Source organism: Ceratotherium simum, chromosome 2 (assembly GCF_057802395.1).
Source record: "Ceratotherium simum simum isolate JZ-2026a chromosome 2, ASM5780239v1, whole genome shotgun sequence".
NCBI lineage: Eukaryota > Metazoa > Chordata > Mammalia > Perissodactyla > Rhinocerotidae > Ceratotherium > Ceratotherium simum.
Window position 1 is genome coordinate 70,213,022 of NC_141901.1, and position 121,896 is coordinate 70,334,917.

General features: G+C 38.5%; 1 protein-coding gene across 2 annotated transcripts; it reads left to right on the forward strand.

Moving 5' to 3' along the window:
- The first annotated feature begins 48,474 nt into the window (after window positions 1–48,474).
- ARHGAP29 (Rho GTPase activating protein 29) lies at window positions 48,475–121,617 on the forward strand. 2 transcript variants are annotated; one of them, XM_004420818.3, is made up of 23 exons: window positions 48,475–48,576; window positions 67,185–67,421; window positions 77,824–77,958; window positions 87,343–87,439; window positions 87,801–87,873; window positions 90,058–90,106; window positions 90,532–90,669; window positions 91,571–91,635; window positions 92,075–92,185; window positions 92,286–92,366; window positions 92,575–92,763; window positions 93,762–93,899; window positions 105,196–105,353; window positions 105,894–106,033; window positions 106,313–106,417; window positions 109,072–109,170; window positions 110,159–110,298; window positions 110,585–110,773; window positions 111,053–111,190; window positions 115,100–115,332; window positions 116,586–116,916; window positions 117,049–117,157; window positions 119,574–121,617. In XM_004420818.3, the coding sequence occupies exons 2-23, from the start codon at window positions 67,217–67,219 to the stop codon at window positions 120,446–120,448; spliced, it is 3,798 nt and encodes a 1,265-aa protein (XP_004420875.1). In that variant the 5' UTR covers window positions 48,475–48,576; window positions 67,185–67,216; the 3' UTR covers window positions 120,449–121,617. The 2 variants fall into 2 exon arrangements, with proteins under 2 accessions (XP_004420875.1, XP_087303240.1); XM_087447114.1 differs by lacking the exon at window positions 48,475–48,576 and adding an exon at window positions 61,423–61,531.
- The last annotated feature ends 279 nt before the right edge of the window (window positions 121,618–121,896 follow it).

Genomic DNA, 121,896 nt, shown 5'->3' on the forward strand with positions numbered 1-121,896 from the left:
AGGGAGGGAGTAGAGAGTGAGAAAGGCAAGGACTCAGAACCAGCCCCAAGGCACTCCAACATTTAGGAGTCAGGTGGCCGACAAATGAGAAGCCACCAAGGGATACTGAGAAGGAGTAAGCAGAGAGCCAGAAGGAAAACCAGGAGAGAGTGCGTTCTCATAGAAGCCGAAAGAAGAGAGTATATGAGGAAGGACGGAGTAGCTCACCCTTAGTGTAGAACACTGCTGAGACATCAAATAAGGGGAGGGGCTGAGAAAGGTCTCTCCACGTGGAGGTTATTGATGATATAAGGAGAGCTATGGTAGAAGACTGGGGCAGAACCAGAGTGGAGTGCGTTGAGAAGTGGCTAGGAAGTGCGTAAGTGGAATCTTCAAATGTAGACCACTCTTGCACAAACCTGAGTTAAGAAGACAACAGCTGGATCGACGTGTGAAGCTCAGGGAGAATTTCCAGGGATGGAAGATACTAGAGCATGTTTGGAAGCTGATGAAAAGAATTCATGACAGCAATAGTAGTTAAATCATTTTTTTTAAAATGCAACTCCCAGTGAGAAATATATTTTACACTGTGACTCAGTATGTGCTCTACACACACAGAACTGAAAAAAATGTTTCGGAAAACAATAGTTTAATAAAACAGCGTTTGCTTTTACTGTGTGCGATGGGCTTGATAATTTCTATTTTCTTCTATTTCATTTTTTTTTTAAAGATTTTATTTATTTATTTTTTTCCCCCCAAAGCCCCAGTAGATAGTTGTATGTCATAGCTGCACCTCCCTCTAGTTGCTGTATGTGGGACGCGGCCTCAGCATGGCCGGAGAAGCGGCGCGTCGGTGCCCGCCTGGGATCCGAACCCGGCCGCCAGCAGCGGAGCACACGCACTTAACCACCAAGCCACCGGGCTGGCCCCTTCTATTTCATTTTTAATTAAATTTTAAAAGTATACTAGATCATGCTCAAAGTAATAAATCCAAACAAGGCAGAGGTGGGTACAGTAAGAACTAAAATTCCTCCTTCATACCTGCCATCTTTCTAAATCCCATTTCCCAGCTCAGAGGAGTGTTGGGGATTAACAAATTGATGTGTATCCTTTGAAAGCATTTTCTGCATTGACATAAGTAAGCACACACATACACATAGTTGTTTATGTTTGGTTTTGTTTTTTGGAAATGTGATCATACATACTTTATTGTTCTGAAACTTGAAGTTTTTTTTCTCTCTCTCTGATGAAGGCACTTTTCTGTTGATACATTGTTATCCACTGCATTCTTTAGAAAGGTTTGTAGCTTTCTATTGTATGAATGTACTGTTATTTATTTAAAGCTTCCCTCTATTGCAGGATGGTGAGATTGTACTGTTTCAAACAGCGCTGCAATGAACATCTGTGCACCTATGTGAATATTTTTAAGGAAGAGAATCTTGGAAACAAATAGGATGATTTTGAAGGATATTACCAGACTGACTTCCTTAAAGGCTAGGTCAGTGCATATGCTGAATGAAAGTCAATTTGTAAATTTTTTTTTGTTTATTTCTTGGTTTTAAGTCTTGCTTTCTAAGGCCTGTCCCATTATGAAAATTATAAACACTCTCACAAATTTCCATTTAGTACTATTACAATTTTGTTTTGTATTTAACATACAACTTTTTAAATCTATCCAATTTTTTTTGAATGGTGAGAAGTGGAGGTCAAACTTTATTTTTTTCCAAATGGATAGCAAATTTTTCCAACCATTTTTTAAGTATTCTGTCCTTTCCCAGTGTTTTGAAATGCTACCTTTATCTTATCTTATATTCTTATATGTGGCCTCTGGTCTGTGCCATTGATGTATTATCTATACCAGCAACAACTCCACATTATTTAATCATGATAGCTTTATAGTTTGTTTGATAACTGAGAGGGCAATATTGCCCCTGTTGTTTTTGTTTTTTTTCATTTTCTTGGTTATTCTTGTGTATTTACTGTTATGGACGAACTTCATAATCACTTTTTGTTCCATTATAAAATCCCTTCAGGGTTTTGGTTACAATTTCCTTGTATTTTCTGTATGAAATGTTACCCAAAGTCATCCATTTACAATGAGGCATGGAGGAGAAGACCAGATGTTTGAAGAGAGTGAGGGTATGAAATAATTGTTATGGAACGTAGCAGAGCTAGCTTCTCAGATTGTCCTGCAGGATGAGGAGGCAACCCAAGAGTTTATAACAGTATCTATCCGCAGTTGGGTGATTTTTTTCATCAGTGCTCAGCTGCTCAGAAGGCACAAGAATGATTTGATTGGCTCACACTGGGGTTGGGTGTGGCTAAGACAAGCATAACAGAGAGAGCAGAGCAGAAGAAATGAAGACATTTTTATTTCTTTGTCTTCCTTTTGTAAAAATAGAATAGAAATAATGGTGTTTTCTCTTCTCCAAATAGGAATATGTGTGAATAAATGAAGAGAGGGGCAACTTTTTTGTTTTCTTGTTGTTTTAAACATCTTAATAAAATAAAAATGTTAACTTGCAGGCAAGAAAGCTAAATTACAACTGCTGTTTGTATTGTATAAATAATTTATCTTGTATGTATATATACATATTTTATCATGTTATACTTGAGATACTTTCCTTGTGACAGGAGAGCACTTTTGGTGTAAACTCTTATATTTTGAGTGTGTATATATTTCCTTAACATTTTCTTTGGTACTACGCATTCTCAAATGTGTTCCCAGGAGGATCTAGAAATGTTGGTACACATCCATTTGGCAGTTTAGGGATTTGTTAGAGTGTGGGAAAATTCTGAGGTTATTTTCAGGTTACGACATCTGAATATTTCTTTGCAGGTCCAAAGAGCAGTTTGTTTTTAAAACTGTAAGGATGCCCTAGTCTTGGTCCTCATTGAGAGGAGAAATTGCTGCTATCTTTGAAGAAATATCATTCAAAATAAAATCTTGAGTTCGAAAATTGAAAACCTAAAATCCAGATGAAGTATAAAAGTTAACTACTGTTTGAAATTTGTTATTGGTTTATTACAGTTTCCTTTACTTACACTGGCAAATTTAAAGCACTATTAAAGAAGGTAGTCCTAAGGGATATGACCATGGATATGATGGATGTGACCATGGATATGATGGATGTGACCATGGATATGACGGACGTGACCATGGATGTGATGGATACGACCATGCGTATCATAAACGAACCTTCTTACATTTTCCCTTCCTGTGAACCTAGGCTTCAGCAGGGTGATTCTCTGTTCCACTCTGGGAAAACAATTCAGGGTCTCTCTGCTGGGGCTTCCCAGACTCTTGGGATGCTCCCCATTCCCATCCTGACTGCGTTGTAGCTGGGGAAAGACCTGAAGAAGCTGTAGCAATCCCAATGACACCTGATGCCCTGTAAGTTGGTTAGGAAATGGCCTCGTCCAAAGGCATCTGGCTGCTGTTTTCAGAATTCTCATCAGCCGTCAGAACATTCTTGATATCTCCCCAGCCATGGCAAGCTGGACTCCCGAAATTTTAAATGAGTGGTTTGTTTTTCCAGTCTAGACTCTCACTGAACCAAAATATGATCAGATGGGGTGACCGCATTTTTCAAGAGTTGCCAGCAACCTCACATTCAATTACTCTGCTCATGTATCTTATGTGTGATCAACCACAACTTATACTCTAAACTTTGAAATAAGACAGTGAAAATAAACATGAAACATCAACATATTCTTGACACACATCACCAGTTAGAAAATTCACATTTCAGATTCTGACTCATCTTCTCCCACTGTCTCCATCCAATCATAAATCCAGTCAGTTTTACCTAAAAATATATCTCTTACATCCATTCCCTCCTATCTATTGGCACTGCCAAGTTCTTGATTCAAGTCTTCATCATCTCTTACCAGGTCCATTATAAAAGACTAACTAGTCTCTTTCATTTTTTAAAAATATACATCTACTTATAGTACTTCTCCCCTTAACAATTTTCTCTTTGGGCTCGTCTGCCCAAACGGTTGATCTGAGTTCCTTCAAGTTCTGGTCATTACCTATGTTTCCTGTCTCATCTTCTGTTTTTGTCACATTGATACTCTGTGCTCCTACCATATAGAACTGCCTGCACTAGCAGTACTGTTCCCTTTGCCCAGGGATGATATTTAAAATATTTAAAGAACAAGAACTGACCAATCTAAGCAAACCTCACAACCACTCAGAACTACTGCATTAGGGCATTCTGTTGAATATCAGCCCTGGCTGCTGTTTCCTGCACCTTGACCTCGATTCTCTTCCTGGGGAACATCTGTAGATCTTTTGCAAGGTCCACAGAGGACTAGCCTTTGAGCAGGGGCTGGAGGTAAGGGACAGTGTCATTTAGAAAGGTTTATGGACTTGAAGACACTATGATTAATGTTTCCAGTACCTAGGTAGAGACTGAAGTATTTGCACAGTAGGCACTATTCACAGAACCTGAAATGACCTTTTATATTTTCTGAGATGTGCTCAGAAAAATGACTGCCTCATCTCTGGTTGCTTCGTAAATAGTTTTGCCTGCTTCTGTTTCTCAGAATTTAATCAGCAAGAGACATCTACCTCTTACACAGGCTCACTAGCAGACCAGTTTTTTAACCAGGTTCAATCTTTTTATTTCCATGCTGACTAGCAAACATTACGTCCTGAACTGACCTAAAAGTACAAGGAAAAGGTCCAGTATCTTCTCCAACAAGAAAGAGAATAATAGACGCTTTTCCTCAATCCAAATCCTGGTTGTGTGAACTAGTCATCGTTAATCATATTTCCTGCATCAGCATCATTAAGAAATTGTTATGAAGTCGCTGCTCAATGCAAAACACTAAAGTGGCATTGAGGGAAATCTAAAGAAGTAACTGACACAATCCTGCTCTCCATGAGCTGAGAGTCTGCTGTGGAGATAAGAACTGAACAACTGAAGGAATAACTTTTACCAAAGCAGTACAGTATGCATTGTTATCAAATAATAAACAGTACGGCAGATAAGGGGAAGAAGTGACCATGTCTCTCTTTCAGTTAGGTGAGGCTTTCTGGAGGAGTTGGGTCTTGAGCTGAGCATTGAAAGGTGGGTAGAGTTCAGCATTGTCCCAGTGGGAGAACTAGTCTATGCTACGGACACAGATAACACAGGGCAGGGTGAAGCAGGGCCTTGATCTTGAGATGAGGCTAGAAAAGTAATTGGGGTCAGGCTGCAAAGAGAATTATGCCAGGAGAAGGCATTCAGGCTTTAGACCAGGAGTAGAGCACTCAAAATTTTGTGAAGCAGGAGCTTGACATAATCAAAGCAGCATTTTAAAATATTAATCAGGCAATAGTAATGAACAAGTGGTGGGCTGGGAAGAAAGGTGGAATAATGGAAAACAGAAGGAGCTCAGGGGGCAAGGATTGGATTTGAGTCTTGTACTGCCACTTTCTAGCTGGGTGGGCTTGGACCAGTTACTTAACCTTGAAGTCTTCATTTAGTGAGCAATAACCCTCGTTCTAGGGGTTATTATGAGAATAATAATATTTCACATTTATGCCTATTGTCTCATTTTATTCTCACATCAATGTTTTATTGCTGTAAAATATACATAAGATAAAATTTACCATTTTAACCATTTTAAGTGTACAGTTCAATGATGTTAAGTGTATTCACATTGTTGTGCAACCATCACCACCATCCATCTCCAGAACTTTTTTCATCTTCTAAAAGTGAAACTCCATATCCATTTTTAAAAATCTCCCCATTCTCAGTCCCCAGACCCAGGCAAAGACTCTTCTACATTCTATCTCTGTGAATTTGGCTACTTTAGGTACTTCATATAAGTGGAATCATACAATATTTGTCATTTCGTGTCTGGCTTATTTCACTTAGCACAATGTCTTCAAGACTCATCCATGTTGTAGTATGTGCCAGGATTTCCCCAAGGCTAAATAATATTCCATTGAATGTCTTACATCACTGTTTTACCATGAGAAAATTGGACTTAGAGAGGTTAACTTGTCCAAATTAACACAGCTGGTAAAAGAAAGAGGTAGGATTTAGACGGAAGCAATCTGATTCCATAGTGCATCCTCATTTCCCCCGTATATCCGGCCTCGTGTAGGTAAAGGGCCTACCGCTACACCTGGCGCAGGGTGGCCATTGCAGGAAGACGTCTTATTTTTCTTGAGTATCTAGCACTGCTTCCTCCACTCATCCTGGTAACACAATTCCTCTTTTCCTTGATGAACTCTTTTTGTGATTGTACCATCCCCCATACAAGGGCCACAAGAGTGAGCATGTTACCCAGGCCAGGCCAACCAGAGCCTTGCTTCCTACCCCCTAATAGGGACTGATTCAGACGTGGTCACATGGGTGCAATCAGAGTGCTATGAGGAGGTTGTGAGCCAGGGGTTGTAGCTGTCCGTTTTAAGCTAAGCAGGGAGATGGAGAGAGGTGGAGTCCTGAGCAATCATCTGACCCCTGGATTTAGACATGTCTAAAGCCAACTGCCCCTATCAACTTCCCAGATACACGATCCAATACATTCCAGGTTTTTGCTTTTGAGCTATTAGAGTTGAATTTCTGTAACTTGCAAGAGAAAGAAACCTGACTAATACACTGGATCGAATGGCCCTCATGGGAATGGAAAGGAAAAAACTGACACGGAGCATTGTGAAGCTGTGTGGTGTGAGGAAAACGGAAGAGTCAAGAGGCCTCTGAGGTTTAGATACCTGATGACCAAGAATAATTCTGTTACTGAAAAAATGGAAGAAGTTGCTATTTTGGGTATGAAAGAGAAAATTTCTGGTACTCCCAGGAGCCCCAAGTGCTAGCTAGCTTCCAAAAGTAAAATGCATTTTACTTATGATTGCCAAACACTTTGTCCTCTTCTAGAATCTCAAACTCCCGAAGTGCCCAAGGTCTGATTGGGATAGGGCTTTTGGATTCTGACCTTTATCCTCCATCCCCACCCAGTAACCTAGTGTGAATTCTCCTTCCAAATATAACCCATTCACTAATCTACTCATTCATTCATGTAACACATACTTGCTGAGTGCTTACTCTATGTCAGGTACTGTGCTAGGTGCTGAGGATACAGTGATGAGAAAATAAACATGGTCCCCTCTCTTTAAGGAGTGTGTAATCTAATGGAGAAAACAGACATGGGATGGATGATCACACAAATGAATATAATTAGAAATTGTGTTAAGCGCTATGAAGAAAATGGAGTTTCATAAGGGGTATATTGGGAGGATCTAATTTAGATGGAGGAGAGTGAAGGCATTAAGGGACAGCTTCTCTGAGGAAATAACATTTAAGCTAAGGCCAGGCCAGGGTGAGAGGTCAACATTGAAGTGAAAAGGAAAGATGGAAACCAGAGGACTTAGTCTCACCTACCCAAAGAAACAAGTGATTCACCCATTAGGAACGTGAGGCGGGGGTTGGCTTGAAACTGGTTTCTTTGAAGTGGAGCTACACAGGGCCCTTAAAGCAGGGACTGGCAAACAGATTAGGTATTGTAGGGACCCCACCGCCTGTTGCCCAGTCACCTTTCAATGACTCTGCTCATTCATTTGTTCATTTACTTTCTCATTCAAGAAATATTTATGGAATACCCACAGGTGGGGGACATTATGCTAAACGATGAGGATTCAGGAAAAGGAAGACAATCACTAGTCTAGTTCTCAGCAGGAGGGCAAAACCACAGGTGGGCCCTTCCTCAAACGGCTCCAAGGGACACCTAGATCTTTCCCTTAGGGAATCCATTAGACACAGGCATATGTGTATGTTTGCTAAGCCTTCTTTCTCTAGGTGCTCACCCTTAGCAGACTTGTACACTTTTATTTTTCCTTAGAGATTTAAATCTAGTCCTTCCAGCAGAAGCAAAGCTCCTTTACCCACATAAAGCTAAGGAAGCGATCACATGGGGCAACATGGCAGACTGACACCAAACGCAGCGTGGCTGCCCAGTCCTCCAGATAAACATAAGGAAAGGTCATCCAAACACAGGAAGACAGCCGTCCCCTTCCCTTTTCCTTTACCCCCTCCCCTTCCTCCCTCTGGCTCCCTTATCCCCAGAGGGTGGGCCCAGCCTTTCCCAAAGTTTATTCTGAGAGCTCCAGGCTCCCACAGTGGAACGTGCTGCAGACATGGGAATACAACAGCTTAGCCAACAGGGAAAACCAAAAATATAAACGGAGAGATTTAATAGATTCCTCTCTCTCTCTCTCAAAGTTATGGCAGAAATGTCTGCTATGACCGCTTTTACTGTTCTTGGTATAAGTCAGCCCTTCCTTCTGAAGTTTATTGCATCTGTCACCAAACACTTTGCACACAAAAAAGTTAAGCTCTTTCTTAAGATCTCAGTGCCACTGACTTGATTCACTAAACAAATGCAATAAAAAATTAGGAAACAAAGTCCAGAAAGCCTTGTGTCTCAAACACCAGCCATGAGTTTAACAAGAGAACAAATAACACTAAAACTGCAGGAAAGAATTTATAAGGCTAACTTTCCTTTAAGTCCACTATTGGAATTTTATAAATAACCAGGAACCCCGAGCTTATAAATAGGAAGTCCTTTTATCTTTTACTGACATGTTCTGATCAAAACAGCAGTGAGAACACAAGCTTTGGTTCTTATTCTCCACTTAAGAGAGAAAAAAAGGTTAATACTACAGCACTGTATACCTCAATGATTATAAACCAGCATTTGTGATGAAATTTTCAGTACTAATTTCAAAACAGACACAGTGTTTGAAAGCAAAGCATAATGGTGACCTTTCTCATTAGCTGTTGCTCAAACAAAGATATGTTCCAGCAATATCCGATGCTTCCTTCCTGCCAGGGCCTCCACCCACTGCAATTTAAAACACTTGTGTTACATCCAAGCCAGAGCTGAGGATGTGGTGGAGCTGAGTTTCCAGCAGCGTTGGGTTTATGGTTTACTATTACTGTCTAAGTTTCTTAATGATTTGTTTTGTTTTCATAAACGTATTGCCATGAGTTGGATTTGCAAGATTAAATACATGAAACCATGTAAATGAACGCACTGTATACTTATTTATTCTTCTACTTCTCCAACTCTCTATTTTTGTGGCAAGTAGCATCATAGGTTTCTTGCCCATAAGGACAGAGATTTGTCTCTTTGCTCTTTGGTAAATGTTTTTATGCATACGTTGTAAGCAAAAAAAACAAAAACAACTTTTAAGGACTATGTTTAACTTGTTTTGTGTAAAATACTATAAACAAAAATAAATACAAATCTAATGAGAGAATGTGAGAAAGAAACAGAAAGAGAGAGAGGTTGAGAGACTGCTTTAATACAAGTAATCGGGGCCGGCCCCGTGGCTTAGCGGTTAAGTGCGCGCGCTCCGCTGCTGGCGGCCCGGGTTCGGATCCCGGGCGCGCACCAACGCACCGCTTCTCCGGCCATGCTGAGGCCGCGTCCCACATACAGCAACTAGAAGGATGTGCAGCTACGACATACAACTGGCTACTGGGGCTTTGGGGGAAAAAAATAAATAAAAAATAAAAAAAAAAAATACAAGTAATCTTCGTGTTCACCACGACTGATGCTTCTAAATTAGGTAATATAAATTGAAAGTGATCAAAATCAAGGTGATTTTTCCATGGAACAATAAATAGTGAATTTTTCTACTGGTCAAAGATCTGATGCTCAATCTTTATAGAAATGCTTATAAACGTTTAGTCCAACTATAAATGATATGAACCATTTATATTTTCTACAATGCGAGTAATTTTATAATAGCAAAAAATGAATACATATTATTTTTAAAATAATTTTATTTCTTGGGGCCGGCCCGGTGGTGTAAGCAGTTAAGTGCGCGCGCTCCGCTGCAGCCGCCCAGGGTTCGCCAGTTCAGATCCCGGGCGCACACCAACGCACTGCCTGGCAAGCCATGCTGTGGCAGCGTCCCATATAAAGTGGAGGAAGATGGGCATGGATGTTAGCCCAGGGCCAGTCTTCCTCAGCAAAAAAGAGGAGCATTGCCAGATGTTAGCACAGGGCTGATCTCCTCTCAAAAAAAAAAAATAATAATTTTATTTCTTTATATTTATGCAGTATAAAGCTTTCTAAAGTACATGTATGTGAGTTAAAAAGAACTACATACTAATAAATCCCATGAAAGACGAGGGAGGTGGGTGACTCTAATTAACACAAACCAGTCAGGAACTATCCCTGGATCTGAGAGTGAAATCTGTCATTCTTTAACAGTATTACTAAGAATGGGGGAGCTCCTATTTCCCCAAAGAAAGTCTGGGAACTGCCAGGAAAGGGGTCTGGGGAATGGACAGTGGAGAGGCAACCAGCGGCCATCCAGTTCAGTACTTCACAGGGGTTGTTGTGAAGATTAAATACTATTATGGATATAAGATAGTTTGCACAGTGCCCGGGGCACGTAAGTGCTCGCAAACTGACAGCTGTTGTTGGAAGCATCACTAGAACACTGCTCTTTTAGAACATCAGCCATCATATAGAATTTTAAGAATTGAACAATATGTGTGACAAAAATGTACTGAGACCTTCGAGAAACTTGTTAGAACATATACATACAATGAATGTTGTTATGCAAAGAAGTCTTTTTGAGAATCTAAATGAACTTTCAAATGTTACTGCTATGCTCAAGACGTTGTACCACTTCTACATTGGGCATCTGCTGCTGCTGTCCTCTCAATATTCCTATTTTGTTTGGAGAAAGTTCCCCCCACTTACCCCTTTTGACATTGGGAAATGTGTCAATTACAATATCCCCTCTCCTCCTCACCCTCTCTCCTACAGGGATGGTCATGTAACCCAGTTCAGGCCGAGCATAGTAGACCATCCCCCTGTCCATGCATGGTAGACCATCCCCCCATCTGTGCATGGTAGACCATCCCCCTGTCCGTGCATGGTGGACCATCGCCTGTCCATGGTGATTGAATCAAGGGATGGGCTGAGACACAAGCAAGGTCAGTCTCCAGAAAAGTTGGTCTATGGACCCTGGAAGAGTCCCTCTTTCTAAAGAACTATAAACTGCCAGTAGGTGAGCTTGGAGCTGCCAGTAGCCATCTTTTCATATAGAGCTATATGGAGAAAGTCTGTCTGTTGCAAGAGAAAATGAGGAATAGAAACCTCTAAGAAACCTCAGAAATGAAAAAAGAGAGCCCTGATAGTGTTCTCCAAATCTATGGATCCAGATACGTCTGAAGCCACCTCTGCCCTTGGACTTCCCAGTTACATAAACCAATAAATTTCTTTTTATTTTTAGCTTTTTTGAGTTTAGTTTCTATTACATATAACCGGAAGGGTACAGACTAATGCAACCTTCAAAATCACAAGATCAAGCATCCCGCTCTTTCCCACAGCTTGTCATCTCTCCAGCTTGTTTGTTCAACTATATCTTATCAGGGCACCCAGTCCTCTATCAACTCCTCCACTTTCTCCATATGCACTTATCCCCTCCTGCATTCACTTTCCTCCCTTTGCAACTTAGATTTATTTTTCATCATTTCAAAAACTCTTTTGCCTCCATCTGGCAAAAATCAATCCATGGAGCCTAACTACCTGCTTTCTCCATATCTGAACATGAGCAGGTAAACAACACTAGAGAAAAATCACATGAAGGGCAGATTGATTTCACCCCGAGTTCATGATCATACCTCAGATGCGCCCTCAGCATGGTTCAGCAATCCTGCTACAATTCTCTGATTGGCTTTCTCTTATGTTTCCCAGTGATAATATCAAATCTTTCATCCCTCTCTTCTCTCCCCCTACTCCATCTCAGTTGGTGACCTATGCGTCATAGACAAAATTGAAACCATAGCACAATCCGCTAATATAACCCATCCTCTACTAATTCTCTCTTCTCATAGTAAAGGAGTTATCTTTCCTAAAGTCCTATTCATCTATCTGTGACTTGGATCTCATCTCCTCCCACCTTGTCAGAAACCTGCACTGTCAGTTTGCCCTCCTCTACCTGTATCTCTAACCTCACTAGGCTAGATAGCTGTTTGCCTCGCCAGAGCTGCTTTTTATCCTTTTCTACGTGCTGGTGCTGGGGGAAGCTGAGGTCTCTATGAACTATAATCAGTAGGCTTCCTGGCCCCCTCCTCTCTGGTAGGGTTGGCCAATGGGAGGAGGATGAGACAGGAGTATTTATTTCTCTGACTTCCTTCCCACCAAAGTCATTGTCCTCTCGAGACAGCTCTATCCTTCCCAGTTCTGGTAATTGCTCCCTTCCCTCATCCCTTTAAATCTAAGTAATCGTTCCACTGTTTCTTGCCCTAAGGTACTCTACAATCCCTTGTCATTCCTTGTATTGTAACTACACCATTGTAAATAGTCCTTTCCTCAAATTATCCTAATGTGAGTATTTCATCTGTTTCCAGCTGACTGACACACTCTCCCTCTCTAATGAATTCTTCTCATCAGCGTATAAATGTGCTCAAGTATCCTAGCCTCACAGATCCTTAATCTTTATCTATCTACTTTTTCTATCCTACACTCTTTTTTTTTTTTTTTTGCGAGGAAGATCAGCCCTGAGCTAACATCCATGCCAATCCTCCTCCCTTTGCTGAGGAAGACTGGCTCTGAGCTAACATCCATTGCCAATCCTCCTCCTTTTTTTCCCCCAAAGCCCAGGTAGATAGTTGTATGTCATAGTTGCACATCTTACTAGTTGATGTATGTGGGACGCGGCCTCAGCATGGCCGGAGAAGCGGTGCGTCAGTGCGCGCCTGGGATCCGAACCCAGGCCGCCAGCAGCGGAGTGTGCCTGCTTAACCGCTAAGCCACGGGGCCGGCCCCCTCTCCTACACTCTTGATCACACGCCAGATCTTGTCATCAATTGTAATTGTTCCATCTCTGAAATCTTTAACTCCAATATCTGAGCACAATATCCTAACCTTATCAATGCATATTTTTAAATTGGCATTAGAAGCGCTAAGCCCTTTAATACCTCCACCCCACCTCCAATTTCTGTCTCTTCTTGTCATCATCTCCTACTCCAGGCAGCTTAAAAACAAAGATACACCCTTTCAATCTCTTTCTTGCTTAATACTCTCAATTCCATTTCTCCTCATTGTTCTACATACCCACCTGGAAAAATCCCAGTTCTGGGTCAATCCAACTACCCACCTTCTTAACTCTATACTTAACGCTGATGGGGAGGAACATGCATTTGTCCATATTGGTGTCACTATTCTTTTAAGATCTCCAACCTCATCTCCAACTCTTCTAGGTGTCCGTAGTCAACATCTTCTCTCTTTCCCATTAACAATATAATTTCAAACCTTCTTAAACTGAAAGGAGGAATCTAAGCTTGCCGTTTTACCTTGCTTGTCTCTTTTCTTTCCTTAATTCACTCCAATCTCTTTCAATCTAACACTGACCACTGAAGTTATTTTTTGCCATGATCAGCAACCAATTCCTAATTTCTCAATACTGTTGAATTTTCAGCCTTTGCCTTATTCAGCCTCAAAGACATTCGACATTGTCGTTGTTTTCCTTCTTGAAACTTTCCCGCCTGGCCTTCTAGAACAATATTATCTCCTCTCCTCCTCTTATCTCTTTTCCCCAGGGTTCAGTCCTTTTCTCTCTTCTCATCTCCCTAGTCTCATCTCATCTAGGCATTCTTATCCACTGCCAATAGTCACTAGCATGAACAACCTATACACTGATGGTCCCTAAATCTACAGGTCAAATGTTGCTCCTATGTTTTAAATCAGTATATCTAATTGCCGAGACTTTTGACCGTATCTCTGACTATACCCAGAACTCAATATGTTACAAATTAAATGATTACTATTTCTCTATTACTATTTCTCTCCAAGTCCTCCTCCTTTATTGAATGGCACCATTTTCTATTTTCCCAGTCACTGGAGCCCAACTTTCTACAGTCATCTTTGACTCCTAACACATCAATTATTACTCATTCATTTGATCACCAAGCCCTTGTTGATTCTTTTTTCTCAATAGTTCTGAAATCCATTCATCCTCTCAGAACGAATATCCTTCTGACCTCACTATTTCTTGCTTTGAATGTTACAACAACCTTCTAATCTACCCATCTCCCATACTACCGAGAGAATGATCATTCTAAAACAAAAATCTTACCACGTTACTTCCCTTCTCAGAACCCTTCAGTGACTCTACATTGTCTTGAGGGTAAAATCCAGACACACTAGCATGATATAATAATCTCTAATAGTATAAATTCCTTTGGTTGCAAGGAACCAAAAAGAGCTTCTGGCTAACTCAAGAAAAAAAGAGAGTAGTTTATTGGAAAGATATTGGAGAAGCTTATGGAATTGGAGGAATTGAACAACAAAGTCCCAAGAAGAAACTGAACAAAGGCAACCATGAGGATATCAGCAGCAGAAGTTTAAAAACCTTAACCAGGGCTACCACTCATAATTGTGCTGATTACGCACTATTTTTGGTGGCCCTTCTCTCCATGGGGCTGTCATTAATGGGACTCAACTTAAATATTCCCAGGCACTGTGTCCTTCTCTTCTAGTTTCAAAATTCCTAGGAATAATATTCTGAATGGCCTAGCTTGGATAAATCGATTACTCTCTAGGATCATGGGAGGAGCACATGGCACAGGTGTGACCACTGGGGACTACCTTCTGTTATAGCACATTCTCAAAGAACTGGGAATCGTGGTGAGCTGAGGGTAGATCTAATGAGTGTCCACTATACTCTGTAATTTCTATCTCTCAATTTTCTTCCTCCACTATTCCTCAAATTGTATCTTATTTTCCGGCTACTATGTTATGGACTGAAAGTTTGTGTCCCCTCAATATTTATACATTGAAGCCCTAACCCCCAAGGTGACTGTGAGAAAATAAATCACTGCTGTTTAAGCCACCCAGTCTATGCTATTTTGTTATGGCAGCCTCAGCTGACTAAGACAGTGTGCTACTTGCTGTCTCCCCAAACAAGTCATGCTCTTTCAGACTGTCTTGTCTTGTGGCCTGCCTGGTTTTTTTGCGCACTGTTCATTGGGGCTTGAATTAACTTCTCCTTCTCTCCACCAGGACGTCCCCTTTGATTCCTCATCTTGCAAAAACTCACTCATTTGTTAGGAATCAACTTAAGGATCACATCCTCTAGAAAGCCTTCCTTGATTCTTCCAGGCTGATTTGCTATTCCTCCTCTATATCTCCATAGCTTCCTGAGCTTAACTTTATCACAGCTCTTATTGTAATTCCCTATTAATGGATCTGTCTCTACTACTAGCTTGTGAGATCTTTGAGATCAGGGGCTGGTATTTTTTTATCTGTATCTGCAGAGGCGAACATAGCACCCAATTCATTGTTGATACTCAATATATATTTGTAGAATGAGTGACTGAAAGTCATGGCTGCCTAGTTCCACATGCAGGCTGCATTCAACAGAACACTCTCTCCAACCCTTTATGCATTGCCTTGTGACACAGCTGGCTGTGAATGTGTGACTCCTACTCATGAAATTATGAATAGCTGGAAGACAATTATTTTTACCTTTTATTTTTGTATTACCCATAGCATGTCACTCTGTACTTTGTACGTGTTAGGTAGACAACACATTTTTGTTAAAGAAATAAGTACGGTTGACAAAAAAAAAAAAAACTAATTCACTCTAAGCCTCATTAACAGATGTTCAGTGTAAAAAGAGTGTTTGTACTCCTGATGATTCTTATGCGGATCAGATCACATCTGAAATATTGTGTTCAGTTCTGGGCAACAACTACACATTCCTTCCTTCAACAAATATTTATGGAGTGTCTACTTTGTGCCAAGAACCTTTCTTCTATGCCCAGGGCTTAGAAATTAAATAGACATAGGTTTGAATCCTGTTTTTGCCACTTACTATGTATATTGCTCAGGATGGGCTAGGTTTTGCTGCAGAAACAAACAATCCCAAAATATCAGTGTCTTAGCACATCCCAGTTTTGTTTCTCATTCACGTTACATGTCCATCATGGCCTGACCGTGGCTCTACTCCACATAGTCTTCACTCCAGGACTCAGGCTGCCTCATTTGAAACACTATTGGTTTCATGGCAGAGAGACAAATCACGGTGAACAATGCACTGGCTCTTAAAGCTTCTGCCAGAAGTGACACACATCATTTCTGCTCACATTTTGTTGGCCAAAGCAAGTCAGATGATCACTTCTGGACTGACACAGAGAGGAGCAAATAAGGGTGAACAGTAATGTAATCTACCATCTTCTGTGTCCTAACCTGTTCAAGTCCCTGTTTTATCATTTGTAAGGTAATAATAATAATCTCTGCATTGAAGACTGAGGTGAGGATGCAAAATAACATATGTAAAGTGTTTGATACATTGAAGTCTCTCAGAAAATGGTAGCTATTTCAGTTTAAAAGTTTAAATAACGTGATATTCAGCTTAAGAAATTACTGTAAGTAAAGCTCTCCAAGTATTTCAGAATAAAGTAAATTAGTTCTTTCTTCCTTTGAATTTTTCCTTTGAAGATTGCACTTAAACTCTCTGAACTATGTTGTCAGCACTGGCTTGACGTTCTTTCCATTATGATAATTCTTGCCAGAATCAAGATGATTTGTGAAGAAATAGGTTGGGTAAAAATTCTATGATTTATTATTCATTTGTTCATGTTCGAGGTATGTTTTCCAAAAAAGATTGCAAGTAACTGGGACAGGACTGTGTCTCAAACCTTTTTGCATTGCTAGAAACTAGCACAATTCCCCACTCAGCAGATTTTTTGGTGCTGATAAATATGTTTGGAAATGGAATTGGGACTTTATGTCATTTCACAGTATCCACTGATTTTCTAAGTTGATAGTTACATTTTGGAGGTATTTGTTTTTAAAAGCATCTTATTTATTTGTTAAATTTACACATCATTTTCTACCAAATAATGTCAGAGCAAAGACCATGGTTGTCTGACTTGGCACATAGGTCGAGTTACAAAAATGCTGGTAAGATTGCTTCTGGATTCACCCATTGAAAATGAAGTTGAATAATAATTTATCTCTTTTTCCTTACTCTTCCTAGAATGACTAAAAGAAATTCTATATATTTAGAGAGTTGAAAATTCTCTACACGAGGTAATTGATTCCAGTTCTTTTAAAAATTTGGTAACCATGTGAGCTACCAAATGTGATTTTAAAAAATAATTATGCAATTGGGAGCATTCCAAAGTGAGGGGCTGGGCCCGTGGCGTAGCAGTTAAGTGTGTGCGCTCTGCTGCTGGCGGTCCAGGTTTGGATACCGGGTGAGCACTGATGCACCGCTTGTCAGGCCATGCTGTGGCAGCGTCCCATATAAAGTGGAGGAAGATGGGCACAGATGTTAGCCCAGGGCCAGTCTTCCTCAGCAAAAGGAGGAGGATTGGCATGGATGTTAGCTCAGGGCTGATCGTCCTCACAAAAAAAAACACAAAAAACAAAAAACAAATAGTGAGACTTTGAAATATATTATATATCTTTCAATTTAACCTCCTAAGAAATCTCATTTGAAGTGAGGGACAGGAGTGATGCTCGGAAGACACACGGGTGGTACCTTTACTGACTTCTGTAAAGCACTCAGCCCTGTGAACTGTGTGCGCGTGACCACCAGGCTATCCTTCAGCAATGTCATCTGGTGCAGAATATCCTTCAGGAATACGCAATACCTTGAGGATAGGAGCAAAGGTACCCAGGCTGCCGTTCAAACTAGTGGCCACCTATTTGGTACAAAAAACAGAACCTGCCATGTTTGTAATCTCATTAAAATATGCTCAAAACAACAAGAATCTTACAAGGTTGGCATTGGGGTTTAGAATAATGCTTTTATGCATTTTTTCTTAAGCTTATAAAAAGATTGCTGGCAGCTGGTCTGTGTCTTTGCTAAACTTTTTAACCTGGTGTTAATAAAGCTCTAAATACTAGGGCCTAGACTATCAGGGGATAGGAAAGTGAGGGAAAGACCATGTCCACAAAATGGGAATGAATACATCCTCCCTTATTCATAGAGGGAGAAATACTGATTTGAACTAGACTTGAGTAATTTAGATTCACTCAGATGTTCAGTCCTAGTTGTTGCCTGGGGACAAACCACACAGGAAGGGAAATCATCTTAATCAGTTTACAAATGGCTCCTTCTTGGTTCTTCTTCTTCAGCATGAAGCAGTTCATAGACCTCTAGGTTGCAAGACTTCCTCTCTCATCATCCAGTAAAAACCTCAGGGCCATGGACATTCACACAGCAGAGAAGAGCGTTGAAGACCCTTAGAGATAGGAAAGAACTCTCCAATGCCATTCCACCATCTTTCTCTTTCTGTTCTCTTTCATTTTTGTTAAGCATTAGCAAAAATGGACCATCACTTAAACCAATGGTTCCCAAACATGTTGTATGACAGAACCATCCACGGAATGTTTTAAAAAAGACAGGGTTCTGGGCTCCAGCCCAGATCTTCTGAATCAGACTCTTTGGGTGGTAGGGTCTAGGAATCCGTGTTTTTAAAGGTTTTTAAAGGAACCTTGGTGAGTTAGATTATCTGCCAATTTGGGGAGGTATTGAGAGGCTTGCCAGGCTGTGGGCTACCTTGGTCTCTACCCTTGGTGAAAGAGCTGTACCTGGGGCTTGGAGCATTTGACAGTTAGAGAGATCTGGTCAGAGCTATAGCCCTCCCCACCACGCTTCTGCTCTGCCTCCTCCCACACACACACCATACTGCTGTAGATGCTGAGGAGCATAAACCTATGGACCAGAGAATATTCCACGCAGGGGCCTCAGTGATTGCATGTCCATCAACATGATTGTCCTAAACCACCACATCGCAGGGGAAAAAATCCCCCAGCAGTGTTGCCAAAGCTGCACTTATTGCTCAGAATTGATTTTCACCCACCCTAGTTGCTTCCCATCCTCCTGTTTACACTGTATAGCATTTGTCCAGTCGTGGGTAGCTGGTCCCTAGTTGAATTTATCCAGAACCCCCTTTCCCTTGAGTGCTTGTAAGCAGTATGTACCTGCCAGAGGAACTCATTTCAAAGGAGAGGCCTGTGTGCACATAATTCAAATTCTGCAGTTCCCAATGATAACGCTATTATGTGTGATTGTAATTCTCTAAATTCTTTCAGCTTATTTCCTACCACCAGAGTGACGAATGCTTTGATATGTTCCTGAGTTTCTGTGATGTGCTGCCATGAAGTCCTGTAACTCGTCTCACTGATGGTGTTGATCTCAGGGTCAGCTTTAAGTGCTGGGCTGTTTCCAGAAAGAGCAGCCTCTAGTGCACCTCCTGCCTTGTGCTTGCCCAGTGAGATATGATAGCACAAGGGCCCCAATTCCTTCCCTATCATGCTGTCTTGTTTGGCAAACATAAGGATTTAGTGTAATTTTAGAAAAGTACAGATCCTTGTTTTATTTTTTATTTTATTTTTGTGAGGAAGACCGGCCCTGAGCTAACATCTGCCAATCCTCCTCTTTTTGTTGAGGAAGACTGGCCCTGGGCTAACATCCATGCCCATCTTCCTCTACTTCATATGGGACGCCACCACAGCATAGCTTGCCAAGCAGTGCGTCAGTGCGCGCCCCGGATCCAAACCAGCGAACCCCGGGCCACCGCAGCAGAACGCGCGCACTTAACAGCTTGTGCCACCGGGCTGGCCCCCAGGTCCTTGTTTTAGAAAGTGAGTTTCAATGTGTATGCACATATATCTATGTGAATACTTTATAAATGCATATATGTATATACATGTGTGTATGGATGTGTGTATGTGTGATATTAAGGTGCATGTGTATACCAATATACTATAAGACACAAATTTTCTGTTGTTTTTTGTATCTTAAAGTGCAATATTAAGGCCATTTCTATATTTAATAATCATAACAGAGCACAGTTGTCACCTGTGAGATACATTTAACTCTTGAAATAGTTGAAATATTTCTATGTCACTAGAAATCATTATTCAAAGTTGGGAAGTGACACCTAGAAATTCAGGATTGATGGAGGACATGGCACAGGAGAATGGAAGGGAGGACCTCAGTCTTCTCTGCTTATCCCACCATTGTTCTGTCTGTAAGGTAGCTTGACAAATCCATCCCATCCTCCCAGTTATGGAAGAGGACTGGGCCATGCCGTAGTTAGAAAATTGGATTGCAGTTTGCAGAAAAGAATCAGGATAAGCTCTAGGCATTCTTTTTCTCCTTCCCGAAACAACTCTCCTTCCCACTAGTGCCCTCAAGTCATTTGTCTTCTTTTATTCTTTATTTCCCTAACTCCAGGGCAAAACATTTATTTCTTTTATTAGGACAAAATATAAATAACATGATATTCGTTATGTTAACCATTGGTAAGCATACGATTCAGTGGCATTAAATTTTCGTACCTAATGGGGAATTCTATGCTCGTTGTGGCTAGCTCACGTGGCCTGTGGGAGAGATTAACAAGAGCATACAAGGGAGAACTCTGGAAGCCGCCAACCTTCCCATCTTCCTCTGCAGGTCGTTACTGGTTTACTCACTTTTCAATTCAAGAGACTTTTCCTGTGGGAAGGTTACCTGTAAAAGGCTATGCCAGGTTGGGTGGGAGAGACAGCATTGAAGACTATCTCCCATCCTCCAAGAGCTCCTCATCTGCTGGAGAAGAAAGCCAGAACAAAAACTAATCATTAAACAAAATATAATTTTAAAAAAGTGTTAAGAGATGGAAGGAGAAGGAAGAATTATGTCTAAAGGGGGAAAAGAGTGGTCCTGGCAGAACACAGTAAGAACAGTGCTTGGCATATAATAAGTACTCAATAATTACTTATTGAATGAATGAATGAAATGCAAGTATGTGTGAATGAATAAATGAATGAGGGCCAAATCTGAGCAAAGGCCAGGAACTGTGAAAGTGTAAGGGAACTTTGATGAATGGTGTGTACCAGCTGGATATGGTCAGGATGTATGGTGGAAGATGATAGAAGATGCTAGGAGACAAAGGTAGAATCAGATTAGGAAAACCATTGGCCCAAAAGAGCAATTCTCACCAAATTCCCATCAAAATGAACAGAAAGACCCTGAGGGAAAGACTATAGGTATAGTGAAAGTCCAAGTCCACCTCACCCTTCAGAGGTCCCTCAGGACACTGGGGTGGGAAGGAGGGTGGAGTTGGGGTCCAAAAATTAAGATAGAAATTTAGACCCGAGATGAGATTCTATGAACACACTTACTTAGTGTGTCGTAAAACAATGAGGCAGCAGCGTGCATTTAACAAGCCTACTCAGGCTGTCCCTATGGCCACAAAGCTGGGGAAGATAGTCACTGTCTTCACGGCCCCCATTCCACTGTAAAATATAGAGAGGTAAATTAGTGATTTGATATGATCTGAAGAGTGCTGTAATAGAGGGAGTGTGCTAAATGAAATGGCGCATAGTGGAAGGAGAGATTAGCGCCACCCCCCGGGGGTGAGGAAAAACCTCATAGATGACATTTAAACCTAGTCTTTGAAATATGATGTAGAAGCTCATCAGTCAGAGAAGAGGGGTAGGGGATTCCAGGCAGAGGGTACAGTACAGACAAAGGGGCATGAAATTGCATGGCAAGTAAACATTGCTTCATACTATAAGCAGCTGCCCACTAATCTATGCAGAAATACCAAGACTGTTGGAGATTAACCATCTGGAGGACCCTCACAGCTGCTCTTTGAGAACCACTGTGTTAATGGACAAAAGGAAACCATGAGAAATAGCAAACCTGGCCAAAATAATCAAAGAAGCTAGAAAGTAGGACACTGTTGTCCAACATTCGTATGGATGTTAGCTGGATTAATAACAAGTTGTTGGTCACCTTGATTCCTTACAAATGTACATTGTAATTAGTCTACTTTGATTCCTTACCAACGTAAATTGATCAATATTATTGCCACCTTATTCTCTTACACATCAGAAGTTAGTATTTTTCCTAATGGTCACATTTGTGCATTTCCCCAATGAACTTGAATGCAGTCCTCATCACTCCATGTCCTCTAAGACCTATGATAAACCAAAGCAGCAACAGGAGTTCTACCAGGCAGGTAGCCTAATGCTCTGGAGCTATTAAGCATTTGCTCCTACTTATTGACAAACCCATCTTTCCAGGTTGGCATGCCTACTTAGTAATTATAGTGAGGCTTTTATACGGCTTAAAATATTTTAATATGACTGTGCCCTGAGGGTCCTCAGCAAAGAGTTTGCTTTAAAAAATTTAATAGCTAATTAAGACACCCTTAATTTCGACCTCCATTAAGTTAATTTTTTAATGAGTTTCATAATGTCTCTCAGGACATTTCTTTCCTAGATGTGGTGAGAAACACACACACGTACAAGTGTACCAAGTGTGGGTTTTAGTCTTTGATTTGCCAGATACTAGCTGTGTAACCTTGGGAAAAATCACTGAACCTCTCTGGGCTGCTTTTTCCTTATCTATAAAGGAAAAGGTCTGGACAAGATTTTCAAAATTCCTTCCAGTTCTTACCTTTTATTAAGGCAACAGTTGAATGGCGGTTCTTAGTAGTGAACTGTACAAGTCTCAAACAGAAGACCCTAAACTGTACAAAATACATGGTGTGTGTGTTTAAATGAATCTCAAACTATCTGATGGCTTTGTGCAAGTAGTAGAATTAGGGTTGGGTATGTTATCAGCATGCAGAAAGATTCCTTGAAACTGGCCGTTGTACAGATAAAATTTGTAGACAATCTGGAGTTACAAAGATGTGTTTATTTTCCCAAAACTACTTAACTCCTCTGCACCTGAGGGCTGAAATTGTTTTCCCTCCAGGAGCTACATCTTGGAGGACCCATCAGCAAACGATGGAGAACAGGTTTAACCAACCTGCTTCCCTCCAGTAGGGATCCCAGGGCAAGGCAAATCAGCAGCCTGTCCCGTCCCCTTCCTTTCTGCTATCACCGTGTCAGGCAGATCACACTGTGGGAAATTTACCTTGATGGGGGAAGGAGGAGAGAATTTCAGAGAAAGGGAAAGAGAAAAATTAAAATATTAACTATGTCATTGCTACAATTGAATAGTTCTCCTTCATGTGTAGACTTGAGGAATATAACCTCTTATTTTTTCCTCTTCCATACTAAGACAACACACACACACACACACACACACACACACACACACAAGATAGAATAAAATGCTGAATCTGATCCACCTAGTGCTTACAAAAATAATTGGTACTTTAAAAAATAACTATTTTATAATTTGTTTAAAATCCTGGTCAAAATGAGCATTTGCTTTCACCTTAAACACTAATTTAGGGGAGCACCATCTGAGGAAAAACAAGGTCTGAACTGTCATTCAGTACAGCCAAATGTTGATTATCCAAATCCATGACAAATCTGCCTTTCAGTTTCTTTGTGACATTACTCCCTCCCCCTGCATATTTAACTCATCTTTAAGAATGAGAAGTTGGCCTGCTGTCCAATTTCTTCAGAGCTAGATCTTCCCAGAACGGCAACATTATTTTATTTAAAGTCCATTGAATTCCCAGAATCCTAGAAATATCCCTATTCAAATGCTAGAATAAAAACACATTCCAAAGTAAGATGAAAATGTGCACTTTGCTCCAAATCATGGAAAATTAAGAGTTGACTGTTTGGGAAAGTTCTTGCTGCATCAAAACCAGTTGAAAGCATGCCTGTTTTCATTTTTAGTCTTCATAAAGGCCTCAGGAACAATTCTGGGGTCATAGCTATGGTAGTTAAACCCTTTGGCTGGTTAATGCTAAGACTCTTAAGTCATAATTATTTGGTAAAGTTAGCTGGCCCTTTATAATGCTCAGAAGCAGGGTGACAAATATTACAAAAAAGAAATTGAGAAACATACAGGATGAGTATTTTCTCCAATATATCAATAACGGAACTACAGTGACAATGGAGAATCAAGACTCAGGAGTTTCTTTTTTTTTTTTTTTTTAATTCACTTGTTTTTGTTTTTTTTTTTAAAGATTTTATTTACTCAGTTTTTCCCCCCAAAGCCCCAATAGATAGTTGTACGTCATAGGTTCACATCCTTCTAGTTGCTGCACGTGGGACTCGGCCTCGCGTTGGACGGAGAAGTGGTGCCTCGGGGCGCTCCCGGGATCCGGGCCCAGGCCGCCAGCATCAGAGCGCGCGCACTTAACCGCTAAGCCACGGGGCCGGCCCAGGCTCAGGAGTTTCTAATACCTATATTATATCTAAAAAAATCTCTAAAAGTCAACTTTATGTATGAATAATTATGGCTTAATGTAATCATTTGATACCTTTATAGGATTGTCCCTATAAGATAGTATTCAAATTACAGCAATCTAACAAGATGCCCTCCTACTCTATACCCTCTGAAGAGACAAACGCAATAATTTAGTATCCAGGATGGCTTCCAGAACTTTTGTTAGGTTAAAAACCCTCCTGCAGAGATTGTGGCTCTGCTTCTCCCCAAATGCCCTAATTTGGAATAGAGGCTGAAAATCCCAGGTCTTTGGAGTACCAGAGTACCCTAAACCCAATAAATAGACTAATTTTTAAGCCAGAATCAGGAGATGGGAGACCTTCTCCCACTTCCAATATTTCTTTTCTTTCTCATTGCCTTCTAACACTCCCTCTTTTATATGTTCCATCTCCTTTATTCTTTTCCTTCCCCTGCTTATAACTTTTGCCAGCTGGCACTCAATGACCCTCCTGGACATTAGTTTAAACTAATGCGGGGACTAAGAAGCCTGCCAACCCCTGCCTGTCCAGAACCTGGAGGCAGGAAGAATCTTGCTCGTGCTTTGTAAGGCTTGATTTATACACAGGTGCTGCTCTTCTGCTATGTAAAGCATGCCTGAAATAAGCATGCAGGCATGATCCATCCAAGATTCGCATTTTTGTTCTGTTACCTAACAAGAAGGAGCTCTTGACCATTCTTCAGCATATTAGGGCAACAAAGTTGACTTCCGCACAATAGCCTATCAAACAAATCATTGTCCCTATATGGTAGTGATTGGAAGGTAGAAATGGTGGTAAACATCCCTAAAACCAGTTAGATTTTTCCTTCCTTCTTGGTAGGATGTTTGCAAATGTAGTCATGGCAATAAACACAGAATAGCTGCCTGGAAATGTTAAAAGCAACTTTAGAAATCCTCCCGACCAGCAGTTTCCAAACATAGTTCATGCACATCAGAATCACTTGTGGAGCTTGTTAAAAAGTTAGATTCTCAGACACTTAACCAAGACCTTCTAAATCACAATCTCTAGGGTCAGGGCCCTAGAACTCTCTTTCAAGTAAGTATCTGATAGACAGCCAGGTTTCTGAACCACTGGCAGGTCAATCCACAGTTACTTGCTTTACATGCTGTTCTTTGGGGGAGCGGACGACAACTGAGAGTGAGCCCGATGGCTCCTTAGAGAGGGTCAGGGTTCAAGGCAAAGTTAGAGGAACTAAGACCCTTAGACATAAACTGGTGATTTCTTTGAAGAGACCTTCAGGTGACATTGTCAAGCTCTAGTGCATGAGACTTTTACGCTGTAAAGAGGCTGAGTCTATACAGCAAACTGAAGCCATGCTCCGGCTATTGTTTTTCAAATAAGCTTTGCTCCTGGAGAGTGGGGCTGAGTGGTAGGAGCACGGAGTTGGCGCTTGATCATTGGCCCATTCTGCCAGAAGCCCCCTGATTCTCCAGGAAATGTTAGTCCCCTTCCTCTATGTTCTCTTAGTACCCTAATCACTGTCCCTATCATATGGCCCTTGTACAGTGTATTAAAACAATAGTTGTCTATTCACTTGTCTTTTTGTCTCCTGTAAACTCCATCTGAGTTATCTACTATCACTGTATTGCCAACATCCCAGCAGTAAGCACTCAGCTAGTAACTGTCAAATGAAAGAGTTTGTATTTTTAGATAGTTCCAACTTGCTTAGAATTTTCTCTGCAGGATTCCAAATACATTTATTTTGAAAAGCAACCTGTGTGCTTCACAATTTAAAACACTGTCCCACCTGAGGACAGGAAACAACATTCACAAGGGTTAGGCCCACCTGCCAAATCCAGCTGGCCTGTTTTTGTAAATGAAGTTTTACTGGAACGCAGTCATGCCCATTCATTTACGTTATCATTTATAGCTGTTTTCATGATGCGACAGCAGAACTGAGCAATTGCAATGGAGAGACAGAGACCTTATAGCCCACAAAGCTGAAAATATTTACATTCTGGCCGTTTGCGGAAGGGTTTGCCAGCTCCTGCCCTAGAGTTGTATGGACCTGACTGTGTGACATTGGGCACATTGCTTCCGCTCTCTAAGTCTCTCAGTTTTCTCATCTGGAGAGTGGGGATAATAATGGCACTCTATCTTCTAGGGTTCTTGTTTGGAATAAATGGGATAATCCTTGTAAAACCTGCATGTAGTAGATGTTCAGTAAATATTAGCTGTTATTTTTAGAACTTTTGAAAACTTGTCTATATTCCTTCTTGTCCTTTTTCTGCTATTCTTCATCTGCTTTTAAAAAAATTTTTAATAAAAAGAAAGCCAGACCATTCTCTAGCTTTAATGGAGCCATTGCCATTTGAAAGAACTTTTGGTTCGACCACTTTTTGATGATAAACTACTCAGCTCCTCAGAGTAGACTCTGAAAAATTCTTTAATGCTATAAAAAATCCAGGGCAAGATCTTCAGGTGTCTAATAAACATGTTTAGAAATGAGATATCTGTTTTGCACAAGCTTCAATCCTAACAGACAGAAGTGGGGCTTGACTTCCCACGCATTTGTCCCCTAATTTGGGGTCTATCTTATATATTACTCGATTGCCTCTAAAACCAAACGCCCACAGGACTTCTATTTTCTTGAAAAAATGCAGAGGCGGAGGTGGAACACTAAATATATCAAGTGTTTTTTTACAGCAAGAAAGGTCTGAATGATAAATAAGAGACCAAGCCAAGAATCTCCAAAGGCATCTTTTACTTCACATGTAAGCCTCATTGCTGGAAAGCCTGCTGACCACTCTTGTTAAAATAAATTACTTAAGTCCTTTAATCAGACGGATGTCCTGCGGAGTGGATTACAGGTCACGCAAAGGAGGACAGCTCTCTGACTCATCTAACCTCTTATTTATTAGTTTCTCTTTCTGAGCGTGGACCTTAAATGGAATTTCAGTTTTTCCTGTAGCATTCAAGATTTCCAAAGTCTTGGCATTGACCAAGACTCTGCCCTACAAGAATTTATAGCAGTAGGCAACTCCTACCTTGACTCCTTTCAGTACTCATCTACCCTTCTGAGGAGTTGCCTGCTTGAGCATTGTATCTAATCGCCCATAGCAACGGGAATTTACAGTTGTTGTTTTTTTTTTATTGAGGTCATAATAGTTTATAACATTGTGAAATTTCAGTTGTACGTTATTATTTGTCAGTCACCATACAGTTTTTGTTAATGTACAAATCTATGCTCTGAAAGTCGGACTGCAGTGTGGATTTGTATTTGGGATACTCACATGTTGGATTAGAATCTATCTAGATTTAAGAAATTTCTTTCGGAATTTTACCCTGAACTCCAGGGGATAAGCTCTCTCCGCTTTTGTGTCAGTTCAGGTGAGGACTGAGAAGAAGCAGTCACTGAGAAGGAATTAGACATGTCCAAGATTTGCTAGGGACAAAGCCTGTGAAGGATATAGGGGGCAAGAGAGCGGGAGCAGGCAGAAGAGACTTCAGACTGTGGTGCAGGTCTAACATATGTGAAAGGAGAGAAGGGGAAGGAGAATTGGGTAGAAGGAACCTCAGACTGCAGCACAACTCCAAGGAAGGCTTGGCCAGGCCAATCCAAAGCTAAGATTGTCCATCAGAGATGTCTCCCATTGGGCAGAAATGGCCCAGCTCTAGTACCCCACCATCGCAGTCATTGGCTGGGACCAAACTGGGGAGACTGTGGCCTCAGAGTGAACTCTGGGGTGTATCCAGAGGTGCAGTAGCTGGAGGCTGCACTACACACCGTGCGTCTGGTTCTCTTGAAGGGACATCTGAGCAACACATTTCCATGGTCACTACAGTTCACCCCTTGCACCTCACAGATCCGCTTCTCCACACAAGGTCAAAGAGCAGCTCCTCCATGGTTCCCATAGTCCTTTCTTCCTGAGGGAAAATTTAGAAAAGGAGGTTAGTGGGACTAACTATTGTCCCATCTCTGCAGTTAGTCTTAGTCAAAGTCGGTATTCGCCCTCTCTCTCCTCTATCATCCATTCTAAATCTTTCTCATCCTCAACCTTCACTTCAACAGGTATTGGTGGCTCTCCTGGTGGTTGAACCCAAACCCTCATCCCTGAGGGGTATTCATATCCTTCCTGCACCAGGGTTATTATATGTGCCCGTTCACAGTTACAATTGGGTAACAGAGTACCAAGAGGTACCCAAGTGGGTAATCTGAGTTCTACATGTGTTCATCCCTGCCTCGTTGTATAAAAACAGCCCTATCTCTCTTGCTGATCAGGATCAATTATTCCTGCCAAGATGATGATTTCACTTTTTGTTTGCTGGTCTCTGGGCACAAGGGTTCCAAAGTATCCAGGTGAAATTGTAATTCAATGGGCCTCCTTGCTCTGGACCCTAGCAAGAAGGCACTTCCTTTGAGGACCAGAAATTCTAACCCTGCAGATCCCAGCATCACCAGGATGAGTCATTGGGATTAATGGTGAGTGAGGCTACTCCTGCTTCCACACTTTGTATTCTTCTTAAAGGAGATACAGAGTTTCATACAGAGGTCTCTAAAAGGTACTGTATCCCAAAGGATAGCACTGCATTCTGTAGGGTATTGCCACTAAATTGGTACTTCAGCTGTACCTTCAGGAGGCCATTCCAGTGCTCTACTGGGTTGCTGCTACTGACATTGCCCAGGAATCTATTGTGGAAGGTGGTTTCTAAGATGGCTCCTAATGATCTCTACCTCTTAGTGTTCATGCCCTTATGTAATCCCCTCCCCCTGAGTGTGGGCTGGACCTAGTGCTTCACTTCTAACAAATAGAACACAGCAAAAGTACTGGGATATCACTTTTGAGATTAGTTACAGAAGACTGGTTTCCATCTTGCTCATCCTCTCTTATTCTCTTACTTGCTCACTCCCATGGAAGCCATGCTGTGAATTATCCTATAGAGAGGCCTATGTGGCAAGGAACTGAGGGAGGCCTCTGGCCAATAGGCAGCAAGGACCAGAGGCCCTTGGTCTAACATCCTGTGAGAAACTGAGTCCTGTGAACAACCCCATGAGTGAACTTTGTTGCAGATCCTCCCTCAGTCGAACCTGGAGATGACTCCAGCTCAGCTGAAATCTTGGTTGCAGCCTTCTGAGAGACCCTGAGCCAGAGGATCCAGCCAAGCCACACCCAGATTTCTAACACACAAAAACTGTGAGATATTTGTTGTTTTAAGCTGCTAAGTTTTAAGGTAATTTGTAATACAGCGATAAATAACAAATATACATCCTTGTCTTGGACCACTTCTCCTTCTTCACAAAGTAAATATTCAGGTATGCTGCTTGCAGCTCTGTCCATTGGGAAGATTTCCTTTCTTCACTCTCTTCATGTCCATCCCTGAGGGTGGCTATAATATAGCTGCTCTCTATTTTTGGCTTGCTCCCATATGCAAAGCCAACCCATCTGTAGCTCAAACTCAAGCATTTTTCTTTCTTTTTAAGCTGTCATACAGGGACTCCCATATGGCATAGGTAGGTGTAAGTTGAGGGAGAGATGCTGGTGTAACTGTGGTGGGTGACATGGGGGTCTGGACTACCTGCTCATGAAGCTTACTTGTGACCTCTGGTGTTGCTTCAGCTCAACCCCAGATGTACCAGTTCCATCTTCTAATGGACTACTGTGGGATCTGTCTGACTTTATGACTTGGTGAGTCCAAAATAACCCAACTCATAATGTGTAGTTCTGGTTACTTGGTGTCCCATGGTCAAGTACTTCACATCTACCAGGGCTCAGTACCATATCAAGAGCTATTTTTCAAAAGGTACTTAATGTTTAGCTGCAGATGGCATGGCCATGCTCCAGAACTCCAGCAGAATGCTCCTGCGTTGTGATTCTCCCGCTGAGACTTACCATAACCCAAGCTTGTGCTGGACCTGCTGCAAAGCCCTTTTCTGCTCTGGGTCCCACTCAAAGCTGGTAGTTTTGCATAATACTGGTATAAGGACAAGCACAATATTCCTAGGTGTAGGATTTGTTGCTTCCAGAACCCCAAAGTCTTATCAGGCACAGTGCTTCCTTCTTTGTAGTAGAGGATATAAGATGCAGTAATGTGTCTCTTGGATATGAGTAATATGCCTCCACTTTAGAGGCATATCCCAGCACACCCCTGACCACCAGACCCTGAAAACTTTATTGAAGTGGCAGATCCCTGAATCTTCATAGGTTTTATTTCCCACCCTCTGGATCGCATGTGTCTTACCAAGGTGTCCAGCATGCTAACCACCTCTTGGTTTTTCACCTGATCAGCATGATGTTATCAATGTAATAATGTTCTGAGGGAAGTCCAGCTCTCTTTTTCAGGCTATATTGTGACAAGTGGGATAGTTAACATAGCCCTGGAGCAAAACTGTAATATTATTATCATATCCTTGACTTTCTCCACATCCAACTTCCATGTTTGTCAATCTCAATTATATACTTGAGGATGAGGGAAATGACCCCTATTTGGATCCATGGGCCCAGTGGACCCACTGCAAACTGGGCTTCAGCCAGGACTCTAATTATAAGCTCACACACCTACCTATTATTTATTCATCTGTTTATTTTATGTCTCCCCAACTAGAATATAAGCTTGTTGAGAGCTGTGGCTTTGTAGGTTTTAGTCTTTGCTGTATCTCCAGCACCTTCAACAGTGCCTGGCACACGGCAGGTGCTCAATAATTGAATAAATTTATTGCATTATTATTTTAATTTTCATTGCCTTAATTTTGAGTAAGATGGAATTGCTTGTTCTGTAAACTGCCTTTTCCTCACTGTCATTGTTATTGTCAAAAATATAATGATAACAGTAATAGTAATAATAATAATAATATATTCTGTTTCCTCTGTTCCTGGCCATGAGCAATTGCCATCTCAGAACAGACAAAAGAGCTGTTGCATCTCAAAAATCTGATAGCCTAAGGGCGAACCTGGAGTGGTCTGGATTACTTAGAGACCATGAATTTATCCTAACCTCTTGTGTTCCTTGAGCATCCTATTGTCAGCTGTAAAGAGGCTCTTATACTGCATTATAATTGCCTTTTTACTTGTCTATTACTTCCCCTGGATTAGATTCCTTAAAGGAAGGAACTTTGTCCTTTCATCTTATATAACCACGAGCTAGCCCAATGCTTGATAAAGAGTGGGAAATGAATAAGTGAATTAAATGAATGTTCATGAATAAATGAATGAAGTCAGCCTGCCAGGGCTAAGCAGCAAATAACGAGTTTAATTGAGATAAAAACAGATTCCTTCTGAGCTTCACTCTAAAATAATGCTCCATAGTCAAGCACCAACATGGCAAATAATTCAGTTGTCTAGCTGGATCTGGGCCAGCACTGGACTCAACTCTGGGAGTTTTGGAAAGAAATATTTTCTGAACTTTTACTCTAGGGTGTTCATTGCTCTTTGGGGTATGTGATGTAATATCTACGTCTTTAGAAATAAACATTGCTTCAAAATACAGAAAAGGAAAAAAGGATTATACTGTTAACAGACTTAAAAGTTATTGCACTATGAAAAAATCTAATCTTCTTACATATGTGTATGTATGTGCATTTATATGCACATTATATATGTATATGTGTGTACATATATACACATGCATACATATATAAATAGTCATTACTAAAGTCTAGTTTAGCTTAGCAGGAAAATATGAAAAGACAAATAGAAGTTAATGGCTCAGGGATTTGTTTGTATTTCTACTATGGAAGGTAATCATTTGGTACTTTAAGTAGCTCTACTTTAATTAAATATGCCAGTGTATTCACCTAACAAACATTCAACTAATATTTACTGTATTTACTGAACACCTACTATGACCCAGGCACTATTCTAGGCACTTGGGATATATTAATGAGAGAGAGACAAAGAGAAGGAGAGAGAGAAGGAGGAAAAGAGAGAGAGAAAGAAAGAAAGAGAGAGAGAAAAACGCTATGGAAAAAAAAATTGAGGAAAATAAGGCAGTTCAGGAGTCCCAGTGGGGGTGGGAGTATGGTAGGAATGGGGGAAGTGGAAGCTTGCAGAATTAAGTGGGATGACCAGAGTCAGCCCTGTCAAGAAGGAGAGATTTGGAAAAAAACTTAAAGAAGGAGAGGGAATTAGTGAAGTAGATATCCTTGAAATTAACATATCAAATATTGTCCACATGTGCTATATAACACATATATTTTAATTAAACTAAGGATATTAATGGTTATATTCAAAATAACTATCTGAACTAAGACAAACATAATTAATTTTAAAATTCAAAGTATTAAACAGAACTATAATTAATGAAATTTACTAATTATTCTTTTCTGTTTGTCAGAAGAAGCCTATGTTTAACTGAAGTTTATACCACGTAAAAATAAGAAGAGCTAGAGAAAGAGGGAAAAGGGAACAGAACAAATCTTAGCATAGCCAATATGCCAAAGAAATGCAGTTAGTTCATCTAGTAGCTTGAGTATTCAAGGTCTCCTATTTTTTTTTTCTTTTTTTTTCTTTTTTTTCTATTCAAGGTCTCTTATTATATAGTGAACACTCAGGTAGTTCAAAGGAATGCAATAATAACAAATCATTTTGGGGGGGGCATTTACTATTGGCCACACCCAGGGTTAAGCCTTTTTCATGGATTATTTTATATAATTATTTCAAATAATTCTCCTTTTATGAATGAGAAAACTGAGTCTTGGAGAGGTTATATAATTTACCCAAGGTCACACAGTTAGCAAGTGGCTAGGTCAGGATATGATCTCAGGTTTGTGTGCCATCAGAACCCACCATCTCACTCTTTATGCTATACTCTCTCCCCACTACATTTTACTATTACATTCGTGTCTATGATAGAAGATAAAATATAGGTGAGTTAAATCTTCACAAGAACACAGGAGAAATGTAAATAGGATTTGACAATCACATTGCATTTTTACCTGGTCCCAGAATGTAAGAAAGGGTTACTCAAGGACATTATGGCCATAATCCACGTTAAAGCCTTGTGACAGTATAGCCTCTGGAAACCAAGGCTGTAGAATTGCATTCTAAATGAGAACACACCAACAGGCCCTTTCCAGGATTTGGGATTACTAACATACTTGTTGAGAATCTAAGATAGTCCCGTGATGCCCCAGTTCTATACATTAGCAGGTCTTATTATTTTGAGGCTCCATTGTGGAAAACAAGATATAAAATGCTGAACAGGTAACTGGCCTATTTCTAAGCTATGGAGATAATGTCAACACAAGACAGTGTTGCATAAGCCAAAGATGAACAAACCCTCAGGAAGGCACGATAGTGTAATGAAAAGATTCCTGGACTAAGGACAGAAGATCTGAGAACTTGTCCTGGTGCTACCATTAACTCATGTGACCTTGGGCAAATCACTTCACCTTTATGAGCCTTGGTTTCCTCATACATACGATGCCCAACACGGTAAAGCTTTAAGAATGCCAATGGGTGTACTTCCTCCAGGAGCTAATGATTGGTTGTCACAAATAATTTATTTGTAGATGTGCTTCTGGAACCAGAAAGTTTGGTTCAGAAAGCTTAGAATGGGAAATTCCAGTGCTGCGGAGACTGAATACTAAGAGGTAAGTTATCATGAATTTAGTAAGGATTGGCTAAGAGGTACTCCACTGACCTCTTTAGAACTAGAGTTTAGGAATGAGTTGGTTCTCCCAGCCTTTCTCTGTGTTCCACGCCCTAAACTCCACCAGGATGCAGATAAAAAGAAGCAAAGGCTACAGCAGTAAGGGGCCCAGTTCATGAAGCAGGGAGAAAGAAGAATGGAGGCAAAAAGAGAAGAGAGGCAAGGAGGTATTGTTAGCTCTTAGGTTGGCACAGCAAGCACAATATTCAGGAAAAGTTAGCCCCTCTCTATCAGGAAAGGAGAGAGACAGAATCCTATTCAAAACTCTGATAATTCCCCAACATAGTTCGGAGATGAGAGAATATTGACTTTGTTGAGAGCAGTTTCTGGAGTAGTGTGGGCTTCAAGAGTTCCTATCTTTGTGTAGGCAGGAGGTAGCCCAGGGGAATAAACATCCTCCAGAAGGATGAGAATGACAGTGACCTGTGTCCATTTAGTGCCTGGCATTTGAGCCTAGCTGACCCACTATTCTGGACATGCCAGTCAATTTGCCTGTTGTCCCCTATCTCCCTGCTAGCTTTACCTTAGAAGGGCCAGCCCTTCCTCTCATTCCATTTGCCTGAACCCTGAGTAGGTTTCTGTTTCTTTTAATCAAAAGCAGCTTGACCAGAGAGATTACCACCATGTGCCTTGCCTGCTTACTCATAAAATAGGCCAGAAACAAGAACAGTGCTTCTCCCCAATCTCCCTACATCCACATTCTTGGTTCTGTGCCAAGTCTGTAACAACTGCTAGAGTGGAGAGGCACCAGACTCTTCTCCTGGATTTTTAGACTTTGGCTTCACAAACCAAGAAACCTCTCCTCACCATCTTGGTTTTGGTGTCCCCTAATATCTCTGGTGAAATAACCTCTGGCCCTGTAGCACTCACTAAGGCGACCAGCCTCCCCCACTCTTGAGGCAGAGAAATTCAGACAGTCAGCAGCAGGTCCAAGGAAAAAGTCCCTGGGGCTTGGGGAACAGGCAGCAACAGCAAGGAGAAGAGATCCCAACTGTGTGATGAAAGTACCATGGTGGCTCCCAATAAATTGATGATACGGATTTGGGTAAGAACCTCCCATTGGGGGATGATCAAGGCACTCTAGGCAACAATTGATGGTTTGTTCTTAGAATTTCTTTCAGATCTGAATGGTTGCCCCTATTCTCTACATTGCTTCCCACCACATGTCCCTGGAAAGGGTTTGCTGGAAAGGGATGGTCTGAGCCTGAGCTGCCCATATTTAAGTATTAGGCCTTATCTTCTCAGGAGAAAACTGAAATTGGAGGGGTTAAAATATCCTCTCCACATAGCTTCTGGAGCAAGGCCAGAGTCAGGCAGGAGGCAGGGCCCTCAGGAATGCCAGGTCATCCCTGCCAGGGCAGCTTATGGATACAGCTCACAGGGAAGCCAGACCAGGCCAGTAATGCCAAGGCAGGAGGAGAGAGCCAAGTGGGGAACAGGGATAGCATATGGTGGGCCAGAGCCAGAGGGAAGGTCAACCAAGATGATGCCAGAGATGGAGCTTAAACAAATGGGAGGCAGGAAGGACCAAATGAAAGTTGGACAGGGAGGCATAAGTCTGGGGAGTGGAATAGGGTTTATTAAGATGAAACTGGCAAACTGCCACAGCCCTTCAGTGCACATTTAGCACACTCCCTTAATATCTTGAAGCAAGACCTTGAAGTGTCAGCTTCTCACTGAACTTGCAGCACACCAGCCAGGGCATGCAGGGAACAGAGAAGAAGACTTGAGCCAAAGTGAAAGGGACATGTCAGAGTTAGGGGCAAAGCTGGGGCAGAGGTGGCAACCCGAAGGAGAGGATGCCAATAAGAGACCAAGACCAAACAAGGTATAGAAAATACTGCCCCATTTCATAGATATCAAGGTCAAAGGGACAACTAACACGGCGGAACACCTTAAGGGAATGGCCTCAGGGGCCTCTGGCAGAGACCAGGAGTGGGGTGTGATGGAGAGATTGTGAGAAGTAAAGCTAAATCTTCCAGGGAAGTCCATCCAATACGAGGTGGAGAAGAGCAAGAGATGGTCCAGCCCTGGGATTAGGGCAGACAAGGGTGATGCAGGGAAAGCAGATGCCAGCTTGATGGTGGAGTACAGGGAGGGACACCTCTGAGTGAACTCAAAAACCCAAAAGAAGCAAGTAAGGGGGGGCCTATAGAGAAGCATCCAGGGGCATTCAGGGAGAACAATTTCCTAAAGACACCAAAGCACCTGGGTCTTATTTCAGCATGAGAACCAAAGACTATTTCCAAACCTCTGTTGACCATTGTCTAGTAGGACAAGTGCTATTGATGTTCTTCCCAACCAGATCCTTCTCAGGCTTGAGATGAAAGCAGTAGGCTTTGGATGTCTGGGTACCAATTATGAACAGTGGAGATGAGATGAGGATCAGTATAGAATCTAACAAAGAAAGACTCAGAGAGGAGCCAGCAAGAACTCCTGAGGCTCAGTGAGACTTACGCTAACCCGTGGGAGAAAGAAATCAAGGGCCGCTATGGTGAGGTGGCCGTTCCAGCACGCCACTGCCAAGATTATGAATAGGCATATTCTTTCTGGAGACCAATTTGGCGATATATAGAAAGATCCATAAAAATATGCCCAGGGGCTGGCCCGGTGGCGTAGTGGTTAAGTTTGCGTGTTCCACTTCGGTGGCCCAGGGTTTGCAGGTTCAGATCCTGGGCCCAGACCTATGCACCACTTGTCAAGCCATGCTGTGGCAGGCCTCTCACGTATAAAGTGGAGGAACATGGGCACAGAGCTTAGCTCAGGGCTGGTCTTCCTCAGCAAAAAGGGGAAGATTGGCAACGGATGTTAGCTCAGGGTTAATCTTCCTCACCGAAAAAGAAAAAAAATGCCCAGCCTTTGACCAAAAACTTCCACTTCTAGGGATCTAATCTAAGGCAATAAGGACTGATGTGAACTCAGCTTTATGTACAAGGAAGCTCACCATTGTATTATTCGTACCTCACCAAATTTGGAAGCAATACAGATATTCAACAGTAGAGAACTGAACTGGCTTAAGTAAGGAACTTCCAGAAAATGAACGATTGTGTGGCTGCACTAAATCATGCTTTTGAGGAATCCTAAATGGCATGAGAAAATTCTTATGCTGTAAAATGCTAAGTAGAAAAAGCAAAAACAAAACAAACAGAAGTAGAAAGTGGCATACATAGAATAATTTCAAATCTGTGAAAAAATTTACATATATCCATATTAAATATAATTTAATGTAATAATTTAATATTTTAATAGGTATATTAAATTTATCTATTTAAAATAGATATAAAATAAATCTATATAAAAATATAGTATAGGCAACATTCACTATCTTGGGTAGTGATATTATAAGTTATTTTAAAATTCTCACCAATTTTCTAAAATGAGCCTCTATTATTATAAACAGAAAACATAAACATATTGTATAACACCCAAAGGGAATTAGGGGATGGGGTGAAATTCATTACATTGAGGGGTTCTGCCTCCTTATGTGACAATTCATAATTGTTCCTCAAAATTACACATGGTCTGCAAGGCTTCTAACATCTTCAGAGCACTGCTGTTTCTGGTTGCAGATAAACCAGACACACAAGACCCCAAAGCTTTTACTTCTAAATCACTGTAGATGTACTTATACTTGACCCGTATGCATAACACAGTAAAGTCAAATGAGACCCAACCTTGATGGAAAAAACACAAATGTTTATTACTTCTTCAATAAGTGGTATGTGTCATCATGACCCACATGCCTGAATGTATAAGGCATGCCAGAGCTTCTGCAGCAAGTGCATTGGGAAAGGGGAAGCAGCAGAGCTGGGGGTAAGAAGGACTAGCCAAGCTATAGTAATGGGCAGTCCAGGTGTCAATGTCTAGAAGTGGACTGGAGACACAGGATTTCTGGGATGGTATCCAGGAATTCTAACCTGATGGAATTCGACAGTGAAAGGTGATGGTTTCGTGGCCTGGTTTTTTAAAGTGTCAAGAATAGAGACACATTTACCTTAGTTGATGGTGTGGGTGGGAGGGATAAGAAGATGGTGGTGTAGAATGTAAGGAAGTCAGGGAACACTCTTAAGGCTGCACAGCTGTGCCTCACCGAGACCAGAACATCATATAAGAACTAGAAGCTGCTTTAGAATACAGTGCACTTTGGGTTATCCTGTGGGCCCCTGGGCACCCATCAGCCTGACTCTAATGCTCTGCCATTTTGACAATGACGCAGCTACTATTGGTCTTCGTTTTTACTGTTCCTGCCACTTACTGCAAACTTCCTGTATTCTTCTTTTTGTCTCAGGGCTTCTGCTCACTAAGGGCATCTGCCACCTCATGGTTTCTGCTTTCTGTGTGTGTTTTTTCTCTGTATGTCTTTCCAACTTCTTTCCCTACTACCAACAGCAGGAGCTCTCCAAAGGCCTCCTATTTAAACTCTCCAACACAGAAGGTCTCATTGGTGCTGCTGCTTATCTTTTCCCTCATTGGGTAGAGCTCACTTGCCAGATTACTTTGTAAAACACTGATAGGCCTACACATGGGCCGCCCTTGGATGAAACACCCCAATTGGTTGAATCAGCTGAGGCCAAAACGTAAGAGCTGTGGCCAGCTTTCTGTAGAAGGGGTGATGGGAATTCCAGGAATTGAGAGTATAAGAGATTCCTCCCCAATGCAGAGTCCATCCAATTTGAGGCAGACCCCAGCCAAAGGTTAGAGTCAGGCAAGAATCACTCTTAGAGAAATAAAAGCTGGTGAGGTTGTCAGAATCATAGTCCCAGGAAGGAAACTGAGTCAGATGCCAGTCAGATAGACAGGGCACACATGGCAGAGAATGGGAAAAGACCACTAAATAATGCACATTCGAATGCCTATGGCTCACCTAGCCATTTCAGATTTCATGTTTGGGACAGTATGACAAACGGTGGTAGATTGGTAGATGGACTTCCTATCACAACAAGTCTTGGTTAGGATTAGCTTGGAGCTGAGCCGTGTTGAACCAACACCCTGGATGCCTTTGGTCCTCTGTAGAAATTCCATAGATGCTTTTGCATTATATAGGGAGGGAACTTTTCCTCTCTGAAGAGTTTATTCTTTAGCTAACACTGGGTCTGGAAATACTTCCTGAAATTTTGACATGGGAACTCTGAATTTAAACATTCAACACAGATTCCTCCATTCCATCCCGAAAGGGCATTACAATATTTAAATATTTTTTCTTTAACATGTATATTAGTTTCCTGTGGCTGCTGTAACAAATTACTGCAAATATGGATGGTTTAAAATGACAGAAGTGGATTCTTTCACAGTTCTGGAAGCTAGAAGTTCAAAATCAAGGCATCGGCAGGACCATACTTCCTCTGAAGGTTCTAGAGAAGAATCCTTCCTCACCTCTTCCTAGCTTCTGATGGTCTCCAGCAGTCCTTGGTGTTTCTTGGCTTATAACTGCATTGCTCTAATTTCTACTTATCTTTATATGGCCATCTTCTGTCTGTGTAGGTCTCTGCTTCTCTTTCTCTTTCTCTTCTTATAAGGACTCCAGTCATCAGATTAGGGCCCACTCTAGTCCAGTACGACCTTGTTTTAACTAATCACATCTGCAAAGACCCTATTCCCAAATAGGGTCATATTCTGAAGTTCCAGGCAGATGTGAATTTTGGGGGGACATTATTCAACCCAGTACAAGATGTTAAATGTTTCCTAATCCTTGGTCAAGTCAATAATGGAAAGAAAATCCTATGCTTTTCCTAGTTGTCATTGGATGAGGTCTATTTGTTACTTGTGTCTCTAAAATGGATATGGGATACAGAGATGGCTGGGATTATGAAACTCTAAATCTTTGACCAGCTGCCTAGCACCACCATAGATTCTCAAGGGATCTGGGTAGATGGGACACTAGGTAAATGAATACTGCTTATGACTAATTGGCACTTTGGCTCTAAACTCCCATGGCGCCCTCCCATTCCTAGAGATTTGGGCAGAACCCTGGGCTTCTAGTCAAAGCCCTGAATAAAACCAAGAATATGTCTTCTTACAGACCCGGAGTCAAGACTATAATTTTCCATAGTGACAAGAAGTCAAAAAGAATTCAACGGAAAAATGGCCCAAGGGAAAGAGAAAGTTGATCTCTACCTTGGGAAGCAGCAGACACAGAGGATAAGGCGTGGGCTTTGGAGTCAAGTTTGACATGAGTTCAGATCCTGGTTTCGTCACTTACTAACTGGGTGACCTTGTTCAAACCCATTAGTCTTTTTAACTCTCAGTTTCCTCCTTAGAACAATGGAGATAGTAATATCTTCCTCACAGAGCTATTGTGAAGAGTAAATTGAAATAATCTATGTAATGTATTTAGTACATGGGAAGTACTAGCTATAATCATTACTATGGCCTAGAACACAACTGGCCTAAGCTGCTCATATCAGACCTTTTATCTCCTGGACCCCAGGCTGATTTCTACTGAAACTTCCTAGAGCAAGAAGGCCCTCTCCTGTGGGGGGCACCCTCAGACCCTCTGTCACCAGCTATGTGAGAGACAAGTTCTCCAAAAAGGCAATCCAAAGAGCACTCTCATATCAGCCAGAAGTTTTAACCCAGAGGTTGCAAACTGGCATTTTCTAGGCCAGATTCTGTCCCTCATGAGTTTTCCTTGGCCTGGATAAAATTTTTAAAAATTGGAATTTTTTTGCCACATTAAAAAAATTCAAAGATGTTCTTTAAAAACCCAAATTTCTGGCTTGAAAAATCAGAAGACCAGGCAATACTATGCCTAAATTTTCCTGTGACTGGAGTGCCCATATACTGTATTGTACAAATTGGCACACTCTTAAGAGTGAGAGGAGGCTCTATTAATAATTACACCTGAACAACAGGCATTAACTGAAATTGCCTGAGGCAAACTGGGATGTGTGGTTGGTCACCCTACTAATGTCCTCAGTGGTCTGGAGCTAAGTTAGAAGGAATGTCTCCTGTAGGGGGTCTGCCTCTCTCAGTCTGCCCCCACCTTTAGGGTTTTGAATTTTCAACGTCTATTTTAACCTAATAATTGGCCCTTTGTCACCAGAATTCAATATCTGTGACCTGGGCTTCTATCATCTTCCTTCTTTAAGAAGGAAAGGGTGTGCGATGAGTCAACACTCAATGCATACGCTGGGCTTCATTCAGGTGCTATCAGAGATTCTGATAGAATTTTCAGTAGCATAGCAACACCTATATAATGTCATTAACACTTTGTCATCATGCAGGGTCTTATTAACTAGTCCTTCTTTGTCATTGGGCTATGTCACATGTGTCATAGGCTATGTCACATGTGTCACAATAATCATTTAGAGACATTGCAAGATTCTTGAAGCTCCTTCTGAATCATAAAAGGATTGGTTTGAGAGGAACATAAATCAATTCTTTGGAAATTCTTTATTTTCAAGGAGTCCCCATCCAATAAACGGATTGTGTTCCAAAAGTTTGCTTGTAAGTCTAGCATAAAAAAATAATAGGCATATTCCTATAGAAACAATGTTGTTGCCTCCCCATCACATGCACATCTACACACTCAAAATAAAATGCATTGTATGTATTATAAAATAAATACACCATAGAATATCTAAAGATTAGTACTGTTAAATCTACCCCTGGGTATTAGTACTTGGAACTCTCTATTTATGTAAGAAAAAGTGTCTTCTAAATATTCTCTTTTTTTAAAGTATTCACTCTTTAGGAATTCTGAACCAAGGCCAGTGGAGGGAGAAATAACTTACGGAGGGATTTTGGGGGCATTCTCCTTTTCTGCCCATTTTATGTGCAAAATGTATATTCATGTGGTATTTGTAGGATATGTACAATCTGTATAATAAATATCAAAGTTCGTTATCACTTAGAATATTTGATGAATACCGAAAATGCCATTTCTTGATCAAAATATATTATTTGAAACTTACAGTGTGGAGTAGAACCACCTAGAGCTGGTGGGTATATTGGAAAAACTCCTGCTTAACGAGACAGGTGACCTTGCCTTTGAGTTTAATCTCTGCTAATAACTTGTGCAACTTTGGGTAAATAACTTACCCTCATGAGATACAGCTTTCTTACCAGAAATCTGAATAAGGATCATAACAACAATCTATATTTCACAGACTTATTTTGAAGATATATGTATGTGATAGAGCTTTGTACACTGTGAAATGCTACAGAACCAAAAATAATAGAAAAGTAAATGAACACTGATTAAGCTCATATTATGAGCCAAGCACTGTGATGGAATTACTATTATTAACTAGTCACCAATATTAATTGCAGTGGAAGCAATAGTATCCTTAAAAGTGCCACTTTAAATCTTCCTCTGTTGAATACAAATGAAGAGACCGGGGCATCCCATCTACCGTGGGCAGAAACCAACCGCCTCCTCCCACTGAAAGTACACACAGAATACCAGGCTTGTAAACATCCTGCCTTCTGATTTTAATGGCAATATTACAATGGACGTGATGCCGCATCCTGGCCTACACCCCAGAGTAGGAGTGATATTGACTCATTGAGACTTGTGAATATTATGAAGAAGAAACGTACCACTTAAAGAGTTGGATAATGGCAATTTTTAGCCAGACTTGGACTTGCTATTTCTAGGGAGTGGGGGAAGGAAATACTCTTGAGTCCAACTAGAACCATGAATGGTACTATTATTTGATTCCTAGAACTTAAATGGTGTTGATTTGTGTGTTAGTCTGCTAAGGCTGCCATAACAGAGTACTATAGACTGAGTGGCTTAACAGAAACTTATTTTCTTTACAATTCTGGAAGCTAAAAGTTTGAGATCAAGGTGTCAGCATGGTTGATTTCTTCTGAAGCTTCTCTTGGCTTGTAGATGGCTGTCTTCTCCCTGTGTCTTCAAATGGTCTTCCTGGTCTTCACATGGTCTAGACATGGTTTCCCTGTGTCTTCACATGGTCTGTATGTATCTGTGTCCTAATTTCCTCTTCCTATAACGATACCAGTCATATTAGATTAGGACCCACACTAATGGCCTCATTTTAACTTAAATACCTCTTCAAAAACCCTATATCCAAATACAGTCAACTCTGAGGTACTGGGAGTTAGGGCTTCAACATATGAATTTTGAGGGAACACAATTCAGTCCATAATACCCTGTCGGATAAATATGTGATTTACTTTGTTTTCATGAAATTTTCCCTGTGATCTCTATCTCCTTTACCTTTTCCTCCTCCTCACAATCCTGCCCCACCCCCACTACCAAAACCATTGAGCCCCTTCAGTTTTCATAGCACTTCAAACTGATTCATGAATACAACCTTGCCGTTGGCAGCTGCAGCTCCATTTCACTGACTTGCTGATGTTCAAGAAAAGCACATGTATAATAAAATACCATTTCTCTGTGAAACATCTTCAAAGAATCCCTCTATAATCCACTGTTCCTTGACCCACATCCTATGCTTCTCCTTTTTTTTTGTCTCTAAGTAACTCCAAGGTCTATATCAAGATCTCCTGTCTACCAGTCTACTCATTTCCTTAGATTCTGGTCTCTTGGTAAGCTCTTTTTATCTTTTAGTCATTTTTCCAGAATGGAACTCTTTTTCTTCTTCCTCTTGGTTCTTAGTCATTATCCAGAAGGAAGTCATTAGAAGTCGGCTTGATCTTGTTCATTCCAACTAAGAGTATTGTCTCACAGGAGGGGTCTAAAGCATGTTTCACCTTGTAGCCCAACTTGGGCTAACTCCTAAGCAAGGCAACTTACTGTCTGGATGCCTTATTTGCCATTCCATCTGTTCTCCACCCTGCATATACTAAGCCAATAGTTTCAGTGATGTTATGTAACAGGTATTTCATCAGTTTTTTGGCTAGTAGGATGTATGGTTATGCTTGTGACCTCATATACTCTAGTAGCATGTAGCTCCCAGACAAAATTTAATTACACTGATGAACAACCTAAGCTGAATATGTCATCAAGCTTAACAAGGATGTCAAATCCATCAGTGGCAAAGGAGGTCAATCCATCAATGATAATCAACCAATATTTTTCAAGGTCTTTGAAGAAAAAGTTTATAGACATTTCGAGACAACAATATTATAGGATTATTAACTCATAGTACTATTCTTTACTGTATTTTATTTCTTCTAATTTAAGCCCTACGTTATCAGCTATTGAGATAGTTTCAGAATAAAATCATTTAAATCCAGGTATCTAAATGATTGGATAATAATAGTTCTTTTGATGCTATGGTAACGTCCTCTTGAATGAACTTAAAAGGAGACTTCACTGAAACAGGTTTGTAAAACCAAATATTTTTCAACTTTTACAAGCAGTCACTTCCCAATCCCCTGGCAAGCATGCCACAGGCAGCCACCCCTATATAAATACGCAGTTAGAAAGATAAACACTCATTATAGGCCCTAGTGGTAGCATTGTTTCTCAAGGTTCAGCAATATTTGTTCAGTGGGCAGATAAAGAAAAAGATTAGCAATGTTTCCATTGGGCTCTACTCCTTCCTAAAGCCAGCCAGCCTTTTCCCTAGGAGAAAGGCAGTAATCTGTGCATGTGTTCCAGAATGCCTCAGGACAACTTTCTACTTCAAAAGCAAACCAAGCTCCTCATCAGTTCAGTGCTAAGCCATCCATTTTTTTAGGGCCATTATTTTTTAGTAGCTCAATAAGTCAGACCTCCAAAATAATAAATGTGTGGAATAAATTTCATATTTAAACATGTTAATATAGCTTAACTATTTACACATTAAGCTAAGAATGATTCAGGTAGGTGCTCCGATCTAATTTTATACAGTTACAGACATTTTAAAACCTTAATCTATCAGTTAGTGTAGAAACAGCCCTGGCCTTGGTTCCAATCTAATTAGGCCAACGACTAACCATGTGATCTCTGGGAAAGCTGGGCTGGGTTTTCCTTATAAAATAAAGGAGAATGGAGTAGATGAGCTCTAACATCTGACTCTGAAAATAACAATATTCTCCTGGGAAAAACAGATCTCATCTTCCCATCTCAAGGTTTTTGTGAGGATCAAACGACATGATTGGCTCTGAAACACAGCGTCATCCATTGAACAGAAGACACAGGTCGGGGGGGGGGGAGCTGTATTTACTTTCTTATCTAGTCAGTATTTGGTGGAATAGATGAAAGAAAACAATAGCAGAAAATGTTTACCCCTCCACTTTTAAGGAGGAAGGAAATAATTTAAGATTCTAGAGTTATTTTTGGTTCTTTCAGATAAAGATTGGGTGAAGTAATTAACCGGCATATATTAGTATGTTGGTTACAAGCAGCTAATATAAAATCTCTGTCAAACAAAGCAATATGGTTCTCTCATCTGATTAAAACTTTCAAAATATTAAACTAATCTTTTCAAAAGATAAATCTAGTATTTGGGCACATGTACTGTTATTTTCTTTAAACCTTTTCATTAATTGATTAATTCCAAGTACTTTTCCAGGGGCTGGGGATAGGATGGTGAACAAAACAGGCGGAGTCCCTTCCATCACTGAGCTTACATTCTCACACCAGTGAAGGGAAATAAAAAATACACAAATAAATTAAAAACGATACCAAATCAGTAGAGGGATAAGTGCTACAGCAAAATTTAAAGCAGGGTAAGGAAGATAAGGAGTAGCAAAGAGGGAGAATGCTGTTTTCTATGGAGTGGTCAGGGAATACGTCAGTGATATGGAACATTTGAGGAAAGACTGGAAGGAAGCAAAAAGCAAGTCACATACACATAATGGGGGAGTCCATTCCAGGCAGAGGGACCTTGGGTTATCAGGGAACAGCAAGAAGGCCAGAGTGGCAGAGGAAGAATAAGAGGCATGATTCCCCACTATCCTTTTCTAAGAAAATCATGGTCAAACTTATCTTCATCTTAACATCGATTTTCATTAAGTCCAACAGAAATTCTGTATTGAACTTCTTTTGTTCTGTGCCTCAGTTTTTCATTGTAAAATGGGGATGATAATAGTATCTCGTAGGGTTATTGTGAAGGCTAAATGATTTACTAAATATAAAGAATAATTAAGACGATGTCTAGCACACAAGAAACCGTGGAGGGGCTAGTTTTTATTACTATCATCATCTCTTTATTCACAACAATATCAATAATTTAATTTTTTAGGCCAATAGTATTATCTTGCACCAACTGTTAATTATTGGCAGAGATTCTTACACATGTTGTTAGGACATAGGTAGGCTCATGGTATGTAGTGATTCAACCACAGAGGTTTATGTCATCAAATGTCTTACAGAGAGTTTAAAATAACATAAACAAATTGGGGTTTGGAATTTAACACCTTAATCTGGACATAAAATGATATCATATCCATACACTCACTTGCATTTCTCTTGATTCTTTTCAGTCTGTCTTAACTCAGTTTCCTCTCCTCATGACGACACAGAATTCTTGGATGTTTGCACTGTCTTTCACATTTGTTTCCAGCATGTTGTCTGAATCGATTCCTTGTTTCTCAATTACAACCATTATGGAATCAAGATTAATAACCTGCTTGGTGAGTTTTGTCCACTTTGGAATCTGGAGCGTTGTACTCACTGTGGCCTGTCGGGCTCTAAATGCTCCAGTGGTGAGGGTCAAGGGCAGCAGCAGTGACTGGGCACCTGCCTGCCTTCGGGCTACCCCTGCCTGCTTCCATTATTTCTTCCCCTCTCCCAGGCATTTAACCATTGTTGAGGAGAGTCTGAAAGTGGATTTAAAGTTCACTAATATAACCCCTGTGCTTAGAACAATGCCTGGCACATTGGAGGTACTCAATAAATATTTGAGGAGTGAATAAAAATAGGGTAGGTCTGGTGGATGATGTTGCATTCTCCGAAACAGGCTGTAGTTGAAGGGTGGTGGAGAGGAAGAGCCCCTATCCACCGTACTCTCCTGTGGGGCTGGGCCCCCACCCCCACCACCTTCATTATCAGCCTCTTCACCTCATGGCACAGAGTAGCTGGGACAGCCTTTGCTTTAGGCTGTGGCTTTTGTGGCCATTGCATTTGATTTCACTAGTTACAACAGCTTGAGCACAGCTTATGGTTAAAAAAAAAAAAATGCGTCCTGGAAGGATTTTTATTCCTGGGCTCAGTGATCATTCCCTCAACATTCCTCTAGAAAATACTTAGTAGAGGCCCTTTCTATACCCAACACAGACCTAGGTAATGTAATACTGTAGACTTTCACAATCTAATGGGTATAAACCAACACTACCAAATAAAATACTGCATGAGAACAAGTGTCACAAGAATAGGATTCTATGTACCATATAATGTCAAACAGGATGATTGATTTTCAGTGAGGAGAACAGGAAGGCTTCAGAGCAGAGGTGGTATTCTGTCTATCACTGAAAGAATGAAGAACATTTCAATAGGCAGAGTGGTTATGTGTTATTAATACATACTGCGATTATAAAATAGCAACACTACACCATGTGTCATATATGTTTCATTATTAATTCAGCATCTAATTATGCCTCTGATTTTTCATTTGTTTGTCTGTGGTTCCTCATCCTCCACAGCCATGATCCTGAGCAACCTTAACCAAGAAACATTTATAGGTAAAAAACAAGTTGGCTTATAAGGGCATGTGCTGGGACACTGTTATAGGATTCAGTGGAAGTATTGCCCTTTATTCCTTCTTTTCTTTACCAAACCCATGAGCCACCTGTCCCAGATAACAGATTTTTGATGTTCATTCTTTCTCAGTTAATAATCGTATTTACTTTATTGCAAAAATAAATTACCATCTTTCTCTGAGAATATTTTCAAATATCATATTCCTCTCGACCAATGAAGAAGAGTGGAGAATATGGCAGATGTTTAATATATTTTGAAAAAAATTTAAGGGGAGGATGAGCTTGAGGAACTTTTCCAAATTCTGTCCCCATGATTTTACCCATTTATTCAGCTAATATTCATAGATTGCCTGCTATGTCTCAGCATAGATGACAGGAAGGGTATTCTTGACAGAGTTAAGTGTTACTAACATATACTCTATTCAGTAGAAACGCTGTACTTTTTTTCGTGTATGATGTGTGATCCAACATCTAAATAAATGCTTTAGTTTTGGTCGTTTGTTTTCCCTACAGTGTTGATGAGTCCCATTACTCAAGGAGCACTTAACGGTAAGAAGCTAGTAGCATAGGGGGACATGCATTTAATGGTATTTATTGAGCAACTTCTATGAATCACGTACTGTACATAATAGTTGATGTTTTGAGTAATTTAGTTTTCTGACAATGACAATCAGTCGAAGACAGAAAAGAGGGGAGCAGTTTTAAAGTTAAGAATAAAATGTTATTTTTGTTCTGAAAAGGATAAGGAGGATGTAGGAAGAAGGCGGACAAAACAAGTTGAAGACCAGATTCCTGACTGGAAGGAATTCAAAGCGTCCACCTGAGAAATGTCCACTTAAACAACACAGACAGAGGACCTGCTCCCTGCTGGAGGGTGTAAAAGGTGACTTATTCCTAAGGGCCGCTCCGCCCGTCCTGCCGCAAGCCGCACGGGGTAGCTAACACGTCCTGCAACGTCGGGGACAGCCCTTATGCCGAGGCGCAGCTGACAGCCAGCAGCCGCCCCCACCTGCTGCGGGCGCCTTGCCCCGCCCCCCGGGCGCGCGGGCCAATGGGCTGGGCCCCAGGGGGCGGGCCGCGGCCCGGCGGGAGGTGCGAGGCCAGGGGGCGGGGCGGCCGCGGCCGGCGCGGCGGTGGCGGCTGCTGCAGGGGCGGCGGCAGCGGCTTGGCCGGGCGTCCGCGGGCCGTGGGGGATGGGGGCGGCGAGCTCCAGACGTCGGCGGCGGCGGTGGCGCTGAGTGTTGGGCGGGCGTCCGCGTCCGGGACGCGGGATGGAGCGCCGCGGTGAGTGTGGGGCGGCGGCGGCGGCTTGGGGCTGGGTCACCCGCTGCGGCCGCCCGCGAGTTGCGGTCCAGAGTACGGGCGGCCCATGGAGCGGTCCCGAGCGGAGGTGGCTCCGGGCTGCGCCAGTGACCGGGCCGGGGTCCTCGTGGCTCATGGTCCTCGGGGAAGGGTCCGAGCGGGGCTAGGGGCGCGCCGGGCGCGGCGGAAGCGGAGGAGCCGCGAGGGCGCGGGCGGGCGGTGCGCAGACCCCGCGGACCCCGAGTGGGTGCCCTGAGTGAGGCGACGCCACCCCGGCCGCCGGGGAGAGGCTCGACGGGCAGACTTTCCTCCCTTTCCAGGCCCCCTCGAGAGCCCTGCAGCCCCTCTCCCTGCCCTAACCACACACCCTCATCTGCCTCCTTATGGAATTCAGCGGCTCCTTTACCGCCCCCCACCCCGCGCATTGGTTTCCTGCACCGGGTCTTGAGCTGCGCCTTCCTCACTTGGAATCTTTTTGGAAGTTTGGTGGCGTTGTCTGAAGTTTCAGTCTGACAAATGCAAGGGCTGAGATAAAATAACAGACATCTCGTGTCCACATCTACCTTATCACACTTCGCCTCACCTAGGCCCAGGCTGTTTATTATTTTGGGGAGGGGGGAAACTAAAGGTAGAAAAGCACTCTCCTCTTTCTATCCGAGTGCCCCCCTCTGGTGCCTTTCTGTCCCTCTCTCCACACACCCCCCCCACTCCTCCTCTCTCTTCCCTCTGTAGCTGTCCCTTCACCATACCCACCCCACACCCCCGCACCCCCTGCCCCATCCACCTTTTCCCAGCCGTGGTCTTAGGGCAGGTCTTGTGCTTTGCAAAATAGGAATTGACCGGGGCGAGGGGCGCGGGGGGGATTGCTCCTACTACGAGGAAAACATATCCCTGTGATTTTGTTTCCCTGGATGTCCCAGGACCCTGGTGCTCGGGGGAGAGCCTTCCTTTGGCCCTCCTTGACTTTGAGCCGCTCTGACATGTCCGGGATCTGTCTCGCTTTTTCACCACCACCCCTCTTTAGAGGCTTGTGAGGTTTGTTTACCACCACCCCCTACATTGGGTTTTTTGGATCTTTGACATCCTCTGTCTTCTAAGGGTGGATCTTTTGGGGGTGTTAGGAGGTGTTTTGTGAAAGTTCTAATACCGCAGTGGAGCCAGAATAGCCGAGGAGCTTGTTGTTCCACGTTTACCTTTTCCTTTCCTCTTCTTTTTTGGGGATCGACTTCACCCCCTTATTAAGTTTGGGGAAGGAGGTTTCCTCTTCAAGGAAAAGATCTCAAAATTAGATATGAAATGAATATTTAGAATGAGTAAAGAAATCACAACAAATTATGAGAATCTTGGAGATGTAGATCCCTTTCTTCAGAGATTTCTTTAGGCAGTTTGCCAGAAATGGGTACTTAGAAATGCTTCCTGATGGAAGGAGCTGTGCAGGTGAGGAAGCCTGACGCTTAGGCTTCATTAGCTTTAGGGTACAAACAGCTCTGGTCTCGTGATTCTAAGAGTTTAAGAGTGAACTTGAAGGAAAGTAAGATAGGCCTGGGTAGAAAATGTTTGAGTCCCCAAATTGGCAGGAAATAGAACTTTGGCTGGGATGAAGAAAGCACTGTTCAGCAAATCCACGTGGCGGGTCACTCCCGTTCTGCCTACCTCCCTAAAATAGAACATCCACCTAAATTATCAGCTCCTTTACTTCCCAGCTGTAAAAGCCCTTGACCTAGGAAAGTGGGCTTCTACAACCACTGCTGTTGGTGCTAGGGGTTAGTACTATGTTACAAAACTCATGCCCAGAAGGCACCCTGGAAGGATTTTCATTCCTGTACCATTGGTGATTCATTCAGCATCCACTCAGAAAATTTACTGTGATCTCACTTTGTATTATACAGGGTCCTGTGGAACTTGCAGTCTGTTGGGTAGAAGTGGACAATTCTGAATCAATAGAGCCCAAGGCATAATACCTTGGGTTACCCAAGAAAAGTATGTTAAATATCCTACAGGAAAGTAGAGGGATAATTTATTTTCAGTGGAGGGAATGAAAAGGCTTCTTTGAAGAAGTTGAAGAAGTGATGTTTTGTGTGATATTGAAGTTAAGAGAATGATTTTAGTAATCACAGAAGGCAGAAGGGCCCTTCTAGGCAGAGTTGCTGGTGTCCCTGATGCATACCATGATGTCACTGATCAGGTTGCATGATTCTGCTTTAAAGGCTATTTTGTTTGTTTTTAATTTCCCACCTCACCTCCAGCATCGTGATGAGCCACAACACAAAAAGACACATTCATGTGTAAAGAAAGAAGGAGGTTTAAAAGGAAGAGTAGGAACACATTTGGGTATGAGGAGGATTTTTGTGGAGGGTTTGTACTTCCTTCTTTGACTTGATTATTACTCTGATAAGCAAAAGAGCCATTTGATGTTACTGCCTCCCTAGATAAGAATTTTTCTTTTTCTTAATGTTCCAGTATTTGTTGCTGAGAAAGTTTTCAAATACCATGTTTTTCCTTTCTAAGGAAGAGGATGGAAAATGTTTTGAAAAGTATTAAGGGAGGGAGTGAGTTTGAAGGACTATTCATATGAAACTGCCTATAATTTTTTTTTTCTTTGCTGAGGAAGATTCGCCCTGTGGTAACATCCGTCATCAATCCTCTTCTTTTGGCTTGAGGAAGATTCACCCTGAGCTAACATCTGTTGCCAGTCTTCGTCTATTTTGTATGTGGGTCGCTGCCACAGCATGGCTTCTGATGAGTGGTGTAGGTCCACGTCTGAGAACCAGGGTTCCAAAGCAGAGGGTGCCAAACTTAACCACTAGGCTACCGGGCCAGTGCTGGGAACCTCCTATACTTTTACTTATAATTTATTTATCTAATATTCATTGAGCACCAGTGTGTTATGAGATTTTTATACACTTTGAGTTTTGACAAATGTATACACCCATGTAATCACTACCATAATTAAGATAATAGAGCATTTCCATCACTCTGAAAAGTTCCCTCATGCTCATTTAGAACTCCCCCAACCCCCACACCACAACCCTTGTCCCCAGGCAACCATTGAGGCTTTTTGTTACTAAAGATTAGATTAATCTTTTCTAGAATATCATGTAAATGCAATCATACAGTGTATATTCTTTGTGCCTGACTTCTTTCATTTAGCATAATATTTTTGAGATTCCTCCATGGTTTTTGCTGTATCATGGATATTTGTTGTTAAGTAGTAGTCCACTGTAAGGCTATATATCACAATTTGTTTATCCATTTATCTGTGGATGGACATGTGGGTTGTTTCCAGTTTTTGACTATCATGGAAAAAGTTGCTATGTACATTTGTGTACAGGTTTTTGGGTGAATGTATGTTTTCATTTCTTTTGGGTATACAGTCATGTGTCGCTTAATGATGTTTTGGTCAACCACAGACTGCATATACAATGTAGTCCCACAAGATTATTGCCATATAGCCTAGGCGTGTAGTAGGTGATACCATCTAGGTTTGTGTAAGAATACTGTATGATGTTTGCACAATGACCAAATTGCCAAAGATTTCTCAGAACGTATCCCAGACTTAAGTGATGCATGGCTGTATAAAAGAGTAGAATTGCTGGGTTGTATGGTAAAAATGTATGTTTAACTGTATAGGAAACTGTCAGGATAATTTTCAGAGCGGTTGTGTACCTTGTGTAGCAGCAATGTGTGAGTTTCAGTTGCTCGACATCCTACCCAAATTTGGTATTTCAGTCTAGCTAAAATTAAGAATTCTAGTAGATATTTAGTGGTATCTCATTGTGGTTTAAATGTGCATTTCCCTGACAGTAATGATGTTGAGCACTATTCCATGTGCTTATTGGCCAGTTGTGTATCTTCTTTTGCGAAGTATCTGTTCAAATATTTTACTCATTAATTTATTGGGCTGTTTTCTTATTATTGAGTTGTAGGAGTTCTTGATATAATTTGGATACAAGTCCTTTGTCAGATATTTTCTCCTAATTTGTGGCTTGTATTTCATTTCTTTTTTTTTTTAAATTAATTAATTAATTATTTATTTGTGAGGAAGATCAGCCCTCAGCTAACAACTGCCAATCCTCCTCTTTATGCTGAGGAAGACTGGCTCTGGGCTAACATCCGTGCCCATCTTCCTCTACTTTACGTAGGATGCCGCCACAGCATGGCTTGACAAGCGGTGCATCGGTGCGCGCCCGGGATCCGAAGCTGGGCCGCCAGCAGCGGAACCGCTACGCCACCGGGCAGCCCCTGTATTTCATTTCTTAACAGTTGTCTTTCAAAGAGCAGAAGTTTTAAATTTTGTTGAAGTCCAGTTTACTGATGTTTTCTTTTATGGTTCTTGCTTTTTGGTGTCTGTCTGAGAAATTGTTCCCTAGATTTTCTCTCATGCTTTCTTTTAGAACAGGGATCCTCAAAATTTAGAATTACAATCTTAAAGGACCAGATTGTAAATATTTTAGGCTTACAAGCTATAGCACCTCAACTACTCTACTCTGCTGTTGTAGCTCAAAAGCAGTTATTGACATACATAAACAATTGGGCATAGCTGTGTTTCCCCAAAACTTTTATTTATAAAAACAGGCAGCTGCCCCCTCCGACTCCTGAATTTAAAAGACAGATAGTTTTAGGTTATATGTTTAGGTCTATGATACATGTTGAGGTGATTTTAGGGTATGCTGTGAAGTAAGGATTGAGGATTATTTTTTTCTCCTATGGATATGAAGTTATTTCAACATGATTTATTGAAAAGACTACCTTTTCCCCTATTGAATTACTTTGGCACCTCTTGAAAATCAGTTAGCTGTCTATATGTGGATCTATTTCTGGACTCTTTTCTATTCTGTTGATCTCTGTCTCTCTTTATACCAGTATCACACTGTTTTGACTACTGTAGCTTTATAATAAGTCTTGAAATCAGGCAGTGTTAAGTCCTCCAATTTTGTTCTTTTTCAAAATTGCTTTGGCTATTCCAGATCTTTTACATATTTATACACGTTTTATACTCAGCCTGTCAGTTTCTACAAAAAATCCAGGAGGGATTTTGTTTGGGATTGCTTGAAACTAGATCAATTTGAGGGAAATTAAAGTCTTAACAGTGTTGAGTCTTCCAATCCATGAACATGGTATACTTGTCGATTTATTCAGTTCTTTAATTTCTTGCACTAATTTTTTGTAGTTTTAAATTTAGGATCTTGCACATGTTTTGTTAAATTTATTCCTAAAAATATCTTGTTTTTTGATGTTATTGTAAATGGTATTAGTGTCTAAAATTTCAGTGTCCAATTGTTTGTTGTTAGTATATAGAAATAAAATTTATTATAGTATATTGATCTTGTGTTCTGTGATCTTGCTGTATTCATTTATCAGTTGTAGTAGCTTATTTATAGTTTCCTTAGGATTTTCTCAGTATGCAAACATGTCAGCTTGGAATAAAGTGTTTCACTTCTTCCTTTTCTTTTTTTTTTTTTTTTAATTTAATTAATTAATTAATTAATTAATTTTTTATCCCCCAAAGCCCCAGTAGATAGTTGTATGTCATAGTTGCACAGCCTTCTAGTTGCTGTATGTGGGACACGGCTTCAGCATGGCCGGAGAAACAGTGCGTCGGTGCGTGCCTGGGATCTGAACCCAGGCCACCAGCAGCGGAGCGAGAACACTTAACCGCTAAGCCACGGGGCCGGCCCATCACTTCTTCCTTTTCAATCTGAATGTGTTTTATTTCTTTCTCTTGTTCTAGTGTGCTGGCTAAGACGTTCTTCATTAACAATATTGATCCTTATCTTAAGGGGAAAACATTGTCTCTTTCATCATTAACTGTGATGTTAGCTGTAGATTTTTTGTAGATGCCTTTTATCAGGTTGAAAAAAATGTTTTCTATTCCTACATTGCTGACTGCTTTAATCATGAATGGATACAAAATTTTGTCAGATGCTTTTTTTGCATCTATTGAGATGATCATATGGTTTTTCTCTATTGAATATTAAACTAAGCTTGTATTCCTGGGACAAACCCTTCTTGGTCATAATGTATTATCCTTTTCATATATTGTTGTATTTGACTTACTAATACTGTGTTAAGAAATTTGGTCTGTGGTTTTCTTGTAATGCCTTTGTCTGGTTTTGGTATCACGGTAATGTTGACCTCATAAAATGAGTTGGGAAATATGCTTGCCTCTTGTGTTTTCTGAGAGTTTTTGTAGGATTATTTTATCTGGTTCAATAGATTTTATCAGTGATGCCATCTGGGTCTGCAGTTTTCTTTGTGAGACGTTTTAAATTATGAATGCAGTTTCCTTAATGCGTATAAGGCTATTCAGATTTTCTATTTTTTGTGTTAGGTTTGGTCATTTGTGTCTTTCAAGGAATTTTTCCATTTCATTTGAGTTGTTGAATTTTTTGGCAAAGTTGTTTGTGACATTCCCTGCTACCCTTTTAATATCTGTAGGGTCTGTACTGATGTCCCTTCTTTAATTTACGGTATTAGTAATTTGCATTTTCTCTCTTTACTTTTTGATCAGTCTAGCTAGGTTTTTATCTATTTAATTGATCTTTTCAAAGAACTAGCTTTTAGTTACATTGATTTTTCTTTGTTGTCTATTTTCTATATCACTGATTTCTGCTCTTGCCATTATTTTCTTCCTTTTATTTACTTTGTGTTTAATTTGGTCTTTGTTTTCTAGCTTCTTAAAGTGGAAGCTTAGATCATTGATTTTAGAGCCTTCTTTCTTTTTAATAATGCATCTAAAGCTATATATTTCTGTAACCATTGCTTTTACTGTGTAACTTACACATTTTGAAATGTTGTGTTTTCATTTTCATTCAATTGAAAATACTTTCAAATTTCCTTTGTGGAAATTTGACCCGTGGATTATTTAAAAGTAATTTACAAATATTTGGGGATTTCCCAATTATCTTACTGTTATTGATTCCAAATTTGATTTTATTTGGGTCAGAGAACATACACTATATGATTTCAGTCCTCTTAAATTTACTGGGAACTGTTGTATGCTCCCATATATACTCTTAGTGAATATTTTATGTGCATTTGAAAAGAATGTGTATTCTGCTATTGTTGGGTGGAATTTTCTATAAATATCTATCAGGTCAAGTTGGTTGATAGCATTGTTCAAGTTTTCTATATCCTTACAGATTTTCTGTTATTTGTTCTATCAGTTAATGAGAAAGGATTGTTGAAATCTTAACTGTCATTGGGATTTGTCTATTTTTCTTTACATTTTTGTCACTTTTTGCATCATATATGCTGGAGCTCTATATTTAGATGCATACACTTTTAGGATTATGTCTTTATGATGAATTGACTGATTTATCATTATGAAGTATTGTTCTTTATCCTTGGTAAAACTTCTTGTCTGATGTAATAGAGTTGCTTCTGCTTTCTTATGATTAGTATTTGCATGGTGTATCTTTTTCTGTTGTTTTACTTTCTTTTTATTGAGGTAACATATAAATCCAGGTGTACATCATTATATTTCAACTTCTGTATGGACTACATCGTGTTCACCACCAAAAGTCTAGTTGCCTGTTTTACTTTCAGTCTATCTGTGTCTTTATATTTCAAGTCTGTTTCTTTTCTTTCTTTTTGTTTTTGTGAGGAAAATTAGCCCTGAGCTAACATCTGATGCCAATCCTCCTCTTTTTTTGCTGAGGAAGATTGGCCCTGGGCTAACATCTATGCCCATCTTCCTCTACTTTACATGAGATGCTGCCACAGCATGGCTTGACAAGTGGTGCATCGGTGCACACCCGGGATCCAAACCTGCGAACCCCGGGCCGCCGCAGCGGAGCGTGTGCACTTAACCACTATGCCACTAGGCCGGCCCCTCAAGTCTGTTTCTTATAGGCAATATGTAGTTGAGTCTTACTTTTTTATTCAATATGACAATCTCTGCCTTTATAGGGGTGTTTAGAGTATTTATATTTAATGTAATTATTATATGATTGAATTTAAGTCTATTATCTTGCTGTTTGCTTTTAATTCATCTCATCTGTTCTTTGTTTCTTTTTCTTCTTGTCCTGCCTCTTTTGGATTGATTAATTTTTCGAAATTCCATTTATGTCCACTATTGGCTTACTAACTGTACCTCTGAAGGTTTTAATATGCATTTTAACTTATTATACCTTCAAATAATATTATGCTATTTCACATGTAGTGTAAGAACCTTACTGTATACTTTCATTTCCCTCCTTCCTTACTTTGTGCTATTGTCATACATTTTACTTTTGTATGTTTTGTAAATGCCATAACACATTGTTTTTCTTTTAAATATCATTTTTTTAAAAAAAGAAATGTACAAAATAAGGGTTGTTTTGAAGCTTCTTTGTGGTGAGTCTAGAATACATTTTTTTTTTTTTTGAGGAAGATTAGCCCTGAGCTAACATCCGATGCCAATCCTCCTCTTTTTGCTGAGAAGGATTGGCCCTGGGCTAACATCCATGCCCATCTTCCTCTACATTGTATGGGATGTTGCCACAGCATGGCTTAACAAGTGGTGTGTTGGTGCACGCCCGGGATCCGATCCTATGAACCCTAGGCCGCCGAAGCGGAGCCCACGCACTTAACCACTACGCCCCTGGGCCGGGCCGACCCTCTAGAATACCATTTTTATTAGGGCTAGGTTAGATGTACTACTAACACATGTCCTTCTGGGATCTATCCTTGAGTGTTCAATAGGTCTCTCTACTCTAGCTGGTGAAAACTCAGAGGTCTCCCAGCCCTGTGGGAGCCCTGGGAATTGTTCAGCTACAGCTCCCTGGACATTCTTTGCCCATCCTTGTGGAGTTTCGCCCTACACATGTGCAGCTTTGTATTCAAAGAAGAAAATTAAGGAATTGCCTATGCAAATTTCTGGAGCTCTTCCTCTGCCTTGCTCCTTCCTCTCTGGTACTCTGTTCTACAGATTCCAGCTGCCCCAGTCTCCTTGAACTGTAATCCTTGTCTCCTCAACTTAACAAAAGTACCATGCTTGGCTTCCCTCTTCCTGTGCCATGGTCTAGAATGTGCCTCCAGGCAGAAAGTTGGGGCAGTTGTAGGGCTTATATCATTTGTTTGTGATCCCATCTCTCAGGGATCACAGTCCTGTGCTGTCTGTAGTCCAGTGTCGGAAAACAATACATTGGAAGGGCAAATCTGGTCTCATTTATTCCTGCACTTGATATATGTAAAATTTCAAGGCTTTTTTAATCTAGAGATTTTATTTCCATCCTTTACCTTGCAACTTATTTGTTTGAGAAATTGTGTTGTTTGCTTTATAAAACGGCTCACAGTTTAGATTTTGCTGAGCGCATTCTGTGATGTAATTTAACATGTTCCTCTGTCCTCTATCTTCTATGTTAGTCATAAAGTGGTAATTGGATCTAGAGTAGGGTTTCTCAGCCTTGACACTATTGATCATGTTGGGACAGATAATTCTTTGTTAAGGGTGGAGGTGGGAGGTTTGGGAAGGGCTCTCCTGTGCCAGTAGGATGTTTAGCAGCATCCTTGGCCTCTACCCACTAGATGTCAGTACAATCTCCTCCCTAGTTGTGACAATAAAAAATGTTTCCAGACATTGTAAAATGTTTTTAGATCCATATTCTGTTATGAAAAGTAGGCTACCTAAACTACAGAATCAACTTCCGGAATATGAAGACAGCTATCTAGCAAAAATAACAATACTGACTATATTAACACTGCAGAGAACACATGAAAAAGATTTTACCAATATGCAAGTTGAGGCTTCACAGAATGGCTGACTCAAGAACAACATTATAGAGGATGTGAATTTCTGTTTGAGAAGGAAAAAGTACCAGAGACAATAATAATATAAAATGGTAAAAACACAAGTAGTTTCTTTTCAATTATATGTTGCTTCTGTAAATGTTTTTCTGCAACTTGTTGAGCAACATTTTAAGATGTTGGACTTTGACAATACATATACAGATGGTTTTACTTTTTCTTGTTTTTGAACACTTTACAGTTTAATTATAAATGAAGAATTTTGAATTTGCAGAAAGGTATTATTGTAATAATGTACTTTTCATACTTGAAACTTATTTGTGTGATATAAAATTACTTTAAACAAAATGCAAGTTGGGAGATTAATAAAATAATCCTTTTAATTTAAAAGTGGAACTACCATTTTTGTGAATGTTTCCAAATGTCATTATCCTCCTTACTGAGAAAGAAGGGTGAAGAAGATGACAGATAATTAATGTATTTTTTGAAAGATTTAAGAGAAGGATTGGGGTTAAGAGACTTCCCAAATTTCTCTCAGATAACTTTACTTAAAATATAACTGTCTAATATTAATTGAAGACCCACTCTGTGTTAGGTTCTATGCGCTATAGTTGGCTGTTTTAAGATGGTTTGGAGGTAGATCTGGTAGGAAGGGTCTTAAGATTAACCCTGAGCAGATCCAAGGGGCAGACCTTCCTCCCTTGAGCTCTCTGAGGGTTGCCCTGCCCCTTGGCCTTCAGAATCCTTTCCTCTCTCCCCATTGGTGTCCTTCACTTTAGTCATCAGTGGTTTCCATGGTGAGTGTCCATGGTGCATCATTCTCCTCCAGTGGGGTTTAAAGGAACATTTGGTTTTTAGGGGTTTTCAGAATTTCTAGTGCTTTTGATCTTGGTACAGTTATGTTTAAGGCTTCATGGGTAAGTTTTTAAAAATTAAGTCTGCAAAATAATTGTAGAGCCTAGGTAATCAAGGAGCCTGGGGTTTTCATACTTATTTTTTCCAAGTAGCAAGGTAGGAGCCTGATGGCTTCACTTCTCTAGAACTGCTTGTGTGTGAGAGGTGTCCCCTTTCCCTCTCTGTCAGTGAGTAGTCTATCTCTTTCTGTCTATCATCTCTCTCGGTCTCTCTTATCTTCCTTATTCTGTCTCCATCTTATTTTCTCTTTCTCTGCCTCCACTTGTCTCTGCATCTTTCTCAGTCTTCTTTTCCTCTCTTTCTCTCCTCTCCACAGTTGTTTCTCACCTTCTCACATCTCTCTTTGTCTCTCTCTCACTGCTTTTTCTGTCCCTCCTGTGTGCTCCTTTCTGTCTCCGTCACACCACCACCTCCACCCCACATACCCTTTCTTCCCATCAGGACCTTGTTCAAGACATTGTCAGTGACATTGCCAGTTCCACTTTAACAAGGAACACAGTCTTCTTTATTAGGGAGAATAGTGGATAAGATAGCACAAAATAATTAATGTATTTTAAAATAGATGTAAGGGGGTATTTGAGGTTGAGTGACCTCCTCATATTTCTTCCCCAAACCTTACATATGATTTAATCAGGGTTGCACTTCTCCAGCCCCCTTTTGGTCTGGGGGACTGCTGACCTCTCCTCTGATTGGTTTGTTTCAGTTCAGGGCATCATTGGTTTCCACAGTGAGAGTCCATGGTGCGTTTTTCTTCTTAAGTGTGGTTAGAAGGATAGTTTGGTTTTGAGATTTCCTGAGTATCTGTGGCATGTCCTTGGTACTGTTTTTTTTTTTTTTTTTTAATTTATTAAGCCTTTATTAAATACCGTCCTAAAGGTCCAAGACACTACTATGACCTTAGTTAGGACTGAAATGTATGTGCAAGAATGGCACATATCAAAATATAAGCTGATTAGTTCAAATCCAAGAAAATTTGAAATAGAACCTCATATTAACTTGATGTAGTCAGTGTTTGGGCCTTGAAGGGGTAAATTTGTGTAAGTTGTGTCTGAAAAATCCAGTGTGGAGCTAAAGTAACCAAGGAGCTAAGTATTTTCATATTTATCTTTTCCAAGGAGCACCTGAGGGGCCAAATTTGCTTTATTTTCTCAACATTGTTTTTCCTGTAAGGGTCCAAAGATATGAGAGATATCTCTTCTCTTTGTCAAGGAGTATTTTCTCCCTCTCATTACTTCACTTGTTGGCTCTATCATGCTCACTTTTTCTGTCTCTGTAAGTAGGTAGTCTCCTGCCTTCTCTCTTTTATCTCTCATTCTTATTTTCTCTTTCTGCCTTCATCAATTTCTGCCCTCCTGCCTCTCTCTCTCCCGCTATGTCCACATCCCCATTTTCTTTCTCCTTCTCCTCACACTCTGCTGTCTTTTCCCGAGCTCCCCCATGTGTGATCATTTTCTATCTGCCTCCACGGCTACCCACAGCCATGCTCCCCATGTGCCTTCTGTTCCTCCATCAGTTCCTTCTGAATGTTCCTGCACTGAGATAAAGGATATTGCTTGTTCCAGTGAGTACTATGATATGGAAGTTATGTGCTTTCGGCCCCTGCTGCTTTCTTTAATTATTCCACCTTTCTCAGACATTTTTCTCATTCTGAGCGAGTTGGAGAGTGCAAATGAAGAAAGTAATATAGGTCTAAGTGGAAAATATTACCCTCCACAGAGGGCAGAGTAGTTGGCAGGTTTGGAGGTCGAGCCAGGCGTGTGTTACACTTCACCTGTGTGGGGGCCTGTTTTGGTTTTGTTTTCTTAAAGGAGTTGGAGAGGAACAGGGTGGTCAAAAGAAGTACCTCATAAGAAATGCAGATTGCTCATCCGAGAAACTCCTGTTAGCCAGATCTGGTCATCAGGTGGCAGGTTTCTAAGGGTCGCTCCGCCTGTCCTGCCGCAAGCCGCACGGGGTGGCTAACACGTCCTGCAACGTCGGGGACAGTCCTCAGGCCGGGGCGCAGCTGACAGCCAGCAGCCGCCCCCACCTGCTGCGGGCGCCTTGCCCCGCCCCCCGGGCGCGCGGGCCAATGGGCTGGGCCCCAGGGGCGGGCCGCGGCCCGGCGGGAGGTGCGAGGCCAGGGGGCGGGGCGGCCGCGGCCGGCGCGGCGGTGGCGGCCGCTGCAGGGGTGGCGGCAGCGGCTTGGCCGGGCGTCCGCGGGCCGTGGGGGATGGGGGCGGCGAGCTCCAGCCCTCGGCGGCGGCGGCGGCGGCCCTGAGTCTTGGGGGATGGAGCGGGATGGAGTGTTGCGGTGAGTGGGGGGCCGCGACGGCGGCGGCGGCTCGGGGCTGGGTCACCCGCGGCGGGCGCCCGCGGGTTGCCGTCCAGGGTCCGGGCGGCCCACGCGGCGGCCCCGAGCGGAGGTGGCTGCGGGCTGCGCTGAGGGCCGGCAGCCGGGGTCTTCGAGGAGGGGTCGGAGCGGGCGAGGGGCGCGGCAGGAGCGGAGGAGCGGGGAGGGCGCGGGCGGTGGCCTGAGCAGATGCTGATGGTGATGAGAAAAGCAAACACAGAGCACGTTCCCCGTCCGCGTCCTGTTCTGAGAGCTCTCCACATTTTGATTTCCTTTCTCCTCACGACAGGTCCGAGATTATTTAACTCATTTTTCACACAAGGAAACTGAGGTTAAAAACCTGGCGGAGCACACAGACTAGTAATGGGCAGAGGGCGGATTTAAGCCCAGGCAGTTCTGCTCCGATCTGCTCTTGACCGCTACCGAGTCTGGTCGTCCTTCGGATCCCGGGCCGCTCCCGTCTGCCTGACGGCGGTCCTCACTCCAGCGGGCTTAGGATCTCCGCGGGGCGTTGTTCTCCTCCTCTCTTTTGGGCTGGGGAGGGGTGTTTGGTTCCAAGGCCTCCCCAGTCTCAATGTTTTTTCCCAATTCTGTTGTGGACGTGTTTGGGGCTTGATGGTTTTTGGTTGTTTTTTTAATTTCATTTTGACGGGTGAGCTCAAGTCTGAGATGCTTCAAGCTGGAGCCCCAGTGACTGACGAGCCTCGTGTCGCCTTGTTTACCTTTTTTCACTCTCTTTCTCAAGAAGAAATTGATCTTATACCTTTGCGGAGGGCAGGACTTTTAGCTGCTGAAGGCGAGAGCTGAGCGCCCCTTCCCCTCTCTCCGGCTGTCTCTGCGCCTGTATCTCTTGTCCGTCGCTGTCAGTGTCTGCTGCCCCTTTTGGTAGCTCCATTTTCTCCTGTATTTAAGTCCCGGGATGGGGTACGTGCTCTTTGACATTGGGGAAGTTTTAGTTGGTCAGGGGAGAGGCTGCCTGCCAGGAATGCTAGACATTCTGGAGGCGTGGGAGGTTAGGCAGCTTCCTCTTTTTTAAACGTGCTGGGTTCTAACTGCACAGGAATGAAGTGTATGTGCATTGCATGCCTTTCTTTAGAAATTACAGTTATTTGCATAATATTGATAAACCTTGTTGACATGCACCTATTCTGTTTTTGTGGAAGGTGCTTTTAAAAAATATAATCAAAGACCAGAATGAATTTTTCTTTTTTATTTTTTAATCTTTAAGTAGAATCTTACCAAATCAGAAATTGTGCTGAAATAGCAGACTTCTCAAATATCTGGCATTTTTTCCTGGTAGAAATAGTAAGATGGGAACTATTAAGTACAGATATTTGGAGCAGTTTTACACGTCAATTAGCGCAGTGCCTAAAATGAAAATACTTTTGTAATGATACATTTGTGGGAGAGGTACCTGGGACTTCGTTAATACAGGCTACAGAAGTCGGAAAAGCCACGTTTTGGGGGACTGGGAGCTTAGCGTTCCCATCTATAATGTACGTATTACTTAGAATTTAGAACATACAAACAAAGTACTTTTGCATAGTAATTTTCTGTTGGCTACAAAGTTCTTTGCAAAGTGGATAAAACAGGATTTTAATATTGATGGTTTGGAGTTGGAAGAGGTGCATGAGAATTAGGAGAGTTTCACAAATATTTTGCTCAACAATCTGTTTGCACAGGTCAAACTTCACTTGGAAGCCATTTAGTAGGTTTCCACATAGTCAGTTGAGTTTCTGGAATTGTTTCCATTCCTATAGTTCTTGCTCACAATCTACAGATATATTATAGTGAAACTACATCTTGTTCATTACTTAAATGTGTTAAAAAACAATTTACCACAATAAAATACTGCTAGTAATAATGGCTAACAGTTACTGAGTCTTCATGGTGAACCAGGCACTGTGCTAAGTGCTTTTCATATTATTATCTCATTTAATTAAATTGCCAGTTGCAATCTGTTAATAACTACATTTTACATTACCACCAACTAAAGGATGTTCATTTTGGCACATAGAAAAGTTAGTGTGGATGATCTTGGAAAGTGTGATTCCTCTAAACTTTCTCATTATCATAGTTCAGTTTTATGAAAGCTTGAGTTAGCTTTATGTTATTTAAAAATTTCTTTCAACTGTAATGTTTCCTTTTTGAAATATGAAAAGTAAAGTGTATGTAACAAATTAGTACATTACTCACCATAATGCTGACTCCAGGTAGAGTATTACTCTTTTTAGATCCTCCCTTCCCCACCATTTTTGTTTGTTTCTTTATGGATTTTCTTAGTCTTGACTAAAAATGTTTAAGCATTTTTGAAACACTTTTTACAACTTTGGGTTACTAATTTGACACTCAAAGTACACGCTTTTTGCTGAGACAGGTGAATTGTTTTATTTGAAACTTGTGATACGTCTTAAATTTTTATAGTCATCATTTTACTGCTGACAATGAGCAAATCTCTAATTTACTAAACTAAAAACCGTCAAAATTAATCAAAGTGACTTCATTAAGTAAGCTGCAAAAGTGGTAAGTTAATAGTCTTAATTAGTGATCTGTGAAAGAGCTGCCCAATGAGGCACTTGTGTTTTGTTTTTGTTGGTGGTGGGGAGACTAGGTATAATAATTGTGCTCAAAAGATTGTCCTAGGTTCATTTTAGAAATGACCTGTATATTTAAGGATTAATGTTAGGTTTGAAACTAGTTTAGATGTAGAAATTGCATTCTCAGAAATAATTTGAGATTAACAAGAGTATTGAATAAAGGAACTTTAAAAGCTATTAGAGAAGTGTTGGGACACCTTATTAATAATCAGAAGTAGAGAAACAATAATAGAAATCCAAGTCTGATTTCAATTTTATGTAAGCTTGCCTTTACTCAACTTCATATGCTTGGTTTTTTAAGATACTGTTTTAATGATAGATTTTTTTTTTTTTTGTGAGGGAGATCAGCCCTGAGCTAATCCTCCTCTTTTTGCTGAGGAAGACCGGCTCTGAGCTAACATCTATTGCCAATCCTCCTCCTTTTTTTTTTCCCCAAAGCCCCAGTAGATAGTTGTATGTCATAGTTGTACATCCTTCTAGTTGCTGTATGTGGGACGAGGCCTCAGCACGGCCAGAGAAGCAGTGCATCGGTGCGCGCCCGGGATCCGAACCTGGGCCGCCAGGAGCGAAGTGCGCGCACTTAACTGCTAAGCCACCAGGCCGGCCCTTAAAGATAGATTTTTAAAGGCCATTTATATTTTCCATTCAAAACAGCAATGTAGAGTTAACTATTTTTGTTTCTATAAATATTAATTGAAGCTTTATAAATTTATAAGCCCATTATTCATTCTGCAAAGTCATTATTCATTCTGCAAATAGTTTTGAGTGGCTCATCACTCCTATGCCAAGCACTGTGCTGTGAGCAGAGAACATGTGGTTAGCAAACAGACATGGTCTTGATTTTCTTGAGCTTATAGTCTCGATAGGAAGACATGAATCATCTATTTGAACTTCGATAAATGCAGTAGTGAAAAGTATAAGCTGCTATAAAGCATCTAACAGGAGATTCTGCTCATTGAGGGTGGTGGTTATGGGGACAGGGGTGGTCCAGGAAGGTTTTTTTGAGGAAGTGAGCGTTGAGCTGAGATCAGAATGAGTAAACAAAGAGGAAGGGGTAGTCCAGGCAAATGGAGCTGCATAAAGACAGGACCCTAAGTTAACAGTCGGTGTTTTTCAAGCTGTAGGTCATGACCCATTATGAGTATGAAACCAACGTGGTGAGTTGCAACCAGAGTTTTAAATAGAATACCTCTGAGTACATTACCTGGCTCCTTAGCTAGAATCTGTTTTATGTTTTATGCATTCCTACACACAAACATAACATACTTAACGTGTATACTGGCTTGTGATGTAAAATTATTTCCTACTGTGGATCACGGTAAACAAATATTGTTGGAAGAATGAGAAGGGTGTGTGGCAGTAATGTTTAGAGTGTTGGGAAAGAATTGTGACTCTAGATGACATTGAAGAGGTAGGTAGGATCCAGATGTCATATTGAACCTTGTAGTGTACCCTAGCTTCTCACTTGTCCTCTGGAAGAGTTTTGAGCAGAGAAATGACATGATGAGGTTCATGTTTGGAAAAGTGTACTCTCTACATTTGGAATGGGACAGGAATGGATGTGGAGAAATCATTAGGAAATTAGTAACAGTAGCTCAGACAAGAAATGATGGTAATTCACCTAGTGTTATAGTAGAGATAGAAGTAGATAGATTAAAGAGCTATAGGTTAAGAAGCAAAAGTCTATAGAGTTGGGTAAGGTATAGGAAAGAATAAATGCTACAATAATGTATTTTACACATGACCCAGAAATGAATGTTACATAAAACTTTCTACTGTAAATTTCACAGAAGTCCTTAGTAATTCTACCATTTGAAAGTATCCAAATGTTCAAGACAAAATATTTTAAAAATGTTTTAATGATAATGCTTGAGCTAATTTAATTCCTCCAATCATTTCCTTTTTGATTTTAAGAGATACAGACAAAATTAGTACTTTTAATTCTGGAGAGGTAAAATGTGAGGATGAAGAAGAAACAAACTGAGATTTTCTTGAGTTCCAGCTATGTGCCAGGATTAGATGTTTTAATAAGTGAAATCTTAATTTTATGTTCCCTTTTAATCTTCACACAAGCCTGTAAGCAAATTGTACAGGTTACAAGTTTAGAAAGTATTCAGCCAGGATTCAAATCTAAATCTTTCTCATTCCAAAAGATTGTGATTTTTAACTATACCATCCTGAAATTACCAAAAATATCGCTCTGATAGTCATACATTTATTTGCTCACCAATCAGGGTATGGGTAGATTAGTGGACATCCTTAGAACTTGTTTTCAACAAAGAAATATTCTTGATGAAACTTGGTAACCCAGAATGTATGTGTGTGCGTTATTATCGAGAACTAACTTTAATTGAACAACTTTTATGTGCTGGACACTTCTATGTCATTGTATCATTTAATGCTTACAATAATCTCATAAAGTAGGTGTTGTCAGGATGTTATTCCCATTTTATAAATATAAAGAGCATACCAAAGTGAAGAGATGATCAACAGCTTGTCAGGTCACACACAGCAAGTGATGGAGGGGGATTTTGAAAACAGGTTTTTTTTCAAAGCTCATGTTTCATCTTTATTTTTGAAAGTGATATCATGGAAGGAGAATATGTCCTTCCACTAAGTGACATTTCAGGACAACTTTTACCATTTAAAAAGTTCTGTACCTTAGCAGTTAAGAGGAACTTATTAAGAGTATGGATTTTGGCGACAAGGCGTACCTGGATTTAAGTACCAGTTCATCGTTTATCAGCTGAGAGCTTAGACAAGTTATTTAACCTCCACATGTCATGTTCCTTACTTGTGAAATGAAGAGAATAGTTGTTTGCATATCATAGAGTTGTCAAGAATACTGGCATTTAATAAATGGAAACTGCTACTATTAGTACTACAGTGTTTGTTGTTATTTTTAATAGAATACTGAGATGGGCTATGGGCTATTTGTGAAAACCTAGTATAATGTTTCCCTGGTTGATGTAGTGTTTGTGTTTCTCTCTCTCTTTTTTTTTTCTTGCCCCCTTAAGGATTTCAGTTTTTCTGACTGTGATATGAAAGGATGATTGCTCACAAACAGAAAAAGACAAAGAAAAAACGTGTTTTGCCACCAGGCCAGCTCTCTACTGATGCTACAACTTCTGAAATGGGGCTCAAGTCCGTAAGTTCCAACTCCATTTTTGATCCGGATTACATCAAGGAGTTGGTGAAAGATATCAGGAAGTTCTCCCATATGTTACTGTATTTGAAAGAAGCTATTCTTTCAGGTTTGTCAACTATTTTCTCTTAGCATTCTTACTGGATAGTTTGTAAAATTTTAAATGCCAGCCCAGCTACAGATAAGTGTGTACACAGTGGTGGGAACAGGGTATTCTGCTTTAGTGATTTTATGGCTTTTTTTTTTTTTTTCCAAATGTTTGATGTTTACAGTGTAAACTGTTTTATAGTCAGATATGTATAGTACAATACATAATAGAAACTTTGGTAAGTGTGAGGGAACAAGAATACAAAAAATGAAAATCAGACTTAGGTTCCTAGCAGTTGTACCTTTTACACAGGAAAAATTCTAGAGCATTGGAATTTTAACCTTCTTGTTCATGGTAACACAGTGCATTGATTGGTCTTTAATAAGCAGACTAATGTTTATAATTTACGTTATTGACACTTCTACCTAGATTCAGTTGTCTGTATTGTTCCTAAAACTTCATCTAAAATCACTGCATTTGAGTGAATTTTTTTTCTCAAAAATCAAACTTAATTCTCTTTTAGTGTTTTATAACCTATTCTTCAATTAAAGGGTAATCACAGAAGTTATTTTCTGTCTAGTTAGAAATGGATAATGGCACACTAGACTTGATCCTCCTGAAGTAAAGAGCTATATACATTTGCACCGCCCTGACTTGATCTTAGTACCTAAGTCTTTCAATTTTTTTTGCCTTTTATATCCAAGTCTGATGGCAATGATAATTAATAAAGATACAGCTCCTTTTCTTTTGTAATAAGTAGCAGTTCATTTCCATATTCATAATGGTATGTCTGGATGTAGAAAATGGAGAGATTCCTAGTGTTACTTATATGACACCTCTTGGGGTTTCATAGACATTTATAAGATTTCAATAAATATTTTCTGTGTATATAAGTTAAATATTCGTTTTCTGATATACGTTCTGAAAAACAGAAACTAAAACCACATCTTGTACTTGTACTAAGTGCTACTTTTAAGAGTTCATCTCTAACCTACTGTAATTTTCAGGTTAAAATGCCCAAAATAACTGGACTTGAATTGTAGCGTCAAAATTTTAGTATTTGAGTTTTCCATAAAACAATAATCACATAGGTCATTCCTTTAAGACTGTAGGTATATTATTAGAAAAGAAGTTGCCTACACTCCTGTTCATTTTAATGGCTTGATTATGAAGTCTATTTATAGATGATTAAGTGGTAATAAAGTTATCTTGTTATTATGGAAAGATAGTCTAAATACATTAAGTGTTATACTGGTAGCAGATTTCTTACCAAAACGACACATCTCCCATTTATTTAAAGAAGCGTAGCTTTGTAATAAAGACTTGTTCTTAACTGGGTTCATTGTTTTAAATTTTTTAATTTATATACAATAAAATTTATTCTTTTTGATGTATAGTTCATTAACTGGGTTAATTTTTAAGGTGAAATTTAAAGTGATGTATTAGTTGACAAATCATTTACCTCAATTTAGGGTAAAATCCGATTTTATTTAATGTATCAATTTGAGTTTTTATTAATAAGATTTTTAGTTAGGATTTCTATTTGTTTTTGTTTGTTTTCCTTAGGAGATTTATGTCATTTAAAACTCTCATCTTACATATTTATCCCTTGTTTCACAGATTTAAAATGATGGTAATTTAAAACAAGTTGGACCACTGCTTATCTCCACTATTTTTTTATATGAGTTTTAATTTGTGAGTAGACAATTCAGAGATTAGCAAGGAAGAGGAGTGAGGGCCGGCCCTGTGGCTTGGTGGTTAAGTGCGCGCGCTGCGATGCTAGCAGCCCGGGTTCGGATCCCGGGTGCGCATTGAGGCACCACTTCTCTGTCCATCCTGGGGCCGAGTCCCACATACAGCAACTAGAAGGGTGTGCAGCTATGACATACAACTATCTACTGGGGCTTTGGGGGCAAAAAATAAAATAAATAAAATCTTTAAAAAAAAAAAAAAAAAAAAGAGGAGTGAAAGCTGATCCTAAGTGAGAAAAGAGAAAAATGGTTAATAAGTGTAAGATAGCAAAAGGAGACTACCCTTGAGATAAAAGGATGTGTATGGAAATATATTTTTCAGGGATATTTCATGTTAAAAATCTGTAGAGATATTATCTTTTTAATAAGAAAACCAGTACTTTAAAATTTAAATACTCAATTGTATTGCTAATAATAAAAAAGCTTGCCATTTATGGCTGGTAAATTAATTAAAAAATGTAAAAGCCCTCTTTGGGATAACCAACTCTCATTAGTAAGCAGAGGCCAGGGAATTTTCATTATTTGCCTTTGGATTGATTTTAATGCATGGTCCTTCAGTCAGAGTTAAAAGGATATGGGTATGCCATCTCGGAAGAAATCTTGGATTTAACAAGAATTTGTTTTCTCTGTCTTTGGATCATTGTTATCAAAATCTGGAAATATACTATTTAGTTTGTTTGAGTTGGTAGAACCTTTTATGTTTGTTGATTTTCCTTAAACAAGGGAGCATGTATAGATATAAATTAACCTCATTATAAATGGTAAGGAAAATGCTATATAATAATATGCTTGTGTTTAATTTTGATGATGATTTTCAGCTTCTTAGTATATCAGACTATTCCTTATTTACTTAATAGAATTATCACAAGAATCACATGAGATATAATCTTCAGGAAAATAGGTAAAAAGTTTAAAATTCTGTAACTGTTTAAAGTGGTGGTATTATATATGTTCCTATAGACAGAGGTCATACTTTTGTCTTCTGGATATTGAGAAGATCCTAGGACTTCTGCTGTCCTTTAGTACCACCACAGTTGTACACTGTGGCCAGACAGCAAAGAGCTGTTTCACTGTTTTTCTTTTGGAGTGAGGGAGCCTTGTCAGTGGGCTTGCCGGTATTTTGTCTTTTGCCTCCTTAAGAGGAAGGATGTCAGATTTTTGGCATTGTTTATTACATTTTGATTCATGTCAGTTAGCTGTTAAAAAGCGAAAAAGTTAGCTTTTAAGAATATAGAATGTAGGCATACAGTTAAATCATCTTTTGGTGGAATTCAAATACCATTTTCTTTATGTACTTGATCTACCTGTCATGAGGCAGTGATGTGCAATATCACTTGACTCTCGCTTCAGGTGTTCAATCATGTTGAGGCTAGGCTTAGATTAATAGCTTTGTAATTGGTTTATAGCCACATTTTTCTTTCCCCGAACTAGTTATAGAAATGATATATAATTGTACACGGAGATTTAAGTTTTATAGAGGACTTCTACATACAACAGTATTTAATCACACAGTCTTCACAAAGGCAGGTACTTTTAGCCCTATTTTACAGATGTGTTGTATTTATAACTTAGATTATGTGCTTTCATCAACTTCTTATTGCTGATAAATAGTGACTTCATTTGGAACCTCTGGGTTCCAAATGCAGAATGGTGTGTTCTTTCCATGCTGTCTCAGCTGCTTCCCATGGCTCATACAGTAAAAACTGCTCAGTTTTCATTATTTTGTTAGCTAATTCTGTTTCTGATGGGGATTATCTAGACCTGCACTGTCCAATATGGTAGCCTCTAGATATGTGGCTATTTAAATTTAATTAAAATTAAAAGTTCAGCTCCTCGGTTGCAGTAGCCACATATCAAGTACTTATTAACCACATGTGGCTAGTGGCTACCATTTTGGACAGTGAAGATACAAAAATTTCCATCATTGCAGAAATTTCTCTTGGGCAGTGTTGGTATAGACATTTGGCCTTTATTAATCTCAAGAATATTGAGATGAATTCTTGAGCTATAAATATTTTTGATTTCTATAGCATTAAAAGGAAACCTAGAAAAAGTTTAAAATGGAGCAAATTTAGGAATAGTTTACTTAGAAATAGGAACTCTTGGGGTCTATTTGTAATCCCCTTCCTTAAGTTGCCTTTGGAGTGTGTAGCTTTCATGCCCTTCTTTGATCTGATCAGTTTCCAGCCAAGTTATACAGTTTGGTTAAATTGGTAGTAAGGGATGGCAGAAAGAGCTCTGGATAGAGAATCACGTGATCTAGGTTCTAGGCCTAGTTCTGCTACTAACTAGTTTTGGAATATGGTTTAAGTCATTTAATAATTTATTAAGAATGAGGTGCTTATAGCAGATGCCATCAATTTTATAATTCTGTGATTTAAAATTTGATTGGAGTTGGAGATTCTACATTGTTCTGAATATTGATAGTTCACAGCTGAAGAAGACAGCTAAGTATTTGTTTTCAAACTACATAGTGCATTTTAGAGGACATCCATGTCCCACTAGTCTATAGGATTTTTTAATGTGAGTTTTATGGTAAGTATCTTAAGTGTGGTGTTGAGGAAAATTTCCAGAGTGAGAATGTGAAGCTCATATTGCAGTAGTTGTTGAGTAACTGATTAGAAAAAATAAGTGTCTGACAGAGAGCTCTGTGCCCCTAACAGAGTTAAGATATGTATGCAGTTTGTCTTTAACATTTTTATTTACAAATAAAAATGGAGAGCTTAATGTGGGAGATCAGAGGGCTGTGAAAACACTTGCTTTGATAGGGTAAGTGATAGAGTTTGTTGATTCTCTGTCCACTGTTTATTTCCAGGAAGAGGTTACCTTGTAGTCTTATACAAGTAGCAGACGTGGAATTTGAAGTTTTAGATCTCTATCTACTGTTGTTAAGGTGCATTATGAATAATTACAGAGGCAAATTTTGCATCTTATACTAAAATGCTGAAGGCACTGTTATACGTATGTCCTCTGTGTTTAAATATAACACCGCAGATTAATATATATGCAGTGTAAGTACCAATTCAGGTTTATGGTTGTCCTGCTGAGGAATAATGTGTTCTGAATTCCAAATAACAGATTCATATATGTTCTTGTGGCTTATAGAATAATCTTAAACTCTGGCTTTGTGACATACCTCCCCATTCCCAGATGGAACACCATTCAAGGAAGCTCCAAGTCTGGGAATTTGAAAAGTGCAAGCTTTTTTAATTGGGCTAGGAGGAAAAGTGCAAATTACTTAATTTTTCTGGTACTCAATGCCTCGAAGTGTCCATTGCCATTTGAAAGAAAATCAGCAGTTAGTCTAATACTTCTTACAGCTTTTTGTATAACACTTTTTAAATAAAAGTTTACTGTTGTGACAATGGTGCCATGTTTTTCTCTTTTGTTTGTTTCTTAAATAAACTAGAAGGGAAAATAAAACTTTATCATCAGTTTCAGATAAACTAATTCTCTAATTTTTAAAAATGTTTTCTAATTTAAGAGTGTATCACTTTTATTTTGTAAAAACATAACTGATCTCATAAGTGATAGCTTCCGATGAATTCTAGGTCCTAAATTTGACAGAACTATAGTCAGAAGAGGTATGTTAACTTTCTAAAGCAAACTTTATTAAGCAGAAGGAGTTAAATAAAAAGTTTAATGCCATTAAATAATATGTGCTGTTCTGAAAGGGAAGTTCTGCATAAATTTTCAAAGTCTTAATTGCAATCATGTCTTGTGGATTAACTCAGTTTTTTTTCCGGGGTGAATATACAGGAGAATGTGTAAATTTATTTCAGAGAAATTTCATTGAGTGTTAGTTTTACCACTGACAACTATTACTTAACTTTCAGCCTATACAGTGTGCCAGAAATTTTGTGAAATATTAGAAACAAGTTGCTAGTCTCAGATATATCTTCCTGTTGTGTTCCTTTAGAAGTAAACTTCTCTAGAAGTGATTTCTAATGGATGTCACTTAAGAGAAGCTAATGTGAATGTTAATGGATTATGGCTTAGTGCCTAGAAGATACGAAATGAATCTTTAAGGAATGAATTGTGAAATATAGGTAGCTCATTTATTACACATGTGCCAGCTCTTAGGAGATTGCTTTCCTCTTCTGCACTTGCCTAGAATGGTTTACATAATTTAACACTGTTTATAATAGTAACGGGCATATTCAATTGGAAGTTAAAGCCTGTTAAATCAGATTGCAGAGTACCTGCCATTAAGCTATAACTTCTTTAACCATGTTGATATATCATAACGATTAAGAGAACAAGTTCTAGAGCCAGACACCTGAGGTGGAATCCTCATTCTGCCACTTGCTAATTGTATATAGTCTTGGGTAAGTTACTTATCTTCTCTGTGTCTCAGTTTTTACATCTGTTAAAAGGAGATAAGGGTACCTACATCATTGGGTTGTTGCGAAGATTGAATGAGTTCATATATGTGAATCTCTTAGAATAAGTGTTTTAAAATGTCAGCTGTTGTTATTTTTACAATCCCCAAGTGGCGGGATAAAGAAAGCTGCTATTCAGGCTTTGCTTTTATCCTGTAAACTCACAAGTCATTACAGCAAAAAAAGGGAGTTTCCTAGTGATAAGTTCTGAGACGTTTTTTCCTCCTTGTTGTTTTCATTGCTTTCCCAGAAAGGTTAAGCTGAATTAACAAGACTGATTTTAAAAATTATTGTCAGTTTTTTTAAATCGAGGAAAATACCATGGTTTTGTCATTTATTTATTTAAGCATTTCCATGAAATGTTTGCAATATAAACACTGTGGTATTGTGTTAATGCATGAGAAACAAAAAGTGGAGCTGGCTAATCTGTTTTCCCTTGATAAGAGAATGAAGCAGAAAATAAATAGCACAAATGAGTCAAACAATAAATTAAAATTCAGATTACCAGAGTACAGGGATGGTAGATAAACAAGCAAACATTGCTTGGGATTAGGAGTTTTACCGTTCTAGATAACTAGTGTTAAGACTTTGGTTGGAATTATAATATTCACATATATAATACCTTCATAGTATAAATAAATTTTATTATATTTATGCTGTGGCCGCTATAAAATTTAAAAAATATCTTGCATTTAGTTATGTGACTAAATTAAATGCTATGATTTAACTTTATAGGTATACAAATATTTTTATAAAATATATTTAGTTATGATTTTATTTCCAAGTAATTTACTAACTTAGATTTTACGTATAAAATGAAATTAAAACTTAACCTTAATGTCTCTTTTTCATTAGCCAAAATGTTGTGAGATCTTGCTGTAAGTATATTTGTTATTGAATGTAATTCTATGTAAGACAGATCTGTTTTCAAAGGTATTTAGTTTGAATGGCTTACAGATTTAATAGTAATAATAGCTATTTATATATGTTAAGACTATAAAGCAGTTTTGTTTCTGTTAATTTATTTGATATTCACAACAACCTTATAAGGTAGCTAGAACAGGTGTTCTTATTAATTCCATTTTACTGAGGATGAATCTGAGATCAGAGAAACTAAAAGTTTTGTATATGGTCATTTCAAAGAAGTGGCAGATGGAGCATTGGAACCCAGGTTTCTTGATCTATAGCTATTGTTTTCTGCCACACCAGTCAGTCACTTAGCTTTCTTCTGTGTTGGGGAAGAACAGTTACTGCCTCATTTGCTTTGCTCATTGCTGCTTCTGTGGGGGTGGGGAGTGGGCGGGATGGTATTTAGTGTTGGTGAAAGAGCTGCTTCAACTCCTTGAAACTTTTTTAAAAAGTTGTATTTTCCATTTAAGAGGATTTCTGGTTCATTAAAATAATTTGAGGTAGCTTTACTATTTTATAAGGGAAAAAAACATTTGGTAAAAATGGAACTTTTTTTTTTTTTACCACTTATAAAATATAATTAAGGGCTTGCTAATTTATAAAGTCCTAGCTGAAGTATTATCAGGGTATACTGAGGTCCTAGTAGTTGACTCGTCCACTAAATATATAGAAAGTTTATGAATCTTTGTAGTTAACATTTTCTTTATTTAGCTGTCATGTTCATTTCTGTTGATTTATAGGCTTCAGAAGTGTGTTCAATCATAGGACATTGGAATTATTTATAGGATAATTTGAGGTACTTATGAAATTTCTTACTAAAAAACTCAGTTACTATTTTTCAGTATTTATAAAGACTTCCTTGTAGGAAAAAAGAGAATTTCAAGTTGATAAGACATTACGTTGACAGTTACTGGAATGTTTTGCAGTGATTTTTAAGAAAAACTGTAGCAGGGATTCTCATGACCCCTTACACTGTTGAAAATTATTGAGGATCCCAGAGAGTTTTTGTTTATGCGGGATTACTATTTACTGTGTTAGAAATTAAAACTAAGAAAATTGAAAAACATATAACAGTATTTTGATTTGGAAAAACTTCAGTATCTGTTTATAGAGGCTTCCTATATCTATATTAAGCTAAACGTAAATTCTTACTGAAGTATCCAACTCTGATCTGTTACCACATAGATCATGATAGCTTCCTCCCCCTACTTATCTGTAGTTTTCCAGTCCGACAGTGAGATACCTGGCTCCCACTGTCCGATTACCCACTTGTTCAATTCCAGTGTACGTGTATAGCAGTATCAGAACCGATTACCCACTTGTTCAATTCCAGTGTACGTGTATAGCAGTATCAGAATTGTTAACCTGAAGCGTCATTGAAAGCACTTTATCAACTAGAGTACAGTACTTATGTGCATTTCCTTTGCCTTTAGTCTTATAAACTCCACTCTTTTCCAAGGCTACATAGACTAGCACCTATTCCCCTGTATTTCTTTTTCGGTCATTAAAATTTGTTGGATGAACTTCGGATATTCTCCTGAAGGCACTCTGTTCTCTCTGCTTCCATCACTACTTGAGTTGTTCTTCCTTCCTCTTCCTGGAATACTCTTTGCCCTCCTATATCCAGCTCCCCACCTTGCCTGCTCCTCTGACTCTACATATTTCTCTCTGTTGATAATGTTAATGAATGGAATATTTGATGGATGATGGTAGAATTTTTTGTTTTTGTTTTTTATCCTAAAGACAGTTTTTGTTTCTCATGATTATCTAACTCTTCTGAAAAAAATTAATTGTATAATTATAAAATGACACTATTTTAAAAATGTTTTTTGTTTGTTTTTTTAAGCTATTTCAGTAGGGAGGCAGTATAGCATTAAGAGCATGGCTTCTAGAATTATACTCCCTGGTTTCAAATTTTGGTCCCATAGTTTAATAACTTGGTAAGCTTAGGTGTGCCTCAATTTTCTCATCTGTACAATGGAGATTTTAAAATTATCTACCTAATAGGTAGATAAAGTTAAATGAGATAATATCCTTTAAGTGCTGTTAACAGTGCCTAGCACATAGGAAGAAGGACCTGGCTACCTACTTCTGACCAAATTGGCCATGAAAACCCTGTGACTAGCAGTGGAGCATTGTCTGCTACAGCATCAAAAGATGAGATGGTACAAAAAGACCAAGCAGGGTTCCACTGTGCTGTATACAGGGTCATTAGGAGTCAGACTCGACTAGACAGCACTAACAAATAGCACATAGGAAGCACCTAATAAGTGTTAACTATGTTAAACACTGTGTCAGATTACGGAAAGGAAAATTACATCAGAGTACTGTGTTTAAGGTGGTTGACATTTCAGACTTTTGAGGATTACTTCAGGGGTTTTGAAGATTAGGGTGATTATACTTTCTGATTTTCCTGCGTGGTGTTCCAGGAATATGCCAGTTGTGCTGGCATGATTATGAGTAGCACCCCCTTTTTCGTTTGTTAGAGTGTTTTGGTTTGGATGATAAATTATACGGTCACCTTATTTCCAGGGGTTATAAAACACTGTCTGCATCCCTCTGACCAAGGTTGGTGTTAAAAGAGTGGAGCAGGCTAGGGGTAGACAGGTGGGGACTGGAAGGAACTCACACCTGAGAGAGCAGCACTCCTCTCTGCCAGCTGTTTGTGGCCAAGGCAGTGTGGGCCTGGTGTAACCAGGTTTTGATTTTTCAAGAGTAGGCAGAAATCTGGAAGTTTTGTAATGAGCCAATGATCCAATTTTTCATTATTGGCAACTAATTCAATTTTTCTAAAAAGCACAAAAATTCATTGAACCATATAAAGATCTGTGCATTTTATCATATGTAAATTATATCACAATTTAAAAAATGGGCAGGTCAAATGGTAGTCTTTATGTTTATGCCTGTGGGTTGCTGATTTCCAATATCTGATCATTAATGCAAAGAATCAATTCTAACATGGAAACTTAACATGTAAGTGTTCTGTAATATTAGTTAATATATCAGACATTGTAGGGCTTTAACTCTTGTTACCATATGTATTATAAAGTATATTATAGTAAAAACTATAAGACAGGAAAAACATTATAAGTTTTCTGGAGAGCATATTTAGAATGAGAAAACTGAAAACAGTGGTACTAAATTGACCATAACTGTGAGAGCCTTTGAAATCCTTACTGAATTAAAATGATTAAGGATTTTTTGAAGGCCGTATAAATTGTGTGTGATTGCACTGGGGGAAATAAAAGTGAACGTACAATAGGCAAAAATTCGGGAGCCGCTGCTTCTACTTGAAATGTGCTTCAAAATGGTCTTGCATAGTTTAGATTCCTGAAACTTGGTTTTGGAAACAAATTAAAAAATTTTTATTTCCTTTTTAAGACTGTTTTAAAGAAGTCATTCATATACGTCTGGATGAACTTCTCCGTGTTTTAAAGTCTGTAATGAATAAACATCAGAACCTCAATTCTGTTGATCTTCAAAATGCTGCAGAAATCCTTACTGCAAAAGTGAAAGGTAAGAAACATACATTAAAAGTGGGTTGGTGTGGGCAAAAAAGATCCAAGTGATACATTTTGGTCCATCGTGACTATGGAGCCATCTCTTCTTATGGCATTGGCATAATGTGTATCAATAGGAGTTATGTGTACTTCAATATTTAAATATTCCCACTAAGTCACACCTAAAACTCTTCCTTTTAAAAATTAAAACTTTATTTGGCAGGAAACACTCTAAAAATCCTAACTGAAATAAACAACTGACATTTAAAATTCTTGAGTTTTTGGGAAGAGCACATGCTCTTTTAAAGTAGGTTATTAGTGTACAAAAAGTCTTTGTTAGGTGAGGACAATTGGTGCTGGAAAATGGTCATTTGTAGTGACTCCATGTAAAGGAGGGAACCAAATGGAGAAAAAGAAGACTTAATTGGGACCTTATTTTAAAATGTGGAAAAATGAAACTAAAATTATAAAATAAATTTATTGTATGTATGTGTGTGTATGTGTATATGTGTGTGTGTATGTGTGTGTGTATGTGTGTGTGTATAACGTGTACTAAAACAGTCAAAAATTGGGGCATTATCCTCTGATGAAATGACTTGCCACCCAAAAGTGTTAGAATCTGTTATTCTGGGCTGCAAGATATAAGAAGGATAGAGGGTGAAGGGAGTATTTGAGAAGGATGAGACTGGAGGCAGGGAGTTCAGTTAGGAAATTGTTAGAAATAATGGGCTAGATGAGGGTTCACAGTCTGATCTAAGACAGAGGCTGGGGTCTGGTAGAAGTGGAATGTGGTTGTCATAGAAGAGAGGGGATGGGTGTTAATTTGATGAAATATACGACAGGTCAATGTTAGGGATTAAGTTGAAGTTTGGAGTTGAAGATGTGGACTTGAGAATTGATGTATAGGTGGTGATGGAAGAGGACCACACCAACTCAGTGTGCAGAGTAAATAGAGGATTGCTGAGTATGAGATCAGAGGGTCAGAGAGAAGACAGAGGAACCTGAGAAACACTTAAGAAGTAGGGAGATGATCTGGAGAAAGATTTCATGGAGTTTAAAACGTGCAAGGTTCTGAGAAATGATTGTCAGTGTTAATGTCACTGATAGGTAATATGAATTCAAATAATGTAACTATAAAAAGTGACTCACCATGGATTGAGTAAGGAAAGGAAAGGCTTCTTTCGGGAGAGGGAGTACCTGTCCTAAGTCTCAGAGGTCGAGAAGACATTAACTGGGCTAGAGGGGGGTTGGGGGTTGCTATATAGAGCGCTTGTAAAAGAACTGTGGATGTGAAGAACATGATGCAATTGGCGAACACACCTATATCTAGAGAGGGCAAAGGGCAAGTGTCAGGGATGAGGCAGGAAGAGGAAAAAAAAAACCTTGTCAGTAAAATATAGTCCATATACTTAAGGACCTCCTTCCCTACTTTTTCACATAGATTTATCGTGTTTGTGTGGTTCTCTTTTTTCTGTATTTCAAGCACTAAAAAAAAATGTAGTTGGCTATAAATGGGAAAAATGGATAGCTTCTGTTGTGACTTTCAAAAATGTGCTTAGTAACCAAATTTGTTTTTAAGTAGATTATTTATAAGTGCCATTTAACTTAACTTAGATAGGGAAATTTTTGTCTATAGATAGTAAAATTTCCATGTTGGAAATAGCGACCACAGTTCACTCGATTGTTGTCAGTGGCTATTGTGTGCAGTCAGGATGTCCTGGGGAAGGAGTGTGCCTCTGTGTAGTTGGTGTCCACATTCCAGAAACAGACTTGAAGGAAGAGGCTTCTCAGCTGCCTTGAAGATCTTTTTTTCTTTGAGGTAAAGCAATCTTTTGAATATTATTTCCCGCTATGACTGTCTTTACCCTTGGGATTATTGTTACAATTTTACTTTTGTGCAGATGAAATTTAAAAGATTGCTTTGTTGTTGGGAAACTTATTCTGTTTCAGTAGGACTCCATGAGACCAGCAAACTTTAAAAATTGTGTTTTCTTTGGTGTAAGTTTATGTTTTTAAATAACCCCCTTCCTTATTGTTAAGGCCATCTAAAAATATCATTGATATCCTAAATGAAAAATATTCAGTGACCTGAAAAATTGAGGTCAAATCAGAGCTTACTTAATTTTTTCATTGAATGATGATTTAGTTTTCAAACCCTGGAACGGCGAGGAGGAGGTAGAAACCACTTTTGAATGTCTATTCTGTGGCAATCTAAATGTTTTGCGTATGCTGTCTACTTTAATATTTTCAAAAAACCTATAAAGGTACATTTTTATTTCTATTTTAAAGAGGAAAACATAAAGAAAAACTATTGTATATTAGGATCAGAAAGCCGTTAGGAGTGTGGAGATCATTTGTCTTAACCCCCTGATTACATTTAAAAAACAATCGTGACCTGGCTTGTTTTGGAGGTCTTAACTGTCAAGTGCATTTTGCAAATATACCAAACTGTTGAAAAAAAAGAGCATATACAGAATAACTTTAGAATCAGGGAAGTATAATCTTGTTTGTGCTACAACAGGTTTGAATCCATGAGATCTATCTACTTCCTATGCATAATAAGTGCATTGAATAAAATCGGAATCTTTGACTCCTCTTATTTTTTATCTTAAATGTGGAATTTACCTTTTAATAACTTTAAAAGAAAAATCCTTAGCTTTTCTCCATTCATTCTAGTAGTGATCTGTATTTCCTGTGTCTCCTTCTGTTTCCAAGCAGGAAGCTCAGTCTGACAAAATATTTGCAATATGGTAAGAGAGATACAGCTTATTTTTGAAGTAGATAAAGACATTTCAGCATTCAGCAAGTTATTATGTACTTAGTATTTATTTTGAATTATTTTGGTCAATCCTATTTGTAATATAAATTAAAAGGACCATTTATTTAGGTTTTTCATGATCTGTATTTTGCCGTATGTTTAAAAATGGGCAAACAAAAAAGAAAAATAAGCTTTAATTGTGCATCCAAAATTGTAGAAGCCTCGTGTTTTCTTTCTCTTTCGAAAATTTAATATTTTTTAATAGGCAGTTCATTCACATGGTTTATAATTCAAATAGTATAAAAAAGGATTGAATGGTGAAGTGGTTTTTCTACCTCAGAACCTTAGCCACCCATTCCTTTCCCTAGATAAGCAACAACTATTAACTGGTTTTTGTGTATCTTTCCAGAGATATAGTATTACGCACATACAAGCAAATACAATATGTTCTCTTTTCCTTCCCTCTATACACAAATGGTAGCATTCTGCCCCTTGCTCATTGTTCTCAGTTATCTGTAGGTAAAGAGTTTCCTTATTCTTTTGTTGTTATTTGTTTTGTTTTTTTCAAAGCTGCATGATAATTCATTATATTGATGTACTATAATTTCCTCACTACTAATAGATGTTTGGATTGTTTCCAGTTTTTTTCTGTTACAGACAGTGCTTCAATGAATTGCCATATAAATTCCTAGATGGTAGTTACTGGATCAGAGGGCATGTGCATTTATATTTTTGATATTGCCAAATGTGCTCTAGGGGTGTTTGGCCCTTCTGACAGCAGTGCTGAAAAGGCTCATTTCCTGCACCTTTGCCAGCAGAGTTGTTACCAAGCTTTGTTATCCAGTCTGATAGTAAAAATTGGTATCTCAGTGTAGATTTGATTTGCATTTCCCTCATTTTGAGTGCAGTTGAATATCTTTTCATATGTTTTAGAGTCATTTGTATATCCTTTTATGTGAATTGACCCCTTATTCATTTTTTTCTTGTTTGTTGGTCTTTTTTGTTAGTATTGAGTTGTAGAAACCCTGAATAAGTGAAATTAGCCCTTAATCTTTGATATAACAACTTATATCAAAATTTTCTTTAGTTTTCTGTGTTTTGATTTGCTTATGGTATTTTGTTTTATTTTATTTTTGAATTTAATTTTGTCAATCTTTTGTAGGGTTTTTGAGTTTTAGGTATTAGGAAGGACTTCCCTGCTCCAAGATTAAAATAGCGTTCTCTGGTGTTTTTTCTTCTAATGTTTTCATGGTGTTATTTGTTAAATTTAAGTCTTTGATACATTGTACAGTATCTACATGTCTAGCTAATTTATCAAATAATTCATCTTTTTTGATATGCTGTCTTTATCATAAATACACTAAATTTGAGATGCCATCTTTATCATAAATACACTAAATTGTCACATATATTTATATCTATTTCTGGACCTTAATCTGCCCCATTGATTTGTTTAGTCGTGTGCCAATACCACACTATCTTTATTGTAGTTTTATCATATGTTTTAGTATCTGTTAGGGGTAGCACCTCTTTCCATTACTCTTCTTGTTCAGGATTTTATTTTTCCATCAAGATTTTTGAAATGGCTTGTCTAGTTCTAAAATATATCTATTGGTATTTTGAGTTATATTTATAATTAAATTTATAAATTAAATTAAAGAGAATTTATGTACTTAGCATTTCTATCTGAGAATATAGTATGCATTTCATTTCTTCAAGATGTCTTTTGTGTTTCTCAGAAGCAACTTAAAGTTTCACTTTGTAAATCTTGTAGCTTTTTAAATCGTTTTCCTCTAGGCATTTTTTCCTCCATGCAAATGGTAAAGATTTTCTTGCATTGTATCTTTTAATTCAGTGGTTTTCAAACCATGGGCCCTGATTTGTGGCATCAAGTTAGTAGATTGTACCAGCATTTTTAAAATATGAGAGAGAATAGAAAAGAAAAATCAGAATCCAGCACTCATTGTATAAGATTTAAGGATGTTTCAGAAGCTTTATAGGTGTTATATAACTGATAACTATTATGTGTGTATGGTATACTTGGTCATGGTGTAATATGTATTTCTTATTGAAGGTTGTGGTCAAAAAAGTTTGAAAGTTACTATTCTAATAGGTTGTATTATGAAAGCTATTCATGTGATTTCTTAAAGAGATATTAAATGTGTGTTAATGCTTGTTGTTGTGACTTAATAGGGAACCCAAAGGAGACAATTATCTAAACCTTGAGCAAAATTTTGATGAGATTTTGAAGAACAGCTAATGGTGGGGGAGAGTAGAGACAGAGACACCAATTAGTAGGTTGTTAAATAGTCCAGACTAGAGGTAAAATGTGGCCTTTTGAACTAAGTCAGTGATAATGGGAATGGAAAGGAAGAAAAAAATATTTTAGAGGCATTTTGAAAGTGAAGCTAATGAGCTAAGGAATGTATGGAAAAGAGTAGGCTTGAGGGGTAGAGTAGAAGGGAAGGTAGAGTTCAGTTTAGTACATGTTGAGATTGCAATGCTGGTGAGTAAAGACTGGGAAGTAGGGGAAGGAGTATATCAAACAGACTATGGGAAATGTGGGTCTGGAGCTCAGAGGCTAAAATTAGTCAGGTAGTTTAAGGATTCATTCTCTTAAAGGTATGAAAGTGGATGAGGTTCTCTGGGGATAAAGTGTAGAGAAGAAAGCCAAGATGAGAACTGCAGGCTGAGTGGGAACAACTGTATGAAGTACAAATTGTCAGATAGATATAGAACATGAGGGCACTCATGTTTACCAAATACCAAGCACTGTACCCTATGTGCTTTACATTTGTTTTCTCAGTCCTTCCTTTCAGTAATAATCCATTTTACATATGAAGAAATTGAAGTTAGGTAATGTGTCCAGAGTAACAGGAAATGGAATGGTAGAGGCCAGATTTGAACTTAGGTCTGCAACTCTGAAGCCTTACCTCTTGAGTTACTGTAACACAATGCTTCTAAGAGAGCAGAATACTTCAAGATGGAAGGAAGCGATTAATATTTGTAGTAATAATAGCTGACATTATTGAGGATGTACTTATTGTATGCCAGACGCTGTTAAGCTCTTTACATGGCTTATCCCATTAATCCTCACAGCAAATTTTTGAGGTCAATACTGTTGTTACATCAGCTCCCGTTTTTCAGCTAAGAAACCTGGGACATAGAGAAGTTTGTCTAAGATTGCATATTATTAAGTGGTAGAGTTGCAGAATGGTCAAGTAGGATGAAAACTTAGAAGAAAAAAGACCTCCAAGTTGGACTAATAGGAGGTTATTGTTGACAGTGTTCTTCACTGGAATTGAATGAAAATAATAATTAAATTTATTAAGCATTTTCTATGTAACAGGCTCTGTTCTAACTTCATGCAGGCTTCACAGCAGTTCTCAAAATACATATTGTTATCTCCATTTTATAAATGAGGAAACTGAGGCACAGAGCAGTTAAGTTACTTAACCTAGTAAGAGACAGGATTTAACCTAGGCAGACTGGCTTCAGAACCCATTGCTTAACCAGGGGTCGTCAAAATAACTACCAGTGAACCAAATCTGGCCTGCTGCCTGTTTTTGTTAATAAAGTTTTGTTGGAACACAGCCACTCTTATTTGTTTACGTATCATCATATCTTAGTCGTTTTTGTATGGCTCCTTTAGGCAGAGTTGAATAGTTGCAACAGACCGTATGGCCTAAGTCTTAAGTATTTACTATCTGGCCCTTTACAGAAAAAGTTTTCCAACCCCTGATGACGATTAAACTGGATGAAAAGCCAAATCCTGGTGAATTTCAGACCTATTTATACAGGTTTGGCAGTAAAGAAATGTTAAATTAGATTGAGTGGTAGCTTTCCTTTTCACATACAAAAGATTTGAGTATGTTAGTAGTATAAGAAAAAAATGTCAATTGAATGCAGCTATGAGGAAGGAGTAATGGTGGCATAGGGTTTTGCAGAATGCTGGAGAGAGTGGAAAGATTTATTATTGGAAAGGAGCCAAAGACTTTTCTTTGAAACACTGAGCAGGAGCAAAAAAGAGAAAGGATATTAGAAATATAGGGCTGTTTTTGAAGTTGAGGCAAGGGCAGTAATAGGACTTTTCGTTAGATGACTGTCACCTCATTCAAGTAGGGATGAAGATAACGAAGGAAGATGGTTCAAATAGTTGTCTTTTCACTACTCACAGTTATTATTTTTTTAATCTCCCAGTCATGTTTAGTGCTATGAAAAAGTATATTCATAGGAAAGAAAGAATAATTATAGAACTTTGGATACTGTTATAAAGTATTTTTTTCTTTCAAGTCTAACAGGTTCAAGTTAGGGAATATGAGTAGGCTTTATATTTTGGTTGGTATTACATTATAAATTACTTGGTAAAGTCTACTTTCCAATGAAATTTTTAAAATAGCTTTATTGAGGTATAATTGACATACAATAAACCGCACATATTTAAAGAGTACAACTTGATTGTTTTTGACATGCATACTCTTGTGAAACCATCACAATCCAGATAATGCATGCCCCTTTGTGATCCCTCCCTTCTGTGCCTCCCTGCACCCCCCTTTCACCAATTTTGATGTGTTGCGTTTTCATTTTCATTCTGTTCAATATACTTTCTAATTTCTCTTTTTTCTTCTTTGACCCACGGGTTATTGTGTGTTAATGTTTAGTTTCCTAATATTTGGGGATTTTCCAGAGATCTTTCTGTCATTTCTAATTTAATTCCATTTAGTCACAGAAGGTATTTTCCCTGATTTAAATCCTTTTAAACCCATTGAGACTGGTTTTATGACCCATAATATGGGCTATCTTGGTAAATATTCAGTGTGCACTTGAAAAGACTGTGTGTTTTGCTGTTATCGAGTGGCGGGTTCTCTAAATGTCCATCTGGTAAAGGTAGCTGACAGTACTGTTGAAGTCTTCCATATCCTTACCGATTTTCCATCTTCGTGTTCTGTCAGTTATCGAGAGAGGGTCATTGAAATCTCTGTCTATAACTGTGAATTTGTCTATCCCTCATTGCAGTTCTATTTGCTTCATGCATTTTGAAGTTGTTTATCAGGTACATAAATGTATAGAATTGTTATGTCCTCTTGATAAACTGACTCCGTCATCATGATAAAATGACCTTATCCCTGCTAGTTTCCTTTGCTCAGAAATCTGCTTTGTGTGCTGTTAGGTGGTAAGCTGGGGTAATGGTAGAGCTTACCATGTTTGTTTCTTGTCTGTCAGGATTCTTGTCCTTTGTTGCCTGATAGCCAATGTCTTGAAAACTGTTGTTTCATATATTTTTGTATGGGTTTCTTTTAGTTGTTTCAGGCAGAAGTGTAAGCCTGTTTTTCTGTTGTGGCCAGAGCAGAAGTCCAAAAATATTTTTAAAATTATTTACGGTGGTTCTTAAGTTTTTATTTTTGTTTGTATCAGGGATACTAAGAAGAATATGATGAAAGATAGAGACGTTAGCCCCTCATATCTACAAAGGCTTATACGTGTAAAATTTTGGTTATAATTTCATGAGGTTTATAGGCTTGAAGTTTAGTTCATCCTTGCTTAGGAATCCTTGCTTTCCAGCAAGCATTTTCAACCCCAGTTACACATTAGAATCACCTGGGAGAGCTTTTGAACAAGTACCTGTGCTTCACCAGACCTGTGAAATCTGAAGCTTTGGTGGTGGGACCCAGACTTTGCTTTTCAAACTCCCTAGATAATTCTGATGTGCAGCTAAGCTTAAGAACAACTCTGTTTTAAAGCAAAGGATGGCTTTCTCTCGACTGGATTTCTCTACCTTCCCTTTATTGGCAAGGATCCTAGGGAGGGTAGGATACAGGGAGCCAGTTGCTCCTTAAACTCATCCTGAGTAGAATGGGTTACTTTAAAAAAATTGCCAATTCCACCTTCAGATTTTGTCTTGGTAAATTGTATCTGGGCTTTTAACAAAGATGCATGCAGAAGAAGTTATAATAAGAAAACTTTTTCAGTTATGTCTCACAATTTGGTTTAAGAAAATGCAAAACGTTAGAATATCCCTATGGTAAACAAAAGACAGCTGTATGTCAATTAACATGGACCTCAGAGCCCAAGAGCCTGTAAGAAATAAGGCTATAAATAAATAGGAATTTAAATTTTCTTAAGCACTGGGTGTTTTTTATGTGATATGCTTTGTATATAGGTGTTATTGTATGTCAGATGTATATATGACTTCAATTATTGGTAATTCACAGTGAAAAGTGTACCTCATATTGACTTGAGAGCCACAGTGTGTTGAGCTGTTTTAAAAACTGCCCTAAGACAATAAGCAAGAGAAAATAGCACAGAGCATTCTTAATGAGAGAGGTCCGGTGTAACATGGACTCGGTGACTCCAACACCAGTTGGTTTCACACTGCGTCATTCTTTAGATGTGTCAAATTATGTAATGCATGGAGTAGTCAGTTTGGAATGCCAGCTACTTTTATGCAAGCTGATTCTTTTGTATGATTTCTTTCATGAAGAATTTGAACATCATATCCATTTTGTGTATTAGGCTTTTCAGTTTCTGAATCTTCTAATGCTTCTAGAAGTAATGGTGGATTTTTAAGGGATTAAATGACTTTGTGTAAATCTAGTTTAAAATATTTTCTACCTCATTTATTGTACCAACCTTTCCCTATAGCTGTGAACTTCACAGAAGTTAATGAAGAAAACAAAAACGATCTCTTCAAAGAAGTGTTTTCTTCCATTGAAACCTTGGCTGTTACCTTTGGGAATATGTAAGTAGACGACTGTCATTTAAAGAAATTTGGGCCTAGGTGTCTCAGTGAGAGTATGTCATATAATTCAGTAGATATATGGAAAGTAAAGTATTAACCAGTATAAAATATTATCACAACTTTGGAAAAGCTGTATTCTGTATTATTTTATTACTGTATTTGAAGGTGTCTTTATAACTGTTTAGAAGCAACATCCATTTGCAAGTGACTGTGGTTTATGTGAATAGATTGCTAGGAGTTTATTTCTAAGGTTCTTACTAAAAAAAATTTGTTCTAGATGACTTATTCAATGTAAAGCCTGTGACAGAGCAGTGTAATGACTTGTCTTTTTATTTCTCTTTTTTTTTAACTCCCTGGATAGCCTGACAAACTTCCTTATGGGAGATGTAGGCAATGATTCATTACTGCGACTGCCTGTTTCTCGGGAAAGTAAGGTAGGCCAAGTTTGTGTGAAAGCAAAGACTTTAAAATTTTTAACTTAATATTTCAGTAATTTCCTAATCTTAATCTCAACATTACTCTGATAGTTTTTGAGTTTAGCAAGAAAAACAGATCAGTTCATTTTAAATATGATAATTTATAGTCAGTTTCTAGAGCAAAAATTTAATTGCACTTTTTAAGTGAACCTATCATTTTAAAAGAATATATCTGATAATTTTATAGTATCTTATATAATGAATCTCTGTGTCATATGGTCCAAAATTTTAGTAAGTGATTCTTAACCATTTTTCCTTTCTAACATTGTGGCAGATCTTAAAGAGTGGTGGAAACTTAGAAAAATGATACAAGAAGTAAACAGGGTATTAATCTTTTCACACATCCTACAGTTTGTTTGTTGCCGTGAAACACTTATTAACAGGCCTGTAGGTCTTAATTCTCCCTAAGAGCATCCCTATAAATATCTCAGAGGATTGGGTTCTGATTCCCAATTGGAAGAAAAATTGCTATGAAATAATAGAACATGAGGAATGTATGTAGAATATTGCTTTGAAGATTTATAGTAATAGTAATATTTTCATTTGACTAAAATTTTTTTGCCAAATGCAAGATACTTAAAGAAACTGCATTAGGGACATATGTTAATCATTTCCTCTTAAGGATGATCAAATCTAAAAAGGATTTCAACAAATATTTGAAAATGTGCCAAGTACTTATATTATATCAAAATAATATAAAAATTTCAGCTCTTTCTTAAAATGAGACAAAATATGAATCACTACTTAAGGCCTTCGTTATATGTACTAAAATATTGAGAAAAAAATTGTGACTATTTCTGACGTCATCCGTTGATGAATCAAGGAGGATAGTGTATAAACCATATAAGAATGATGAAGAATTTTAAGATCTTTAAATCTTTTTCTATTCATGATTTTTCCTCAATTTTATCTTTTCAAACTTACTTCTAATTCAGAAGATATAATAAAACATTATATCTGTGTGACAAAGCTCTGAACAATTTAAGTTTTAGGTGTGAATCATATTTCCTGTTCCTGTGCCTCTACTGTGCACACATAGTATACTAATTCTTAGTAGGAAATTACTTTTTCCTTTCTTTTTCTCTTTTGCACTTTGTTTTCCTTTTGCAGTTTTTAATTTACCCTAGAGATTGAAATTAACAAGTCCATGATGCTATAATAAAGTTACTTTGTTTGACAAAGAGTTTTGAAAAATATTTTTGAAATAATAGTTCCCCTTTATTTAATAGTGCTTATTTTGTACTATGCACTGTGGTAAGCCTACATCATCTTAATCCTTAAAATAACCTTATGAAGGTAACGTTCTTATCCCCATTTTACAGAAGGGCAAACCAAAGGTAAGTGAGCTTAAATAATAAGTGAGCCCAATGTCATACAGCTGCTAAGTGATAGAGCTGGACTTCAAACCCCAGGTCTCTGATCCATTTTTCACTGAATTCCTGTGTACTCTGTATTGCCCAACTAAATAGATCAAATTTGTTTAATATCTCTCAATCTTGGTAGATAATGTTTTCCTGCACTGTCCAATAAAGTACCCACTTGCTACATGTAGTTCTTTAAATTTAAATGAATTAAAATCACTAAAATTAAAAATTTACTTCTCATTTACATTAGCCACTTTGCAAATGCTCAAATAGCTGCATGTAGCTAGTAGCTACTTTACTGGATAGTGCAGATACAGAACATTTCCATCATCATAGAAAGTTCTACACTAAGCTGTCGAATAGGCTTTCAGAGAAATACTTGTCACATAAGTGGTAAAAGATGGCTGGAAGAGACAGGGCTTTGTCTTCTATTTAGAAAGCAATCTATTTAGATTGCTTCTATAATTTCCTGACTAATATTTTTGAGATCTGCAGAATTTAAAGTTTTGAATGGATTCATTAATGTTAACTTAATGCTGTTAGTAAACAATGAGGTTATTCATTCTTGGACCTTGAGAACTGCTGTTGTAAAAAGCTGTATAATTCTTATAAAATGTTCTGGCATTTAAACAGACTTCTCAGGCCCTTTGAGTTCTAAATACTTGAAATTCTTTAGAAGGAATTATGTCAGAGTAACAAATTAGAGTGAAAAATTTCTGAAGCAAAGATCTGTTATCTCCTGCTCTAATCTTAAATTTGTTTTCTCCCATGTTGTAAGTCTTTTGAAAATGTTTCTGTGGAATCGGTGGACTCATCCAATGAAAAAGGTAATGCTTGAGGTACTTACAACTTTTGTCAAACTTTTTGCAGTTAGACTTTCAATAAAGTTAATCTCTTCTTGCTTAGTAACCTAAAATACTCATTTTTAACATAAAATGGTATGTAAAGTTTTACAAATAAACTTAGGGAAAAAATCTGTTAGAGTAGATAGATAATGTGATGATAGAAACTGATCAAGAATTGTATAGGGCTTGTAACTTGATGAATAATAGAAATACACATTAAGATAAAAAATACATTATAATTTGAAACCATTTTAAGTCTAAACTGTAATCCTTTAATTCTAAATTTGTCACTTGTATTTTTTTTTAACCAGTTTTCATTGAAGAAAATTTTAGGATTTGACTGCTTCTTTGTTTAGAATTATGTGATCGTATTTAATGTATACATACCTTGATATTTTTATTTTCAGGAAATTTATCTCCTGTAGGACTAGACACCGTGCTGTTAAAGAACACTGACTCTGTAGAATTGGCTTTGTCATATGCTAAAACATGGTCAAAATATACCAAGAACATAGTTTCATGGGTTGAAAAAAAGCTTAACTTGGGTAAGTTGCCCTTTGGGGTATCTGATTAATTTTGAGTGTAAGAAATATTGTTTGCACTTCATTTTCTACAGCCTATGAGTAATGTGATTCCAAATTAGTGGCTGTTTCATTGTAGTGAATAAAATCATTGTCCATTTTCTCTTCTTGAAGTAGGAAAGACTCTTCTTACAATAAATGTACTTATTGAACATTACTGTGGGCCAACCACTAGATCTGGAACACAAAGACAAATAGTATACTGTCTTTGCCTTTAAGGACGTCATTCTCTAGTGGGTAAAAAGAAATTTAATCAGATAATATGGTAAAAGGAGATAAAAGCAACAATAGATGTATGAGCAGAAGGCAGTGGAAACATATAAGGAACATCTTAATAGCTAATATTTTTCCAGTGTTTTATGGTTGACAAAATGCTTTCAAAATCTATTATCTCGTTTCATCCTTACCAAAACCCTGGAAAGTAGGCAAGATGAGAGTTATCGTCCCTGTTTTACAGCTGAGGCAAATAAGATAGATGATTTGCCTAAGGTCAGGTAGCAGACTTGCCTAAGATCACATAGCAGTAACTGGAAGAGTATAGAATTTACCCAAAGCCTTGGCTCTTCCTACTACCTTATTTGCTTTTAATAGGAAATGCCCATCAGAATCACCTGAATAGCCTTATAAATGGCCAGGGCACAGGCCTAGGTCCCATCCCCCAGAGAGGTGTGGTCTAAGCAAGTGTATCTTCAAAGTTTCCAAGTTGATTTTGATGAGTACTTCCGATTAAGAATCACAGTGTCATATCATCATGCAGACTGGTATTTGTGATCATGTTTTAATTGGGGAATTACCAATAATTTTAGAGTATGGAGGGGAAAAATAAGTTAATTTTACCTTCTGATGCCTTCTTTGACCTTTTCAGAATTGGAGTCCACTAGAAATATTGTCAAGTTGGCAGAGGCAACTAGAACTAACATTGGACTGCAAGTAAGTGTGCAGTGAACTACCAGGGTTCTGTACCTAGAGATCACTCAGATGAGCTCCTGATAGTGCCTTGGAAAATCAGAAAATTCCATAGTTAATATAGGAAAGAACTGAAATGCTAAACTTTTTATTGACAAAATAAAATCGTTTTAAATTTACATGGATACCTATTATGAAAAAACTAAGAAATTCACAATTTTAGATGAATGGTGATTATCTTCCTAGCTACTAATTTTGCTAACTAGTTTTATAATTAATTATAATTAATTTTCCTCAGTATTTTTCACATACAGTTATATTTATGACTAGTTATTTTTCTGGGGGAAAAAACCTCAAAGTCTAAACTTTAAGTTTGTCTTTTTGAGGAAGAGTACTGGAGGAGGGGTCTAGAACTCTAGTGCCATTTCTATTGGAAAATTTACTTTTTAATTTTAAATTCTAGGAGTTTATGCCACTGCAGTCTCTCTTTACCAACGCTCTTCTTAATGATATAGAGAGCAGTCACCTTTTACAACAAACAATTGGAGCTCTCCAAGCCAACAAATTTGTGCAGGTAAAAATTTATATGTACAATACACATTTTTTTTAACAACAGCATACTTTTAGAAAACAGCTTTTTTTCTTTCTTTCTTTTTTTAAAATACTCTTGACAGCCTCTACTTGGGAGGAAAAATGAAATGGAAAAACAAAGGAAAGAAATAAAAGAACTTTGGAAACAGGAACAAAATAAAATGGTTAGTATTACAATGGAGTTTCATCTACCTCTTTGTGAACATCTGAAAGCGTGTGCAGTATCTAAGCATCTACCTGGGAAGATGCATACCTTAACTCTATAGTTTTTCTAAAATGCTGCCTTAATTATCTTGCTGAATATGCTCAAGAAATTTGTACGTTAGGGTTTCTTTCTTATTCTATATTTAATACTTTTTATCTTCTGTGTAGCTTGAAACAGAGACTGCTCTTAAAAAGGCAAAACTGTTATGCATGCAACGTCAAGATGAGTATGAAAGAGCAAAATCTTCCATGTTTCGAGCAGAAGAGGAGCATCTGTGCTCAAGTGGTGGATTAGTAAAAAATCTCAACAAGCAGCTAGAAAAAAAACGAAGGCTGGAGGAGGAGGCTCTTCAAAAAGTAATGATCTTTTTTTGTTATTTGCAAGTTGAATTAGCAATAATCTGCTCAGGCTTTGGTTCTCAACCTTTAGCATGCATCAGGATCTCGTGAAAGGCTTGTTAAAACGATTGGCTGGGCCCCACCCCCAGAGTTTCTGATTCAGTAGCTCTAGGGTTGGCCCCAGACAACTTGCATTTCTAACAAGTTCCCAGGTGAAGCTCCTGCTGCTGCTGGTAGGGATCCACACTTTTTTTTTCTTTCTTCTTTTTTTTTTTTGGTGAGGAAGATTGGCCCTGAGTTAACATCTGTTGCCAGTCTTCCTCTTTTTGCTTGAGGAAAATTGTCCCTGAGCTAACATCCATGCCAGTCTTCCTCCATTTTGTATGTGGGATGCCGCCACAGCATGGCTTGATGAGCAGTGTATAGATCTGCACCCGGGATCCAAAACCATGAACCCTAGGCCGCTGAAGCGGAGCGTGCAAACTTTACACCACCATGCTGGCCCCTTTGTGGGGATCCACACTTTGAGAACCACTATGTGAAGAGACTTTTGCTTATTTTTTGAATCTTTGGGTTGTTTGTGAAAGAAGTATCTCAGAGAAGGCCATAGTTTAATATTTTTTACTTGATTGTTCAGGAACTTCAACTTTTAGGCAACTGTGCGTATATGTGTACTAATTCCAGTACCTGATAGAAAGGCTAGGCTGAAGCTTTGTATTATTTATGAAATATAATTTGATAAACAAATTCTGTAAGAAGGTTATATGGAAAACGGTAAATATAAATGGAAAAAGCTGTTCAATAGAAGTGTACATTTATTTATAGACAGTATGCTAATTGTAAGTTGTACGTGACTGTCCATTAAAGTCAAGTGCACTTGAATTGCTGATGGTTATCAGAATTTTTGTGTATGAAATCTTTTCAGTTATTTAAATGGAGCTTTACTACAATAAGTATTTATTTTAAAATACAGATTCTAGTGATCAGTGGTATTTTTTTCTGTGATATTCCTGAAGGTAGAAGAAGCGAATGAACTCTATAAAGTTTGTGTGACAAATGTTGAAGAAAGACGAAATGATCTAGAAAATACCAAAAGAGAAATTTTAACACAACTCCGGAAACTTGTTTTCCAGTGTGATCTTACCCTTAAAGCTGTAAGTAATTTCTTTAGTTTTTTGAAGGCGAGAGAAAAGAGAAGAATCTATATCTGCAGGAGGGGAAGGGATGCTTAATGAGTCATGATTCTTATAGGATTTAATTTCTGAGATTAATGGAACATTTAGAGTTTGAAAATTGACTCAGTTTTTAACAGCAGTGTTTGGTTGAGTTACATTTTTGATCTTGTCCTCCCTCCCCCACCATGAGTTGATTTGTTCCATTAAAATTAAGTCTGAGAGTGTGAAATTGCCTGTAAGCCACTGTCTTTCTTGGCTTGGTTGACGAAATGGATTTGACCCCTGAAACTTCTGACAGCACTATAAGATCTCTTCTTCAAGATTCGAGTAAACTAAATATTAAAATTGGACCCAATGATTTATTTGAAGACAAAGCATCCTGCCCTCAAGTGTTTTTGTTTGCCTCTTTAAAATGGTTTTTGTCAAATATTTACATACAAAAATCGTTTTTTGGGGGGTGTATATTTTACGAGTTTTAACACGTGTAAATTAGTGTACCAGTACCACCACACTCGGAATTCAGAACAGCTCTGTCACTCCAGAACTCTTTCCTCTTGCTGCCCCTTTGTAGTCAAACTCTCCATCCACCCCTAACCCCTGGCGAGTGTGGATCTGTTCTCCATCTTTGTGGTTTGGTCTTTTCCAGAGTGTCACATAAATGGAATCATATAGTACGTAACCTTTGGAGACTGGCTTCTTTTACTCAGCATAATGCCTTTGAGATTTACCAAGTATATATGAATGTACCACAGTGTTTATATGAATGTACCACAGTGTTTATCCATTCACCAGTTGGACATTTATGTTGTTTGCAGTTTTGGGTGATTATGAATAGAGCTACTATGAATATTTGTTTATAGGTTTTTGTGTGAACATAAGTTTTCATATTTCTAGAGTAAATACCTAGGAGTGAGATTACTGGGTGGTATGATAAATGTCTGTTTAACTTTATAAGTTGCCAAACTGTTTTCCAGAGTGGTCGTAACATTTTTCATTCTAACCAGCAATGTATGAGAGTTCCTGTTGTTTAGTACCCTTGACAATACTTAGTAGTAGTTGTTTTTATATGTTAGCTGTTCTAATAGGTGTGTAGTGGTAGTGGTTTTAATTTGTGTTTCCAAAGTAACTAATGATATTGAGCGTCTTTTCAAGGGCTTGTTTGCAATATGTAGTTTACCTATTTTTTAAATTGTGTTTGTTTTCTTACTGTTGAGCTTAGATACTTGGTCTTCCAGTCTGAAGCTTTTCTTTAGTCTTTTAGCAATGTCTTTCAGGGAGCAGAAGATTTTAATTTGATGGAGTCTAACTTATCAATTTCTTCTTTTATGGATCACGCTTTTGGTGTTACATCTAAGAGTGCTTCACCTAACCCAAGGTCACAAAAACTTTTCTCCTATATTTTCTACTGAAAGTTTTATAGTTTGACATTGATATATGATCCATTTTGAGTTAACTTTTGTATAAGGTGTGATGTATAGGTTGAGGTTTACTTTTTGCATATGGATGTTGTATTAAAATTATACCCGTGGGATTTTAGTTTATGGAGGTGACTGAATGCTGACATGGAAAGGACAATGTCATGGAGAGATGAATTACTTATATTTCCTGAGAGAAGGGGACACCCTCTGCCAGGCAGGGCCACAGGAGAAATACTAGGTTTGGTCAAGCAGAAGCAGGAAGGAGGGGAAAGCTGATACAGAGCCTTTATTGGGGTTTCCGAGGGAAAGGCAGGGTAGGGCAGGATAAGCAATATAGGACGGGCTAGTGTGAATAATTCCAGGAGGCTTTGGGATATCAGGATGGCCTCTGGTTGCTTGGTACCTGGCAGGGGAAAATATTAGCTTGCTGTGTGAGAGTTAGATAATGAGGTGGTTGGAGTTGCATATGAAAGACGTGTTCCCTGGCTAAGAATTGGCTAGCCCTTGGAGGAGCAGTCTCTCTCTGGCCAGCAAGCTTTTTAAGATGTCAAAACATCATAAAATACAGAAAATAAAAAACGTGATTTATACAGGTGTCCACTTGTTCCAGTACCATTTGTTGAAAAGACTTTGTGCCGTCTCCACTGAATTGCCTTTGCATTTTTGTCAAAAATCAATTGACCCTATTTTTGTAGGTCTATTTCTAGATTCTTTGTTTTGTTCCATGGGTATATGTGTCTGTCCTTTTGCCGAAGCCCTACTGTGTTGATTACTGTTGCTTTACAGCAAAGTCTTAAAATGAGATAGAGTAAGTCTTCCCACTTTATTCTTTTTCAGAATTGTTTTGCTTTAAGATCCTTTAACTTTCCATAAAAATGTTAGAATCAGCTTGTCTATATTTGGAAAAAATTCTGCTAACATTTTGAATGAATTGTGTTAAATCTTAAATCAGATTGGGGAGATTTGACTACATAGGTAGCATCCTAACTATATATGGAGTTGTCTAATCCGTGAACACAGTATGTCTTTTTATTTATTTAGGTATTTGATATTTTTTTAATCAGCATTTTGTGGTTTTCAGCATGTAAGTGTTTCACATGTTTTGTTAGATTTAAACCTATGTATGTATTATTTGGGAACTATTGTGAATGTGATTAACAGATAGACACATAATTTATGTATGTATCAATACATATGTACACATTTCGTTGTTAATATTTAGAAATACAATTTACACATTTTGTTAATATTTAGAAATACAATTGATTTTTGTATGATAATCCTGTATGTTGCAACCTTGCTAAACTCACGAATTAGTTCTAGGAGCTGTTTTGTAGAATCATTAGGGTTTTCTACGTAGAAAATCATGTTATCTGCAAATAGGGACAGTCTAATTTCTTCCTTTCCAATCTGTATTCCTTTCATTTCTGTTTCTTATTGCACTGGCCAGGACTTCCAGTTCATTGTTGAATAAGAATGGTGAGAGAAGACGTCATTGCCTTATTCTTGATCTTAGGGGGAAAGCACTTAGTCTTTCACCATTAAATATGATGATAGCTGTAGGTTTTTTGAAGGTGCCCTTGATCAGGTTAAGGAATTTCCCCTATTTCTAGTTTGTTGAGAGTTTTATCATGAAGATGTTGGATTTTATCAGATTATTTTTTTTGCATCATTTGATTAATGTGATAATGTAGTTTTTCTTCTTTAGTCTGTTCATATGATGGACTACATGGATATTTGAGTGTTGATCTAGCCTTGCATTCCTAGGATAAGTTGCTCTTGGTTGTGATGCATTGTTCCTTTTATATATCTTTCATATATATGTCTTTATATATGTCTATATTCTTTCATGTAAGTTGTTGAATTTATGTGTATAGAGTTGTTCATAGTATTCCCTTATCCTTTCAATGTCTCAGTGGGCTGTAGTGATATCCTCTCTTTCATTCCTGATATTGGTAATTTGTGCCTTCTCTCTCTCTAGTTAGTCTAGCTAGAGATTTAGCAATTTTATTGATCTTTTCAAGGAAACAGCTTTTGATTTCATTGCTTTTTCTCTATTTTTTAAGAAATTTTATTTCTGCTTTTTATTCTTTATTTCTGCTTGCTTTCGGTTTATTTTGCTTTTCTTTTTAGTTTCTTAAAGGTGGAAGCTTAGATTGTTCATTGAGACCTCCCTGCTTTTTTAATACAAATATTTAATGATTTAAATTTCCCACTAAGCGCTGCTTATCTACATCCCACAAATTTTGAAATACTGTATTTCTATTTTTGTACAGATCAAAATATTTTCTAATTTCCTTTGAGACTTCATCTTTGACTTGTGGATAATGTAGAAGTTTGTTGTTTAATTTCCAAGTATTTGAGGATTTTCTGGATACCTTCCTGATATTGATTTCTAGTTTAATTTTGTTATGGTGAGAGAAATATTTTGTATGATTTCAGTTCTATTAAATTTGTTATGGTTTGTTTTATGACTCAGGATATAGTCTATCTTGGTGAATGTTCCATGCATGCAGTTGAAAAGAATGTGTATTCTGCTGTTGTTGGCTGGATTCTTCTGTAAATGTCAGTTACTTCCTGTTGGTTTATGGGTTATTTATCTTTCATATCCTTGATAATTTACTTTTTACTTCAAGCAATACTGAGAAAGTTTTGAAGTCTTCAACATATTGCATAGTTTTAGTTCTATCAGTTTTTGCTTTATGTATTTTGAAACCCTGTCAGTTGCTTATACATTAATGATTGTTATATATTATTGGTGAATTGATCCTTTTTTCCTTATGAAATGTCTCTTTTTATCCTGGTAATTTTCCTTGCTTTTTAGTCTACTTTATTTAATATTGGTATAGCTATTTCAGTTGTCATTTGATTATTTTTAGCATGGTATATCTTTTTCCGTTCTTTTACTTTTAACTTTATCATTATATTTAAAGTGAATTTCTTAAAGTTCACTATAAAGCGTATAGTTCCGCCTTGATTTTTTTTAAAAAAAAAATCTATTTTGACAATCTCTTATCTTTTAAGTGAACTGTTTAGACCATTTATATTTAATGTAAATATATATTTAGATTTAGGCCTACTATTTTATTGTTTTTTGTTTGTACCTTATGTTTTCCTTCATCCTTTTGCTGCCTTATTTTAGATAAATTGATAATATTTTAGAATCTCATTTTAATTTATCTGAAGTGCTTATCTATATTTTAATTTATCTATTATCTACATTTTAATTTATCTATTGAGTTTTGTATTGTATCTCTTTGTATAGTTTCTTTTTTAATAATGGTTGCACTAGGATATATCTATAAAAAATTTTTTTCACAGTCTAACTAGGACTAATATTTTACCACTTCAAGTGGAATGTAGGAACTATACCATCATATAAGTCCCTTTAGCCACTTTGAGTTGTGACTGATATATGTATATTACATCTATAGACATTGAAAACTTCACTGACAGTGATGATTTTTGTTTTCAAAAGTCACATATTTTAGAGAAGTTAAGAGAAGAAAAATCTCTTATCATTTCTGTTATTATTCTTTTCTTCCTGAGATTCCATCTTCCCTCTAGTATCATTTCCCTTTTGTCTAAAGAAATTCCTTTACCGTTTCTTTTATAGTAAGGATGCTGGCAATGAATTCTCTTGGTTGTCTTTCATCTGAGAATGTCTTTATTGCACCTTCATTCCTGAAGGACGTTTTCACTGGATATAGAATTCCGTTATTTTCTTTCAACACTTTAAAAATTTTCCACTGTCTTCTGGCCTTCATAGCTTCTAATGAGAAATCCATAGTTATTTGAATCATTGTTCCCCCATGTGGAGTGTGTTGTTTTTCTTTGGCTGCTTTCAAGATGTTTTTCTCTGTCTTTGGTTTTTAGCAGTTTGATTACAAGGTATCTGGGTGTGGATTTTGTTGAGTTTTCCTGTTTTGAGTTCCCTGAGTCCCTTGAATCTGCAAGTTTGACTCTTGCAGTATTTGGGAAGTTTTCAGCTATTGTTTCTTCAAATATTTTTTGAAGCACCCTCTCCTTTTCCTCTAAGACTCCAGTGACTCAAATGTTAGACCTTTTGTTATTTATCCCACAGATCTGGAGGGTCTTTTTTTCCCCAATCTTTTTTCTCTTGATTGTTTATATTGTTCTATTATCTGTCTTCAAGTTTACTGACTCTTTCCTTTGTTATCTCCATTTCCCTATACAGTCAATCCAGTAAAATTTTGTTTTGGATATTACATTTTTCAGTTGTAAAATTTCCTTTTTTTTTTTTTTTTCCTGAGGAAGATTCACCCTGAGCTAACATCAGTTGCTGATCTTCCTCTTTTTGCTGGAGGAAGATTCGCCCTGAACTAACATCTGTGCCAGTCTTCCTCTATTTTGTATATGGGTCACCACAACCACATGGCCACCGATGAGTGGTGTAGGTCCACACCCGGGAACTGAACCTGGGCCACTGAAGTGGAGTGTGCTGAACTTAACCACTAGGCCACAGGGCCGGCCCTGTAAAATTTCCTTTTGTTCCTTTTTTATCTTCTATTTCTCTGCTGAGACTTCAGACTTTCCATGTTTCAAGATCGTTTGCCCTTACCTCTTAAAACCATTATACTACCTGCTTTAGAGTCTTTATCTGGTAATTCAAATAGCTGAGTCATCTCAATGTTGGTGTCTGTCGTCTTTTCTCTTGTGGGTTGTTGAGATTTTCCTGGTTTTTCATGTGACAAGTAATTCTGGATGATGTTCTGGACATCTTCCATGTTACCTTATGTGGCTCTGGGTCTTCTTTATAACCTATATTGAATGTTGATTTTTAAAAATTTTGGCAGACATTTGATCTAGTTAGATTCACTTTCCAGCTCCTAAGTGATTCCCTTCCGGTCATCTGGCTGGGAAACTGTAGTCTATCTACTCTGCTGCCATCAAGGGACAAGTGGAGGAAGGATAAAGAGAAAAAAACAAACCCCTCACTCTTCAGACCACCATTCATCTGGTTATACAGAAGAATTCCCCTCAGAGTTTTAGATGTCTGTTTGCTGCTGCTGCCATCACTGCCACTGTCACAGGACTGCATCTTAGGGCTTGGGGCTTGCTTGGGGGCTGGGGCAGGAGAGAAAACAAACACACAAAAGAAATCAGAGGGTTTCTTCCACTCTTTCAATTTTGAGTAGGAGCTGAGTACTGGCCAGGAACCACAGTAGCAGGAAAAATAACAGGAAGAGTACCTCCGGATTGGTCATGCCTTGAATTGTAGTTTCTTTCCACAGTCTACCTACTACCATTCACTTTTCAGAGTCCTAAGATAGCTGATCCATGCGTTCTGTCCAGAGTTCTTAGGTGAATTCAGTGGGAGCCTGGGGGGAGTGAGCTTACTCTATCTGAATCAAAAACCCTCTGTAAAATGTTTTTGAGTGTTTAAAATTATATCTCATTCATTTACCAAATTCTTATTACTTCATATGTGATAACTTGTAGAATCATTTACTTATAGAATTTTAATAAAATGATTTACAAGAATTCTAAAATCCCAGGATTCAGAATTACCTTATAAGTCATTTAGGCCAACCATTTACCTTTGACAAGTCCTTTTCACCTCCAACAATAGCTAACGATAGCTAAGATTTGACTGTGTGTCTGCCAGTGTATTAAGCTCTTTGCCTACGTTAACTCATTTAATTCTCACAAAATCCTATTAGGTAAATATAATGGTTTTGAGCTCCATTTTACTGATGAGGAAACTAAAGGCTAGAAAGCCTTTCTTCTAAACAGCTGGTCTCTGGATCAGTCACATTCTCATTAATTCGGGAGCCTATGAGGAATGCAGAATCTTGAGTTTCAGCCCAGCCTTTGGAATCAGAATCTGCAGTTTGAACAAGGTCCCCCACATAATTCATTTGCACATTAACTTTTTGAAACACTTGTTTAGAGAATTTATAAATAACTTGATCAACTTCACCCAGCATGTGAGTTTTAAAGCTAGGATAGAACCTGGTTGAATGACTTGAGAGCCTCTGCTCTTAAATACTGTACTATCTTGCTGAATGATTATTCAGCCTGGGTTTGGACAACTCCAAAATTAACATTATGTTTATATTGAGCTAATAAAACATCTGTTTTCTTGTGGACCTTTTAAGTCGTAGTATTGATATAATCCCTCTTCCACAAGACAACACTTTAAATATTTAAAGATAATTTTTATCTTCCTTCCCTGGATGTTTTTTTCCAGACTAAATACCTCCAAATCTGATTACCTTTCTTCTTATAACATGGTTTTAAGTTCTCTCTCGAGCTACAATCTTGCTTGTCTACGTGCCTTTTAAAAAGTGATGCTATTTGGTGATCTAACAAGTATGATTTCCTTTAATTTGATGTGATGTAAACAAGAGGTTACCTAACTTGTATATAACATATCTGTATTTATTAATGCCTACTATTTATGTAAAAGAAATGTAAGGCAGATACCTGCTCTCAAGGAGTTGAGCATCTATTTAGGGAGAGAGAATTAACACATCTGAAAAACTGGGCAGGAGTATCTACCAGTGTAAGAAGTAAACTTTGAGGTTCAAGTTCCCCAAACTTAAACAAATCCCCAAACTCATGAAAATCACTGCAGCACGTAATGTATAGAGACAGTTTATAGAGAGGTTCTGTATATATGTTTGTGAGTAAAATTTCTTATTAGCTAGAGTTCTTTTGAGCCAATTTAATCAATCAGTTTTACTTGTTCTGTATGGGTCATATGGCATTATTTCCATGCAGATCCAAGAAGATACCAAATCTGATAATCAGCTCTTGAATATAGATGTTATTTTCTAGGTAAAAACTGTGACTTTTTCAGATTTCTTTATGTTTTCTTCTTTTCCATCAAAAGCAGGAGAATTTTGGATTTTGGGTGACTTATTTTTCAACACCATCTCTCAAATTATTTAAAAAATTTTTAATTTTCACTCTAGGACATGTCATTGCATATGTGATTACAGAGAAAAAATCATTTGAGATATGAAGATGTTAGACTCTCAGTTAGATTCACTCACTATCTTAAGGAAGATACACAAATCAGATTCATGTCCCAGAAAAATTATAAGTTATGTTATGGGAACCAAGGATTACTCCTGAATATTCAAAATTGTCTTGAATTATGAAGTAGTGAAGGGTGTGGGATGTAAATCATAATTACATTGCTAAGTGAGAGGAAGGAGAAATGACCGAGTCAGTCACTGAAAACCAATTCAAATCAGTGGGCTTTGAAGAATGGGAAAAATTAGAACAAGAATTTTTTGTTTTGTTTTGCTTTAAACAGCATTCAAGAAAAGTTTATCTTTTTTTAAAAAAAAGTATAGGATAGAAAATTATATTGTACAAAAATTAATTTTTAGATTATTGCTAATTTATAGGGGAGAAACTTTTCCCATTGATTTGAAATTATGGAAAATTCTATTTCGACAGATGTCAGAAAAATTTGCACTAATCCATGTGCCCATGGAGTAACTGCAACTTTGATGTAGGCAATTGAAAGCATAGAGTTGGAAGTCCTGTGTGCTTGAGTGAGCAGTGCCAGAAAATGTACAGAACTACAGTATGACTTTGACTGATAACATTTTCTCCTACTATTCATTTGTTCATTTCCCCTTTAGGAAGCACTTAGGACACTGTGCTATGAGTTGGGGACCTAGAAGAAAAGGACTAAGTCCCTGATTCAGGGAACAGATTAGGGGACAAAAAGATCCAGAGGCGTGATGATTTTTTAGGTACCTGTGAGCCACGCCAGTTAAGATGCCCAGCAAATACCGCAGGATCTGCAACCTGGAGTCCTCATTCTTTAGCATTTCTGTTAGGTGAGAGAGAAGGCTGAGTAATTTAGGGAAAAAAGATTTTAAGATTGGGCTACTGGTATATATTATTGGTTAAGTCTTTATTATTAACAAATATCCAGAGACAAACATTCAGCAGATGAATGGATTATGCCAGATATTCATTTGACTTTTTTTTTTTTTTTGAGGAAGATTAGCCCTGAGCTAACATCTGTTGCCAATCTTCCTCATTTTTGATGGGGAAGATTGGCCCTGGGCTAACATCCTTGCCCATCTTCCTCTACTTTATATGGGACGCTGCCACAGCATGGCTCGACAAGCGGTGCGTAGGTCCACACTCGGGATCTGAACCTGCGAACCCCGGGCCGCCGAAGCAGAGCATGCAAAATTAACCACTACACCTCTGGGCTGGCCCCCCGTTTGACTTTTTAAATTATTGGTGTTTTTAACTGGATTCATAAAGTTTGTTAAAAAGAATTAAAAATGTACAGTTACCTTTAGGATCAAGAGAGTAAGTTCAGTGTACCGTTAACTGAGGAATTCCCTGATCACAGCTAGTGCTGGACTTACACTTAACCATTTGCAGTTTGAATTTCCCTTGTTCCTTGAAAGAGTTAGGACACAAGTAAGCTATTCTGTTATGTGCACTTTTCAAATATTATTTATGCCGAGTCTTAGTTATCCTTGGGGAAATGCCTGTCTACCTTGGAAAGGACTTCGAGGCTAACCAGAAGTTCAGTATCATCTGGTATATCCAGAGATGAAGAGGAAGCATGGCAGTCATTGAAGTAATATTAAGCCAATCGAAATTTGGCATTCGTTCACATTCCCCATGGAAAATAAATAAAAAATAAATCAGATCATGTTATAGCTCTTACCACCGTTAAAGCCCTCCACTGGCTCCCCGTTGTACTTATATCCAAACTTCTTACCCTGGTTTAGATGACTGCTTCCCTTTCTGGCTCCACCTCTCAGTGTGCTTCAGCCCTTTTGGCCTTTCTTCTCTTTCTTGAGCCCGACAGGCTCTTTCCCACTCAGTTTTGCCCTCGGGTCTTTGTACCACCTCTTCCTTTTGTCTGGATTGTCTTCTCCCTGAAACTTTGCATTGGCTCTTTCAGGTCTCAGTTCAGATGTCACCTCCTCAGAGAGGCCTTCACTACCCTACCATGTCAAATGTACCCTTCTGCAAACACATACCTGGTCATATTCCATAACTTGACAGTCTTATATGGGATTCATAACAGGTTTCAGTACCAGAAGTTATCTTATTTACCTTATTTGTTCTCTCTCTCCGACACCACCCTCAGGAAAACATCAACTCTGTGAAGACTGGGATCTCATCTGTTGGTTTGCCACAATATACCCAAAGCCTAGGTTTTTGTGAACATTGAATTAGTTAATTCATGTAACTCTCTCAGAAAGGAGCTGGTATATTGTGAGCACTCATCAGCTGTTGTTGTTATTGTTGTTGTTACTGTAAGTAGTAGTAGTGCTAGTATATTTAGGCATTTATATAAACTCAATGGAAAAATGTATCTTGAATAGATTCAAGATAATACCTAATGAAAAAACTGAGTACTGTAGGATACGTTATAAGTATAAAGCATTTCTATTTTTATAGGATTGAAAAAGTGAAAGTCAAAATAATAGTGCTCTGATGGGAAATTTTTTCCCCATGTTTTTCGCTGAAGAGTTTAGACAATTGTTGTCAGACCATCAGAGGACAGAGCTGGGAATCCTCAAAAACACGTCCATTTCCTAAAATTGTGTACCAGTGGGGACATGGGGTTGTATTTTTTGAACTTTTCAGTTTAAAGCCAGTTTTGCTGGAAATGATTGCTCCTAGATGTTGGATTAAAACTACTTTTTTTTTTTTTTTTTTCTGATCTAGACCTTGCAAAAAGTCAGGCAACACAGTATGCACGTGGATGATGTTCAGTGTTGTGTGCTTCACTGTATGGCCTTTTCCTTGGTGCTGTCACTTGAAATAAATGTATATTTACATAGCATTCTGTGTCTCATGAGTTAGTCTGCCTTTTTTCTCTTCTGTGACCACAGGTGACAGTTAACCTCTTCCAGATGCAGCACCTGCAGGCTGCCTCCCTCGCAAGCAGTTTGCAGTCTCTCTGTGATAGTGCCAAACTCTATGACCCTGGCCAAGAGTACAGCGAGTTTGTCAAGGCCACAAATTCAGCTGAAGAAGAAAAAGTTGATGGGTGAGAATTAATGTACAGATGAAATTATTTCAAGAGAGAAAACCTTTATTGCTAAGTTCCTATCTGGTATAAGGCAGTGACTTTCCTAACATTGGCAGAATGGGCTTTAAAACTTTCTGAATTTTTTAATATTATTAAAGATGTAATTTAAGAGTAAAGCTTTCCATTTCGACAAGAGCTCAGTTCCTTGAGATTTAGAAATCCTTTGAGAATGGCAAATTATGATCGTATCTATTTTTATTGTTCATAAATTTGACCTACATTTTCCACAGAGGTTATATTAGAAAAGTTTAACCATGACATGAATTATTGACTATACTTTCACTACTCTTTTCCATGTTTCAGCTGTAATAAGTACAAATGATTAATAAGTTTTATTCAAATCTCCTTTAAGAAGTTTAGCCACATAATATAGTTTGTTCTTAATATTTAGTTAATTACTCTGTTTATTAAGTTAACAGATTTTTCTGAAAATAGAATAAAATAAGCTGATTATTAGTCATTCTTCTAAATGATGACTTTTATTTGGGTTTTTCTTAGGAGTGTAAACAAACAGTTAACAAATAGTCCCCACGCTTCTGGATATGGACCTACCGACTCTTTGGAGGATGTTGTGCGCCTTCCTGACAGTTCTAGTAAGATTGAAGAGGACAGATGCTCTAACAGTGCAGATATAACAGGTAGTTTTTCACATTAAAGAGAGCACTAATTTATGAAAGATCAGATTGTTTAAATGTGATTTTAACATAAGATGCAGCTCTGGAATTTAATAATCAGGCCTTGAGTTGTAACTTTTTTAGGCTTTATTCACAGTTGTAAGCACTGTGCCTGTCTTAAAAAGTTGATAGTTGATCACTGTTAAAGAAATTTGACCTCTCTCATTTTATGTAATGTCAATATTTTGCCTTAAGAAATCCGTCTTTAGCCAAATTTTGACATTAAATATTCTTCTCTTAAAGGTCCTTCTTTTATAAGGTCATGGACATTTGGGATGTTTAGTGACTCTGAGAGCACTGGAGGAAGCAGCGAATCTAGATCTCTGGATTCAGAATCTATAAGTCCAGGTATGTAAGTATTTAAGTCTAGCATTGAAAATGCAATGAAAGATTAAAGTATTCCTTTTGGGGGATATTTTTTAACTACCTTATTTTTATAATGAACTGTCTCACAGAGAGGAGTATATACATATATATGTACAGTTTAAAGAAAAATAACACAAACCCTCATGTATTCACCACCCAGCCTAGAAATAGAGCATTATCAGTGTGTTGGAAGGCCCCTCTCTGTACAGCTCCTTGATACTGTTGCCCTATCTCCCACCAGAGTAAACCATCATCCTGAATTTTGTTAATCATTCCCTGGTTATTTTAAATGTGTTCGACCTATATCTAGTTGAGCTTTGCCCTCTTTTGAATGTTATACAGATAGAATCATACTATTCTTTTGTGACTTCTTTATGCATCTTTTTTTTTGTGATCCACATTGATGTGAGTAGTCATCTTTATTTTATACTGTATGCTGTATAGTGTTCTATTCTATAAACATAATTATCATTATCTATCTTTTGGATTGTTTTTTGTAGTTAATTGCTATAATGAACAGTACAGTTAACACCAATTCTTGTGCCTCTGATTACTTATTAATTTTTTACAAATGTCCTTTAAGGTACTTTGATATAATAGTCTCGTGCTCCTTAGAGACGCAGAGTAGGTGTTTTGAACTCTCCCTTAGTGGCTTCAGAAAGGATAGCTTGCCATTTGTGACCACATCGATGGACATTGAGGGTATTATGCAAAGTGAAATAAGTCGGAGGGAGAAGGTCAAATACTGTATGATCTCACTCATTAAGTAGTAAATAATAACAACAAACCAACACATAGAGACAGAGATTGGATTGGTGGTTACCAGAGGGGAAGTGGGGAGGGAGGAGGGTGAAAGGGATAATTAGGCACATGTGTGTGGTGATGGATTGTAATTAGTATTTGAGTGGTGAACATGAGAACATGATGTAATCCATGTGGAAGTAGAAGTATAATGGTGTACACCTGAAATTTATACAATGTTATAAACCAATGTTACCACAGTAAACCAAAAAAAAAGAAAGGATAACTTGCCATAGGTTATACAGCTAGCAGGAGAAGAAGGTAGCACTTGAACCCATGAGGTTCTTCGACATTCTTTCTTTCTCCTCCACTCTTCTAAGAACGACTGTTTCAGTCTTATTCTTCCTGGCTACGTTTCTTTCTCCTAGGATATCAGCTGTGGAGGGTGCATTATAGGATTTAACCTGCCTCAGAGTCCAAGGGTTTTTTGTTTGTTTGTTTTTAGTGTTCTACATATTACAGAAATTTTATTCACGTAAATAAACGTCTTGAATTCAAAGTTAGAATTAACTTCCATGCAGCACTGGGGTTTGTAGGCTTACTTTGTGTCTTCCTTTAAAACTAGCTCTGTTCAAGGGACACCTTGGAGATGTGAGCCTAAATATTTAACTGAATATTTGTGAATAGCTTTGTAAGAACAAGATGGTTCTAGCTATCCACTGAAATAAAGGCCCAATCTAGAGCAAGCCCTAAATCACTTGGGATCATGTGAGACTTCATGTGATAAAGACAAACATTTGGAACCTAGTCACGTGATAAATGGGTGAAGACTTGAGGATGCTCAGCCCGGAAAAGAGGAAACTTGGGGGCATGACCGCTGTCCTCAAATATCAGAAGTGAAAAGGGATTCGAGTTAGAGTGCTTGTTTGCTCCTTTAGCTCTTTTAGGGAAAAGTATAACCAAAGGCTGGGATTTATAAGGAGGCAGAGTCTGTTCAATAATATAAGGAAGCCATTTTACAATTAGAGTCGTCCTACAGTGGAACACGTGACCTCATGATTTCTCAGTCGCTGGGAACACATTCAAAGCAAAAACTAGATGACCACCTTTCAAGCATATTTTGAGGAGACATATTTTTTGGGAGAGGGTATTGGTTTAAATCATTTGTAAAGCCCTTTCTAACTCTGAACCTAAGACTGTTAAGGCCTCGAGTTAAGTGAATTCTTCCGCTTGGATATAGCCCTGTTTCTAACATCAGCAGGGAGCAGATAAACCTCATTACCTAGCGGGGCTGCTTCTGAACGTTCTTTGATACACACAGCGGAGTCCTTTGCTGACAAAGCTGCATCCTGTGCTCTCGGCTCCCTGCCAGGGATCATTGTTCCTGCTTCCCAGTCTCCTGTCTTACTTGTGAGATAAATGTGGTGTTACTATTGTATTGCTGTATTCTAGATTTTTGTATATTTTAGGAAGCTTTAGGGTACATTGTATACATTCATTTATAACTTAATTCAGCAAGCATTTAATGACAACTTTGCCATTGTGTCAGCCACTCTGTCAGATATTAGATGTGAATGTGAGTAGAAAATCCTCCCCGTCCTTGTAGAGCCTACAGTCTCTGATATTTACTCTCAGAAGTTAGCAGTAAGGTCTCATTGGGATGTATGATCCATACTTTGTGTAAATTTATTAGGAAATGTCAGATTTGGTTAAATTCTCTTTTGTTCCCTGGAATAATATCAGAATTCTGTGTATCCAGAGTCTAAGAATGGAAGCAGATTTTTACATCGTAGCTAATAAAATAGTATGACTTGTACTATTCAAAAAATGTTATTACCCATTTCTGAAATTCTACAGTGAATGGTCAGGTAACTGTATCCACAATTTTCTTTTAGGAGACTTTCATCGAAAGCTTCCACGAACTCCGTCCAGTGGAACCATGTCTTCTGCAGATGATCTAGATGAAAGAGAGCCACCCTCCCCTTCAGAAGCTGGTATTGCACTTGTCTTAATCAGTATCACTGCATGATATTAGGAAAATAGTATGATTTAAAGAATTGCTTTGCTGTATTAGGCATTATAATGACTTAAATATATCCCAACAAATTATGTATGTGTGGATTGATAATTTATTAATCAAATATTATGAATACAAATATAACAATAAGCAGCAAAACTACTTTATCTAAAATGTATTAGCATGGTGCTAAAATAGGCTAGATATTTTGATCTTTCATAAACCTAACAGTGACTTAACTGTTGAGAGGGTTGCAGTGCGTAGAAATTCTAAAAAAGCCTCTTCAAAAGAAACAGTGCAAGAAGCTAGGCAGGAAAAGTAAATAAGTATACTTTTTGAGGACAAGGAAAGTTGTGGATGTTGAAGGATCTGAAAGAGAAGTCAGTTACCTTAATGACTTAAATTAGACTCATACAAGTTAATTTTTTTACATTTGAGACCTCCATACTCCTCTGTGGCATCACTTCCTAAAATAATGTGTAACATCTGACCTCTTGTAGGATATTGATATATAACTAGCTAGTGTTATCTATAACTTTATAATGAATTAAGAATACCTTTTTTCTTATTACGTATAATGCTGACACACAAACCTCGTGTGGCTAGTTTTCTTTGAAGCTTTTATAGGAGCATTTTCAAAGAATGTAATTCCACCTATGTAACACTTCCCAGCTGTCTAAAGGGCGTATTAATAACTGTACATTGGCTGATTCTGAAAACATTATGCCATGCTATTTTAGAAGTATGTTACTGATTTGATGGTGATTTTTACTCAAAGCTAAAATGTTGTTTGAGAAATGTGCCTCATAAGAGATCTATAAATTGGATGCTTATTTTGATGTTAACAGACTCAAAATAATATATGAATGATTACCAAGTCTAAAGATTTTTCAAAATAACTATCATATGCTATAATTTTTCTGTCATCTTACAATTCTTATATACTAACCTATTTCTGTTGCAAGGACCCAATTCCCTTGGAACGTTTAAGAAAACATTGATGTCAAAGGCAGCTCTCACTCACAAGTTTCGTAAATTGAGATCTCCCACGAAATGTAGGGATTGTGAAGGCATCGTAGTATTCCAAGGTGTTGAATGCGAAGAGGTAAGATCTTTCTGGAATTACATTAGCCCCTGTATGCTTTTTGCTTTATACTTTTTTGTTATTAATTTTACTGATTAGGATCTTTTGCAAATGTATTTTTAGTAAATTGAACCACAGATTACATTCTATAATTTTATATTTCATTTTGCTGTTAAATGTATTTTGAAGACCACAAGTAACACCTTTTAAACTCATTTTTGTCATGTTACCACTCTATCTATAGTTTTCTCAGTTGTGAATAGTTTTAAGGTGAGTTAACCAGTTTTAAACTATCATTTTCTTGTAGTGTCTCCTTGTTTGTCACCGAAAGTGTTTGGAAAATTTAGTAATCATTTGTGGTCATCAGAAACTTCTGGGGAAAATACACTTATTTGGAGCAGAATTCACACAACTTGCAAGAAAGGAACCAGATGGCATCCCTTTTATACTCAAAATATGTGCCTCAGAGATCGAAAATAGAGCCTTGTGTCTACAGGTACGTTATAATTCTTAAGACTAAAATTTTAAAAAGATAAATGCTTGTGTGATTTGTTTTAAAGACGAGGAGACTTTAAAGGAAAGCAATGTTCTCAAATTTTAATAAGTAACTGAATTTATTCAGATTTATTTGGAAAATATTTCTTCATTTTGCCCTAATTTTTTTCTGAAATTTTAATAAAAATTGAAGTATATACATCAAATATATTTACATGTCTGCATTTAGCTATTTGTACTAATGTAGAATTTTGCAAAAATTTTCCCCTTTCTTCTTAAGGGAATTTATCGTGTATGTGGAAACAAAATAAAAACTGAAAAACTGTGTCAAGCTTTGGAAAATGGAATGCACTTGGTAGACATTTCAGAATTTAGTTCACATGACATCTGTGACGTCCTGAAATTATACCTTCGACAGGTAAAGTTTTTACCTTTGAAACTGTCATTAAATAGAAAAGAGCAAATATATGATTTGTATTTTGCTGATAACATTTGCTACACGTATTTTCATTGACGTAGAACATATTGATATCTTTCCAATTTTAATGTACAGATCAAAGAGTGTATAAAATAGATGTACAGTTTAAAGACCAATAATAATAAAAGCAAACACTCCTTTCCCATCACCTAGCTCAAGGAACTAGAACATTACTGTTCCTTATAGAAGGCCCTTGTGTGCCCTCCCCAGTTGTAGCCCACAACCTCACCCCAGTGGTCTTTCCTAATAACTCCTTCTCTTCTTAATAGTTTTAATACCTGTTGTGTAGTCCTAAACAGTGTATCATTAAGTTTTGGAAAACCGAGTGGAAAGCGTAAATCTAGCTGTATAAGGAAACACCATTATTCATGCTGTTATATGAAGGATTCAGTAAGTAGAATAGTGTTGTAAGTAGCATAGTGTCTGGTTTATGGTACAGCTTTACCTTCATTGATATTTTAGAACAGCTGTTGTGAGAGGTGGGCAAGGTCATGAATGCATCCTGGAAGTTCAACATATTTGGGGCATCAGGTAGGGCTGTCCTATAAGCTGGGTACTGGAAGTTCAGGAGGCATATGATTGGAGAGTGAGCTGCTCTATATTTTCTCTTTCTGTGCTTACTCTTATTGCTGCAGTTTACAGGAGTAGGTCCAAAGAAAACAATTCTATGAGGTGAAGTAAAGGCCTTAGTGGCTTCAGGCAGCAGCTCATGGAGGGCTTGCAGGAACAATCAGCACATTGTCACGATGAGCCAAGTAGAAAAAGATCTGGGCCAAGCCCATCTGCATTCTCTCCTGAGGTGAAGGTGAAGAGACAGTTACAGCATGCAGTGACGATGGTCCTCAACAGGTCCATCTCTGGAGTCCTGCTCTCCATCTGGATCCTTTTTAATATGATGAATAGCTGTCATCCTGGGATCTCCACCCTCTTCTCTTTTGTGAGGGAACACCTGTCTTCTGTGTCATGTCTTCCTGTTTTTGGTTTATTCTCCTGTTTTGGTCATGCACATCCTTGAGCAAGGTGGAATAAGAGTCAATATTTGAAGCCTTATTTATCTGTAAGTGTCTTTGTTGTATTCTAGGCTGGAAATGGTTTTTCATCAGAATTTTGGAGGCATTTTTTTGTTGTTCTCTTTGAAGCCTGAGATCCTTCTTATTCCTGATTCTTTGTATGTGGCTTGTTTTCTTTCTGAAAGCTTGTAGTATCTTCTTTTTCCCCCATTATCCTACAATTTCACAGTGATATTCCTTGATGTGGGTGCATTTTCATCCACTGTTTCGGGCACCACACAAGCCCTGTCATTCTAGTTACTTGGCCTTTAGTTCTTGGAACTTTTATTTTGCTCATTGTCTCCCCGCCCTCCATCTTCTCTGTATTTTCTTTCTGGAACTTATGTTTGGATACCTGACAACTTGTACTGGTTCTCTAGTTCCCTAACCTTTTCTCTGTTATTTATTCCTTTTTTTGTTTTTGTTTTATACTTTCTAAGATATTTCCTCAGCTTTATCTTCCACCCCACTGTAAACTATTTCATTTCTGAGATCGTGTTTAATTTCTAAGAACTCTAGTTTTCTCTCTCCCTTTTATAGCATTCTTTCTTTTTTAATGAATGTAGTATCTTATCTACCTGACGATATTCATAGCTTTCTTTTAAAAGGGTTCTTTTCTCTGCTTAGCTTCTAGCCCTGTCTAATATAAATATACTGTGAGCCCTGTATATAGTATTAAATTTCCTAGTGGCCACATAAAAAGAATAAACAGGGTGAAGTTAATTTTAATATTTTGGTTAACATAATGAAAATATTATTTGAACATCTAATCAATATTTTTAAATTACTAATGAAATATTTTACTTTTTTTTTTGGTACTGAGCCTTTGAAATATTGGTGTGCATTTTTCTTTTAGAGCATGTGTCAGTTTGAACGAGCCACATTTCTAGTGCTCAGTAGCCATATGTGGCTAGTGGCCACCACATTGATAGCACAGGTCTAGACCTTCAAGTTGGTTTTGTTCTGCCTGTTTGACTTGTCTTCCATGGTTGTCTGCTTAAAATGATAAAGTTGGGAATTTAAATCTCTTTGGAAGCTCTTGAATACATGAAGGCTATGAAGATTTGAGCTTATTGTAGTATGATATAGGTGGGCTGTTTGGGAAACACCTCTGTCTGCATCCCTAGGTCTCTGCTCTTGGCCTGGTCTGATACCCCAGAGAAGGGTCTTTCCCTGCCTAGAGGTATGGTGCCAGAACCCTGGGGGCCAAGTACAGTAGAAGGCTCCAGCATTTGGGCGTGCATGCAGTTGCTAAATCCCTATTTTTAGGTAGTTGCCCACCTGTTCCTTGTGTTGGCATTGCCCATCCAGAGACCCTCTGTTTTACACTGCCTAGAGAAGAAATCCCCAGACTTCGGGGAAATAGTAGCCCAGGAGCATCGAATGGAGACAAGGATCTAGAGATCTAATGCTTCTTGGATAGCCCACCCTCCCCCAGGATTAGAGGACCTACTGCTGGCAGTCCCTGAGTCTCCTTAGGATCCTGTAAATCATGTTGGGTCTCAGTTTGGGACTTCAGCTTTCTCAGGACTGCTGAATCAGCTCTTGTTCATGTGCTGTTCAGCTTGTGAAATGTTGCTTTTGTCTCTATTCCTCTTCTCCCAGTCCTTTGGGCTTAACTGTATATCGGGGGGTCACTGGAGGGAAAAAAATTAGGTACAAATGTTGGATCTGCCATGTTAGCCCAGGAAACTATTGATATCTCTTTAATCACATTTTGCAGGATTCTCATCTGAGAAATGGAGGCCAAGTACCTTTGGGTGACTGTTAATCTCACAGTAAATCATCCTTTATCTCTTCTAGCCAGTCAGGGAGAGGAAATGTATGGGGTCCAAGCTATCAGTTCTCATTCTGTCTCAGGAATGCTGTGAGACCAAGACTTTAGTGTGGGAAGCCATGCTCAATTCTTACTGTATTAGAGAGTAGCCTTCATTTTCCTCATGTACCATGTAGCAAATCTGAAGCTCCAAGAGGTATAGTGAACTCCTTCAAATCCCGGAGTGGTGGAGGTAGAAACTGATCTCAAAGCGTCCCCTCTCTGGGACCAGCCAGAAAAACTGGAGAAGCAGGAGCCTACCTCACACAGATAGTATAGGACATCAGCTAACCAAAGGTACCCTGTATTTTCCATCACTGAGCAGTGGAAACACTGAAATCAGTTATACTTGTAGACAAATCAAGGTGGCACATTCCCTTTGATAGTTTGATAGAGGAACTTTTTCTTTGGATCTACTTATGGCAATTCAAGTTGTATATAAAAATTAGATAAATAAAATGTTGACAGTTTCTTTCTTGTAAGCCATATTGTGTTTTGCTAATCTTCAATCTGACCCAAGTAAAACACAAGGACTCTGTAGCATTTTGTTCTCTGTCTCCCCCATGCCAGTAAATTCAGAATATAAGCCTTTTCTAATTAATTTGACTTATTTTGTGCATTATCCTGCATTCGTTTCCACAGAACAGCTGAAGATCTTGTTAACTTTGGGGCAGTCATGAATGTAATTGGTATAGAATGCATATGAGAATTTTTAAGTCTCATTATGCAGCTTTAGGTTTAGAGTTTTTACTGATTGTTAACTGTTAACTCATTTTTTAATATAGATATAATTTATGATGATGATGTCAGATTCAATTTATAGATCACATCTGTAGCAAATATCTGTACATTTCTAAACGTGGATTGACCTTAAGTCTTGTTAATGTAAAAAAACATGCTAAACCATTCAGTAGCTATTCAGTAGGTTAATATCAGGGAAAAAATGGACAGAATGATATTCCTAATGTAATTTTGTTTCTTTAGCTCCCAGAACCATTTATTTTATTCCGATTGTACAAGGAATTTATAGACCTTGCAAAAGAGATTCAACTTGTAAACGAAGAACAAGAGACAAAAAAGGATAGCTCTGAGGACAAAAAATGGCCGAATACATGCATAGAAATAAACCGAATTCTTCTAAAAAGCAAAGACCTTCTAAGACAATTGCCAGCATCAAATTTTAACAGTCTTCATTACCTCATAGTACATCTTAAGCGGTAAGAACTTTGTGCAAGACGAGCATCCATTAGTGGGTGGATGATTGATCAGTTTTTTGTTTTTGTTTTTTTGATTTTTAAAAATTGTGGTAAAATACACGTAACATAAATTTACCATTTTAACCATTTTTGAGCGTACAGTTCAGTAGTATTAAGTACTAACTTAATTCACATTGTTGTGGTGGTGTTTTTAAAATGAACGTTTCATATCTCATATGTATTAGGGAAAAGGAGACAATGAATCTGTGTTCATGTAGCCAAGATTTTTCCCGCAGATGCCTCCTATGTGCCAGGCTCTGGCTGGGGAAACAAGGATGAAAACGAGATTTCTGCCATCTGTTGTGCTTGTCAGCTTGAGGGGCAGACCTGCCACAAGTGCAGTGCAGCGTCATTCTTGTTCTAACAGAGCTGCGCACAATTCGTAGAGGGAGATGGGGAGGGAGGGTCGTGAATCAGAGAAGGTAGCTCTGAGCCAGACTTGAAGAACTCAGAAGTGGTTTGGTGGCAGAGAATGTGCAGAAGAGCATGCCTGGCAGAGGGTAACAGACACAGAGACATAGGAGATCATTTTGCGTTTGGGAATTTGGTTAGGCTGGGATATAGCAAGCGGGAGCGGGAAGTGAGCTAGGTAGAGGCCCGATGAAGAAAGTCTTACATACCTGGCAGATGAGTTGACTATCTTCCTTCTGTACCCAGTAAAGAATTTTGAACCAGGAATTTAACATGCTCGGATTTGCCTGTTAGATCTTTCTGGCAGCAATATGGAGAATGGGTTGGAGGGGAGGGCTTTACTGCATTTCAAAACTCCTTGAATAGTCATAGAAATAAAAGAGGATGAGAGCTTGAAGTAAGGTCAAAGCAGTGTGGGTGGCAATAGAACAGAGATCTTTAGGAGGGAGACTCAACTAGGCTTGAAGACTAGCTCTGGCAGTGAGAGAGAAATCAGCAATGATGTTTGTTTCCAGCATAAGGACCTGGGAGGATGTACTGTATACTAAGAGGGGAGCAGGTTTTAGGGGTATTTTTTTTATTTCCGCTGGTAAAACTGTAGTAGTTCCTGCTACTTACTTCAATTTTATCCTACTACTGTGAAACCCAATTTGGTGTGTGGTCAGTATTTAATCAAATAAATATATCCTTTTCCTAGACTTCTGCAGCCCATTTTTTCTGTACCCTTCCCAATCCATGGTAAACTATTATCAAGGAAATCTAATAGGGAAATCTCATACAACTTTATGTGTTCTACTTCTCAGAGTCGTAGATCATGCAGAAGAAAACAAGATGAACTCCAGAAACTTGGGAGTGATATTTGGACCAAGTCTCGTTAGGCCAAGGCCCACAACTGCGCCTGTCACCATCTCCTCTCTTGCTGAATATTCAAATCAAGCACGGTTGGTAGAGTTCCTCATTACTTACTCGCAGAAGATCTTCGACGGGTCCCTACAACCACAAGATGTAGTTGTGTATAGTACAGGTGGTGTGACACCCCAGGTTGATCAAGGCTGTCTTCAGAAACCTCTGTTATCACCAGAAGAAAGAGACCCAGAACATTCCATGAAGTCACTATTTTTCTCTTCAAAGGAAGTGAGTTTTGACCTTTATGAAATTGTGTTGGAACTTTGTAATGTTTATGTTAATAAGTTAAAAATCTTTGAACTGTTTATTTTGAGGTGTCATTAGCCTTCTTCAAGTTTAAAAATTCTCTTCCATCAACAGGATATCCGTACTGCAGACAGTGAAAGCAGAATTTTTGAACGAGCTAAATCATTTGAGGAATCAGAACGAAAGCAAAATGCATTAGAAAAATGTGATGCATGTCTCATAGGTGAGTGGCCTTGTAAAATACATGTTTACTGACTTAAAACTGTGCCAATAAACCATAATTAAGAGCCAAAGAGGAGTGGAGTGAAGTGAGTGGAGTTGGGAGGAGTCAGAGAAGGAAGCTTCATTAGTAAACGCATCTTTGCTGGCCATCAAGCAAGTTGCCTGTTAGTGTACCTTGCATTTAAATGAACGTCATTCTTCACAATAACCTTTCTTATAAAAAGACATATTGAAGTTCATAGGTGTTTTTTGTGCTCTTTCTGAAATATATTTTTTCTATTTATTTTTGCCATCAGTTAAAGTCAAGGCAGGAATGTGTTGAGCAGTATGATAATTCATTAGCATCTCGGTTGCTAGAGATCGTTGTATTAATCCAACTGCTCATAAAGAGTAAACTAGACTCCTAAAATTCAAAAAATTTAGACTCCTAGAACTCTTAAAATTTTTTTCAAATTCTTTTACTTGTCCCCTGCCTTTAACACATTAAGCACACATATGTGTGTGTCTTTATTTCATTGACTGTTGTCATTTTATTCACTGTATGATAAGTTTAGTTGCAGTGATGGTAACTGTCAAGCTGGTGGAAAGGCTTCCATTTGTTACTGTAATTCTATACATTACTAGAGCTAAATTCCAATTTTTTTAAATGCAGCCATATATGCTAAATTTGATGTATAATCAAATATCAGTGATCGTAGCTTGACAGGGTCTAAAAGAAATAAAGGAGCTAATGTTTGTTAAGTACTTGCTGCTCTGTGCTAAGCATTGTGCTTATCGTTTGATTCCTTTTGTCTGATTTGATCTTCATAACAGTTTTGGGCTATAAAGTAGGTAGTATTAGCCCCATTCAACCCATAGCCTAATAGTCTGAGAGAGGTTAAATAATGCCAGAGATCAAGCTCCTAATAAATTGTTCAGTCAGTAGTTGAACCTATGTTTGTGCTTATTTCACTATCCCATGACCCAGTGCTCCCAACTAGGAATACATAGTAATAATAATAACTGTCAGTTTTTGAGTGCTTATTATAGATACACCAGATAATTCTAAGCACCTTTGGTGATTCGATCATGTAGGCCACACATCAACGTAGATACAGTTGTGATTCTTTTCTCACAGGTGAAGACACTCAGGGACAGTGAGGTTGCCTTGCCCAGTACAAAAGTGGTAGAGCTGAACTAACCCCAGCCACTGGGTCTCAGAGTCTGCTCTCTTATCCATTAGGCTCTAAGTTTTTCCCATAGAACTTTAAGAATATACTTTGGTGGGTCCCTACAGCCCAACCCCAAAGAATCAGGTCCCATAGAATGGTCTATAAATGTGGGGAAGGACCTGGGAAAGCAACACAAGAGAGCACTGCCCTGGAAGCCCAGGGAAGAGAGGTCAGCAGTCTCAGGTAAGGAAGAAGGTCAGATGCGATGATGAATGTCATGATCCTGATGGCACCTGTCTGCAGACCACTGCCCGAAAGAGGAGCATGAGCACAAGGCTGGAATTTTCCAAAAATGGGAATTTTTTAGGAGAGGTGCTGTAAAAAGGGACAGGGTTTGAAGGAGCTCATGGTTCTTTTTTTTTTTTTTAGAGTTTATTTATTTTCTTTCCCCCCAAAGCCCCAGTAGATAGTTGTATGTCATAGCTGCACATCCTTCTAGTTGCTGTATGTGGGACTTGGCCTCAGCATGGCCGGAGAAGCGGTGCCTCGGTGCGCACCAGGGATCCGAACCCGGGCCGCCAGCAGCAGAGCGCGCGCACTTAACCGCCAAGCCACGGGGCCGGCCCTCATGGTTCTAGTTTGAGAAAACATAGACCATAGTTCCAGACTTGATAGGAAAGAGAAGAAAATAAGTCTGGGAATAAACAGTAAATGGAGAGAATGGCATTTTTTACTTAAAATAAAACTATTCAGCCTTAATTGGACAGGATGAATGCTGTAGTCCATTAATTAGTTGATCAGATATGAAGGGCATCTAAGGCGTTTCTGTGGTATGCTCTCACTGTGGGTTGAGTATCTGAAAAGCAGATTGAGCGAGTAGGCAAAAGCCTTGGGACTCAGGGCACACCTGCGTTTGGTTGGTGTGTAAATTGGTGTCACTTTTCTGAGGTGAATTTACCAATGTCTGCCTATTGAAATCGTGACAGCTCTTTCACCCAGCAAATACTTGTTCATGCGCAGCATGTAAAAAGAAGTTACTTCAGCAAATTTTTTTACTAACCTGCAGTGGATTTTTTAGCTGCTTATTATATTGATTTAAATAAATATAGAATTCTAACATTTTTATTTATTTTATTCAAAATATACCTTTAATACTTGATGAATATTTAACTCCTCTGCCTAGATAACTGAGAATAACTTGGAAAAAATATTATTATTAACCACATGCCATAAGTTGACTTTTAAATAAATCTTTCCCTTTTTCAGACAACAAAGTGCATTTGCTTATAGACCAAGAGCGTGAATCAGCATCACAAAGGATGCAACATGTTTGTAAAACCTCCAAGCCACTTCCTCTGAAACCCGGGAGGGAAACAAATAGTGTTGAGAGGCATCTTCCAAGGACCAAGATTAGACCTGTAAGTTTGCCTGCCGATAGACTACTTCTTCTTGGAAGCCTTCCTAATGAGAGAAATGGCAGAAATATGGGAAATGTAAATTCAGACAAGTTTTGCAAGAACCCTACCTTTGAAGGAGTTAATAGAAAAGACACCCCTACTGTTGTTTGTTACAAATTTGATGGCTTTGACCAGCAAACTGTACAAAAAACTGGGGAGAAACAGTATGAACAAAGCGACCTAACTGCAAAGCCTCCAATGACTGCGCCCAGTGCATTCCAGGACAGAGTGACGACGAGCGTCAGGATCAGCGGGGAGCATCCAGTCGGTGCCACCCAGCCCAGTAAGCCGTACACGGAGCCAGTCAGGTCAGCACGACAGGTGTTGGAGAGACGGTCCTCTGACTCGTGCCCTCCTGCTCCTGTCAGAGCACCCAGAACACTGCAGCCCCAGCACTGGACGACGTTTTATAAACCACATGCCCCCGCTGGTAGTGGGAGAGGGGATGAGGAGAAGCCTGCAGCAGCCTCCGCAGCCGGGCCTCCTGGCACAGCTCCCGCTCCCCAGGAGCATGCGCTGAAATCAGTTCCAAACTCAGAAAACGGATCAACCTGTGCCGGGCAGCCTAAAGAGAACTCTGAGGAGCGGGACCTGCCTGACGTGCATCCACCATGTCAGAGACCAAGGCTAAAACGAATGCAGCAATTTGAAGACCTTGAAGATGAAATCCCACAGTTTGTGTAGGGTTGTCAAAATTCAGCTTTTCTTTTTTTGTTGTTTTGTTTTGTGGTATTGTGTTCGTTTTGTGAAAGAAATTTTTGACAACAGGGCCCCTTTTGTATAGGATTGCCAAATGATGAACTTTGCTTTTTGTCATTGTACTGTGTTATCTTGTGTTGGTTATACTGAATGGTAGAATGTTTGATAGGGCCACATCTGTGCCTTACTGGAATTATCTATATTTTTGAAGTTGTGAATAAATAGGTGGACTCATTTTTTTTTAAAGTTCATTGATTTTTCCCAGAAAATGGTTCATTTAAATGCATCCCTAATATATGATATAGTTCTTAACTAATAGGTGCAATTGGGGAAAAACAGCTTTATTTTTTTGAAGTGAAACTAAGTGCTTATTTATAAAAGGAATGTTTCTGAATGCAAGTGCCCGAAAGATCTTTGGTATGATCGTTTTTTTCACACAATTTTATACTGCATCTTTGACCATTTGTGCTTTTACAGTATGTATGTAACCTTTTATTTTTCAATTGGCAATTCACTTAACTTTTTAATATTCACATAATGGCCAAAAGGCTTGCAGATCTGTATTTAATTGCATTTTAATTAATTGCCAGATTTTACATGTGGTAGTCAGTTGAATTGCACCAAGAAAATGCACTTAAACCTGTTTCTAAATTATATAGTTCAGTTACGTCTTATTTGGCTTTAGATGGTTTTAATACATTTTATAGTTTTTCACCTCTTGACTTTGTTCTGCATAAACTTTTGTTGTTCAACAGTTCTGAACCTTTTGGTATTTTATATAATGGTCCAAAAAATGTTTTAAAATTCAATGCATTTCCTCTTGATATTGTCTCGGGTTTTTTTTAAACCATTCCTTTTGTATAAAATGTTTTCACTTGTGAATAATTTTATGTACTTTTTCTACCTGAACTTTTAACCATTGACAATGTATGTTTCATCTGAATCGTGCAAAGATTTATTTAAGTTGATTCTAAGAGTATAGTTCAATAAGCCTCATTGTTTGGAATTTGAGAGAAGGTGTAGATGATTGAATATATTTCATTTATCAAATTCCCATTTTTTAGAACTAGTACAATTCTCTTATTTTATGGGTTTTGTCATTTTGCCTAAAATAGGATATAAAGGGACAAAAAAATAAAATAGCCTCTTTTGTATGTGTGAATTCTATTTGTAGTATATACTTTTATATGACCATGTTATAGCCCCTTGATAAAAAAATATATATATATAACCTGTTAAATTATTTCAAGTTCTTGTGATGTCTCTGAAATTGTTGCCTCTTAGAGTGTGAGACTTTAAGGGTTATTAGCCATTGGCTTAGTGGTCAGCACTTGGGCTCATACATCCCTTGACTACAATGTGGAATGCACTTTCTGGGAAGTTGTTATATTGTTCTATGTGACGTTAAGGACTAGGGAGACGTGAATAATCTG

Bases quoted from the DNA above. Each gene is read 5' to 3' on its own strand.
- ARHGAP29 (XM_004420818.3), top strand. From the start codon at position 67,217: ATGATTGCTCACAAACAGAAAAAGACAAAGAAAAAACGTGTTTTGCCA. The intron at 93,900-105,195 runs GTAAGTAATTTC...CTGTGACCACAG, and splicing joins GTGATCTTACCCTTAAAGCT to GTGACAGTTAACCTCTTCCA. The intron at 111,191-115,099 runs GTAAAGTTTTTA...TTGTTTCTTTAG, and splicing joins TGAAATTATACCTTCGACAG to CTCCCAGAACCATTTATTTT.